The sequence below is a fragment of the Nelumbo lutea genome, chromosome 1, assembly GCF_056320005.1.
Source record: "Nelumbo lutea isolate HS-2025 chromosome 1, American lotus-T2T, whole genome shotgun sequence".
Taxonomy (NCBI): domain Eukaryota; kingdom Viridiplantae; phylum Streptophyta; class Magnoliopsida; order Proteales; family Nelumbonaceae; genus Nelumbo; species Nelumbo lutea.
In genome coordinates, this window is record NC_142684.1 from 168,210,056 (window position 1) to 168,339,550 (window position 129,495).

General features: G+C 39.1%; 2 protein-coding genes across 2 annotated transcripts; both read right to left on the reverse strand.

The window, feature by feature from the left end:
* Nucleotides 1-3,230: 3,230 nt before the first annotated feature.
* Nucleotides 3,231-91,310, reverse strand: HAG1 (histone acetyltransferase of the GNAT family 1). The gene is made up of 14 exons (XM_088960429.1): nucleotides 90,510-91,310; nucleotides 71,164-71,228; nucleotides 69,583-69,663; nucleotides 49,911-49,982; nucleotides 49,249-49,417; nucleotides 28,089-28,132; nucleotides 23,199-23,298; nucleotides 22,780-22,848; nucleotides 16,203-16,257; nucleotides 15,760-15,878; nucleotides 9,685-9,778; nucleotides 3,856-3,997; nucleotides 3,619-3,778; nucleotides 3,231-3,524 (listed from the first exon to the last, which is right to left on the reverse strand). Exons 1-13 carry the CDS (start codon nucleotides 91,077-91,079, stop codon nucleotides 3,718-3,720), a joined length of 1,641 nt encoding a protein of 546 aa, XP_088816555.1. The 5' UTR covers nucleotides 91,080-91,310; the 3' UTR covers nucleotides 3,231-3,524; nucleotides 3,619-3,717.
* LOC148879046 (uncharacterized) lies at nucleotides 39,020-40,888 on the reverse strand. The gene is made up of 3 exons (XM_088960431.1): nucleotides 40,154-40,888; nucleotides 39,853-39,971; nucleotides 39,020-39,749 (listed from the first exon to the last, which is right to left on the reverse strand). The coding sequence occupies exons 1-2, from the start codon at nucleotides 40,885-40,887 to the stop codon at nucleotides 39,968-39,970; spliced, it is 738 nt and encodes a 245-aa protein (XP_088816557.1). The 5' UTR covers nucleotide 40,888; the 3' UTR covers nucleotides 39,020-39,749; nucleotides 39,853-39,967.
* Nucleotides 91,311-129,495: the final 38,185 nt, after the last annotated feature.

Here is a 129,495-nt window from a genome sequence, read left to right on the forward strand (position 1 = left end):
TGGTCTATGATGATGAAAGGATGTTAAATTTTGTTGTTTGAGTGATCAGAACCATAAGCCTTGGCCCCAAAATGCAATTTCCAATTGGGGAATCATATTTCAATGTCCACTATCACATCATGTTGCTTTACTCCAAAGATGTAGAATTTTTGTCCAATGTTTCAATCAGAATGATGTACTTTTGATGTTTGTTGTAAATGAATAAAGTGTATATTTGATTCATGTTCTTGTGGTTTGTTTCTGTGTTATACCCTTAAACTAAAAACTTAATAAGATTCGTGTTAGTTTAGAATGTTCACAGCCGGTGGGTCGGTCTGAGGAGACCTATCCTGATAAGGTTGACATTGATGTGCCACCAAGTCGGTTGGGGTGGCCTATCTCAGTCGTCGGGGTGAGATCCAAGGCACATGTAGTGTATGATTAATTGAATCTTTGAATTGGACCAGATTTCCAGTATTGCCATGGACCTTGGAGATTAATGGAAAAAACTGGAAAGTTACACCTGATCCCTAGACTCGATTATGATACTGCACTAGGTGTCGGATTGGGTTGTCTTTGATGTACCAATCAGTGAGATCCTTAGTGGGAGTCAAAACTTGGGTATGTTGGGAGAGTCCGAGAATTCATCTGAGTGGGTGATCATAGTGACAGGATCAGTCCATTAGTCGAACAAAGGTAATGATCGGGGATGCACTCTCTTTGATGGAAACCAAGACTACCGGCAATCGATTTCAATCGTTGAGATTTGTTTTGCAAAATATATTTTATATGAGACAAAAATATATATATTACGATTTCTAAAATGTTTGCAAAATGTTTTAATTCCTGAGATCCATATAAGTAGAGAATGCAACACTGTTCCTTGCAGCCGAGGGAGAGGTCATCTCTTGTCGGGCAATGTTTGATCATTATGGGTTGAGAGGTTAAGTATAAGGCCACTGAGGGTAATACCTAATGGGCTAATCTTGCATTCACAGTCCTTGGGTTTTTATAAGGTGGCTTGGCCTAAGGACCACTTAATGTAAGTGTTCGGCCCAATAGAAGCCCATGTGATGGGTTTCAGGGGGTGCACTGTCCACAACAGTGTATTCGGCTAGGCCTTGTAACAAAGGCTGGGCCGAACTCATGTGGTTGATGTGTACATCAATGCTTGGGTCCCACACCATACAAAGAAGCCCAACTAGGCAGTAGTTTGAAAGTTGTTTTGAGCACATAGACTTATTGGGCCTGAAGCCCATTTCGAACTAGTCCTTTTGATTAAATAGAGGGGGCGGATCTGGGATTAAATCAACAGATAGGATAAAGTCCTACCCTATCCACTCAGAGATATCAGATCTGAATTCAGATCTGGAAACCTCTTGATAAGATCAGGAGAAAGTTGATTTAATCTGCAGATAAGATAAGGGTTTTATCCTTATCTTATCTGCAGATAAGATAAGGGTTTCCTAATTCAGACCATTATCATAATTCAGATAATGGTCTGAATTAGGAAACTCCAGATGAAATTGGGAGCTGATCTCTTTAAGCCTATAAAGGCCGAAGGGGTCGAACCATCCAAACCATCCCAAAAGTTCCAGAGATACTAGATCTCGAATTACAAAGAGAAGAATACACAGTGTAACTGCACCTTCTCCCTGTGATCCCTTCCTGCCACCGCCATACTGCCAGTTCGTTCTCCAACATCTTAGGAGTGGTCAAGATTGGATCTTGACATCAGTCTTTGCTAAAAGGTTGATAGGAAGTGTTCACTATCTCCATTGGATTCTTGCTGAAGAATTCGGTTTGTGGGACAGACCTTGTTGATTCTACTCCTCTATCCACTGTCATTTTCAGTGGGAGCAATCTTTGGTGATCTTCTTTAGGCGCGAACACCTCCATTGAAAGATATTATTTCTTTGTATCATGTATATCCCTCTGTTACTGTTTCATTTCAAATCTGATTCGGTTTATGGTTCAAGATTGATCATTAAAAATATGATTTTTTCAAAAATAGGGAATACGACTCCTAGTTAAAGGGAGAGAAATTTTTGAAATTTGCCCACCCTATTCCGCACGATTTGGGCGTCTATGTGATGGATCTCACATCCCTTCAGTTTTTTCTTAGAAAAAACATTTACACAATCTCTCCAATAAAAAGGAACGTTTTGTGCAAATGCAAAAAGCTCATGCATACACACCTTGTTCTTTGTGACCTTTGAACTCTAATGACCAAGCCTCTTTAGCATCCGTTTTCCAATAAATAGGCACAAGAGAAGTCACTCTTGTGCAAGGTATTTAAAACCAGACCGGACACAACCGTTTTGGGGACTGGTTCCTAGGTCAAACAGTCCAACCATCTAGTCTGAACAAATGGCCCATTCTGTTTTGGGTCAACAGTTTGATTGCTTGGGTCAGTGGTTTGTTGGTTAAATCAATGGTTTTGACCAAAAAGCGACATTGAGGTAAAATAGAACGATTAGGTGACCAATTCCCAACTTTCTTGATCCGACCATCCAATCCGATCTGGTTTTGAAAACATTACTCTTGTGATATTCCGCCTCCACTGCATCCTCCTTCAAGGTTCAAAATATCGGTACGCCCGATGTGCCCCTACCGATGCATCGGACAAATCAATACCTTTTTTTACTTTTTTCTTTCAAAGCCAGTTCAGGGAGGCCAGTTTAGAGCTCCTCCACCCCCTAAACCAGACAGATCCCCGATAAACCCACTGTAAGGGTGTGTCGGAAGGGTCCCAAAATGATACATATCGGCCAATACGTGTCGATACTTTGAACATTGTCTTGAAGATTATAAGTTTATAACATTAGGGAGAGAGACTTAGTGTTGTTAGAGTTACAAGTAGGTAATTTAAACCTTGATTTAGCAAAGCTTATTCATTCCCCCAAGATCTGCTGTCATCCACTAGCTCAGAGCTGTCATTTACTAGCTAAGTTTCCTGCATTAACGGAAGATTTACCATAGAAAATCAATGTTTAAAACAACATTTTCATGTCTTATAGAAATTTGCTATTTAGGCGCTTTGGACGAATGGATGTAGCACCCCATCTAAATACCTCAACCTGTGGATGAATTTGTAAATTCAAAGGTCATTACAATCAAAATGAGCTCCAGAGTAAAATTTTACAATTATTTACTGAGGCCTATGGAAACTATGTATTTGTAGTTTAGAGGTTGTGATGGTATAATGTTGACCAACTGCCAGCATATGATTTCATTTTCTAAGGTCCAAGTGGAAAACAGAAATAATTCTTATTGGTAAGAACTCTCTTTCTGAATTTAGAATCATAAGAAATGCATAAAAATACATGAAAGAAATTCCAAACCTTGTACACCCGGGCCTGAATTCCTTTGTCCACGAATACAGGTACTCAATTACAAGACTCAAAATTACCACCACTAGATTTGGTCATTTTGTGCCAGATATTGCAGATAGCATTTAAAATAAAATACACTGAATTTTTTTGGCAATCTTGTAAAGCTTTTTGTACTATTACCGTACAATCATTGCAGGAATATTTTAGAACCTGTTGGAAATCAGTATCATCATCAGAAGTTTAAACTGTCCATATTTAAACAGAATTTAAAAAATAAAAGGAAAAAAGATAAAAAAATGTATACCACTTTGACAGCAGAAATGATACAGTGCAAGCGCTGAAATGATCAGAATCAGAACGCAACCACATGAACAACAGTCACATTCATGGTATTTGAATTTCATTATTGCTGAAGTTTGGATTGAAGATGAACTTGGACTTTGGTTGAGAAATGATTTTCCAGCCTATGAATTATGGTAAATTACAATTAGTAGAAAAGAAAAAAAAAGGATGAAATAGGGGATCAGAGCACCAAACTCACCTGGTTGCACATTTATAGTAGATGGTGTCGGGTGAGTTGTAGGTGCGTGCATTGGCAAACATCCTCTTGACATCTGCAACAAACATCTCAAATGTAACATAGTATTGTCCAGATTCCAGCCTCTTTGACATTGTTTTTAAATCTGTAGAAGAGAAATATTGATCAGAACATCTGATACCCACCATGTGGTGAACTTTTCCAATGGGTGTAAGGAACAAAATGGAACAAATTTTCCATAGTTAGTCAGCTCATCTCAAAAATCTACTTCTAACAGGTGTGTGTTGAAAGGGTGGCAAGAAAGAAATGAAAAACAAGTGAGTGAAAAGAGAAGAAACCTGTGATGCATAAATTGTATATTTGAGATCTAAAAATAGCTAATGAAATACTTAAAACCATATCTAACTACTTGGGGTTAGCTGCACAAATCCTGTTGCCTTTTCACTCTATCACAAGCCATATCCCAAATTAGACAAAGAATCCTCCAATCTTTTCTCACTCCTTTTTTGATCGGTATCTTTTCTCACTCCTTCAATGCATGTCTTTTGAGCCTCCCTATGCATGTCCTTGATTTATCTAAAACTCCAGTCTTCCCAACTCTAGTAAATTTCCCTTTTGGATTTCATTAGTAGTTACTGGTAAAACAACATTTAAGATGTATCTACCACATAATTTGCTTCCTCTTCTATCTCTTGCTGCGGATTTATAAACAAGGACAAACAAATGGTTGTTACAAGCCAGAAATTTCTAATTACACCTCATTCCAAATTCTATTATAGTGCAATTTTCATTCACATAGTCTTTGTCCTATTTATTTTTCTAAAGCATCTCGTAGGTATAACTTTGTATATACCCCCCTTCGCCCTTCCTCTAAGTTAAGTGTTGAAGTTCGGCCTGCCCTAGAAGTCTGTTTTGTTTGTTAGCTGAAAAGTAAAGTAAACAGCAAGAAGGAGGAGAGGAAAGAAGAAGAAAGAGGAAGAAGAAGAGAAAAGGTCTAGTTTGAAAATAGGAAAAGTCAACCCCAGTTTCGGCCAGACCTGTTATTATATTATTAATGTAATTGGAAAAGACATAAGTGCCCTTATTTAAGTAAGAGGCACTCGAACTAACATAATAGTACACATCAGCATTCTCAACAAGTACAAAGACCAAAATACCCCTTCGCTAACACTGCCCACTGATTTCCCATATTAACATATGCAGTCTCTATCACTCCATTCAGCACCTTCTCTCTCACAAAATGACAGTCAACTTTGATGTGCTTGGTTGTTTCATGAAACATCGGATTGGAAGAGATATGAACCACTACCTGATTGTCACAATAGAGCTTCATTAGAGTACTAATGTCATATCCTATCTCCTGTAGAAGGTTCCTTAGCCACACTAATTCACAAGTAGTATGTGCCATGGCCCTATATTCTGCTTCTTACTTTTCCATTTTACCAGGTTACCCCCCAAAAAGGTGCAATAGCCTGTGGTAGACCGTCTATCAGACATAGAACCTACCCAATCAGCATCGGTGTATCTTTCTACTTCTAGTTTTCCACCACTTTTGTACAACAAACCACGACCAGGAGCTCCTTTCAAGTACCTCACAATCCTTAGCACTGCATTCCAATGTGGGACCAAAGGTTTCTGCATGAACTAACTCACCACACTAACCGCAAATGAAATATCTGGCCGAGTAATGGTTAGGTAGTTTAGTTTGCCTACAAGACATCGGTATCTGCCAGGGTCTTCAAATACTTCACCTATATCACTGCTCAGCCTCGTATTTGTTTTCATAGGTGTCTTAGTCGGTTTAGTACCCAACAAACCTGTTTCTTCCAGTAAATCAAACACATATTTCCTCTTACACAAAATAATGCCATGCTTAGATCTTGCTACCTCTATGCCCAAAAAGTATTTCAATTTGCCAAGGTCCTTTGTCTGAAAGTGTTCCTGTAGGAATGCCTTCAATCTGTCTAAAAATCGATGTCATCCTTGAACAATCTGTTGAAGATTAATTAGCTTTATGATGTTTTTTTAAGTAGATGTTTTATGTTAGTTGTTAGATAGGGGTGGGGACCGCAGTAGTTATGTAAGTCCAAATTTTATTATGTTTTTGTGTTACATATGCTGTTTTATGTTTTGCCACCCTATAAGGGCATATTTGTCTTTGTATTGTTTTATTATTTTAGTATAAATAATAAGTGAAGGGGGCGGCCAGATTTTTGCTCTCTTTTCTTTCAAACTTCTCTTCTTCTCCTTCTCTCTTCCTTCTCTCTTCAAGAAACTACTTTGTTTCATATATTTTAATTCAGCGGATTCCTACTTGGTATCAGAGCATTGGCTAGGGTTTCTTGAAGCATTCTCATGCAGCCCTAGATCAGCCGACTACATGAAGGGCTGATCGATATGCTATAGATTGCCCAGTTCTTGGAGTTTTTGGTGGGATCTCGACACCAGGAAGGTGATCTACTGTTCGGCATCAAAATCAGGAAGAATTGGAGTACGGGGAAGAGTCCTAGAAAAGTTGGACTCTTTGTTTTTTATCTAATCTTGGGCGCCCAGGTATTGTTAGTTTTCTTTTGATTTTCTGAAGAGGGCGGTTTAGTTTATGGAATTTTCTAGGTCTCTCGGAGTGATCGATTCACTTTTCTCTCTGTTGGGAGGCGTGGGGAGGAGAGAGATTTCCCTCTAGCTAAGGTTTTCTTCTTCCGAAAGGGTTGGTTTCTGTGTGATATTAAATTATTTTTTGAAGGTCTCCAATCTATTTTTTTTTCTTACTGTTGAACTGCTTGAAGTAAAATGGAGAGTTGGAATACCGAGATGAAATCTACCAATACTGTGGGACTGGGTGTTGGAGGTAGTAGTGATATTTTTTGGTCTGGGATCATTACTACAATAAAACTTGATGGTACAAATTATTTGGAGTGGGCACAATCAGCTATGGGCTGTGTAATTCTATGTTACCTCATATTGCAAAAAATATCCTATGGGCTAATACTATTAGGGAGATTTGGGATGGAGTGATTGAAATCAGGTGATAAGTATGAAACAGGGAGAAAAACCTCTTGTTGTGTATTTCTCTATACTGAAAACCTTATGGCAGGAAATAGATCACTTAGAAACTGTGTATGGGAAAGTGTAAATGATGCAGCAACTTATCACAGACTGGTAGAGAGGAATAGGGTTTTTGAGTTCTTGGCAGAGTTGAACCCTGAATTTGACATTGCTAGGCAACATATTCTTTTTAGGGAGGGTGTGACACTCTCTCATGCCTATGCTTTTGTCTCTAGAGAGGAGTAGGAGGAATGTATTGCTGAGACAGCCTGAGATTGACTAGTTGGCTATGGTTGGTACAAGAAAATCTAAGCCGAATGGAGACAGGGGGAGTAGTGAGACTAGAAGGGAAGATAAGGACTTGGTGTGTGATTATTGCAAGAAGCGTAAGCATACCAGGGACACTTATTGGAAGCTTCATCCAAGTCTTATGCCTGATCGGATAAGAAACAAGAAGGGAAATGAAAATGTAGCTACTACAGGACTCTTCAGCCCCTCTCTCCCAAACTGATTGTGAATCCATTGCAGTAGCAACAGTGAGAACAGAATTGGAGAGGTTTGGACAGTTTATGAGTAAGAAAGATTCACCCAGCTCTAACCTTCTACATGGACAACAGAATACAGGAGCCAACTACACCACTTCCTTTGCACATACAGGTAGTTCATATGCAATTGCAAATCTTGCATCCACTTCAGGTAAGGAGGGACCTCCCTGGATTATAGATTCAGGAGCTTCTAAGCATATGACTAATGCCCCTACCTTTTTCAGTTCCTATCGGTTGTGCTCTCGTAGAGACAGAGTCTCCACAGTAGATGGTTCACATATGCCCATTGCTGGGAAGGGGACAGTTAGAGTGACCAATGATATAACTCTGTCTTTTGTTTTACATGTCCCTAGACTTCATACCAACCTACTGTCTGTTAGTTCTTTGACAAAAAAATTGAATTATTCTGTGACCTTTCTTCTTGATAATTGTGTTTTGCAGGATCTGGAGTCAAAGAAGATGATTGGGAGTGGTCGTGAGGTGAATGGAGTCTACCTTCTAGATGAGATTCCGAGACATCAAGGCCATCATGTTAGCAATAGCAGCAATAGTGGGTCAAAGTCAGTGAACCAGATTATGCTTTGGCACAAGCGCTTGGAACACTTTTCTTTTAGTTCTTTGAAATGTCTTTTCCCAAAGTTGTTTGAGTCTGTTCAATTATCTACTTTGGAGTGTGAGAGTTGTCAGTTAAAAAGCATTGTAGACAGTTTTTTAAACCAAGTAATGAAAGAAGTACTTTTGCTTGTGGGAGAATTCCATTACTTTCTCTTGTTTGTGGATGATTATACACAATATTCTTGGATATATTTGATGAGATCACGTGATGAGGTTCCTAACTTAGTATGACAATTCCACCAGATGGTTCTCACACAATTTGGAGTGAGAACTAAGGCTTCTAGATCAGATAATCCTAGAGAGTACTTTGAGAAAGACCTGACCACGTATCTCTTAGAACATGGTGTAGTTCATCAGAGCAGTTGTGCATATACACTGCAACAGAATGGAGTTGCTGAGAGGAAAAACAGACACATTGTGGAGGTGGCAAGGAGTCTTATGGTGTGTGCTTCAATTCCTGTGCAGTTCTGGGGAGAAGCAATTCTTACAGTTGTGCATTTGATTAACCGTGTTCCTTCACAGACTTTGGGGTTTAAGGTGCCATTTAGCCTTCTTTTTCTAGATGGAGAGATATTTCATATACCTCTGAGGATTTTTGGTTGTGTTTCTTTTGTTCACATTCTTGGCCCTCATCGTACGAAATTGGATCCTAAGGCCAAGAAATGTGTTTTTCTTGGGTATGCTCAGAACCAAAAGGGGTATTGTTGTTATGACGCAGTGTCGAGGAGCAGATTTGTCACTATGGATGTTACCCTTTTTTGAATCCACATTCTTCTCGAGTGGTTCTCCTCAGGGGGAGAGTTTTGGGGAGAAGAACTCACAATTTGTTCCCCTTCCTGTTTCTGTGGTGCCTCCATCAGTTCAGCCAGCATCTACATCAGTTCAGCCACCACTTGTACCATTAGTTCAGCCAGCACCTACACCTCCAATTTCATTACCTGAGCCACTACGGGCAGCCTCACAGCAATATCAACGCCGACAGATGATGGTTGACTCCACACATCCTCAACCCACACCACTCTCTATCAGTCCTTCTGAAACTCCAGATTCGGTAGATACAGCTCCAAGTATCTCTTGAGCCTGTGCCTATTATGTTTTCTGATGATAATGTTTCTGTCCCTAACACCATTGTTGTAGCTGATCCCACTGACCTTGATTTTCCCATTGCACTTCGTAAGGGGAAGAGAAAGTGTACAATCCACTGCAGTTCACACCATCTTTCCTACAGTGCCTTATCACCCTCTTACTGTGCTTTTCTTTCTTCCCTGGATTCTGTGCCTATACCTAGGAATGTCACTGAGGCTCTGTTTATATTGCCTTATCACCCTCTTACTGTGCTTTTCTTCTGGAGAGCCTATACATATCACATGACAAAGCTTTCTAGCTCAATTTGTTTAAACTCAATATGTCGAAGAATCAAGAAAACTTAAATAAAAATGAAGATGTGTCAAAATGTCTTATCAAGAAAAAAAAAGATGTGCCAACATGGAGTCACTTGCCTACTAGCATGCCCCCATCATTTGGTAATACTGTGCAACACAATTGCAAAGGCTAAGCGTATAGAATTTGCAACTATTAGGCAAGAAAGATAAAATAAAGGCTTTCATGAACTACATGTCTTTCTTACCCATAGGGTCTTTGATGATATCATAATAATCAGGCACATCACGTCCATCAACAGGCTCCTTGAATGGCCAAGAATCAGGATGATCATGCATTATCTGTTTACATTGAAAGCCAAAGCATTTAAAAAAGGCATGTAGAATTAGAAAAAAGTGTGTTTACAAGGACATGACTATCTCTACTTGCTTCTGGTGTGCAATAGGATACATGTTATAGTTTACATTGTGTAACCCACTAATAGTAATTCTTCTTCTATCATTTGGTAACTATGAAATAAGGAACTAGACCAAAAAAATGGCATAAGATGATAAAGGAGAAATGCATGTCACTGATTGTCTATCTGTGCATGTTTGTGTATTCATATAGATGCAAATGTACATGCAAATAATAATTGAAGTTTGATTCAATTACCCGGGGAGTATAAGAAAATTCCTTGTATAAATTGAACTAAAAAGGGGAATTAGAGTGGGGAATAGCTGGCGACCAAAGGAAGAGGGAGAGGAAGGAGGGGCAGCCATTCAACCTTGTAATTTTTTGTCAGAGGTGCAGCTTTGAAATGGGGATTTAGGGAGCCTTTGCCAGAGAGTCTAGTCCTTGGTGGTGCTTGGCTAGGATGATGTTAGCCTCAATTTGTTTTATTGTGTAGCATGTTAGGATTTGTGTTTTCCTTGGCTCATAGGAATAAGATTCTAGGTGGCTTGCTCTTTCTTTTTGAGGTTATTCTGTGTTTTGCACTGATGGGGAATTTCGGTGTATATCTTTGTAGAGAACACTGATGTGGGCCCCACAGCTACGGTCCCACTATGTTCGTAGGGTAGAAGGTGTTCTAGTCTTCCTAGGGTTAGCTATTGGTCATTTAGTTGTTTCAGTTATTTATTTCGGTCTTAATTTTGCTCTATTTGTTATGTAAAGACTAAGGGCAGATCTGTCCTTTCCATGTAATGAGCATAACCTATAAATATTAATTAAAGTGGCGGTGGCAGAACATTAAGCTTCTGCTCATCCTTTTCAACTCTTGTGTTCTATTGCTTCTCTTCCCTCTTCCTCCTCTTTTCTCTTTACCTTTCTTCTTATTTTCGAACCTGAAATCCATTAGGGTTCAAGACTGATAACAGTCCTGAACTTCTACTTGGTATTAGAGCTAGGGTTTCTCATGTCAGTCTAGTCCAGCCGACCACATGAGAACCATCTAAGGCTAGAAGCTGAGAAAGTAGAGTTCGTTGATTGGTTCTTGGAGATCTCTAGAGGATTAGCAGCTATTTGAAGAATTGCCACAGTTGCAGCAAGTTGGTGATTAGGAAGAATCAGAGAAGGCTAGGGTTCGGGTAACCTTGGAAGGCAACGAACAACATCCTATTGTAAGTTTTTTATTTTCTGAAAGAAGTACTATCAGAGAAGATAGGTTGGACCTATCTAGTAAGGGCGGCCGAGCCACTTTAGGGTTTATCTTTCTATCCTCTAGGGTTTTGTCTTAATCCTGCGACAAACCCTAGTACTGGACTGAACCTTGTGATCTAATACTGTGGCAAACCCTAATAGTTCTCTCCTCAACATTGAACAGTTTTAGGGTTTCATATTAACCCTACTACAAGCCTTATCCGTACGGTATTGTCTAGAGTGTACGGCTGAGAATTTGCTTTTAGGACTGATTAAAACCCCAATTCGACTTCAGCATATCAGTTTGTTCTTCAAACTGTTTTTTAGTTTTCTTTTGGGGTTTCGAACTCTTCAAAGGGGGTGAAAACAGTTCAGACTGTTGTTGTTGTGTGTGGTTACTAATTTCATATCAGTTTTATACCTGTTTCATGTACATCTACTGTGAGTACAGATTGGTTCTATACTGATTTTGTGATTGTGGTTGATAGTCCAAGTGCTGGTTTTGACTGTAGTAACCCTAATTTTGAGACCTCTAGTTCTTGACCGAAATGGAGTTTAAGAATAAAGCAGAAGGTAGTATTGGGAACAGCAGTTATGTGGTATGTGGGCATTATAAGAAACCCAAACACACAAAAGAAACATGTAGGAAGCTACACCCTTATTTGGTCCCGACAAAGTTAAGAAGCAAGAAGGGTAACGTTCATGTGGCAGTGCATACTGATTCAGCATCCTCGTATGGCACAAGAGGCACATTCTTAGAGACCTTAGCCGCAGTTCGGGCTGCTCTTATACGGTTGGAAGGGGAAGTTGGGAACTCAGCTCAGCCACCGCAATCACCATTAGCCCCCGCCACATTTGCTTCCGCAAATTCAGGTACTCGAGCCTCAACATGCCATGCCTCGGCTCTGAGTACCACTGAACCCTGTTGGGTAATAGATTCAGGTGCATCCGACCATATGACTAACTTGCCTTCATTGTTTACCACTTATCATTTATCTTTTGGTAGGATAAAGTATCTATTGTTGATGGCTCTCTTGTCCCCATTTCTGGCAAAGGTGACATCAAGCTATCGGATACCATCTCCTTGTCTTCTGTCTTACATATCCTTAAGCTTGATACTAATCTCCTTTTAGTCAGTAGTATTACCAAACACATGAACTGCTCAGTAACCTTCTTCCCTGACCGGTGTGTTTTTCAGGACCTGAAGACGAAGAAGGTGATTGGGACTGGCTGTGAGACGAATGGGATCTATCTGCTCGGGGAGAGTTCTCGTCGGAAAGAGTCAGGGGATAAGAAGTCACTTGTTTCCCAGAGTGTGAGTTCGGTAATGCTTTGGCATAACCGATTGGGTCATTTGTCTTTTCGGTCCTTAAGGAGCCTGTTTCCTAATTTGTTCGAGTCTGTTGAGTTGTCCCAGTTGCAATGTGAAAGTTGTGAGTTTGCTAAACATTGTAGACACTCTTATTCGTTGAGCAATAAAATGAGCAATCGTCCTTTTGATCTTGTGCATACGAATGTTTGGGGCCATATCACATACCTTCCATGGGTGGGTACAGATATTTTCTGTTATTTGTTGATGACCATACCTGGTTTTCTTGGGCTTATCTTATGCGTTCACGAGATGAGGTTCCCGCCCTGACCCAAAACTTTCACTAAATGATCCTAACCCAGTTTGATGCCAAGATCAAAGTTCTTAGATCTGATAATGCAAAGGAATACTTTGCTAAGCCATTGGCATCTTACCTTCTTACTCATGGGGTTATTCACCAAAGCACTTGCCCTCATACACCTCAACAGAATGGGGTTGCAGAAAGGAAGAATAGGCACATCTTGGAGGTGGCTAGAAGCATTATGTTTACCTCCAATGTCCCTATTCGCTTCTGGGGTGATGCTATCCTTACGGCGGTATATCTTATTAATCGGGTTCCTTCCTGGGTTCTTGATATGTCATCTCCTTTTTCCCATCTATACCCAGATGAGGAGTTGTTCACTATTCCCCTCAAAACATTTGGTTGTACCTGTTTTGTTCAGCTTCTCGGTCCCCATCACTCCAAGTTCGAACCCAAGGCCTCCAAATGCATCTTTCTTGGTTATGCACAAACCCAAAAGGGTTATTGTTGCTATGATCCTATCTCAGGGAAGAAGTTTGTATCCATGGATGTCACTTTCTTTGAGGAGACACCCTACTATTCTCGGGTCTCTCCTCAAGGGGAGAGTAGTGACGTGGAGATTTGGGTCCTTTTCTTCAGGGGGAGTGCAGTGAGGGCAGGGTTAATACTTTCGAAGTTGTTCCCTTACCTATTCTAGTGGGTAATGAGGGCTGCAGTAGCGAAGGTGGTCAGGGGGATCGGGAGTTGAGAGTCTATCACAGGCAATGCAAACAGGTTAATCCCGATCATCAGCAGTCCCGGCCAGCTCCAACCTCTTCTGCGGCTCCAAGTCCAGATATTACAGTCCCAGGGCGCACAAAGACTCCTTCCATTGTTGCTACCTCACCCCCTGTAGATGACCTTGACCTTCCCATTGCCATCCGTAAAGGAAAACGGCATTGCACCACATCTACAACCCACTGCATCTCCCAGTTTTTGTCCTATGATCGCCTATCTCCCTCCTACAAGTCCTATCTCACTTCCGTTGCTAATGTCCCTATTCCAAGAACAGTGCAAGAAGCCCTATCAGTCCCGGAGTGGAGAGGTGTAATGCAAGTTGAAATGGATGCCCTGTTGAAAAATAATACATGGGAGCTAGTTGACTTGCCCAAAGGAAAGAAACCAGTTGGATAAAGATGGGTATTTACTCAGACTTATGGTATAGATTACTTGGAGAAATTTGCCCCGGTAGACAAGATGACCACCATTCGGGTTCTATTATCTCTTGCAACAAGCTACACTTGGCCTTTGTACCAAATGGATGTTAAAAATGCTTTCCTGAATGGGGACTTGCAGGAAGAGGTTTACATGCAGTTGCCTCCTGGATTCTATGATACAGAGGCAGGTAAGAAGGTATGCCGGCTCAACAAGGCATTGTATGGTTTGAAGCAGTCACCAAGAGTTTGGTTCGACAGATTCAGACTAGCCCTTGGGAAGTTCAGTTATGTACAGGCCCAGTCAGATCATACACTGTTCATCAAGAGGGTAGAGTCCTCACTAGCACTACTTGCAGTATATATTGATGATATTGTGGTGACAGGAAATGACAGCCATGAGATTGAGTCCCTCAAACAACTCCATCAAGAGTTTGAGGTGAAAGATCTGGGTACACTACGGTATTTTTTGGGTATTGAGGTTGCTAGATCTAAACAGGAGATCTTTGTCTCTTAGAGGAAATATGTTCTAGATCTGTTGGCTGAAACTGGAAAGCCAGGTGTCAAACCTGCAGATACACCCATTGAACAGAACCACAAGATTAGTGCAGAGAGTGGGGAGCTGCTTGAAGACAAAGTTATGTTCCAACGGTTAGTGGGAAAGCTCCTATACCTATGTCTCACTCGGCCAGATATCAGTTATGCAGTTAGTGTTGTCAGTCAGTACATGCATTCTCCTAGAACCACGCACCTTCTAGCAGCAGAAAGAATACTAGCATACTTGAAGAGATGCCTGGGTAGAGGTATACTGTTCAAGAACAATGACCACATGAAAGTGGAAGTCTATATGAATGCCGATTGGGCTGGAGTGTTGATGACAGAAGGTCTACCTCTGGATATTGTGCCCTTGTGGGAGGTAACCTGGTCTCTTGGAGGAGTAAGAAACAGAGTGTTGTCTCCTGATCTAGTGTTGAAGCTGAGTACAGGTCAATGGCTAACGGAGTGGCTGAAATTCTTTGGCTGAGATCACTACTTGAGGAGTTGGGTATTGAGTATGAGAAGCCCCTGATGCTGTATTGTGATAATCAAGCGGCTATTAATATAGCACACAACTCGATGCAGCATGACAGAACTAAACATATTGAAGTTGATCGACACTTTGTACGAGAGAGGGTCTCATCACAAGAAGTGTCTCCCATACATGACCTCCAACATGCAGCTGACAGATATCCTCACCAAAGCTGTACCACGGAAGAAGCTAGAGGCGGATCTATCCAAGTTGAGAATGATAAACATATTGAAGTTGGGAATGATCTATCCAAGCTTGAGGGGGAGTGTAGAGAACACTGATATGGGCCCCACAGCTACGGTTCGTAGGGTAGAAGGTGTTCTAGTCTTCCTAGGGTTAGTTATTGGTCATTTAGTTGTTTCAGTTATTTATTTCAGTCTTATTTTTGCTCTATTTGTTATGTAAAGACTAAGGGCAGATCTGTCCTTTCCATGTAATGAGCATAACCTATAAATATTAATTAAAGTGGCGGCAGCAGAACATTAAGCTTCTGCTCCTCCTTTTCAACTCTTGTGTTCTACTGCTTCTCTTCCCTCTTCCTCCTCTTTTCTCTTTACCTTTCTTCTTATTTTCGAACCTGAAATCCATTAGGGTTCAAGACTGATAACAGTCCTGTAATAGAGCTTGTATACACTTTTATTTTAATGAAATTAAGTAGTTAACTTACCCAGATAAAAAATTTGCTCAGTTTGAGTATTACTGGTTCCATTTTGTATAGCAGGTTAAATAATTGTTGCCCCCAAGGAATGATAAATTTAAAACAGCTTTCAAGTGTAACTTTAAAATGCCAACTGCATATTGTTATCTTTGCAGTGGATCATGAAACTTGCCTTTAATAGCGAGCGCATGAAGGAATTCAGTGATTCGCGATAGTTGGAACTATCTGTCGAAGGAAGTACTGTTCTAAACCTTGAATGACCCCACTGATCTGGAGTCCATCCAGCTTCCCCTATTGAAAAAAATGACTACAGGTTATTATGCAAAATTACACCAAAAACACGCAAAAAAATTCTCAACTCCTAGACTAAAAATGTAACAAAAACACCAATAGTGATCCATCAACTTGCTCCATGTCCATAGATGTGTATAAAATGAAAGAAAAGGACATGGAGCAAGTTGATAGACGTGTTAAATTTTACAAGTACATAAATAGAAGCTTAACAACACATATGTGTAAAGTTAAAAGTTCTTCTAGTATAGAGCTGTCATATTGGAATCTTGTTGCATAGCAGTTAAAAATCTCTCTATTTTGCAAATCCAACAAGCTACTTACTCAAACCAGGGATATCCTCAACTTTGATTATTTTTCTGGGAATACCAGCTTCTTTCTGAAGGAAAAAAAAAAAGATATTAATGAGTACCAGTTTTTTAATACAAGCCATATGCATCCATCCCATAAAAACAATGATACAGATCAAAAGGAAAAAAAAAAAAAAAAAAACTTCAAACATCTCTGGCAGTTTTCATTTAATCATTTATTAAAGACCAATCTTAACAGATAAAACAATTGGTCTGAATAAGAACTGCCAGAAAGGAGAAGGAAACTAGCCCATACCATTGTTGCAAAGGAACTAGATAAGAATAAATGATTTGCATTCTCGCCAATCTTAAAGCAAGGGAAGCACACATAAAGGGATGAATACTAATTCAATCTTCCCTCTCTAAAGCATCTGTCCAGTGTTAATGATATTCTTTAACGCTTTCCAACAAAAAGCTTTTACCTTAGGAGCACCATCCCACCCAGCTTTTAGGAAGATCTTCTGGTAGAATACCAAAGACCATTTGATCTTTAAAGACAAGCTCTCAAAACCTCAACAGGTCTTTTATTCCATTGAGCTTTTGAAAGATATTTAAAAAAAAAAAAAAACTTGCCAAGCAGCACTTTAGAAGCTACATAGAACTTTACAAAGGTGACAAATACATAGGAATATACAAAAAAGTGACTAAAAAAGCAAACTTATAAAAGGGACATGCCTAAGTCACCTTGCAGCTCAGCCCAAGTGCATGCCTAAGTAAACCTGGCGCATGTCTTTTGAAAGTGTTCTCCCTTCGGTTCAAGCAAAGTGTATGCCTTAAAATGCACCTTGCCTTTGTGCCTAAGCATGCTTTTTAGAACAGAGTCACAGACCCAGCATTCTCTTTATTCTAGTATATATGGACCCTAGCTCATTTTTGTTCCAGATCCTGATTTTCTCCTTGAGATATTTAAACTTACATCTAAAGACTTCAAAAGGAAGTTCCTGTAAAAAAGACACATATCCATCACTCTTCAATTCACCCTATGAACTAGGTAACTTCCATCGAAATGTTCTTGAATTAAAAGGCATGATGGGTCCTTGCACTTTGTCCATGTAAAATGTGCTCCTGCTAGGGGAAGGTCCATAAGAGACGTGCTATCCATGAAGGATCCAAATTCCATTATGTCATTACTCAGTACTCACTCTAAAACAACTTTTCTTATTACATACAAATTGGATGATGTTTAAGTCCCCTCTACACACTACAGGGCATTCTAGAGTTGTTGTAATCAGTAGTCCTTCCAGTTCTCGCCATGTGTAAAATGGAGGTACTATCATTGGTCCAGTGAACATCCATCGAAAGTTATTGGCTAGGTTTTTGCAGCAGATAGAAACTAAGAAACTTCCATGATAGAATCATATATTTCCATTGCTAAATTTTCCAAGTCATCAAGATCCCACCTGAGGCCCCAATTGAAGGTTGTGCAACCCAACCATGTGCAGTTGTCCCAAATCTTTCTTTTTTTAATCAATAACACTTTCATTAATTCATCAGTAGAATATTTACAAGTGGAAGACAAATACACTTATCTTCCGAGAGTCACAAAGAACTTCAAGAAATGAAAAAAGAAAAAACAAAGATACAAATACACTAACGTTACAGCCTAGCCCAAAACAAAGAATCCCTTTCTGCCCCTTGTTTTGCTAAACCGTCAGCTAGGGAATTAGCTGATCTTCTAATCCAACATGTCTTAACTTCCATCTCCCGCACCAGCCATTTGAATTTCCTCTTCTCATTATTATACTTCCATAAATCATTTTGATCTTTAGTCAGCCACCCTATCACCACCTCTGAATTCCCTTCAATTATAAGTTTCTTGATGTTCAATTCCTTGGCTTTTCGGGCTCCTTCCATAACTGCGCATATCTTAAGGGGGTCACCCACTCCAATTGGGCCTGAGAACATAGCAGAGATGACCCCATTTTCATCTCTAAAAACACCCCCGATCCCCGATTGTCCCGGGTTTCCCCTAATGCATACATCAAAGTCTAATTTGAAGAATCCACTAGGTGGGGGGGTCCAAGCCACACTCGTTACTGACTTGGTCTGCATGCAATTTGCAATTTCACCCCACTTCCTCAACATGTCATCCACAGTGTAATCTGTGAATATTTTCAAAGATTTCAGCCACTGTACCACCCTAAAATGTATGATAGCCCTCAGATCTGTTGTTCCTCTCTGAGTTTCTGAGAATATCCTGGAGTTTCTTTCTTTCCACAGTGTCCAACATACTGCAGCCCTTAGTCCTCTCCACATTGTCCTTCCCCTTTTAGCCGCCACCTGAAAAAGGGAAAGCCCAATCCCACAATGGGGGATTCCAGTTGCATCCAAATAAGGAGAAAGCCCAATCCCACAATGACCTCGCGAAGTGGCAAGACACCATTAGGTGAAAACCAGTCTCCCCATCTGCTTTACACAGAACACACCACTAAGGTGACAAGCAAGTATTGGGTCTCTTCTTTTAGAGTAGATCACCAGTGTTGATTCTTTCCAAATAGGCTTCCCAACAAAAACTACCAACCCTAGGAGGTATAGCTCTGCACCAAACCTCACCAACAGGGAAAGGGGACGAGATAGGACTGGTGGACTGACTTAAGACTTTGAAGAACGAAGCACAAGAGAAAATTCCATTGGGAGTAGGTGTCCAAATTCTAGAATCCGCCCTAGTGGGGTCTAAGACAACGTTATCAAGAAGTGCAAGAAGGCTCGAAATACAGTCGAAGTCTGAGTCCCTCAAATCCCTTCTTAGACCCAAGTTCCACCCAATCCCAGAAGTGGAAGACGGGGTGGTGAAAGATGAGATTGGCTCATTTTTCAAATCGGAAAGAGCATACAAAGACAGAAACTGATCCCTTAGAGGGACGCTCCCCACCCAAGTTTGTTCCCAAATTTTTATGGAGTTACCGGAATTCAAGTCATACCTGATATTAGGAATGAAAACTGGTAGCAGGTCAAGAATGGCTTTCCAAGGAGAATTGCTTGTGATCCTAGCTCTGATTCCACCGTCCCATCCATTGTGCTCCAACCCATGAATACTTGCCAATATTCTCGCCCATAGCTTCTCCTTCTCCATAGGAAACCTCCACAACCACTTCCCCAACAGAGTCATATTCCTTCTCCTAATACTCCCAAGCCCCAAACCACCACACGACTTACTCCTACACACTATCTCCCAGCTAACTCTATGATCTTTCTTCTCTTCTCCCGGCTCCCACAGGAAATCTCTCATTAACTTCTCTAATCTGTTAGCAATATTCACTAGGATTTTAAACACCGACAGTTGTCCCAAATCTCCATGACAAGTTGCCCATGCCATACCTCTCTTTCAGAATCTTATAAGACTATAATATCCGAATTTAAGGGTGATTATTTTCAGCCCGGCCTGCACACACACACACATGTTATTTCATGTTAGATTTTATATTTTATATGTAAGTATTATAACGACAGCTATAGTACATATTTTATAATGCATGAAATTAATTTTATATACATATCATATGACATATAATATAAAATGTTATATATGTTTAATATTTTGTACATAAATTCATAGGCCCAGAATCAGGCCCAGCCCGGAACCTGGGGCTAGCCTATAGCCCTTACCACAGGGGCTAACCTGGCCCAGTCCATGATCACCCATATCTGGATTCCATCTACATGAGAAAGACATGATTACTTCCCTTTTTTCTGGAGTTCAAACACCCCCATATTCTAAGATGTGATTTTTAGATTCACACCTGAACTATAGATTGCCCTCTTTGCCAACCTCCCTCATTCTTATTCTCTCCTCCTCGTCCACTTAATCCTTGTTTTATTAGAAAGGTAAAAAGAAAAATTTTATTAAAAGAAAAAAGAGAAGATCAAGTACAAGAAACAACAAGGTGTTAAGATAACACCTGCCTACCAACAGCAAAAACACATACATCAAGTAAAACCAAGGGAAACCAAAGACAGCCACCCCCAAACAAGATGAAACTTAAAAGTCTTCTCGAGCATTTCATCTTGTCCATCTCCTTCATTCCACGCTTCTCCTCCTTCCCCAACTATGATCTTCAAGCTTTCTTCCCCCTTGCTTTTTACAAAGGCTTTGAAAGACTTTCTAGTGAACTCTCCAGCCCAATAAAACAAGATTAAGCTCTTACCCATCCTGACATCCCTATCAACCAAACATTCAACCTCCACTCCTCCCCACCCACCCACACTGACTGATGAAGTCGCAATTAAGCCCTCCTCACTGTCTTGAACATCCCCTTCCTCCATGTCCTCAACCTTTGACCTTGACTCCAAACTTTCCTTAGAAGCCAACATCCATTGCAGCTCATCCCCTTCAGAATCTTGACGCTTGGCTCCCTGGGTCTTAGCAATTTTTATCTTTAAAACCTTGTCTTTTGAGCCTTTTTTCTTATAAACTTTCTTGAATATATTAGTGGGACCAGCACTAACCAAACCATCTTTCAAACATGAAAAAACGTTTAACACGTGAACAAGCAGGAACTTGCTTGGCTCTCTAATTTTCTTCAACACCTCTGAATCAAGAGCATCCCTTTTCTTGATTCCAGAATTCCTTCTTCTACCTAAATCGACTCCAAGACTTCCAACTGGGACTTCAAAACATAAACGCTCTTCTCGAACTTCTCACCCACCATTCCCCTCTCTTCTACTTGCTTCCTCAAATTGGTTGCTTGTTTCCAACCTCTTGTCTTCCCCTCCTTCAATCTCCTCCCCTTCTTTCCACCCCTTTTGAAAACTTTCTTCCCCTCCTCTCCTTTCTCTAACAGAGCCAACCACCCAACTAGAGGTGGATCGGCATGAATATCCACCGAACTCCAATCTTCCATCACTTTTCTCCCCTAGAACGGAAAAAGCTTCACTGCACATGAAACGACGAAACTCCTCCACAACTCAACTCTCCTTGTCCTTCAAGCTCACCATTTTCCTTCTAGAACTGTCATAGCTAACGATAACCCAAACTCAACCCTCCACCTTGCTGGCTCTAAGCCTGTAGCAATCCCTCTCTCTTTCTCCTCTTGAATTGCAAGAAATTGACACCAATTCTTTACCTACCTTTATGTTGTTGCGGCTAAGTCCACTACAACCACTCTTCAACTTCAATCTCAGTGATTGGTCCCCATTCTCAGCACCCGAAGTCTTGTTCGAACGTAGTGACCCTTTGAATGTCCTCTCGAGAGCTTCATTTAAAATCCCATCCTCCAAAATGCACCTTTTCATACTTTCCTTACCAACTCCAGCCACATGCCCCTCAATTAAAGCCCCAATCCCACCCAAAATTACCACTTTACCCCTTGTAACATCCCTCCATTGTCTTCCTCATTCAATCGACCCTTTGACTTCCCCTCTTCAACAGAAGATTCATCCTGTAGTTCCAACCTTGCCCAAGGATTCTCAATCTTCCTTCTCTCCCTTCGTCAAATGCTCTAAAAAAAGTATTATCCTCTCCCACAACAAAAATTCTTGAGTCATATTGCTCTCCTACAAAAGCTAGAACTAAATTTCTTGGAATGGCAAAGACTTCATCGACCTCCACCAGGATTCTCACAACGTCGATCTTCTGCCATCTGCTACTCCTTTCATCAGCATTCAAGAATTTACCACATGCCTCCCAATCACTTAAACGCATATCACAACCCCTGTTTAGTTTGGCTTTGGACTCCAAAATCCACTCAGCCTCCTTTCTGCTATGAAACATAAACAAGAATAGTCCCATGTTCAGCCTTCTGACACCCAAAACTCTTTCCTTACCCCATCAAAAGCAGCCTAGGCAGCCACTTCTCCAAATCCATTCCCATGGACCTTCCAATCAAAAGCTTGCATTTAAAGTATTCAACCTCTTGTATCCTTCCATCAGAGACAATCTGAACCTCCCTGCGATTCACTTCTGACTCACGATCAAGACACTGTTCCATCTTTCTCCCCAATGGCGGTATTGCCTCTAGAAATTACTCTATAGATGACATAATCTGAGGCTGAGCTTAGTCTTATGTGGAAATTTGAAAATTCTTTCCACCACTACACAGATAGCTGCCCAGTGTTGGTCTCCTCAGTGCATCTCCTACCACCACTACACAGATCAAGACACTTCAGCCTCTTCATTTATTAGTAAGTTTAGGTTTTGTAGCTGTTAATCTAAAACTTATCCTGTTATCCAAACTATATGGGGTCAGTTACATAAGAGTTTAGATTCTATAGATGATGACGTTGAGGTTTTGTAGCTGATTCTTGATCGTTGCCTCTCTGTCCTACATTCCTCTGTTCAAAGGCCATACTTTTACAGCTTACGAATCAAAGAAAATTTCAACATTCTAAAGCAAATCTCCCCCCTGCCCGCAATACCTCTCCCATGCACACACATATAACCATCCACCCACCCACACATGCAAATAGGTTCTAGGGCTGCTTCAAAACCTTGGATCTTTTCAAATTTAACACTCCAACAATTAGATCCAATTCCATGCGCTAGACCCCATACCGGTGCACTAAGGGTCCAGTGATAACCACTATATAAAATTGACAATGTGATGATATAATACCTTTTGGAAGTCAACTCCTGGGTAGACAATGTGACAGTTGGAGAGTTCTCTTATCTTTTCATCAATTGCCTGCAAGCAAAACTCAGTTGGAAGTAACAACACATATTTCATCAGAAAATTGACACCAATAAAATCGGGAAGTTCTACTTGAATTCAAGACATCAAGAAATCAAAACCATGCAAAAAACAAAAGGTAGCCGGTCCTGTAAGGTAACTACCAAACAATAAGTTGATCTCATTGTATTTAAGATAGAGTTAAGAGAATTGCCCATAAGCGCATTTTCCAGATGTTACACTTAAGAGTTTTCCACCATGCTAACACCCTCATGCTACTTCAATACAGAAATGCATTCTCCTTTTTTCAACTACATGAAAGTAAAAAGATAATGACACTGATGGAGCAAAGATTATCTTTTTACCTGCCTCTGCCGTCGAATCATGGTTGATAAATCAGTGTATGGAAGCTTAGGATCAATTTTGCATTCCATAAGGATTCCTCCATCGTAGTCCTTAATATACCTAAAACGTGTGAAGTACATTTCATTTATTGCTTCTCTTTCTAAGAAAAACTGAAGCACACATTCAGAAAAAAAAATCCTTATGGCTAAAACTTCAGGTAAAGGATATGATCAATTAATATAAAGAAGATTGTAGTAACACTGAGCCTCAAGCCCTCAACTAGGTTGAACTAAAACTTTTACAATTTTGAATAATATAGATGAAGGGGAGGCTATAATTTCAAGTACAGTGGGAAAAAATGCTCAAGAGAAAACCTTCATTAGCTAAGAGAAAAGTTTCAAGCTCATATGAGGAAAAAACCAGAAGGCCTGCATTAAATTTCCTTTTTTTCAGGACTCATATATTAAAGGACCACAGGAAGAAGAACAATAGCCTATTGGAAAGCACAATGAAAGAAATGAATTAAATAGTATAGTAGAATACAATATTAAACAGTCTAATGTTATCAATTTGATTCATCATAATTAATTGTGTCAATAAATGCCCAATGCTTTAGTTAATTAGAAAGACTTTTCTCTTAGCGCATGGCTAGATTCAGCATGATTTGAGTGAAGATAAGCTATACCATAATAATTGGAGGTTATTTGTGCACCATCTCCAATTTGCATCTTTTTCAAAGTGGAGAGGATAAAAAGGTTAGCAGACTAGTCCACCATAAATGAAATACACCTATTGATCCAAGTCAGAAGGGCTGATCCCTAATTAAAAACAACTCTCTATTCCTCTGGCTGATGAATCCACAAACAGCTTGCTGATCTTTAGGCTCCTAACAAGGGTCAAGGGGCACTCGTCACCATCATGAATCCAACTAACCATCACTTGGAAGTTCTCCCCAACCTCTATCCTGGTATAACCTAGAGAGAATATCAACTACAGTTCCTGGAGTAATGACAGGAACTTGCTAGAATAGAGTCCTCTGTACTAAATGGCAATTGTTCAGAGTAAACCAGTAAAGATCCCCGTTTTTGCTTCTAAAAGTACCTCCTGTAGAGAGAATAAGGGTTAGTCTTGTCTTTTTCTATCCTTGGGGAGTATTGTTGTACCATATGTCTTATGTACTTGACCCTTTTTGTAAATATTCTTCTACTCTTTATTTTTAAGGACAAAACTGACCTTTTACATTCATGCATTGATAATTGACACGTATAGCTTTTTTTAATATGTATAGTTTTTTAGAGGTTTAGGTATCATTTTACTTTTTTTATAGTTTTTAGAAAAATCAGAAAAAAATCTTACGATTTACAATACAATTTGACTCAAACCTCTTTACAATTTACAATACGATTACAACTTTCAGAACATTGATGGGGCCACATAATACTATCCTCTTGCAGTATCATCATTATGTTGAAAGCTTAAAATTCCTCTCTCTTACAAACCCAAGATTTGGCTTCCTCCTCATCTCAAACTAACCAAAGAATAGTTACTCTCAAAATCTAATAACTTTTGCTCTGTTAGTTGGGAAGAGGAGAAGTTTTTTTTTTTTTTTTGCTTGGAAAACTAAGGATGGGAGGGGGCTGGGTTACGAGTGGACAAGAGTCGATCCCTTCATAGACTTAATGGGCCTAAAGCCCAATTCGAACTCGCTTAATAAGATTAATTAAATGGGGGTGGTATGGTGATTTAGATCAGCTGATAGGATAAGGGATTATCCCTATCAACTCAAAGAGTCCAGATCCAAATAAAGATTTGGATCAGGAAACTCCTAATTAGATTAGGAAGGTTGATCTTTATTTATAGATAAGGGTTTATCTTTATCTCTTAAAGAGAGTCCAGATCCAAATAAAAGATTTGGATTAGGAAACTTCTAATGGGATTAGGAGATCCTCTCTTTAAGGCTATAAATAGAAGAGAAGGGCGAACCTCCAGATCATCTAACAGTCAGCTGAATTAAGAGAGAAGACAATATACAGTTCGACTGCTTCTATCTTCTGCTCTTGTTCCTGCTCTTGCCGCCCTACCCAGTTCGATCTCCACCAGTGGGAGTGATCAAAAACGGTTCTTGATATTGCCTTTTGCTAGAAGAGGCAATCTGAAGTCGTGCTCACCAGCCCTCCATCATATTCTTGTTGAAGAATTCGGTTCTTGCTGAAGAAACGTCCTGCTGACTCTGCTTCACCACGCACCATGTCATCTTCGGTGGAAGCAGTCTTTGGTCTTCTCCTTGAGCGTGAACACCTTCATTGGTGGTTTACTATTACTCCGTATCAGTTATATCCCTCTACTCCCTTTTGGTTTCAAGATTGATCCTTGAAAATGTAGTTTTCTAAATGTGATTCCCACATGGGAGAGAGAGAAATTTTTGAAATTTCACCCAACCTTCCTGCAGGGTTCAGCCATCCATATGATGGATCTCTCATCCCTTCAGCATCATAGTTAACAAAACTGAGAAAGTGATGAAGGATACCATGGATAGCGTTCCATTGTGATGCCAAAGTACCCCGATGTGATGTACCTGCATAGCAGCCATTACCCAAACCTACCATGTATGTTGGCCAGCACCTCATGTCATAGCCTCTCCCTCTCCAATGGCCATCTCCATAACCATTTCCCTAGCAACACCATATCTACTTTTCTATATTGCCCACACCCAATCCATCTCCATGTTTACTCATACATACTGTCTCTCATCTGACTAGATCTTTCTTGCCCTCCCCTGGTTCTCCATAAGAAATCTCTCCTGACTAGACCTTTCTTTATCGAAGTAATTCTACCTCCCAATGCAATATAATTCCCTTTCCACACTACAAATCTTTTTGCACATCTCTCTATGATTGGGTTCCAGATTTTTGCTCCCTTTGGGATTTGCTCCTAAGGCTTAGTTTGGAAAGAGTACGGATACGAACATGTACAGTGTAAATACATACAAAATAATACAAAATACACAGACTTACACTGTACATGTTTGTATTTGTACTCCTTCCAAACTGAGCCTAAAGGGAAGCCCAAGTAGGTCAAAGGCCAATTGGTGATAAAACACTCTAGAGAAGCCGCTTATAGAGTTTAACTCACCTTCTAAATTAATCCCTGCAATACAGCTCTTGTCAAGATTGATTTTCAAATTTGAAACAAGTTCGAACTTCTTCCCCAATTCTTTTACATTCCTCACCAACCTATGATCTCACCCTTCACAAAGTATTACCATATCATCTATAAACTGAAAGTGAGTAACTGAGGAATTTTTTCTACCTACCATCCATCCCTTAATCCCCCCCCCCCGCCACTCAGCCTTGGAAATAAATCTACTAAAAGCATCAGTTATTAGGGTAAAGAGAAAGGGTGAAAGGGGATCCCCATTAACCAGAACAGAATAATGACACGACTTCACCCTCCCTCTTAACCTTGGGAATTGCACAAGAATGTTATATAGTGGTAGGCCCCAAGTAGTAGAAAAGAAGAGAGGGTAGAAAGAGAGGAAAAAATGTTGCTCTAGCTACTCTCAAACACAAACAATTCAATTCCACCCTCTAACTCCTAACATTCCATTTAAATAGGAAGGGCAACTTATAAATTTAGATCCACGAGTAAGCCACTCTTATGACTTATAAAAATAAAAGAGAACAATTAAAAGACTCCTAAATATTTAATTATTTAGTATTTGAAACAATTCCTCTGCCTAATTAACATCTGCCAATAAATAGAAAAAAGGCTTTGTCCCCCTCCCCTTCATTTTCTCCTTTTTGTTACTCCTCTCTTCAATCTTTTAGTAGTATAAAATTATAACCTTCTTTAGTTGCTAATAACTTTTTCGGCATGCAATTGCTCCATTAAAGACTTTATATATTATAGTGTTTCCTTTGAGATACAAAAATTAATATATATGAAATGCTTTTTTCTTTTAGATTTGATGATTTGATACGTTTTGAGATAAAACTCAGACTGGTAGGTGCAGGTTTTGCATGTATTTGGTAAGGGTGCAACTTGGCTTGGGTTAGTTCGGGTATTTGTTAAAATTTCATTGGGTCCAAACCCTAACCCATGCCTAATGCAGTTGAAATTCTTCAATTGGGAAATCCAGCTTGCAGCCCTAGTGTGTAAGAAAGTTTTTTTGTACTGAAAATGAAAGTAAATTTGTTCTTTTGAACCGTTTTTGCATTCAAAATGGGAATAAGGTTTGCTTTCAAAAAAAGGAAGCAAACTTTTTACTCAAAATTTGCACCCATCACAACCAAACAAGATGATATAAATTTCTCAGCTAAAAACCAAACCAGGTTTGCATCCTTCTTCTATTTGAACAAATTTGCATACACATCAGTTCATTCACTTTTGCACTCTTACCAAACATCACCTAAGTGTTTGAGCGTTGTTTTTTTTTCCAATTTATATGAATGCCTTTTGTATAAAACTAGGGGATAAACCAAGAATTAGTTTCACCTAGGTGACTAGGTGCTCCATTGTTGCCTAGAATTCACCTATATGCCTTGACAACTTAGACTAATTAAATAAGTAGCTAGAGTTTCCCATATTTGATAAAAAAAAAAATCTATCAAAATGACCAATCAAAAAACAGAACTTTTGTGAAAATCAAAACTGTAAACCTCGACTGTAACTAAGCTTTTTGTATTTCATTTATTGAATTGTAGATCATTGATTGTTCTTTATATAGGATAATAGGAAGTTGTAAAATTTTTGCATCTTCCTTTTTGTTTAATAACTTTTTCCGTTGAACAATTTACAAGAAAGAAAACTTATAAATAATAATAAGAATAGAAGTAAACATATAAATTTTAATGGAAAATAAGTGATTTGGTAAAACTTGAAATTCTACCAAATTGGCCTAGGAACCATACCCTTGCCATCTATCTTTGTCCAAATCAATCTCTTTTGTGAAACCCTATCAACACAAAAATCCAATTTCAGTATATATTCAAAACAAAGGCATCCTGATCTAGAATAGGGTGAATAAAAACTTTTAATGAAGAAAAAAACAGGACTATTACCAAACATGCTAATAATTACACATATGAACACAATTTCCAATTGAAGAATGGGCCTAACAGCAACCAACTAGAAACATTTTGCCCTAATCAAGTAAGTGACAAATTATAATTATATGATGAATGAAAAAAGGAAATAATTCTCATTTCTGATGAAAAATTTCCAACTTAGTGTTCTTCAACAATGAATCCATGGCTATTAGCAGGTGTTTAAAAGCAAAGAATGCAAGAAAAGCACAAAGGCCTTCTATGGCACCTGAGGTGCAAGGGACAAAGCAAGGCATGCACCTGGAAAAAGAAGGGCACAAAATTTTGAATCAAATTATATATGCTAGAGAAGGTGGTGGAGTCCATTGGAAGGGCTGTCACTGGTTGGGTGCTCATCTTACCGGATTTGCTCAAATATCCATGTCAGATTTAGGGTCTAACTTTTGGAAAACAACTGAGATCCAAGAATTCTTGTAATCTGAATGGTTTGTGGTGTAATCTCTACACATGGCTGTAATATTTAGTTTTTATTTTAATAAAATTTCCTTTTTCTGTTATTATCAAATATATATATATATATATATATATATATATATATATATATATATACACACACACACACACACACAAACATACATAAAAAATATGCAAAACTGAATTTCAAAAGAAAGTGGATGTTTTTAAAAGGTTATTAGTCAAATTAAAATACAAGAATAATATATAAAAAAATTCAGAGTAAACGTGCTTATTTAGGCTGGGACCAAACCATTAAGCATTTATTAGCCCAAAATAAGTGCTTATTTTTAAAAAGAAGGGCTTAACAAAATTTCCTTCTTCTGTTATATATACATATATATATATATATATATATATATGCAAAACTGAATTTCAAAAGAAACTGAATGTTTTTAAAAGGTTATTAGTCATACTAAAATACAAGATTAATATATAAAAAAAAAAATTCAGAGTAAAAGTGCTTATTTGGGCTGAAACCAGACCATTAAGCACTTATTGGTGTTTGGGAAATAAGTGCTTATTTTAAAAAGAAGGGCTTATTTTTTAAGCCCAAATTTCCAGCTTTTCTTAAGTGCTCATACAATAAGCACTTATTCAGATTTTTTCTCCCAGAATTGTCCTTAGTAAATTTTTAGAGCACCAATTATCCCCTTTCAATATTGCTACTTTTAGCAACACTGTTACTTTTACAAAAGCGAAGTACTTTTATGAAAACACTTTTATGAAAGTACTTTTACATGAAAGAACTTATACAAAAGTGTTTTAATAAGAGCACTTTTACGAAAGTACTTTTATAAAAGCACTTTTACGAAAAGTACTTTTATGAAAGCACTTTTACAAAAGCATTTTTATAAAAGCACTTTTACGAAAGTAATTCTATCAAAATGCTTTATTCATTCACTTTGGATTGGATATTCTGAAATTTTGAAGGAAAATGAAGGCCAAAAGAATAAGAATCACAAGTGCTTATTGGAGAAAAAGACCACCAAACATCCAATTGAAAAAGCTAGATGCCAAATGTAAATAAGTGCTTATTCGAATAAGCACTTATTTTTAGCATAAGCACTCCCAAACATGGCCTAAATGTGAATCATACCAAAGTGCTTCAAGCATGTGAAACTCTTAATGTGTTTGTTTATCTCCTAGTTGCTTTACATCAAGTAACAAGATGAAGTTAGGTGTCTTCCATTCTTAATCCTAGGAGGAGATTGGCACCTTTACAGAGGCAGAGCTGCAGAGGACAGATGGACCTGGAACCAAAGGAAAGGCTCCTTGAGGCAAGTCCAAACAAGCCCATACAGGGGTTCAAGAGCAGCAACCCCAACCCAAATTTTTGGCCCAGTATATGTAAAGGGGTCGGTTTTGTGATTTTGGCCACAATTCCTTCTATTTTAGGGCTAGGAATCATAGATAAGTTGATTTTGTTAGATGTCTTGCATTCTTAATCCTAGAAGGTTGGTATACAGAGGCAAAGGAATGATGGGCCTGGAACCAAAGGAAAGGCCCCTTGAACCAATGTAAGGGGGTTGGTTTTGTAGTTTTGGTCACAGTCCATTCTATTTTAGGATTAGGAATCGGAGATCAGTTGTGTTTTTGCTGCTTCGATAGTGGAAACTTTGGTATCTGGGATCCTATCTACAACAACTAGAGCATCAGATATTTGAAATGTCTTCAATTTTGTTTCTTTTAAAGGCTGATGAACCATTACTAGTGCGCAAGCACCAATAAAGGTAATCTAAAAGTTAATAGACCATTACAAAGGTACAAAACACACAACAATATAGAAAAAATAAATAAAAAATAAAAAAATAACCAAAAAAGCAAACTAAAATAAGCTGTATGCTTGGGTTGAGATGCAAGGTGACCCGAGTGCACCTAAGCATACCAGGAATGCACCTTTTGAAAGGGGTTTTACCTAACTTCAAGCAATGCATAAGCCTTAATATGTGCCTCATCTGTGCATCTAGACACACCTTGTAAAGAACACTGATGTGGACCCCACTGATGTGGTCCCCACAGTGTTCGTATGGCAGCAATATTTCTGTTAGATATGACAGTGTTAGTTGGTAGTTATTTCAGCTTTATTATTAGTTATTTCTTATTCTATTTGCCATGTAAGCAATAAGAGCAATTCAGCCCTTTTACAGTTAGCCAATAGTTATATAAATAGTAAGAATGGGTCGGCAGAAATTATGACCTTCCCTCTCTCTTTTCTGAAACTCTCTTCGTGTACCTTTTCTCTTCCTTTCTTCTCTTCTTCTCCTCTTCAATTTTGCATCCTTTTTCTTTTTAATTCAAGACTGATTGTAGTCTAGATCGACTATGTGGTATCAGAGCCGACCAAGGAGCTCTTATGCTAGTCTGATTAGGCCGACTGCATGAGAAACTCCTAGGTTTGGAAGCTTTTCAACAAGGAAGGAGGATCGGCTGATTCTTGGAGGTTACTGGTAGTGTGTGGCTGCTACTAAAGAGATTGTAGAAGTCTAGGAGAGTTCCACTAGTCAGGAAGAATCAAAAGAAGCTTTGGATCCTCAAGATTTGGGTTTTGCATCAACCAGAAGGTGGCGGCCAGAGATTTTTTCATAAAGTAAGCTTTTTTCTTGTGATTGACTTTAGAGAAGATCATCTTGGTTTAGTCTGAGAGGTGCGGCTGAAAAATCTGTGTTTTCTTTAGGGTTTTGAGAGAAAACCCTAAACTTCAGAACTGTTATTTGTTTCATATCAGAATTTGAGCTGGTTTCGTTCAGAATTCTGTTTTCAGTGTTCTTTGGAAGACCTAGGCCGGATGTTACCAGTTGCTTGGGTGCTGTTTCTCCTATAACAGTAATTAAAAAAGGTTTTTTTATTAATTCTTGATCAAGAATGGAGTTCAAGACTCATGGGGAAGGTGTTTTTGGGACTAGCAATTCTGGTAACATGTCTGAGAATACCTTTCAGATTACAACCGTTAAGTTTGATGGATCAAACTACCTAGAATGGGCTCAATCAGCCATGATGGCCATTGGGGGAAGGGGAAAACTGAGCTACTTGTTGGGAGATGTGAAGGAACCAACTAAGGAGGACCAAACCTATACCAAATGGCTTCAGGAGAACTATTTGGTTATAACATGGCTATGCAACTCTATGCACCCACATATCAGCCGGAACTATTTGTGGCAAAAACAATTAAGGAAATCTGGGATGTCATGAAAGATACATACTCCCAACCCCTTAATGTTGCTAGGGCTTATGAACTGAAATGTGAGGTTAACAACCTTAAGCAAGGAGAGAAACCAGTCTCGATTAACTTCTCTACACTGAAATATTTGTGGCATGAAATTGACCACCTAGAAACACTTGAGTGGGAAAGCCAGAATGATGCACAAACTCATAGAAGGCAGGTTGAGACTAATAGGGTTTTTGAGTTCCTAGCTAGTCTGAATCCTGAGTATGATATCGTGAGACAACAACTACTGACAAGAGACAGTGTGACCCTATCACAAGCCTACTCCTTAGTGCATAGTGAAGAGACTAGGAGAAAGATTATGATGCAGCATCAGCCCTTCCCACCAGCCTTGGCAGCAATTAAACCTAAGTCTGGGGGTGATACAGAAAAGGATATAAAGAAGGAAGACAAGCAGGATCTACTGTGTGAACATTGCAAGACACCCAAGCATATTAAAAACACCTATTGGAAGTTGCACCCTCATTTACTCCCAACAAAACTCAGGAACAAAAGGGGAAATGCTAATATGGCTTTTTATATTGATTGTACCTCCTCATCGGGCACAAAAGGCACACCTCTAGACACCCTAGCTGCTGTCCGAGCTGCCTTGACTCAGTTGGAAAAGGAATTTGGAAATTCAGCTCAATCATCTCAACCGCCATCAGCTCCCACATCAGCTTTTGCTCATTCAGGTACTCAGGCCCCAGCTTATCATGCTTCAACTCCAGGTGACACTAAACATTGTTGGGTAATAGACTCAAGTGCACCTGATCTTATGACTGGCTTGCCATCACTGTTCACTACATATCACTTATCTTTCGGCAGAGATAAAGTGTCTATTGCTGATGGTTCCCTTGTTCACATGTTGGGCAAGAGAGACATCAAGTTGTCTAATGCCATCTCCTTATCTTCAACTCTGCATGTTCCTAAGCTTAATACTAACTTGCTTTCAGTCAGTAGCATTACAAAACATCAGAATTGTTCAATAACCTTTTTCCTTGACCAATGTGTTTTTCAGGACTTGGAGACAAGGAAGGTGATTGGGATTAGTCGTGACACGAATGGGATCTGTTTGCTGGAACACAGTAGCCGAAGAAGAAGAAGAAGAAGAAGAAAAGAAGATTTGAGAAAGGCGGCATACTCACTTCAGCCGGCCCTACAATCTTATATAGATGATTATAAAATAATGTTACATGAATGGACTAGAATGCCCCTAATTAGTGATGGGACACCTAGACAAATAAATCAAATAAAACATTAAGCAAGTTTAGGCCCAATAACTAAGAACTTAAGACACAAATATGGCTAACATAAACACTAAAACAGCCGAACCAACACTCCCCCTCAAGCTAAGCATGGATGTCAGTCATGTTTAGCTTGCCAAGTAACTCTAAGAACTTCGTTGAAGCTAGTCCTTTAGTTAACACATCTGCAATCTGCATCTCGAAAGGAATATAAGGAATGCAAAGTTCTCCCGAGACGATTCTTTCTCTAACGAAGTGTTGGTCAATCACAATGTGCTCCGTCCTATCATGTTGCACTTGGTTATTTGCAATGTTGATGGCAGCCTTGTTATCATAGTACAGCCTGAGAGGACACTCAACCTTTATCTCGAGCTCACCAAGAAGGGTCCTAAGCCACAGCAGTTCAGCAACACCATGAGCCATAGCACGATATTCAGCCTCTCCAACAAACATGCAATACCCAGAAGTAGACTTCATGTCTCCAACAGAGCCAGCTCAATCTGCATCAGTATACGCTTCAATTTCAATTTTATTGTGTTTTATGAACAGAATTCTTTTTCTTGGGCAAGTCTTCAAGTACATAAGAATTCTTTCCACTGCTCTCATATGAGGAATCTTTGGAGAGTGCATGAACTGGCTGACAACATATACAGCATAAGCAATATCTGGTCGAGTGAGACGAATATATCAACTTCCCTACCAGTTTTTGGTATCTTTCTTTATTAAGGTAGTCCTCTCCAACTGATTCCTGTAGACCATGGTTCTGTTCTATTGGAGTATCTGCTGGTCTACACCCCATCATACCTGTCTCCCCTAGAAGATCAAGGACATACTTCCGCTGACATATATAGATGCCCTCTTATGACCTAGCAACTTCAATTCCAAGGAAGTATCTCAGATGGCCCAAGTCTTTGATCTCAAACATAGAAGCGAAGAACTATAATCTTTTTATCTCTTCCAGATCATCCCCTGTAATCACCATATCATCCACATAGACGATTAGTACCGTAAGTCGGCTATTCTGATTCCTTATGAACAAAGTATGATCTGCACCACTTTGAGTGTATCCCACTCTCTTCATGGCCCCACAAAGTCTCTCAAACCAAGCCCGAGGAGACTGTTTAAGGCCATATACTGCTTTCCTCAGTTAACATACTTTCCCATCAAAGCCATAACCTGGTGGAGGATCCATGAATACCTCTTCATGTAGATCACCATTTAGAAAAGTGTTCTTCATTAATACCTCTTCCATCCCACTAGTCTCCCCCTGAAGAGGATTCTGAGAAGAATGAAAATAGGAGTGAGACTCAAAAAATACCACATCTTCTGTGACATATTTTTTCTTGGTGACGGGATCATAACACTTGTAACCTTTCTGTGTAGGAGAGTACCCTAGAAAGATTCCTTTCATAGCCCTAGGATCCAACTTTGTCTTCTTTGGACCCTTTACATGTATAAAACATACACAACCAAAGACTCTAGGTGGAAGAGGAAAGTCTGGATGATTAGGGCAAAGGATAGAGAAAGGAGTTTTCATACCCAACGCCTTGGATGGCATCCGATTTATCAGATATGATGCGGTAAGGACTGCTTGGGACCAGTAGTGCTTGGGAACCTTGTGCTGAAATAATAAAGCTCAAGCGGTCTCCAATAAGTGTCTATTTTTGCGCTTAACAACCCCATTCTGTTGTGGGGTACTGGCACAAGATGACTGATGTAGCATGCCAGCATCCTCCATGAACAGGCTCAAGGATCTTTCAAAATATTCCGCAACATTGTCCGAACGGAATTGCTTAACCTTCTTGTCGAATTGAGTTTCAATCATTTTACAAAATGCCATGGTTATCCGTGGCACTTCATCACGTCCTTTTAACAAGTAGATCCATGTGCATCGTGAGTCGTGATCAATAAAACTGATAAGTACCGAAAGCCATCCACAGAAACAAGGGGTGAAGGGCCCCAAACATCAGAATGGACCAAATCAAAAAGAGCTTGAATTTCATTACTAGAAATTGGATAAAGAGTTCTACATTGTTTTGGCAACTGACACACTTCACAAACTAAACTTTGACTTGAAATACCCTTGAATAATTTAGGAAACAACCCTTGCAATGATAAAAAAGGTAAATGACCTAGCCTAGCATGCTACAAGTGTAATTTAGCTATTGACTCCTCATTACTCTAACTACTAGTAGCAGATGATTGTAAGGCCGAACTTATGTCTGCACCAAAATAGTAGAGACCTCCACACTCATGACCGCTCCCAATCGTTCTCTTCGTCAATCTGTCCTGAAAGACACAATGAGTAGGAAAGAAAGTTACGCTACAGTTTAAATTCTTGGTAAGCTTCGAAACAGATAAGAGATTGGAAGTAAGATTGGGAACATGTAGAACAGATTTAAGAGAGATATTTGCTTAGGTCAACCCCCCCCCCTTCCCAGACATGGAGAGGGAACCATCAGCAACTCTCATCTTATCTTGGCCAGACATCAATTGGTAAGAAGAAAATAAAGAGGGCATGTGTGTTATGTGGTCAGTTGCACCGGAATCAATAATCCAAGAAGTAGTCTATAGAACTAGTTGTGATATAAGCAAAGACAATACTTGATCTAGCACGAGAGTTGGAAGCAAGGGAATTAGTCCTTAAACGGGTTAGGGCCCGGCTAAGGACCTCCACCTCATCAGCAATGAAACCCAAGGACCCGGATGTGGAGGAATTAAGAGACTGTCCCATGGGAGAAGATGCAACTGTAGATGTGTTCTTCAAGCTATCACCGCTATGACTAGTAACATGGTTCCCACTTGTATGATTCTTCTGGGACTTCTTGTCTTTCCTTATTGCAGCTAGTTTCAGATGAGGATAAAGAACCCAACAAGTCTCTTTTACATGCATTTCACCACCACAATGAAAGCACTTAAGATGCCTCTTGTCTGAATGCTTGTTCCCCTTTTGGTTTGAAGAAATCAGGGTTAAATGTTCAACAGGCTGTTCAGCTGGCTGTGTTTGAGTGTCAACTTGCATCTCTTTCCTCCTAACCTCTTCATTCCTCACTAGATAATAGACATGATGTAAATCTGGCATTTCATCCTTTCCCAAAATTTGAGACCTTATCCTCTCATACATTGGGTCTAAACCAACCAAGAACTTAAAGGCTCTACCCTCTTCAATTTGTTTATCATGCCTCTCCTTGTCTTTTGCATTCTCCCAATCAAGAATAAGATGATGATCAAGTTCTTCCCATGTCCTTCTAGGGTTGCAAAATACGTTGCAACTGTCATATCTTCTTGTCTCAATGCAGCAATGTCTTGGTTCAGCCTATAAATTCTGGCATTGTTCTTTCTCTGTCCATAACTTTTAGAGACTTTCTCCCAAATCTTAGCAGCAATAGGAAAGTGTTGAACAGTCCTGTCCACTCTTGGAGTCATTGAAGCAAGAAGCCAGGGCATAACAGTAGCATTTTCCTTATGCCATACTGCATACTCCGCACTACCCACTACAGGTTCCTTCTTCTGTCCATCTAAATAACCCGTAAGTTCCCGGGAAGTAATGAAGAGCATGGCTGAAACAGACCATTCTCTGAAGTTATATTCATCCAACAATACACTGGTGATCTACAAAGCTGTGCAAATTTGGATTTTCCAGATTAGGGGACCTCCCACCAATTCTATTATCCCTAAAAGACACTTCTCCCAATATTGAAGACATCTCCTTCCTCTTACAATGATCACAATTGAAAACTCAGTACAAAGAACACTATTTCGGACTTACCGAAGCTGTTGCAGGTCTGAGAACCCCTTGTAACAGATCTGAAACCAAGAACAATCCACTTTTGTACTGTTCTAAACTCTTCTGGGCTAGACTGGGCTTTGACTTCTACTGTCGTAGACTATGATCACCCTTACAATCTATACTAGAACTGTCGAAATCAGTCCTTCCACCTAGATCTGTTCCACACAGATCTCTCTTAGCAGCCAAATGGCTACTACCTGCTGCAAGGTGTCTAGTAGGGCATTGGTTTCTGGAACAAACTCCCCTTAGGCCCTACAACCAAGGGAAACCCTAGATACAGACCTTGTTGTGTTCTACGATCAGCCCTAGGGTTTCTTCACAGTGGCCAAGATAGGAGAGAGAGAGGAAAAAAAGGAATAGAGAAGAGTAGAAAAAAGTGACGACTGTAACCAGACAGATGGATTAGTGCTCAAATACCATGTTTGTTGGAACACAATAGCCGAAGAAGAAGATTTGAAAAAGGTGGCATACTCACTTCAGTCGGCCCTATAATCTAATATGGATGATTATAAAATAATGTTATATGAATGGACTAGAATGCCCCTGATTAGTGATGGGACACCTAGACAAATAAAACAAATAAAACATTAAACAAGTTTAGGCACAATAACTAAGAACTTAAGACAAAAATATGGCTAACATAAACACTAAAATAGCCGAACCAACAGGATCTATCTACTTGGAGAGGGTTCATATTGGAAGATAGTGAAGATAGGAAGTCTTTTGTTTCTCAATCTGGTAGTCAAGTTATGCTTTGGCATAATCGGTTGGGTCATTTATCTTTTCAATCTTTGAAGAATTTGTTTCATGATTTATTTGACTCTGTTCAGATGTCCAGTTTGAGATGTGAGAGTTGTGAGCTTGCAAAGCATTGTAGAACATCTTATTCATTGAGTAATAAAAGAAGTAATAATCATTTTGATATTGTGCATACCGATGTTTGGGGTCCTTATCACATCACTGCTATGGGGGGTATAGATATTTCTTGTTGTTTGTTGATGAATATACCCACTTTTCTTGGGTTTACCTTATGCGTTCTCGAGATGAGGTTCATGCTTTGACCTGGATCTTTCATCAAATGATTTTAACCCAATTTGGGGTCAAAATCAAAATCTTCAAATCTGATAATGCGAAAGAATACTTTGCCAACCAATTAGCTTCTTATTTGCTTGACCATGGGACTATCCACTAAAGTATTTGTCCTCATACACCACAGCAGAATGGGGTTGCTAAGAGGAAAAATAGGCACATATTAGAGGTGGCCAAAAGCATCATGTTTAACTCCAATGTGCCTATTTGTTTCTGCACAGATGCTATACTTACAACAATGTATCTCATTAACTGAGTTCCTTCACGGGAAGTGTTTTAAAAGCGAAAAGCGCACAAAAAGCGACAGGTTCCAAATGCGCCTGAGGCGCAAGGCGAGGTGGGCACCTTTTTAAAAAAGGAGCACAAAATTAAAAAAAAAAAAACACGTGTAAAAATTCTAAGAAATCAGGAAAATATCAAAAAACGAAGTTAATTACTTAATTATTAGCTCAATTGGTTAGAATTAGATAGTTACATTATTAAACATTACTCATTAGAGGTAATGTAATCAGCTTATCAGAAATCTGAAGTTAATGAATCAGGAAATAATCAATCTTGAATCTACTTATCTACTGAAATAAAAATTAGAGATAAACTCATAAACTGATAAAGTATGAAATCAGCAATGGTTCAATATAAAAATTAAGAAATCAGCATGATTAAATATAAAACAATTATAGAATATGCAAAATGTAATCAGCATTAAATATAAAAGAATTAAAGAATATGCAATCAGCAATGATTCAATTGGTTAATCAGGAAAATATGCAACAAGTAGTTAAGTACAGAATTAAGAAATCAGCATTAATGAAGTTAACACTTAAAAGACACTTACCTCTTGGTATCATTATCCTCTCCATGGCTCACACCGTTACACTCACACGTAACAAAATCAATATAAAAATTAATCATTTATTGTAATAAGCAAGTAAGGAAAAAGATTTGAAAAATATTTCAAAAAACAAGCTATATATTAAGTATTTAAATATGTAATATTAATTTTCTAATATAAAAAAAAAGGTTCTTTTATCAATCATCATTCCAGCATTGCATAACCTATACAAAAAGCAAGTTTACTGCCTAAGTGATAATACAAAATCTCAAAATCATATATTCTCATATGTCCATTGACTCCATTGATCCATTGATCCATTGATCCATTCTTGATTCTTCTTTCCTCATTCCAGCATTCATTCTTCCTCATCATTCCTTCTTCTTCACTTGGAAATTCCATATCATCTTCATACTCATCAGATTTGTAATCATTGATATTCTCCTCTTCTGTTTCTTCTTCTATGTCAAATTCATCTTCATCTTCCAAATGAAATTGGGAATTTGATGTGCTAGGTCTTCTGGAATTGGTTGCCTCGGGCCACTTGGCTCGTAACTGTGAAGTTGAGCTTGAGCCTCTAGATCTTGTATATCTTAGTGGCTCTTCAACTCCAGAAGCACGAGCAACATCTCCCCATGTCAATGAATCACCATCATCAAATACCAAATCATCTTCAGCCCTATCCATCTCTCCCAATAAACCACTCATTACTTTCATCAATATCTTTTAGAGAGATGGGATCGATGTAACTACGGTAATCAAAACTCTCTTTCAACATCTGGTTGAACTTAATAAACACCAAATCATTTAATCGCTTTTGATCCAAGCGATTCCTCTTTTTGGTATGAATCTGTGAATTCATAAAATAGCATTGAATTACTAAAAAATTCGAAAATTAAATGTAAAATATAAATATAAGATAAATTACACAAGTAAATTTATTAATGACATACATGCTCAAGCACACTCCAGTTCCGCTCGCAACCAGATGCACTGCATGTCAAACTAAGAATTTTGATAGCAATTTTTTGTAGATTTGGAGCTGAAGCACCAAATGTTGTCCACCAATCAGCTGAAAAATATAAAAATTAACTAAATGAGCAAATTTACTAAATAAAAATAGCAATTATTAAAATAACTAAAACACAAATATTAATTGACTATATATGAAATTATGAATATTCACCCGGTGCTTTTATCTTTCCCTTCCAAATGGCTATGTTATTACTAAAAATACCTTCTGCATTCTTATACCTTGATAATTCATCAATGGTTGTATTCAACTTGTTCTTGTCACTTTCAAACATCTGGATTACTTTATAAAGGCCATTTATAATATCTTCATCTGAATCAATTCTTTCCGCATCATCATAATAAAATTGAGGGTTTAAATAGAAACCAGCCGCATGAAATGGTTGGTGGAGCTGACAATCCCATCTCCTATCAATAATCTCAAAAATCTCTGATATCTTTTCCATTTTACCATCAAATGCCTTCAGAATTGCTTCCTTTGCTCTATCAACAGCCTCATAGATGTAACCCATAGCCGGCTTGTTTTCACAATCTACCAAGCATAAGACACGAACAAGAGGGCTGCATACCTTAAGAATATATACAATGTTATTCCAAAATGAAGGCATCATTGCTGTCTCTACAACCCTTCTACCCTTGGCTTCCTTTGCCCACTTGCTATCGCTCCACTCAATACAATTGAACATCTCCCTCAAGTTCCTCTTTTTCTTAAAAATGCTTTGTAATGTAAGATAGGAAGTAGCAAAGAGAGTTTTGGCCGGCTTAATCAATTCCTTTTGACTTGTAAACTTTCTCATCAAGTTTAATAGGCCCGGATGGTTGTATATGTATCCCGTTAGTGCTATAGCCCTCTCAATAGTCCCCTTGACAATAGGTAACTTGCCAATGTCTTCCAGAATAAGATCCATACAATGGGCAGCACACGGTATCCAAGTCAAATGATGATACTTAGCCATCAAATATTTTCCTAATAACACAAAAATAATAATTTTAGAAACAAAACAATAAAAACTAAGCAAAAGTTATAATTTCTAAAGAAAAAAAAAACAAGTTAGAAAATTTACTTGCCAAAACATAGTTTGAAGCATTATCAGTAATCACTTGAATGACATTCTTTAAAACAATCCTCTCAACCATCTTCTCAAGTAAATTCAACAACTTCTCAGCTGTTTTTATATCACCCGATGCATCGATGCTTTCTATGAACAACGTCCCAGCACGGCTGTGGACCAAAAAATTGATTAGGGTTCTATCCTTTCTGTCGGTCCATCCATCAGACATTAGAGAACACCCCCACTTTTCCCATGCCTCCTTACGATGCTATGATAATGTCTTCGTGTATTCAACCTCCTTTTTCAAGAAAGGAACCCTTGCTTCATAATAGTTTGGGATCTTTAATCTAGGCCAAAATTGCCCAATTGCTTCCACCATAGCTTCAAAGCTTTTCAAGCGAATGGTATTTAAGGAAATACCCACTTGATATAACCACCTAACAATACGTATGCAAACTTGTTCCCTCCCTTTGTTATATGTTTCAGTGATGGTGGTTTGTTTCATTCTTTTTTGTTCCCTTCTCATCTCTACAACTTGCTCTAGACTAGGTGTTGTCAAAAATTTATCCATAGGCCCTTTTTGTCTTTTAATGGGTGGCTTGGAACTTGATCCAGCAGATGTAAAGGGCCTAGGACATGAATTAGAACAACCACCAACACCACGAAAACAGAGATTCTATCCCTTTCTTCCATCATCATGTTCTCTTTTATCATTCTTTTCTTTTGCATATATCCCAAAACTTCCTCCCTAACTTCTTTAGGGCACTTGATACATCCTTTAACATTCCTCCTACCACCAACAATGTGCTCTTTTGCCCTATAAATTCCTCCATTACTCACTTTTCCACAGGATTTGCAAGTGACTAATTTGTATTATTAGGGTCTTGTAGAGAGCAATACTTCCATGCTGGATCTCTCCTACCACTACCAGTTTCATGAGAAGTATTGCCTTCATCCATGTCTAGTTGTACAAAAAAAAGAGGAAACTAAATTAATATTTAATAATCAATCAAAATAAATATATATAATAAAACAAAAACAAATCAACTAAAATAGCTAACCAAGGAAATACCGAAATAGAAATCAGTAATGCTAATGCATAATGCTTAATTTCTTTCTTTTATTTTTATTTAAAGTTCATTCAATACTTCAATCTGTATTCTGTATTTCTGTAACCAGAAGTTCAGAAAATAATGCAACAAAAATAGAAAATTGAAGTACTGAACTGAACTGAAAGTCTGAAAAAGAAGTTCAGACAGAGCCGGGGCTGGGAGCCCTGTTTTCGTGTAAAAAAAAGAATGGAAAAAAAGAGAAGAAGAAGAAGAAGAAGAAGAAGAAGAAGAAGAAAGTGGGGGAAGAAAGAAGCAAAGAAAAAACTAAAAATAAAAAAAAAGAAAGGGGTCGAGCCCTGTTTTCCTATTTTCAAATTCGAACTAATATTTGCTACTGATAAAAAAAAATATTGTGTAACAGTGGGGCAGAGCCCCTGTTTTAGTGTGAAACAGACATGGAAAGAAGAAGAAGAAGAAGAAGAAGAAGAAGAAGAAGGGGACAGAGCCCCTGTTTTATTATAAAAATATTTTAGAAGAAGAAAGACAATGAAAAAAAATAAGAGTGGGCAGAGCCCCTGTTTTTCTATGAACAAGAAGAACTGAAGAAGGAGAAGAAGAAGAAGAAGGAGAAGGAGAAGGAGAAGAAGAAGAAGAAGGGGCGGGCAGAACCCCTATTTTCAGTGTAAAAAGAGAAGAAGAAGAAGAAGAAGAAGAAGAAGAAGAAGAAGAAGAGGACGGAGCCCCTGTTTTACTGTAAAAATATTTTAGAAGAAGAAAGACAATGAAAACAAACAAGAGTGGGCGGAGCCCCTGTTTTTCTGTGAACAGGAAGAACTGAAAAAGGAAGAAGAAGAAGAAGAAGAAGAAGAAGAAGAAGAAGGGGGTTGAAACCCTGTTTTAGTGTGAAACAGACAAGGAAAGAAGAAGAAGAAGAAGAGGGTGGAGCCCCTGTTTTACGGTAAAAATATTTTAGAAGAAGAAAGACAATGAAAAAAAAACAAGAGTGGGCAGAGCCCCTGTTTTTCTGTGAACAAGAAGAACTGAAAAAGGAGGAGAAGAAGAAGAAGGAGCTGGGCGGAACCCCTGTTTTCAGTGTAAAAAAAGAAGAAAAAAAATACCTGATGATGATTGCTGAAAGCCTGAAGGCCCTGAACGTTGGAGTTGGTCGTCCGACTGAGAGATAGCCTCTGATAGAACTTCGAAGGTGGTTGTTCGATTGAGAGATGGCCTGAACTTGTTGACAAAGAAGAACGTGGGGGCTGAGGGCTTGAGACTTCGACTGATACTAGGAGTCTGACAAGCCTTGCATGGTAAGTTTTTTTTCTCTTGAGAGGGTCGGGACTTTCTTTCGTATTTGCTATATCATATCCCAACCATTTTGGCACATAAAAGGAAATAATCTATACATATACGATTACAATCTATCTATAAAAGTCAATTTAAAAACAAATAAAAAAACCAAGGGAAACCAAACATAGGCACGCGCTTGGACCACCTGACGCCTGGTCTGAGGCGCACACCTTTGGCGTAGAGGCGAGCACCTTACTAAAGTGTAACCGCCTTGACCCATGCGAGGCGCCAATTCTCGAAAACGCCTCACCTTGCGCCTCAGGCGCACCTTTTAAAACATTGTTCATGGGTTCTTGACATGAAGCCTCCATTTACCCTCCTATACCCTGACAAAAGACTTGTTTACTATTCCCCTTAAAACCTTTGATTGTATTTGCTTTGTTTAGATTCTTGGACCTCATCGTTCCAAATTTGATCCTAAGGCCTCCAAATGTATTTTTCTCAGTTATACACAAACTCAAAAGGGATATTGCTGCTACGAACCCACTTCTGGGAGAAGATTTGTCTCTACAGGTGTCACTTTCTTCGAGGATGTACCCTATTATCCTAGGGTTTCTCCTCAAGGGGAAAGTAGTGAGTGTGGGGTTAACTCATCAGAAGTTCCTTTACCTGTTCCATTGAGTGATGAGGGATGTAATGGGGAGGTGTCAGAGGTGTCGGGATTTGAGAATCCATCACAGGCGGTGGAGGCAAGTTGATTTCGGTCATCAGTAGTCCAGGCCAGCCCCAGTTCCTTCTGCGGATCCAGATCTAGGTACTACAGTTCCTTTATCAGATCCAGGTTCCACTGAGATACCTTCCACTGTTGAGCCCTTACCTCCTTTGGATGACATTGACTTCCCCATTGCAGTCCGTAAGGACAAACGGCATTGCACCACATCCACGGCTCACTGCATTTCCCATTTCTTGTCCTATGAACACCTGCCCCCCTCTTGCAGGTCCTTCCTCACATCTATTGTTGATATTCCTATCCCCAGAACAGTGCAGGAGGCCTTGCCAGTTCCTGAGTGGAAAGATGCAATGAAGGTTGAAATGGATGCTCTTCTGAGGAATAATACTTGGGAGCTAGTTGACCAACCTAAAGGGAAGAAACCGGTTGGATGTAGATGGGTATTTACAATGAAACATAATGCTGATAGTTCCATTGAAAGATATAAAGCTCGGTTAGTTGCAAAGGATTTACTCAGACTTATGGTATAGACTACTTGGAGACTTTTACTCCAGTGGCAAAGATGACCACTATTAGAGTTTTATTGTCCCTTACAGCCATACTCTTGGCCCTTGTTCCAGATGGATGTTAAAAATGCCTTCCTCAATGGAGACTTGTGGGAAGAAGTCTACATGCAGTTGCCCCTGGATTTTATGATGCAAAAATAGGAAAGAAGGTTTGTCAGTTGAATAAAGCCTTGTATGGACTCAAACAGTCCCCCAGAGCTTGGTTTGATAGATTCAGACAAGCCCTTGAAAGATTCGGCTATGTACAAGCCCAATCAAACCATACGTTGTTCATTAAGAGAGTGGACTCTTCCTTGACCTTGCTTGCTGTATATGTGGATGATATTGTAGTGACAGGGAATGATAACGGTGAGATTAAGTCTCTCAAACAACTCTTTCATCAAGAATTTGAGGTGAAAGATCTACGAGAGCTACGATACTTCTTGGGTATTGAGGTAGCTAGATCTAAACATGGGATTTTTGTTTCTCAAAGAAAGTATGTTCTAAATTTGTTGGAAGAAACTAGAAAGTTAGGTGTTAAGCTTGCAAATACACCTATTGAATAAAATCACAAGATTAGTGCAGAGGGTGGAAAGCAACTTGAAGATAAAGCTATGTTCTAACGATTAGTTGGAAAACTCCGCTATCTTTGTCTCACACAACCGGACATCAGTTATGCGGTCAGCGTTGTCAGTCAATATATGCACTCTCCTAGGACTACTCACTTATTTGCAGCTAAGAGGATATTAGCATATTTGAAGAAGTGCCCAGGTAGAGGTATACTATTCAAGAATAATAATCACATGAAGATAAAGGTTTATACAAATACTGATTGGGCTAGGAGTGTTGATGATAGAAGGTCTACCTTTGAATATTGTGCTTTGTTAGGAGGTAATCCGGCCTCCTGGAGGAGTAAAAAGCAAATTGTTGTTTCTTGTTCTAGTGCAGAAGCTGAATACAGGTCCATGGCTAATGGTGTGGCTGAAATCCTATGGTTGAAATCACTATTTGAGTTGGGTATTGCTTATGAGAAGCCCTTAATGCTGCATTGTGATAATCAGGCTACTATTAATATAGCTCATAACCCGATACAACATGACAGAACTAAGCATGTTTAAGTAGACCAACATTTTGTCAGAGAAAGGGTTTCATCTCAAAAAGTGTCTTCCATATATAACCTCCAGCATGCAGCTCGTAGATCTTCTCACCAAGGTTGTTCCAAGGAAGAACTTAGAGGCAGATCTATGCAAGTTGGGAATGACAAATATCTATTCCCAACTTGAGGGGGAGTGTAGAGAACATTGATGTAGACCCCACTAATGTGGTCCTCATAGTGTTCGTACGGCAACAATATTTCTGTTAGATATGACAGTGTTAGTTGGTAGTTATTTCTTATCTATTTTCCATGTAAGCAGTAAGGGCAATTCAGCCCTTTTACAGTTAGTCAATAGTTATATAAATACTAAGAATGGGTCGGCAGAAATTATGGCCTTCCCTCTCTCTTTTCTGAAACTCTCTTCGTGTACCTCTTCTCTTCCTCTCTTCTCTTCTTCTCCTCTTCAATTTTGCATCATTTTTCTTTTTAATTCAAGACCGATTATAGTCTAGATCGACTACTCACCTTTTAAAACACTACTCACCATACTGAATGAAATACAAAATTAGAAATGTTGAGGAAGTGGGGTGAAATTGCAAATTGCACGCAGACCAAGTCAGTAATGAGTGTGGCTTGGACCCCCCCCACCTAGTGGATTCTTGAAATTAAACTTTGATGGATGCAATAGGGGAAACCCGGGACAATCGGGGATCGGGGATGTTTTTAGAGATGAAAATGGGGTCATCTCTGCTATGTTCTCAGGCCCAATTGGAGTGGGTGACTCCCTTAGAGCTGAGATATGTGCAGTTATGGAAGGAGCCCGGAAAGCTAAGGAATTGAACATCAAGAAACTTATAATTGAAGGGGATTCAGAGGTGATGATAGGGTGGCTGACTAAAGATCAAAATGATTTATGGAAGTATAATAATGAGAAGAATAAATTCAAATGGCTGGTGCGGGAGATGGAAGTTAAGACATGTTGGATTAAAAGATCAGCTAATTCCCTAGCTGACGGTTTAGCAAAACAAGGGGCAGAAAGGGATTCTTTGTTTTGGGCTAAGTTGTAACATTAGTGTATTTGTATCTTTGTATTTTCTTTTTTCATTTCTTGAAGTTCTTTGTGACTCTTGGAAGATAAGTGTGTTTGTCTTCCACTTGTAAATTTTCTACTGATGAATTAATGAAAGTATTATTGATAAAAAAAAATACAAAATTAGAAATGGCTACAATGTCTTTTTTTATGGAAGGACACCTGGTGTGATAACTGGTCATTTATTGCACCAAGTCAACACTCTTCCAAATTTTCAAGGATAAAGGAGCAGTAGTAGAGGCTCAATATGAGATTAGAGGAAATGAACCTTTATGGATCTCAAAAATTCAAAAGGAATATAAAGAGGGAATATGGTCAACATATTACAGAAACCCCAATATTGCAAACCAGTGGTGGGAGCCATAGATACAAGAATCAAGAAGCAAGACAAGTAGGCAATGTTCTGTTATATCTTTTTTAATCACATTTGTAACCCAGGTTGGAGCTCTTTCCCCTGCAAAAGGTTGCCTTCATGATGTGGATAATTGTTTTAGGGTAATGTGTTACCAGGGATAAAATTCATTAGGTATGGAGATACTTGAAACAGGATGGTTCCTCTATGTAAAGTCGACATGGACATTGCATACCATCTTCCATTCACCACTCCTTGCTTCTGCAATATGGTCTCATTTCTGCCATTTAATCCATAGGAGAGTTTGGACAATTTACCATCTTGGAGCATTTTCCTGTGTTTCCTTCTTTAGGGCAATAACAACAAGAAAACATTCCCCTCATACACCTCCAGTCAAAGTAATATGGTTGGACCCCACAATCCCACATTAAAGATTTCTACTAGGAAGTAATCCATCTAAGATCAACACGTGTGAAAAATGCAAAATAGAAAGCTGCATTGGGCTTTATCATCCCACATCTTCTTCGTCTATAACGCAAGCTGTGAAACCACTAATAATCTGTTAATCTCTTTCCCTTTGTTAGCAGCATTTGGGACCATTTCTTTCCTCTCCACTACCCTTAATAGAGGCAGATGCCTTGTTTGTGACTATCTGCTTCTCTCCTGGAGAGAAAACGAGGAAAATTCTGTGGAGGTTCATAAAAGCTGACACTTTGGTAGAACATAACTTCAAGGTGGCAATAAGGTGGCTCCAAAACAGCAGCCTAGGACCAAAGTTCAAAATATTGATACAGGCCAATATGTCAGATGAGACGTATCGGCCTGTATCTTTAGTTGCTTTTATTTAGTTTCTCCAAACCGGTTCAGGGTGGTCGGTTTTAGGCCCATCTACCGCCCAAAACAGGTCAGACCCCGAAACACTTAGTACAGGGGCGTATCGGAAGGTCACCAATATGATACATATCGGCCAATACGTGACAAAATTTAATCCATGCCGAGGACCTTGGCAATACAACCACACAATCAGGCACATAAAGCAGTTGGCTGAAAGAATGGGTACAACCATCGGGTTCAATGATCAGCTAATGAACTAGCCAAATAATGTGCACAAAGGGTACAATTTTTTTTTTTTTGATAATTCAAAGGGTACAATTATTTTGGTGAATACCTCATAGGGGATATGCTGTTAAAAGGAAAGGATGTAAAGGATTAGAAAGCACATCTGCTGCAACTGTGGTCAAAGACTCCCTTGCTACCCGCCAATGAAACATTGACAGGTCAGTGATTGAAATAAATTCAAATCTTCAATTGAACTGATTTTTAATTTCCACTGCTGGCATGCCCATCTTTCTTTCGTTTTTTTTTTTTTTTTTTTGTGGGGGGGGGGGGGGGTGCGAACCATATTTGTTGATGGAGTTCAAGGTACATATTCTTTTATACATCATTTTATCTCACAATTAATAAAATTTTCAACAGCTATTATAATATCATGTACACATTCTTTCATGATTAACTAATAAATTAAGCTCCTAAAGCTGATAAAAAGAATTCAGCAGTAACTCCGCAAAGCATGAAATTCTTGACATCTCTGCTTCCTTTTATTGCTTTTTCAGATGGACACCAAGGAATCTTATTTTTTTTACTGATGCATTAGCTAAAAGTGGGGTAGGATGGAATATGCTGTATAGTTAAGAATTAATGATTTCATTGATTACTCTTTGGAATATTGGAGGCTTCCCTTCCTTTGCATTAGAATCCATTAATTACTGTTGCTGATCAATGAGCTGCTGCTATGGAATATAACTCTTGGGATCCATTTTACTTGAACCAGAATGGAATCCATAATTGCTCTACTTGTGCTCAGACAATGAATCATATGCCATGTACCCTTCTCCACTTTTTTACTCCATCTAATATCTCAGATTCCTGTCATTTTCTTACTCAAAAAGATGATTTTCAGCAGATAATGTTAGAGAGTTTTTTCGAGATAGACCCAAATAGACATACTGGCAAAATCAAAATGATTTTGCCACTGCTAACTATTGCAGATATAACTATAATGTACAAACAGCTTTTGCAGAAACGTAGAAAAGCACTTTGAGAACCAAACCTGTTTGACAAAATAGCCAACAGCATTATTGTCTGCATAAGTTAGAAAATGAGTGAGCCCATCAACATCACGAGCATGCTGCTTTAAGTGATTCATAAGCCTGGTGCCATAGCCTTTAACTTGTTCATCTGCCGTAATTGCACAAAAAGCTATCTCCCCAAATTTTTGACTGCATTTTTCAGAGTGCCAATGAACAAGAACAAAAGAAAAAACAAAAAACAAAAGATGAAATTGAAGTACAGGTATTAAATAAGACAACACAGACAACCTCTCTACAGTCTCACAACAAAATGTCCACTCTCACACAACCTAATCCAACACAACCAATGGTTTAAATAAGCAAAGGATCCAATTATATCAGAATTACATTTAGGCCCCTCTTCCTCCCATAAATGCATAGAAGTCTCCAAAAGTTTATCAACATAACAAATATACCCTTATAACCTCCGAGACTCCCTGAAAGAAAACCGAGATACAACAAAATACAACATGGTAGAAAAATAATACTTGGAATGATTTTTCCTTTTTCATTTGACACATAGTAGAAAAAGTTTGTATTGAAGTTAAAGCTTACCTTATTTAGTAAAATATTATTACTTTCAACACAAAAGGATCAATGAAAGAGAAAAATATGGCTATCATAACATAACCGCCTAGTTTACCTGACATATGGGCGATATGTAATGCCCCCAACAACCTGATTGTTCCCGATAACCATCACGGACTTGTGACTTCTGAAATAGATGAAAAGTGACGGCAGATAAAATTACAACAAAAGAAATGAGATGGGAAAGCAATAAATTCACTAAAATGCAATAGTTAAAAGCAATATAACCACTGAAAATTAGAAGGTATCAAACCACAATTTGACAACTTCAACTCCAGAGTCAACATGTGAAATCTTGCCAAATAACTGACTTCAACAGTTGAAACATGAAAAAGCACATGCACACATTTAATATGAAGCCACACTCTCTATGAAGTCAACACACCATGGCAAACCTACCTACAGGCAAAAGTAATAACACAAAGAACATTTACTTTTATCAGTAATCCCACAGAGAACTTCCAAACAAAGTGCCCCCCCCCCCAAAAAAGAGAGAGAATATCTAAGGGACCAAATAATTCAATATTCCTAGTTACTGCATTTAGTCAACAAAATTGATTCACAAGCTAATTAAATGCCATAGCAATCAACTCGATTTTCAACAAGGCACATTAGTTCATATCCCTAGATAAATACACCCATTAAAAATCCTCACACTCAGGAAAAAAGCACAAATTAGTGGGGATGACAGAGGTTCATTTCTGCTATAGTTTTGGGTTAAACCAACACCAATCCTAAACAAATATTTGTTTGGTAATAAATAAAAAAGAAAAATTTTATTATTAAAAAGAAATATTGCATCAAGGTGATAAGGAATAACCAGAATCAAAAAAAGTACAATAAGCAACTAACCTAACAAAATATATCAACAACCAAAATCATACTCTAAAACAAACCAAAGTTATCTTCAAAAGCATCCTTTGACACAACTTCAAATTCTGTCCAATCTTCTTAGAAAATCCCTGAAGCGTCTAAGTCCTCCCAACACTCTATTATCCCTTCCCCCTTTCATTGCACTTATTATTCGACAAAGATTGAAATCTCCCCCCACCACCCAAGGTCCCATGCTAGCCTCTTCATAAACTCCCAAAATTCCTCCCACATTTCAAGCCCGTTCCCATCCCCATTACGACCATACAAATTTGTAGGTAACACCATCCCCTTTGAGCCCCAGATGATTCAATACCACAGACACTGAATATGTACCCTTGAACCAACAACCCACCCAGAACCCAAATACTCACATCTCAAATGATTATCAACCCTCCACTTCACAGGCTACTCATCCACAACTATTTGAACCCCACAAGTCACTCAAAATACCCATATCCACCTTTTTCCAATTCCTTTTCTTACTACAACACCAACTCCACCTTTTTTTATCAGCAAGAAAATTGTTAAATGTTTTAATATGAGAGGGTGGGTGTCCAGTCACCCAAAGATAATGAAGACAGAAAAACAATGTCCAAGATCAAAAGAGTTACAATATGCCAACACCACCCTATTACTCCTAATAACATTTCTCACTATATCCCTTCTTCGGAAATCTATAGATCCCCTAACGTTCCAAGAACAAATTCTCATATTTTTTTCTTCTTTTTACTTGTTTTGTCTACAAATGATCATTATCAGTAATGGTTTGAGGTCAAAGTTCAAAATTTCGCAACATATCGGCCTGTATCGGCCAATACGTATTGTTTTGACAAAGGTCCAATATGCAAAACATGTAGAAATCATCTGTTTCGTTTCTTTTTGTATGTATTGGCCGAAACAAGCCCATACCGGCCATTACAAGCCCGAAATAGTCCGATACACTTAATTCATTTTGGGAGTTCTTTTTTATCATTATTTTTTCGTTAATCTACATTTAATACCCAATTCTCTCTCTCATTAATTTCGTTAATTACTCTTGTATTTAAGTCTATTTTTTCTCCCTCACATTAACTAGTTAATTACTCAATTTGAATTTGAATTTGAATTTGAATTCTAGCGCCTAGTTCAAATCCTCTCTCATTAATTAATGATTCTTTCTCTCGTTAACGCAGTTGTTACTCATTAATTGCATTAACCATTAATTTTAGCTCTTATAATTGTAAACATAAAAACTACAAGTTTTAGTGATAACAAAATTTGAACCTTAGTCATTAGATTCTAATGAGTAATGACCCTTTTTTATCAAAAGTAATGACCATATGTTCACCACTAAGCCACACTAATCTGTTTGTTATGATCATATAAATTTTTATTTTCAAGTAAATTTTTATTTTTTCTTAGTGGATGTTCCATGTTTATTGACAAATGCTAGAATTAATTATTAATTATAAATTAATAAGTATTAAAAATATATTGATCATTTGAAAATTCATGTATAGTTTTTCCATTATTTTTCAATGGTTATTAATTGTGTCCAAATATCTCACATTTTACATAAGCCATTAAATTATGTTTGTTTACATTAAATAACTTATTTACAATCATATAAAATTTGTAATTATTGTTATTGTTGTGAGTTTAATTGTTATTTTTATAGTTGTTGTTAGTGGGTTGTCCTCTTAAGATGTTGTCGGTTAGTTAGTTAGTTATTTTCTTTCTTTTTGTTATTAGTTTGTTTCTAGGGAGAGCCACCAGGGGCATACTTGTAATTTCAATTATTTTTATAAGTTAATATAAATAAAGAACTGGCGGCAGCCAGGGTACGGTTTTCTTTTCTCTCAATCGTATCTGCCTCTTCTTCTCTCTCTCTCGTCTCTCTCTCTCCATGAATGATTACATGGTATCAGAGCAAGGTTTTGGGCTATAAGAGAATTTCGGTCTCTCCTATTTGAACCTGCTTCGTCCTCTTTTCCTTCTTTGATTTCTTGGATGTGGAAGACAGAGAAACCCTAGCTGACTACTTGTGGCTCTTCCTTTGGGTTCTTCCTTGGTCGTAATATCAAGGAAACCCTAGTCGAACAAGGGCAATGCAGAAAGAGACTCCCCTTCTTCTCTGTTTGATGTTGTGAAGTCAGTTTCTGGTTGGCAACTTCGTACAGGTGCTAGACAGGGTATGTGTTCCTGTTTTTTTTATTTTTGGCCAATGGTGTAAAGGCCTTATTCCTTGGTTCTATACATTCGTTTGGATGCGGGATTGTTAGACTGTATGGGCTGTAGTCGAACTGATAGTATATTGTTCTAACGTCTGCCTTGGCTGGTGTTGGACTGATTATCGGGCTGGTTTAATGACTGAACCATCACAAAAGTAAATTTCTTGAGGTTGGTATTCTGTTTGTGGTTGTTGTGTAGTTGTGTGGGATTTGGACTGATTTCAGCAGTGATCTATGGCAAACTATGATTCAACCTCATCGGGGGTTACACCGACCCGCAGCACAGCTGGTATGGGAGGTGAAAACAAGATGTTTCCCATGCCCATTACCCCTTTAAATGGTCTAAACTACCTGGAGTGGGCTAAAAGCATAAAACTTTATGTAACGACTAGGGGAAAAGCTGGTTACATAAATGGAAGGGTAAAAGAACCCAAGAGTGAGACAGTTGAACATGATAGGTGGCACCAAGAAAACAGTATGGTGATGTCTTGGCTCCATGCAGCCATGGAACCTGATGTGAAGAAGAACTTTATGTGGGCAGACACCGCTAGTGACATCTGGGAACAGGCCAAAACTAATTCAGAGCAAAGGCATTATGCCAAGGTTTACCAGTTGCAAGTCGAATCCTCAATTTGTAAACAGGGAAATCGTAGTTTGCCTTCATATTATTCAGCCCTTACTTCCATATGGAAAGAATTGGATCATTATCAGGCTATAGAGTGGAAACATGATGACGATGCTAAGGCCTATAGGAAGCTGGTTTCTCAGTAGCGTGTGTTTGGCTTCTTGTTGGGACTGAATCCTGCCTATGAACCTTTGAGAGTTCAGATCCTAGGAAGCAAAGAGTTGCCGTCAGTTCACGAGGTATACTCCCTTGTTCAATCGGAAGAAAGTTGGTGGGGTGTGATGGTTACAGCTGAGGGGGAGCAACAAGTTGCTTTGGCTGTGATAAGTAATAACAACATGGGGAAGAAATGTGACACCAAGAAGGTTGATGATAAAAGACATGTTGTTTTGTACCCATTGTCGGCGCTCACGGCATACACGTGACACATGTTGGGACATTCACGGGAAACACAAGTGGGCAGTGAAGAACCAAGAACAGGGTAAAGGGAAAGGCCAAAAGAAGATGAACACAGCACACAATGCAGCACATGTGGCAACCCAAGATACTCAGGGTGCTAGTACTACTCGGGACCACCTTAATAATTCTGACCCCAAGGAAGATATAATGAATTCCTTCATAGATCACTTGGAGTCTTATGGTAGGGCCTTGCGACAGATGGATAGCTCAGTCACTGGTTCTCCTACTTCATTTGCATCTACATCAGGTAATACGGCTTCTGCATTCCATGTCACTCCCACTGGTTCCCCTTGGATCATTGACTCAGGGGCCTCTAACCACATGACCGGTAAGCCGAACTTGTTTCAGACTTATAGCCTTTTGTCAGGAAGGGATAAAGTGAGGCTTGCAGATGGCTCATTCTCCTCCATTGTAGGCCAATAATCAATATCTCTTCCCCATGGCCTTAACCTGAATTGTGTATTGCATGTCCCTCAACTTCCTATAAATTTGCTTTCAATTAGTAGTATCACAAGATCTTTAAACTATAGTGCAACCTTTTTTCCTGGCTCATGTGTTTTTCAGGACCTAACTTTTGGGAGACAATTTGTAGAGGGAGCTTAGTGGATGGTCTCTACATTCTTGACAACAAAGCTGGTCTCTGGGTGTCATCTTTAGATTCACATCGTCAATCAAATAAGAGTTGTTGTAAGGCTTGAGTGTTCCTGTAATTGATGTTAGTGGGACAGTTTCAGTTTACTTTCTTTTCTTCTTTTCTTATTGTTCTTATTCTAGGATATGCCACCAGGGGCATACTCGTATTTTTGCCTCTTTATGAAGTTTAATATAAATAGAAAACCGGCGTCTGCCAGTACTGAGTTTTTTGCCTCTACTTCCTATCATCTCTCTCTCTCTCTCTCTCAATCATCACAAAGGACCACATGGTATTAGAGCCAAACTTCTGGGTTGGAGAAGACCTACGATCCTAGCATCAGTCTTTCCGAAGGGGATTGGGACGTGACTACTTTTGTTTCAGAAGGAAAAGGAAAAAAACCTAGCGGCGGCTTGTTTTCTTTTAATTCTCTCTGGCGACTGTGCTTGCAAAAACCCTAGTGGCTCCATGCGATAGTTACTGAAAACCTTAGTTGTGTATGGTCGTGGGATGGTGCTGGTCTGTTGAAACCCTAATCGAAGAAGGGTGTTGATGGTGCAGTGAAACCCTAGCAGGTTCTGATCTAGTGTTGAACAGGTGAGGTTTTGTTTCAGTTTATCTCAGTATTCTTTATCCAATGGTGCGTAGGGCTTAGGCCTTGATTATATGGTTACTAGTTTGAATAATTGGTTGGATAGAGTGGAGGAACCACATTCGAACTGACAGTAATGTCTGTGTTGGTGGTGCTAAACCGATGACTAGACTCCTTGTTGTTCTGTTTGGACGTTGTAGTGACTGATTTCTCATTCTCAGCAGTAGTTCTTGGTGACTGATTTCTCATTCTCAACAGTAGTTCTTGTGCTCTCAGCAGTATTGAATAGCTTGTTCCTCACATCCTAGGAGTAAACCCTGAATTGCCACATTCCAGTTGTGGTGGTTGTGTTGTTAGGAGGCATTTGGACTGGTTGGTTGTAATTTTCAATGGCAAGTCAGGAACTGACCTCACTAGGGAATACCTCCACCCGCAACACAGCATGTATGGGAGGTGAAACCATGGTCTTTCCCATGCCAATCACTCCCTTGAATGGTCTGAACTACCTGGAGTAGGCTAAGAGTGTAAAACTCTATATAACAGCAAGGGGTAAGGCCGGTTACATCAATGGAAGGGTGAAAGAACCTAAGGGTGATACAGCTGAACATGATCGGTGGGACCAAGAAAACAGTATGGTGATGTCTTGGCTCCTTGCAGCAATGGAACCTGATGTGAAGAAGAATTTTATGTGGGCAGACACCGCCAATGAGATCTAGGAACAGGCCACAAATACCTATACTGAGCAAAAGCATTATGCCAAGATTTACCAACTACAAGCTGAGTCTTCTACCTGTAAACAGAGAAACCGTAGCTTGTCCTCATATTATTGGGCTCTTACCTCCATATGGAAGGAGTTGAACCATTATCAGGCCATAGAGTGGAAGCACGATGATGATGCTACGGCCTACAGGAAGCTGATCTCTCAACAACGGGTGTTTGCTTTCTTGTTAGGGCTGAACCCTGTATATGAACCATTAAGGGTACAGATGCTAGGAAGCAAAGAATTGCCTATAGTGCATGAAGTATACTCCCTTGTCCAATCTGAAGAAAGCAGGCGGAGTGTGATGGTTACAGCCGAGGGGGAGCAATGAGTTGCCTTGGTTGCGGTGAATAGCAGCCCAACAGGGAAGAAAGGTGATCCTAAGAAGGCAGATGATAAAGATAAACTCTTTTGTACCCATTGTAGAAGGTCACGACATACACATGACACCTGTTGGGACATCCACGGGAAATCCAAGTGGGCAGCAAAGAATCAAGAATAGGGTAAAGGTCACGTGAAAACTAATGCAGCACACATGGCAACCCAAGATACTCAGGTTATCGGTAGTACCCGGGACTCTCCTAATAAACTTGACCCCAAGGAAGATATAATGAATTCATTCAGAGAGCATCTGGAATCTTATGGTAGGGCATTGCGGCAATTGGATAGCTCAGTCACTGGTACTCCCTCTACCTCCTTTGCATCTACTTCAGGTAATGTGGTTTCTACATTCCAAGTCACTCCCACGGATTCCCCTTGGATTATTAACACAGGGGCCTCAAACCACATGACCGGTAAGCCTAACCTATTCCATTCTTATTGCCTTTTGTCAGGAAGGGATAGAGTGAGACTTGCTGATGGTTCCTTCTCTTCCATTGCAGGTTAGGGATCCATATCCCTTCCCCATGGCCTTGACCTGAATTGTGTATTGCATGTCCCTCAACTTCCCATAAATTTGCTTTCCATTAGTAGCATTACAAGTTCTTTAAACTGTAGTGTAACATTTTTTGTTGATTCATGTGTCTTTCAGGACCTAACTTCTGGGAGGACGATTGGTAGAGGAAGCCTGGTGGATGGCCTCTACATTCTCGACAACAAAGCTGGTCTTTCTGTGTCATCCTCAGAGTCACATAGTCAGTCAAATAAGAGTCAAATTTTGTTGTGGCACAGCCGTTTAGGTCATGTTTCTTTTGAAGTAATAAAATGTTTGTTTCCACTTTTATTTAAGTCGTGTTCAGTGTCAGATTTCATGTGTCAAATGTGTCAGTTGAGTAAACAATGTAGAACAACCTTTCATTCCAGCAATAAAAGATCAAATGTTCCTTTTCATATTGTGTATTCTGATGTATGGGGGCCTACAAATGTAACCTCTGAGGGTGGATATCGATATTTTATTACATTGATTGATGATTACTCTCGCTATACATGGGTAATCCCTATGTGTAGCAGAGACGAGGTTCCAAAGATAGTGCAAGACTTCCAGAGGATGGTGTTTACACAGTTTCATGTTGAAATACAGATCTACCAATCCGATAATGCGAAGGAATACTTCCATGGGGAACTAAATGAGTTCTTCACCTCCCATGGGTCTATTCATAGAAGCTCATGCGCCAGAACACCACAGTAAAATGGGGTTGCAGAAAGAAAAAACAGACACCTCCTTGAGATAGCCCGCGGGATGATGTTCCATATGAATGTCCCAAAGTTGTTTTGGGTGGATGCTATACTTACAGTTGCGCATGTCATCAACCGCATGCCCTCCAGAGTATTAAATTACATGGCCCCTCACCAGTTATTGTACCCTCAATCTCCTTTATTTTCCATCCCCATGAGAGTCTTTGGTTGTCGGGCCTTTGTCCACGATTTGTCTCCATCCAGAGGTAAGTTAGATCCTCGGTCCATTCCTTGTGTCTTCTTGGGGTACCCATCCTCTCAAAAGGGGTATCGGTGTTTTGATCCAGTTAGTCGTAAATATTTTGTGTCTATGGATGTGTCCTTCTTTGAGTCCGAGCCATTCTTCCCTCCTCAGGGGGAGAGCCGTAGTGTGGAAGAGGAGAAGCAGGTTCAGGTGTCCCTTCCTTCTATTCCAGACCTCACTCCCTTCCGTGTCTTCCAATGTACTCGTCAGAGAGATCAGCAGTGTGATAGAAATGCGGAGCAGTCGAACACTGAGCAACTGACATCATCAGAATCCCAGGAGGTAAGTCCAACCCCTAACCCTTCTCCCATTGTGGACAACCTAGACATCCCTATTGCTCAACGAAAGGGAGTCAGGTCGTGCACTACCAAACACCCGATTACCCACTTTGTTTCCTATGATCACATCACCTGAAGGTGAAAGTCTTTATAGATGTTGATTAGGCAGGAGCAGTGGATGATAGAAAGTCCACTAGTGGGTATTGCACATTTGTGGGAGGAAATCTGGTGATCCGGAAGAGCAAGAAGCAAAGTGTGGTAGCAAGATCAAGTGTTGAAGCTGAGTATAGAGCCATGGCACATGGGGTGGCTGAAGTCCTTTGGCTAAAGAACCTCCTAGGTGAGCTTGGGGTTGCTGTTCATAATCCTATGTCACTTTACTGTGACAACAAGGCTGCAATAAACATCGCCAGCAACCCGGTCCTGCATGAGAGGACTAAGCATATTGAGGTGGAAAAGCACTTCATAAGAGAGAAACTGGAAAAAAGGGAAATTTGTATCCCTTATGTCAACACCAAGGAACAACTTGTTGATGTCCTCACAAAAGGGCTTCCATGTTCGCGGCACAATGAGCTATGTGATAAGCTGGGCATGATAGACATCTTCAGCCCAACTTGAGGGGGAGTGCTGTAAGGCTTGAGTGTTCCAGTAATTGATGTTAGTCGGACAGTTTCAGTTTACTTTCTTTTCTTCTTTTCTTATTGTTCTTATTCTAGGATATGCCACCAGGGGCATACTTGTATTTTTGCCTCTTTATAAAGTAATATAAATAGAAAACTGGCGGCTGCCAATACTGAGTTTTTTGCCTCTACTTTCTATCATCCGTACCACTCTCTCTCTCTCTCTCTCAATCATCACAAAGGACCACAAGAGTCAAATTTTTTGTGGCATAGTCGGTTAGATCATGTTTCTTTTGAAATAGTAAATTCTTTGTTTCCGGTTTTATTTAGGTCATGTTCAGTGTCAGAGTTCCAGTGTTAAACGTGTCAGTTGAGCAAACAATGTAGAACAACTTTTCACTCAAATAATAAAACATCAAGCGTTCCTTTTCATGTTGTATATTCTGATGTATGGGGGCCTACTATTGTAATCTCTGAGAGCGGATATAACTACTTTATCACATTGATCGATGACTACTCTCGCTATACATGGGTATTCCCTATGCATAGTAGAGACAAAGTTCCAAAGATTGTAAAAGACTTCCAGAGGATGGTATTTACGCAGTTTCATGTTGAAATACAGATCTTCCAATCCGACAATGCAAAAGAATACTTACATGGTGAACTCAATGAGTTCTTTGTCTCCCACGGATCTATTCATAGGAGCACATGCGCCAGAACACAACAACAAAATGGTGTTGCAGAAAGAAAAAACAGACACCTCCTTGAGGTAGCTCGTGGGATGATGTTACACATGAATGTTCCAAAAAGGTTTTGGATGGATGCTATACTTGCAATTGCTTATGTCATCAATCGCATGCCCTCCAAAGTGCTGAACTACATGGCCCCTCGTCAATTATTGTTCCCTTAGTCCCCCGTATTTTCCATTCCCATGAGAGTTTTTGGTTGTTGTGCCTTTGTCCATGACTTGTCTCCGTCTCGAGGTAAGTTAGACCCTCGATCCATTCCTTGTATCTTTCTGGGGTATCCCTCCTCTCAAAAAGGGTATTGGTGCTTTGATCCTATTAGTCATAAGTTTTTTGTGTCTATGGATGTGTCCTTCTTTGAGTCTGAGCCATTCTTCCCTGCTTCTCCTCAGGGGGAGAGTAGTAGTGTGGAAGAGAAGCAGGTTCAGGTCTACCAAGTCTCTCTTCCTTCTATTCCGGACCTTGCTCCCTTTCGTGTCTTCCAACGTACACGTCGTAGAGATCAGCAATGTGATAGAGATGTGGAGCAGCCAAACATTGAGCAACCAACACCGTTAGACTCCCAGGAGATAAATCCAATCCTTGTTGCACCTATTGATACCCCTACTCCTACTGTGGATGACCTTGACATTCCTATTGCTCAAAGAAAGGAAGTCAGGTCATGCACTACCAAACACCCCATTACCCAGTTTGTCTCCTATGATCACATTTCCCCCTCATACCGAGCCTTTCTATCTACAATTGATTGCATCCTTGTTCCCAAAAATGTGGAAGAAGCCTTAAAATGCCCCGAATGGACAGATGCCATGAAGGAGATTAATGCTCTTCATAAAAATCAAACTTGGGAATTAATGGATCTTCCAAAGGGGAAAGACCCCGTGGGGTGTAAGAGGGTGTTTACGGTTAAACACAAGGCAGACGGAACAGTTGAAAGGTACAAAGCAAGATTAGTAGCCAAAGGGTACACTCAAGTCTACGAGGTTGACTATGATGAGACTTTTGCTCCAGTAGCTAAGATGAACTCAATTAGGGTTCTCCTGTCATTAGCTACTAATTTTGACTGGGAATTGCATCAACTGGACATAAAGAATGATTTTTTGAATGGTGACTTAGAGGAGGAAGTATACATAGTTCAACCCCCTGGATTCCGTGCCAAGGGAAGTGAAAATAAGGTGTGCAAGCTGAGAAAGTCTCTTTATGGTTTAAAACAATCTCCCAAAGCTTGGTTCAGTAAGTTTCACATGGCAGTTCAATAGATGTGCTTCAAACAATGCCAGTCTGATCATACACTCTTTGTGAAGAGATGTCAGCAACAAGTTGTTGTATTGATAGTGTATGTGGATGATATCATCATTATAGGAAGTTAGAGTTCAGAAATACAAAAATTGAAACAATTCCTTGCATCTAAATTTGAAGTAAATGATTTACGTCCCCTGAAGTATTTCCTTGGAATTGAAGTCGCCCGCTCAGAAAAGGGTATCTTCATTTCTCAAAGGAAATACACCATTGATCTATTACAAGACACAGGCAAATCAGGTGCAAGGCCAGTAGATACTCCCGTGGATGTTAACCACAAGTTGGGTGATTGTGATGATGAACCTCTGAAAGATGTGAAACAGTTCCAAATGTTAGTGGGGAAGCTGATTTATTTGTCCATGACCCGTCCAGATATTGCCTATTCAGTTGGGGTTCTAAGCCAATTCATGCACTCTCCTAAGAAACCACACATGGAGGCAGCAAAGAGAGTTCTTAGATAATTGAAAAAGTATCCCGGAACAAGTCTACTATCCAGTAAACATAATCACCTAAAGGTGGAAGTCTTTACAGATGTTGATTGAGCAGGTGTTGTGGATGACAGAAAGTCCACGAGTGGGTATTGCATATTTGTGGGAGGAAACCTAGTGACCTGGAAAAGCAAGAAACAAAGTGTGGTAGCAAGGTCAAGTGCTGAAGCTGAATATAGAACTATGGCATATGGGGTGGCTAAAGTCCTTTGGCTAAAGAATCTTCTAGGGGAGCTTGGAGTTGTTGTGCACAATCCAATGTCTCTTTGCTGTGACAACAAGGCAGTCATAAACATCACCAACAACCCTGTCCTACATGAGAGGACCAAGCACATTAAGGTGGACAAACACTTCATAAGGGAAAAATTAGAAAAAAGGGAAATCTGCATCCCTTATGTCAACTCCAAGGAACAACTCGCTGATGTCCTCACAAAAGGGCTTCCATACTCGTGGCACAATGAGTTATGTGACAAGCTGGGCATGATAGACATATTCAGCCCAACATGAGGGGGAGTGTTGTGAGTTTAATTGTTATTTTTATAGTTGTTGTTAGTGGGTTGTCCTCTTAAGATGTTGTCAGTTAGTTATTTTCTTTCTTTCTTATTAGTTTGTTTCTAGGGAGTGTCGCCAGGGGCATACTTGTAATTTCTATTCTTTTTATATTAAGTTAATATAAATAATGAGCTGGTGGCAGCCAGGGTAAGGTTTTCTTTTCTCTCAATCGTATCTTCCTCTTCTCTTTCTCTCTCTCTCCATGAATGATTACAGTTATTAATATGTTTTTTAGGATCTGTTTGAGTTTTCTAGCATATTGATACGTATCTTGATTTTCTTTCTGTATCCATGTGAATCTAAAGCATATCCCGATACGTCTCTTAAAATTGGCTTTTCGATACACCTTGTGTTTTCGATACTTTGAACCTTGTTTGAGGTATTTCAAATCTTCCTTCTAACTTTTCAAAAGTTTTCCTTGCAAATTCCTCTCGTCCAATAAAAACAAAAACCTAAGATTTTGTTGACCTCCACCTCTTCATTCACAATCTTTTCCAAGTCAATTGCTTTCTCGACTTGGTGATTCTCATCTACACAAATTTCATCTTTACCAAACTCACTTGAACCATATTCCCCTACCAGATTCTCACCATCTGAAGTTGTCTGAGAAGTGTTAAAATTTGGCTTTGTCCAATAATTTCTCTTCCTCCTAAACACACTGGAATCTTCCACCCCCACCACTTCTTTCGCTTTTTCTTTCTCATTTCCCTCTCCCACTTTCTTTATTGCTAATACTCATTTCCATTTGTCAATTGTTTTTGGAAAAAGGTAAGGTAATTTTATTCATTGGAAGTACAACATACAACCAGAGGGGAGACAAACAGTCATCCTCCTGAGATAAAGATCAAGGATCCTACACACTTACTGAAATTAGAACCAGAAATATGTTCTGGTTACTAAATTCAGGCACAGCCAATAACCAAGAAGCTATCCTATCAACAGTACAAAGAAACAGCACATCAGGACTTTTTTTGATTTCTAAATAATCTATCATTTCTCTCTGACCAAATAGTACTGATCACAACCGCTGGAATAGTCCTCCAAATGCATTTGCCTTTTTTAGATAAACCTTGGAGGTACCAACTGTGCAGAAGATTCTTCACCGAGCCTGGCATAACCCAACAGATGCCAACGGCTTGCAAGAAATGAGACCATATCCTCCAGACAACCAAACAATGGATGCAAAAATGGTCAATGGACTCCTCTTCTTGACCACATATGACATATCCCACAACTCAGATCTTCTAAGATGATTCCCCTTCTAGCCAAGTTACTTCTTGTTAGACATTTCCCAAGGGTTGATGCCCAAACCAAGAAATTAATTTTGGAAGAGAGGAGCGAATCCAAACTTGTTTAAAGGGAAACTCTGTTCCCTCAAATCATTTAAGCCATCAGCAAAGGATTTAACCAAAAACTTCCCATCTGCATACCATTTCCAGGCCCACTGATAATTTGACCGAGGGTCAAAATAGAAAGTGTTTAGGCAATTAAGAAGATTAACCACCTCTTCCACTTCACAATCTTGAAAAGCTCTATGGAATCTGGAATTCCAAACCACTTCTCCTCTGACCAGCTCAAAAGACTCGACAACCATGGCCTCTTTGTTATCAGCCAAGGAGAATAAAAGAGGAACTTTGTACTCCAAAATTCCAAACCACTTCTCCTCTGACCAGCTCAAAAGACTCGACAATCGTGGCCTCTTTGTTAAAAGCCAAGGAGAATAAAAGAGGAACTTTGTACTCCAAAGTTGCATCGTCTAATCATCTGTCCTTCCAGAAGCAAATTCTGAAACCATCTCCCACTTTAAAATCCATCCCCTTAAGGAAACTAGGAAGAACTTTCATAATAGCTTTCCATAAAGAGCACCCATAGGAGGGGAGCTCAATAGCAGTCATCCACCCTCCAGATTGAAGGCCGTACTTTGCTGCAATGAGCTTCCTCCACCAACTATTTTCTTCAACTCCAAATCCACTTTCCCATTAAAGTCATATTGAAAGATTTTATTCTTCTCAGTCCCACACCACCTGAACTCCGAGGAGCACAAATCTGATTTCAAGCCACCACATGAATTTTCTTCTCGTCCTCCCACCCTTTCCACAAAAATTCCCTTTGCAATTTCTCAATTCTCTTAGCCACTTTACTCGGAATAGGGAAAAGGGAAAGATAATAAGGTGATTTGCGAGAGTACTTTTAATCAAGGTTACTCTTCCCCTTTTGTCAGATACTTACCCTTACACAAAGCAAGTTTTCTTTCTATTCTTTCCAAGACAGGAACCCAAATTGTTGAGGATAGGCACTTAGGACCCAGCAGTAGTCCCAGGTAATTAGTAGGAAGACTATCCACCCTGCATCCCAGCTCCTCTGCCCAAACATCTAGCTCCTCAATTCTGCCCACAGGAATGAGAGAGGACTTTGCCAGATTCATCTTCAGCCCTGTTACCACCTCAAACCAACAGAAAATCCCCACTAACATTTCCAGCTGAGAAAAAGAAGCATCAATGAAACATTAAGTGTCATCAGCAAAATGAAGAACATTGACTTTCTCACCTCCAGGAATTATTTCGAAGCTCTCCCAGAGACAAGCCTGGCCCGCATTATTAATAAATTGGGTCAGGACCTCCATTACACAAAGGAATAAGAGGAGAGATAAAGGACCACCTTGGCGAATGCCTCTTGAACTTTTGAAGAAGCCAGAAGCCTTTCCATTTACCAATACAGAAAATTTAGGGGAGTACTTACAAACCTTCATCCAGTTTCTCTACTTTTGTCCAAAGTTAATTTTTTCTAGGATGAAATTCAAGCACCGCCAATTTAAATGATCATAGGATTTTTCTAGGTCAATCTTGCAAAGCACCCCTGGTTTTCCACCCCTACTTCTAGAACCAATGACCTCATTAGCCACCAAAACACCATCCAGAATTTGTCTACCTCCAACAAAGGCACACTGATTTTCCAAGATTACACTTCCCAACACCTTTTTCTATCTTTCTAAGAGCACCTTGGCTAGAAGCTTATAAAAACTATTCAGTAAGCTTATTGGTCTAAAATCTTTGAGATATACTGCCCCTTTCAGCTTCAGAATTAAACTAATAAAAGTAGCATTCAGACTTCTAACCATCGACACAGAATCATGGAAATACTGTATAGCTTTCAATACATCAACCTGGATAACATCCCAGCACTTTTTATAGAATAAAATTGTTAGACCATCAGGGCCCAGAGATTTATCAGTATCCATCTTCTTCACAGCATCCCATATCTCTTCTTCAGAAAAAGGTTTTTCCAAGTCCCTCTTCTGAACCTCATTGATGCACTTAACTTGCACCCCGTCTGGAAGAGGCTGGTGATGCCAAGATTCCATATAAAAATTATAGGCAATGGTTTGAATACTATTCGGTCAATCATTTGTTCCCCAACCTGCCCTTCATTTTCCAATCTGCTTATACTATTGAGCCTGTGTCAAGTGTTAGCCATCCTATGAAAGAATCTGGAGTTTCTATCCCCCACCTTTAGCCATTTCATCTTTTCTCTTTGATGCCAATGTATTTCATCCTTATAAGCTAACCTGTCAAAGATAACCTTCACTTCATCTCACTTTCACCTTTCCTCTTCAGATAGGGGCCTTTGCTCTTCGAAGTTATCGATTTCCTTAATCAGCTCAAGGCATTTTTGCTTCTCTTGCTCCGCTGACTGGGATTTTCTTACCTTCCAGTTCTTTATAGCAGATTTGATTGCTCCAAGTTTCTTTGCCAGCACAAATGAACACGTACCTTCAATCAGCTGCAATTAGCATCATCAAATCCTCTTCTTCAAGCCAGCCGTTATCTAATCTGAAATACGCCTGCTTGCTCATCTGTCTGCTATATGTCAGCTGAATAGGACAACGGTCCGAGAGAGGTCGTGGAAGAGCTTCCTGTTTAGTCCCTGGAAACATATATTCCCAGGTGGATGAGATTAAGAATCTATCCAGCTTGACCAACACTAGATTTTCCTGGTTGTTTGTCCACGTGAATTGTTCACATAAAAGAGGCAAATCCACCAGCTCGAATCTGTTGACGAAGTCTGTGAAGTCCCCATAGCTCTAAACCTCTGCCATAGTTGTTAAGGCAATTCCTAGGTGACAAGGCGCCCTTAGTTGCTCGGCTCACCTAATTGCCCAGCAATTTTCTACAGTGTGTTATAGAAAACTTTTATATTCTTAATTTTTTGAGGTTATAATCATAAAATAGACATTAATAAACTAAAATAATTATATTGTGTGTTTATAAACTAATTTCTTTTTATTATTTTCTTATTTGTTAGGGTTTAATCAACACAAGCATCGCTAAATATTGTATTGAACCATCAAAGACTTCAAAACCTGAACCAATAAGGAAGAACTTAAAATGTTGTCTAATCAACACCTTTTCTTTTCTTCTTTTCCTATAACAGAAATAGGGGTTCAGCCCCTATATTTTTTTATTTTCTTTTCTTTCTAATAAAGTTCAGATCCGTGTACCTGTTAGTTTCAGAATAATAGAGAAGAAAAGATGGAAAAGAGAGAGGGAGAGAAGAGAGAGGATGAGAGCAGAAGAGTGAAGAGAGGGAGAGAAGAAAGAAGGGCTGGTTTGGACTAGAGAGAAAAATCTCATCTCTCTAGTCGGCCAGGTTATATTTATAGCTTTCTATAACAAAAACAAATTGACTCTTGTGCCCCTACTTAAGTATGAGACACATCACTTAACATTACACCTCATATTAAACATAAACAAAAAGACTAATCTACCCTTATATAATTGACACTAACACTCCCCCTCAAACTGGTGAATATATATCATATAATCCAAGCTTGTTACATATGTAGTCCACTCTTGCCCGACTCAACCCTTTGGTGAACAGATCTGCCCATTGGTTTCCTATGTTAGCATATGCTATACTTATTACTCCACTAAGGACCTTCTCTCTCACAAAGTGACAATCAACTTCTATGTGTTTTGTTCTCTCATGAAAAACTGGATTAGAGGAGATGTGGACTGCAGTTTGGTTGTCACAATAAAGCTTCATCGGTGGGCCAATTGAGTACCCCATCTCCTGTAGAATATTTCTCCACACCTCTTCAAGGGAAGGGAGGGCAGACCCACCTAGTATCTGTGTTCTCACCGGTTCATATTCAGACTTCAATCCCACCAAAAATCTGATTACATCAAGTTGCTCTCTCTGTTATTGCTGAATTTTGACATCAAATGGAAGGGGGTGATACACATTCAACTCATTCCTTAGGTTTTTCAGGCTAGCACCTCAAGACTTTGATTACCCTGATGCAGATTAAAATACTCTTGATAGAGCTGGTATACCCTAGTGGTATTGTCCTGCCCTGAATAAAGCTTCTTTGCATGATCCCAAATCCCCTTGGTTGTGTCTAAGAGCATGAAGTTCACACTAATCTTAGGTTCCATGCTGTTACATACCCAAGTCATAATTTGTACATCTTCTTGTATCCAATCACTGTACTCCTAAGAGTCAACTAGGGGTTAGTCTTCTCTCACATGCTTTACTTTCTTGTTAGCTCTGAGAAACACTTCCACAAATTTAGCCCAAGGCACATAATTTTCTCCATTCAGTTTGATGGAGGTCATTTGCACATTCAAGTAATCAGAAGGAATCATAACAGACTAGTGTTCAGTACTGTCTTCTATAGCTGCCAAAAAACATTATGTTCTTCTTCTCAGACTAATATGTTACCCTAACTCACCAACAATCACCACACTACACTCCTATAGATGGACGATCACCACTGTTTCACTCTTACAGCTGACCATTGCTGAAACATTCACTATCACAGGTTTCAGCAATGGTAATCACCACTATTCTCCACTTTCAGCACCACACAAGAAACCATCACACACAAGGATATCACACCAGCACTCCACACATTTGGTACTAGACCTTCAACCACCTATCTGAACCACATCTGAACATAGACCACAAAACTACTGTATTAACACTCTTCAGTCCATCGGAGGGTTTCCTACCGGCCACCTGAAACCACCACACCACAATCAAACAGAGGCATTAAAACCTCCAGAAGTAAAAAACAACCACTCCTTTTCAGTCTTTTTATCAAACTCCAAGAAACCTGAGAGAAATCTGCAAAGTACTCAGCTAGGGTGCGTAGGAGACTGCACAGATCTGAACTGATCTAACCTCACTCTTATACCATGATAAAGTTCAGATATGTGTACCCGTTAGTTTCAGAATAATAGAGAAGAAAAGATAGAAAAGAGAGAGGGAGAGAAGAGAGAGGAAGAGAGGAAAAGAGTGAAGAGAGGGAGAGAGGGAGAGAGAGAGAAAAAAAAGAAAGGCTGGTTCGAACTAGAGAGAAAAATCTCATCTCTCTAGTCAGCCAGGTTATATTTATAGCTTTCTATAACAAAAACAAATTCATTCTTGCGCCCCTACTTTAGTATGGAACACATCACTTAACATTACACCTCATATTAAACATAAATAAAAAGACTAATCTGCCCTTATATTATCGACACTAACACATTCTTATTTTTCTTCTCATGAATAGGTTGGAATATGTTGATTTTCTTTATTTTAACATGACGTTTATACCTTTCTTATGAAAATTATGGATAATTATTAAGGAAATATGGTTATAGAACCTAGGGAACTGCCATAGGATACATGGTAGTGAGTTCAAGGCGCCCCCCTGTCGCCTAGCCTCACCTTGGCGCCTTGAACTCACTACCAACCACCCATGGGATCATAAGGTTGAACTCCTTTCTTTTCTTCAAGAAATCTGACAAGGTGCCCCCCTGTCACCTACCCCATGTCCCTCCTTTCTTTTCTTCAAGAAATCTGATAAGGTTGAACTCACCACCAACCACCAATGGGATCGTAAGGTTACTCATCTCACCCAGTTCCTCCCAAAATCTTTGCCTCTCTATCAGCATCCAGACCATAGATGTTTGTATTGGCAACTAAGACCCCCTTGCATTTCAAACACCACTGTAACTGAGTGCTCCCCGACTTTGTGAGATACACTTTTATATCTTAGAGGATTCCATAAGGATAAGATACCTCCTGCACTTCCCACTGCTAGTTTCCCCACCCAATTCACCTGCCCCTTCCCCCATACACTTCGAAGTAAATATGAATCCACTTTCTCTAGTTTTGGTTCCTGGATAAGAACTGAACCACCCCTGCCTTCCACCTTTATAGAGCCTCACTCATCACTACTCTCCATCTCCCCGACCCTAGGCCTCTAATGAAAGAATCTTTAGGTCCACCTATTTTGAAAGATAACCCCTCCAATTTCTTCCTCCCCTACTTTCCTTGTCACTTATAAGTCATGGTCAGGTCTTGAGCTAGACCTTATTCAACATTGGCCTTAGCCAAAAGTTGCACCAAGCTAACCATGGCAAAGTCTAGAGAGTAGAGAGGGCCATCCCCTTTGACAGCCTTCCAACAAGAAACAGGCTTACTATCCAACAATACTACTAGTCTACTACCAATAGAGGATCAAGGTCAAGCTTAATTTTCTTGGTGAATAGTGAAAATGGAAATATCTAAAAGATAGATAAATGGAGAAGAGAATTCTAAGAAAGAAGTAAACAGACAAATGATTATATCTATAAAAGCAAGCAAAGCCACATAGTTACTGAACCCATTTAGTAAGATTAAATAGAACATACCTGTCCATAACAAGACGAACAATATATTCCTTGGGCATATTTGGTAGTTGTCTAGCAAAGATATTCTTCAATCCTATCAACCTAAGGCAAGAGAAAGTCAGAAAGAATGCATAAGTCAAACTGCTAAGAAATGCCCTGTTGCCATGATGCAGCAGATTAAATTTTATCTGCAGTCCCTACTCCCTAGTTAATCTATTTCATTTATTTATTTTATTGTTACCCTTTTACTGTCAGGTTCTATTATGTTATATTGTTCATATGAAGTATAGGGTGGGAGGGCAATTTGATCATTGTGCCACACTTTTAAACCTAGTATAAAATCTAATGATTGAGCGGCAGATTTATTCTTTTCCGCTCCCCTTTTCTAATTCTCTGTTCTCTCCCCTTTGCTTACTGCTTTGTTCCTCTCTTTTCTACTTTCTTTTCAGTTTTTCTTTTATTCTTTTTTATTGGAAACGGTAACTTCATTAATACAACTTAAGTACAACTTTCCAGAATTAAGTACAACTGTCAACCCCTAAACAGGTGTTAAGTCCCCAGTAATCTTTCTTACAAAACTGCCCAAAACATTCTCTCCCTCACAGTCTCTTGCATAGCCAATGTATCAGCTAAACCATTGGCTGATCTCCTTGTCCATTTGAAGTATGCACCAATTGTTGTATTAAGGATTTCCCTTATGCGCTGTCTATAAATCCAGGCTCCCAACTTACCAGATTGCAGCCAATCAATCAACAATTTAGAGTCCCCCTCTATCTCAATTTGGTGTAACCCCAATTGTTTTGCATATCTTACACCTTGAAGCAAGGCTATCACCTCCGCTCTCAATGAGTCCCCCACTCCTATTGTCCCCAAAAACATAACCACAACTCAGCTGTTTTCATCTCTGAATACTCCCCCTATACCTGAAGGGCCCAAGTTACCTCTAGAACTCCCGTCAAAGTTCAGTTTCACTCTTTGTTGTGTTGGTGGGGACCACAATTCCAGCACAGTAGATTTTATGGAAGTTGTAGATGCCACCACTCCCTAATTCCTATAAATATCTTCACCTAAGAAGTCTTTAAACAAACCCAAAGTTTTCAACCATTGAATAGTCATAATGGTTATTCATTCTGCAATTTCCTCCTTGGATTTCTCCACTCCTTTAAAGATCCTATTGTTCCTTTCTTCCCAAACTGACCATAAGATTGCTACTCTTGTGGCTCTCGGCTCTCCACATTAATATTCAACGTCTCTTCGGTTGCCTAAAAAAGCTTGGTCAAAAAGGCTTGCCACGTCTGGGGGAGGTCTTTTATTCTTTTAATCTGAAATAAAGAATTACTGATTAACTGATTCATTCTTTTCTGCTCCCTTTTTCCAATTCTGCCTCCTTATCTTACTGTTATGTTCCTCTCGTGTTTACTTTATTTTAAGTTTTTCTTTTAAACTTTTAATATGAAATGAAGAATTACTGGGTAACTGCTCGATAAGTTAAATAATAAAAACTAGAAAAAGCATTACTATTACTTTGTTAAACAGAAAGAAAATAACAAATTATGATATTAAATTTACATATATGATCTTTAAAGAAGAAAAAATGAATACCAAACCATATGTTGATCAACTCCATCATTGCTCAGGCACACAAACTTGAGTCGTCCCGCTTCTTCCTGAGAAGAATTGCAAATAGTTAACATTATGATAAAAATTCAATTATAACGCTTATTAAAATAATATCTCAACTATAACATAGTTCATATCTTTTTGTATCAATAATTCAGGAAATCAATTTCATTAGAATTATAACATAATTCATATCTTAGCAACTTCTCATTTGATGGGTAACTGGTAATGATGAGTATTTCATTAATAAGAATAAAATAAAAGTGCAAAAAACATACAAAATGGAAGACCCAAAAGTATGAAATATAAATCAGATAAAAAATACAATATTACCAGCCCCATACAACTTAAAACCAAAAATAGGAATCCGTAGGGCTCATATCTATAACATAGTTGTCAAGGTAATCCCTAGGCAGGCACCTAAACAATGCCTGGGCATGAAGGCATTTTTCAGGGATCACTTTGTCCCTCGCCTCAATTTTCATGTGTAAAGTGTAATAATTTTAGGTGCAGTACAGCTAAATCATATCATTTTGTATAAATAAGGTGAGTGTAAAAAGGCATCATAAAAGACCAAACCTGAACTTAAAGAGCTATACAATGGGCTTTGCCATTTCCTTTGCTCCTTTTAAATACTCTGTAATCACTTCTCTCAACCTTTCCAATTGTGACCAGACTACATCCTCTACTTTTTCAATTTTTTCCTTTCTCTACAACTCACATCAAAGGTTCAAAGTATCGGAAAGACAATTTTAAGAGATGTATCAGGATACATTTTGGATACGCATGGATATAGACGAAAAATCAAGATACGCATAAATATGTTAGAAAATTCAAATAAATCATAAAAAATTTATATTATTAACAATACTTACAAGTTTATATGATTGTAAATAAGTCGTTTAAATGTAAAAAAACCATAACTTAATGTTCATATAAAATGTGACATATCGAGATATAATTAGTAACCACTGAAAAATGATGGAATAACTAAAATGTGAAAAAAGCAAAAAAAAAAACTAAAATGTGAATGTATATACATCAATTTTCAAATAACCAATATAATTATCTTAATATTTATTAGTATATAAATTTTAATAATTAATTTCAGCATTTATTAATAAGCACAACTAAGAAAAGAGAAAATTGATTTAAAACTAAAAATGCATATAACTACAACAAACAAATCGGAGTGGTTTAGTGGCGAAATTATGGGCATTAAAATCTAATGACCAGGGTTCAAGTCTTTCTATTGTTAATATTTGTAGTTTTTACACTAACAAAACGAAATTAATGAGAGAAAATCATTAATTAATAGAATTAACGAGAGAATTGTAATTAGGCGCTAAAATTCAAATTTAAATTTAAATTTGCCTTAAAGGAGTAATTAACTAATTAATGAAGAAGTTAGACTTAAATATAGGAGCAATAAACGACATTAATGAGAGAGGTTCGGTATTAAATATAAATTAATGAAATTAATGGAACAAGGGGAACCAATACGATTCAGTTTGTACTGGCCTGTTTTGGGCTTGTATCGACCAATACAGATCTAAAACAGCCCGATACGGGCCCATATCGACCGATACATATGAAAAGAAACTGAACACATGATTTTTACACGTTCCGTGTATCAGACCTATCGGTTTCTTATCGGAACGGTATGTGTCGGCCGATATGGCCCAATACATTGTGATATTTTTAAACCTTGCTCACATCTACTCTTTCAAAATAACAAGGGCCCCATCCCTTCACTTATTTGTTTTCTTCTATCCTTTTTATTTAACACACACAAAGAGTAGAGATCCATCAACTAGTTATTCCTAGGCAATATAGCATTGTTTTAATTTTACTTAGTTTCAGTGTTTGATTCTTGTATGACTGTGAGGTCACTTTAAATGTTTTCTACCTGCTACACCAGCTAGGGAAACAAGCTAACAACACCCAAATTTTTTTATATGCAGGCACCTAGTTGTGGCCAGGTGATCCACTGCTCACCAGCCTCAACTTTGTGACTGACAATACTAAGGACCAAAACCCAGTCCAAAATGGCAATGGAATATCCCTAAATATTCTTGGAAGTGCCCTAGAATTGTTATAAAAATTATTCTCTCTCCTTCAAAACGACTCCAGTATTACAGAGAAAGGGTAACAATCCAAAGGGTTTAAAGAAGAAAGGTTTAAGCAAGTAATGACAAAGAACTAAAGAAATTCAAGTTGCAAAACGGGACTGACAATGTTTAATAGACCAACTTCTGGGCAGATTTTGCATAACTTAATTTCTGTTGATCAAACAGCCACATTGAGCTGAAATTTGGATGTATATTGAAGCTAAGTAGTAAGGGAGACCCTCCAATGAAATGCATAAAGTTATTTATCAAAAAAAAAGGATAGGAGCATAGTTGTCAAGGTGACACCTGGGTGACAAGGCACCCTTTGAGGCTCGCCTCGCCTAATCGCCAAACAGTTTTGTACTAATGTATTATAAAATACTTTTTTATTCTTTATTTTTTTACATTATAATTATAAAATAGGCACTATTAAACTAAAATATTCATTTTGTGTGTTTATATAATAATTTCTTTTTATTATTTTCTTATTTGTTAGGGTTTAATCAATATAAACATTGCTAAATGTGTATTAAACCCCCAAAGACTTTAAAACCTGAACAAATAAGTAAGGAAGAACTTAAAATTTTGACTAATCAACACATTTTCTACTACTACTACACATTTTCTTTTCTTCTGATGAATATGTTGATTTTCTATACTTTAACATGAACTCTATACTTTTCTTATGAAAATTATGAATAATTCTTAAGGAAATATGGTTATAGTACCTAGGGAACTACCATGTTTTCTACATAAAAAAAATCCATCGCCAAGGCAACTAGGCTACAAGGCACCCCCTTGTCACCTAGCTCACCTTGGCGCCTTGAAAACTATGGATAGGAGGTCATCATGGGCCAAGTCGGGCTGGGCTAAGGTGTTTTCTCTATTTGGTTGTAGGTAGGAGACTCCTGATAGTGTAGAACAGATATTCCAAGACTACTTCAATCCAATCAAAAAAAAAGGTAGCGTACTGTGGAGGTGTGCTAGCACTGCACCCTGTAGTGTCATGGGAGGAAAAGAATGCAATGATCTTCAAGGAATAAGCTTGCACCAAGAAAGCAATTATTGAGAGTATTATGGTTAAGGTGGCTCACCACATAAAGGTTCTACCCATGTTTGCACATTTCCCTACATAAGATATCTTGGGAGGTGGCTTCACATTGCTAACTCCACTTCATCATGCTCAACTATCTCTTGCACTTAGTCACCCCCATTGCAGCAGCCAATCAAGTTGAACTTTGATGGAAACAGTGTTTGGAACCCAAAAGTATCAGGTATTGAAGGAGTATTCCAGAATAGCAGCAGGCTGATCCTAGCACTCCACTCAGGACCTATATAGGACAAGCTGACAAGGAGACTAAACAAAGATAATAACTACTCTAACTGTACCAAGGGGTCAAATAGGGAGGCTATTGAATTTCAAGGATATATGTGTGGTCCTTGACAGTTTAGACATATTCTAAGGGAACTGTGGCAACTGGCTAGAGAATTGAGAGCTCAATTTAGATGGACTCAGATCTGCAAATTGTTTTGCAGATGTCTTGGCCAAACAAGGAGTAGCAAGAGATAGGCAGCAGTGGGGGGAGTGGGGAAATTTAGAGACCCAAACCCATGATTGTAAACTTAATGGAAACATGGGACAAAGCAGCAAGGCTGCCTAGGGACCTTTGGATGCAAAGTTATCAATCAAAAAAATCCTTGCTTTCTTGAGAAATGGCATAATCATCTTTTCTCATTGAATACCAATCAAATGCAACATATGAACATATGTGAAAACTAAAGAAAAGAATTTCCAACTTCCAGAAAGGGAAAAAACTATCCATTAGATGAGGTATGATGGCTTAGATTTGGGAGTCAACAATGTTCTTCCATTGCAGCCTTGCAATTCAGATTCAAGACCATTTCCTTGAATTTTTTGAGATATGATGTTAGTGCACTTGTTACATATCAGACATCCTTTGCTTTCTCGGGACATGGCATAACCACCCCTTTAGAATTTGACTCAGGGAGGAGGAAGCAGGGAAGATTACATAGAGAGTTTAACTTCATCTTGTTCTTAGATTAGCTTGAAAGGAAGAAATGCCAGAACAGTTCAGGAAAATGAAAGGATGCCAGAGCTTGGAAGATACATCATTCACTAGGTGTAGACATTTGATATCTTTGGGAGCATTATGGCATATATGCATTATAGTTGAGGCAGTGCTTAGAGAGTGGAATGCTGTGCTGAGATCTACCCCTCACAGACTTAAGATAGAGGAGTATGCATAACCCCCTCTAAATACACTCTCCAGCTGATTTTTATAAATATTCAATGGGGAACTCTGGTCATTCAGGCATTATCAGAATTGGTGATGGAGGAATATGTATAAAACCCCTTTAGATACACCATCTAGCTGAATTTTGATAAATATTCAATTGAAAACTCTGGTCCTTAGAGCATATTCAGAATTAACAATAACAATGATCGTCATGTAGTCTAACCCAATCGGATTTTTTTTTATGAATAATGAGTGAATTTATTAATAGATTAAAAGCATAAAAGATGCACAGAGAAAATTCCCAAGATGAGGCACAAGATGCAGCCTCAGATTAAAGCAAAAATTACAGTTTAGCCCAAAACATCTGATTCCTATGCACCCCTTGTTTAGCTAATGAATCTGCTAACCCATTTGCTGATCTTCTTTCCCATTGTAATTGGACTGGCATGTTTGTAGTTAGCCATTTGAATCTTCGTAAAGCTCCTTTATAGGACCAGGCTGTTGTTTCTGGATCTTTTAACCACCGGATCACAAACTTGGAATCACGTTCAATTAACACTGTTCACAGTTCAGTTCCTTGGCAAATTCAGCTCCTTGTAGCACTGCTTGAATTTCTGCATTGACTGAGTGCCCTACTCCTATAGCCATAGGGCCAGAGTATAAAGCAATGATTAGCCCCTCAGTATTTCTAAACACTCCCCCAACACCCAAAGGACCCGGATTGCCTAAACTGCTGCCATCAAAGTTGAGCTTAACGATACCCTCTTGAGGGGGTTTCCATTCTGCTGATGGTTTAGGTCTTGTACTAGAGCTTTTGGCAACCGCTTCCCAATTTCTCCATAAATCATCAAAGGAGAATAGAGAAAATAGTTCCAGGATCTTTACCCAATTAATGGCTCTATAATTAAGCAATCCCATACAATGATCTCGCTCCTCTCCTTCTCATCAAAGATCCCATACAATGATCTTGGATTTGGGAGAACACTTTTTGAAAATGTCTGTTCAGATTCCTCAGGGAAAAGAAGAGTAGGATTTCAGGAGAAGGCAAAGAAGTTACAATAATGGATTCACATGGGGAGGTTCTTTGAGTGATAAATCCAAGGATGAAGTTCAGGGGGCAGTTGAGAAGATTTCTAATACAGTCAAACACTTTAAATGTCAAAAAAAAAATCAAAAAGCAACCCAAGATTCAAAAGCTTTTGCTCAGTTGAAAGAGGGTCTATTTGGGGTTAGTCCTCATAAGAAGGTGGAGAAGGTGAAGAAGATTAAGTGATTAATAAGAGAATAGTGATAAATTCTTGCCAAGCAAAGAAAGCCGTGGAGTAAGTGGATAAAGATTTGAATGACTCAAAAGTAGAGGCCAGTATTTCTCATTACACATGCAAGAGTGCAAGGTGGGAGCTGAAGATTGTGGGAAGAAGAAATTGGTGTTAGTTTCAGAAGTTGTGTGGCATTGAAGGACTTTCTAATTTGGATTTTTTTTTTTGGGATGGGTGAGTTGGTTCTTTGCTTTGCTTGGAGATTGGGTTTTCATTGTTGCATAGTGTTTCTTTCTCCTTTCAGGTGATCTCTTGTTCTGTTTTCTTTTTAATAAAATTATAATTTAATTCTCTTTGAGGGATTTCAATTGTCAGTTTCTATGGGTTTGGAACTCTGAGTGGCTAATTCTTTTTTTTAGTCATTCAGAGTTCCAAACCCATAGAAACCCTGAGTGAGTAATTCTGGAGGGATACTAAGATTATAAGTACTTGGATGGGGAATTGATTCAGAGGTCGTTAGCAGACTTGTAATATTGGGGGGGAGGGGGGGCATAGCCTCCATGACCAAGGATCAAAATTTCGATACATATCGTAAAGGGAGGCCACCAATACGCCTCTACAGGGGTTGTTTCAGGGTGTGACCTGGTTCAGGGGGCAGACGGGCCTTAAACCAACTCCTCTGAACCAGATTGGAAAAAAATAAAATATAAATAAAAAACAAGCTAAGATACAGGCCGATACGCCCCAACCGACATATTAGCCTGTATCGGTATTTTGATCCTTGTCCATGACTAATTCTATTGCTATTTGCTAATATCCTTAGTTCCTTACTTTGAGGGGCAGAGTTAAGGTAAGATCCTAACAATGCCAACTTGACAATACAAATTTATTTTTCAGATTGGCAACTGTAACCTATCTTATTGATTTGTGAAAAGAACGTGTAGCATTTAGAAGGAATATTTTAGTAAAGCTTTTTACCATCTTTCAAAAAAAAAAAGAACATGTTGAATTTACGAGAAATATTTTAGTCACTCCACCTTTTAGGCAAGCATTGCTGCCTAACCCATAGATCTTCCCTTCTAATTTACATCACAAAAGCATTCTTTCTCCCTAGGAAAGATCCCTCTAAACAATTTTGTTCTGCTGATACCTTGTTTAGCCAATGCATCTTCCACTGTCATACAGTTACATGATTTTTTTGATAAATGTGCCATACTGTTACATGATATTTAAACACAGGTTAAACTAGCTCCCACCTCCCTATCTAGATGTCTGATTTCTTTCAATGTATGTCTATATTTCCAGGGTCCTACAATATTGTTCTTAAGCCACCATGTGATGAGACCCTTCTCTTGGGCCTTGGAGTGCAGCTAACAAATCTGCTATATTCAAATTGCCATGCCCTATGGGGTCTGAATATAGTGCTTCTATGATATGACTCTGTATCAGTTTTGCACAACTTCGAGTGCATGCGGACTCCGAGAGAAGAAGAATAGAAGGGAAGGGACGAACAGCGGATGAAAGAGGGAAGGAGATTATTATTATTATGCTCGCTTTCTCTTCCAATACAATCATAGCTATTTAAATACTTCCACAAAGCATCCTTCTTTAATTAACTCACTGGTAATAAAAGTAAATCTCTCCTAAAATGTCTCTAACGACTCTATGATTGACAAGGGAATCTTCATTGCTACTGATTATTAGCTGGCCATCCATGCATAGTCCATTCAGTCATAAATATAATTTCCATCCATCCATTTCGCTGGTTTCCTTATGCGGCCTGAGCGTCTGACTTGGAGATCTTCTTGTTGATTGAGTTCCTGAATGATTGGCGTATCATTATATTGTACCTTCATATAGTCTAAATACTCCTCCACTGCCTGACTGCCCTGGATTTCCCATGCTACACCCATCAAAATTAAACTTGAAATTGTTTTCCGGAGGGGGGCCTTTTTTTTTGAAGAGTAGAAAGAAAATTCATTAAATTAAAAACTTAATACAAACATCAGCAGGTGTTGAGGCAACACCCAAAAATACTATCCAAACACAACACAATTTCATCAACTAAAAAGGAAAACGAAAACCCACACTTCAAATCTCTGTTTTTTTTTATCAGCAACACAAAAATTGATTCATTAGATTAAAAGAAAATAGAGATACAACAAGGAGTTGTGGGCAAAAAACAAAGCCCAAACAGAAACTATTCAACATTTACAGAACTGCCCAGAACATGAATTGTCTTTGAGTTCCTTGCTTTGCTAGACCATCAGCCAAACTGTTTGCAGATCTCCTAATCCACCTTATTTGGATCATCATGTCTTCAGAAATCTGCTTGAATTGCCTGAATTCATTCCTTAACTTCCATATGATTCCTTCCCCCTTTTCAGCCAGCCCACAACTACTTTTGAATCACCTTCAATAATCAGCTTATTAATCCCCATTTGTTTAGTTTTCTCTACTCCATAGATTACTGCCAATAATTCTAATCTCACCACATCTCCATGCTGAATAGGCCCTTAGTACAAATCTCTTCCTGGAAAAATAATCTTCTTCCTAAAATTTCGGACCCCCAAACTCATGAATTGATGCACGAAGTGCTTTGCCAGCTTGCCCACACCTTAATCTTCCTCTTCAAAAGAAAAGGAGGTCTTTAGGAAAAGGGGGCATCAGGGCTTTTTCAGTAATTACAATGAAGATCATTAGCTGGAATGTCAGGAGTCTAGGAAGTGCTACAAAAATAAGGCTGATCAGGGAATTGATGAAGAAAGAAAAGCCATACATAGTTTTGATTCAGGAATCTAAGGTGCAGGAGGTTGATAGGAAGTGGATTAAGAGCTTTTGGGGAGAAAGAAGTGTGCAGTGTAGTTTTGCGCGGGCATGAGGTGCATTAGGAGGAATAATAACAGCCTGGAAGGAAGACCTGTTCACTTGTTGTGAAGAGCTAGTGGGAAGATTTTTTGTCTTGATAAAACTGAAAAACAATCAGAATGGGTGTGATTGGGTCATTCCCAATGTTTATGGACCAATCAGAATGCCTTTGCTGATCACTTCAGATCAATTTTTTATAGGCCGTTTACTGAGAAGTGGACTTTGGATGGACTAGAATCGGAGTGTTGGATAGATCTAAGGCTCCTGGGCCTGATGGATTCACAATGGCTTTCAATCAAGGTTGTTGGGAGAAAAATGATTTGATGAAAATGTTCAAAGAATTACATAGATGGGGAGTAATTAGCCCAGGGATGAATTTAACCCTTTTAGCTATGATCCCAAAAAAGCAAGATGCCACCTAGCCTAGAGATTTTAGACCTATAAGTTTAGTGACTATCATTTATATGGTAATTGCCAAGGTTTTGTCTCTAAGGCTTAAAAAGGTGCTTCCCTCTATCATTTCCCAATACCAAGGAGACTTTGTTCAAGATAAACAAATTATTGATCAAATCCTAGTCGCAAATGAGTGTGTGGAGGCTCAAAAAAGGCAAAAGGGGAAGGGGTAGCAGTAAAATTGGATTTGGAGAAGGCCTATGATCTAGTGGACTAAGATTTCTTGATTCACATCATGAGAAGGTGTGGGTTTGGGGAATTGTGGTGTAAGTGGATTAAAGGTTGTTTGCAAACAAGTCATTTTTCTGTCCTAGTGAATGGTACTGCTACCCCTTCCCCATTTTTCTGTCCTAGTGAATGGTACTGCAGTTGATTTCATTGAAGGGATTAGAGGCCTTAGACACGGAGATCCACTCTCTCCCTTTCTCTTTACTTTGTGGCTGAGGCTTTAAGTAAATTAATCTCAAAGGCTAACTTGATGCACTTGATCAAAGGTTAGACAGTTGGGAGAGACAAAGTTTTGGTCTCACACTTGCAGTTTGCAAATGATGATTGGGAGAGCTGAGAAGGTGTGGAAAATTTAAAGCTAGTTGTGAGTCTCTTTGAAAGTATTTACAATTTGAAAACCAATTGGTCTAAGAGTCTAGTGGTCGGTATCAATTTAGAAGAAGGTGCCTTGAGAGCTTTGGCTGATTTGTTGGGTTGTGAAAAAGGAGAGTGGCCTTTGTGTTATTTGGGACTGCCTCTTGGTGGAAACCCTAGATCAGTTAGCTTTTGGAATCCAGTAGTGGAAAGGTTTGAAAAAAAAAAGGTTGGCAAGTTGGAAAAGGAATTATATTTCTTTGGGAGGGAGAATCACATTGATAAAGTCCACTTTGGCCGATCTTCCAATTTATTACATGTTTTTTAGGATGCCCCAAGATGTGATAAAAAGAATCAAGAAGATCATGAGGGACTTTTTGTGGGAGCCTAGGGAGGGAAAAAACCATTTTGTTAGGTGGGAAAATGTGGGACAACTGAAAGGTGAAGGGGTTTGGAAATAGGAAGTGTGAAATTGAAAAATATGGCTTTGTTAAATAAATGGCTTTGGAGATTCTCTAAAGAAAATGAGAAAGCATGGACTAGAGTTATCTCAAGTATCCATGGGTTATCAAGCAATGGTTGGGATGCGGGCTATTTGCATAGAGCTACTTTGGCTGCTCCCTGGAAGGCCATCCATGACATTCTTCCTTTATTCCTGTTAGAATTCAGGTCTGCCTTAGAGTTCGGCCTAACTGAGTTCAGTTATGTAGAAGAAGAAAGAGTGATAGAGAAAGAGAGAATGAGAGAGAGAGAGAAGAGAGAATTCTGGTTCGAACTGAAAGAGTCAACCTAACCCAGTCGGCCAGTAAGTATTTATATTATTATTAGAACATAACTGAAAAGACCTATGTGCCCTTACTTAAGTTAAGAGCACATGTTTCAACACAACATTACAGATCAGCAACATCAATCAAGGTATAAAGACAGAAATACCCCTATGCTAACACTCCCCCTCAAGCTGGTGAGTATATATCATATACTCCCAGCTTGTTACATATGTAGTCCACTCTTCCTCGACTCAAGCCTTTTGTAAATAAGTCAGCCCACTGATTTCCTGTATTAACATGTGTAGTGTCTAGCTCTCCATTCAGCACCTTCTCCCTCACAAAGTGACAGTCAACCTCAATGTGCTTGGTTCTTTCATGAAACACTGGATTAGAGGAGATATGAACTGCAGCCTGATTATCACAATAGAGCTTCATTGGAGTGTTAATGTTGTACCCTACTTCCTGTAGAAGGTTCCTTAGCCACACTAATTCACAAGCAGTATGCGCCATAGCCCTATATTCTGTCTCTGCACTGCTTCTTGCCACAACCGTATGCTTCTTACTTTTCCATGTCACCAGGTTACCTCCCAGAAACGTGCAATAGCCTGTAGTAGACCGCCTATCAGACATAGAACCGGCCCAATCAGCATCAGAATACCCTTCTATTTCAAGTTTTCCCCCACTCTTGTATATCAGACCGCGACCCAGGGCCCCTTTTAGATACATCACAATTCTCAGAACTGCATTCCAACGAGGAGTCAGAGGTTTTTGCATGAACTGGCTTACCACACTAACTGCAAATGAGATGTCTGGTCTAGTAATGGTTAGGTAGTTCAGTTTGCCCACAAGTCATCGGTATCTGCCAGGGTCTTCAAACACTTCACCCATATCACTGCTTAGCTTGGTATTTGTGTCCATGGGTTTTCAGCTGGTTTGGCACCCAACAAGCCTGTTTCTTCCAGCAAATCAAGCACATACTTCCTCTGACACAGGTTAATCCCATACTTGGATCTCGCTACCTCTATCCCCAAGAAGTATTTCAATTTACCCAGATCCTTTGTCTGAAAATGATCCTGCAGATAAGTCTTCAGCCTATCAAAACCAATGTCATCATTCCCAGTAATAACAATATCATCTACATACACCACCAAAAGTATTTTTCCTCCCGGAGAGTCATGACTAAATACAGAATGGTCAACTTTGCACTGTTTCATGCCAAATTTCTTTACCACCTCACTGAACCTACCAAACCATGCTCGAAGAAACTGTTTAAGCTCATATATAGCCTTCCTTAGTCTGCACACCTTACCATCCTCCCCCTGAGCAACAAACACTGGAGGTTGCTCCATGTAGACCTCCTCGAGTAAGTCACCATGCAAAAAGGCATTCTTGATATCAAGCTGATATAGTGGCCACTCATACATGGCTACAAGAGAGATCACAACACGAACTGACCCTATCTTAGCAACCGGTGAGAAGGTCTATGTGTAGTCAATGCCATAGGTTTGGGAGTACCCTTTTGCAACTAATCGCGCTTTCAGGCGTTCAACACTACCATCAGGCAGATACTTAACCGTATAAACCCACTTACAACCAACAGCTTGCTTCCCAGGAGGAAGAGCAGCGAGGTCCCAAGTATGATTATGATGAAGGGTTGAGAGTTCTTCCATGGCACGGCACCACCCTGGAGAGGCAAGGGCTTCCTAGACATCTTTAGGAACAATAACCGATGATAACAAGGTAACAAACTAGCAATGGGAAGCGGAAAGGTGAGTAAGAGAAACATAATTAGAAATGGGATGAAGGGTGCAAGTACATTTACCTTTCCGCAAAGCAATGGATAAATCAATCTCAGATGCCAAGTGGGGGTCTGGTGCCGGATTCCGTCGACGGAGATGTAGCCGAAGGAGTAGTAGCCGGTGCACGTGGGCAATGTGTATACACATGACGGATAGGTGGGCGTTCAACAGGTGGTGGCACCGGAGGCAAGGATTTGGTCACAACTGGAACAAAGGGAGGAGGATCGACAACGGGAAGTGGAAGGGGAGGAGGTGATGAGGAGGAAGAAGCATCACCAGACCCCAAAAAGAACGGAGTAGACTCAAAGAAACCGACATTAGCACACACAAAGGACCGTCGAGAACCAGGATGGCAACACCTATACCCTTTCTGGGTCCGAGATTAGCCAAGGAAGATGCACTTGAGAGAACGGGCATCAAACTTGTCGTTCCCAGGACCCAGATTATGGACAAAATAGACACATTGAAAAACTCTCGGTGTAAGAGGGAATGGAGACAAAGAGGGAAATAAGACCTGAAATAAAGACTAACCATCAAGGATGAACGTGGGCATCCGATTAATCAGAAAACAAGAGGTAAGCACTGCATCACTCCAAAAAGGTTTGGGAACATGCATGTGATGCATCAGGGATCTTGTTGTTTCAAGGAGATGGCGATTTTTTCTCTCAGCCACCCCGTTTTGTTGTGGGGTGTAGGTACATGAGGTCTGATGTATAATGCCGTGTTGGTCCAAGTATTCCTGAAATGATGAGGATAAATATTCGCGGCCATTATCAGAACGAAAAACTTTGATGTGGATACCAAATTGGTTATGAATTTCAACATAAAATTTTTGGAAAATGGTAAACAATTTTCTTTCTTTCATTAAATAGAGCCACATCATTCTTGAAAAATCATCCACAAAAATGACAAAATATTTGTATCCATTATATGACATTACTTTATAAGGACCCCAAACATCTGAATGAACTAAAGAAAAAGGACTCGACACATGGTTATCAACCCTAGAACTAAAGGGAACACGATGGTGTTTCCCAAACTGACACGACTCACAATCCAAAACAGAAAGCTGACTCAAGGACAGAACCAAGGACTTCAAGACTTTGAGGGACGGATGACCAAATCGGCAGTGCCATTGGAGAGGAGAAAGAGATGACTAGAGAGCTGTTGAAGTTCTACCACCACCACCGTCAAGATAATATAGTCCACCTGCTTCATGCCCTCCACCAATCTTCATCCCCGTCTTGAGATCCTGAAAGACACACATAGAAGGATAAAAGGTAATGGAGCAGTTAAGTGATTTGGTCAGCTTACTAACAAACATAAGGTTAAAAGGCAATTTAGGAACATACAGAACTGATGAGAGGGATACAGGATCTAGGTCAACATTACCAACACCACAAATTGAGGATGTGGAACCATTAGCAAGGGTGACAGATTGTGATGTTGAGCAATGAAATAAGGAGGAAAACACACCTGGAGTTCCAGTCATGTGATCGGAGGTCCAGAGTCAATGATCCAGGGATTGGGTGTAGATGCCAGACAAGCCATACCTGAGTGAGCAAAAGTCGTCGTGTTCTGCTATGATTGGATAAACATCTCATATTCATCACGGGGAACACTCACCATCTCCTTCATGGGACTATCTGTGGATGTAGGAGGCAACTGGTCAGATGAATGATTCTCCTGTTTAAAGCTGAAACTTGAGTCACCGGTCGCGGCATGATTGGCCTAGGTTGAGGGAGGACCATGTAAATCATAACAATAGTTGATGGTATGTCCATCCATACCACAATGAGTGCACTTCCTCGGGCCTGAGCTACGTCATCTACCACGGGCTCCCCCTGAATCTCTGCTCCCAGTACAACCACCACCACGATTATAAGTAGACCCACCATTGCCACTTCGGCCATATGCAGAACCACTACCAACACCACAGCCAGACTGAGCTCCTCGAGCTCCACCTCTACCACCACGGCCTCTCGATGCAGCAAAGGCAGATCTATCTGAGATATTAGAGTTCTCAGTAGATCCGATAGAAATCCTCCGAAGTCGAGCAAATACCTCTTCTAGGGACGGAAGAGCTGATCCCCCTAATATGTACTGGTTCATATTCAGACTTTAGTCCCACCAAAAATCTAGTCACATCAAGTTGCTCTCTCTGTTGTTGCTGAATCTTGACATCAGAAGTGAGAGGATGATAGACATTCAACTCATTACGTATGTTTCTCATGTTGGCATAGTACTCCTCAAGACTCATGATTGCCCTGTTGCAGATTAAAGTACTCTTGATAAAGCTGATAAACTCTGGTTGTATTGTCTTGCCCCGAATACAATTTTTTCGCATGGTCCCACACGTCTTTGGCGATATCAAGGAACATGAAGTTCACACTAATCCTGGGTTCCATACTGTTCCACAACCATGTGATGATCAGAGCGTCCTCTTGCTCCCAATCTTCATACTCATGAGAGTTAGATGAGGGTTTCTCCTCTCTGATATGTTTTACCTTCTTCTTTGCCTTTAGAAAGACTTCAACGGATTTAGCCCAAGGCACATAATTCTCTCCATTTAACTTAATGGAGGTCATCTGAACATTCAGGTAGTCTGTAGGCACCATCACACTAGGTTTATAATCATTACTGTCTCCCATTATGTTATCACCAATTCTGCACACTTGCTGAATTCTATTATCACTGAGATCTGCACACTACACACCACTAGGTCACACCTGTCACACTGATTGCAGCACTAATTGTTGCTGGAATGTGTGCTCTTTACACCACAAACCCTGCTCCTACAACTACCTGAAATCTCACCACTATATGATCATATCTCTTCCTTCAACATGCACAAAGAAACCAGCATAAACCCTAGCACTTACTGGCTGAAACACTAGCAAATGGTCTGAAACACACCTCCTATTTAATCCATAACAGATATCAAGAACTGAAATCTCTTACCTTATCGCTGAAGTAACACCCATGCGAGCAGGAGAGCAGTCCACACACAACAGCCGCTTCACACACAACAGCCACACACAGTTCGGCCATCTATTCTTCCTCTACTAGGAGAGGGCGATCTCAGAAATCACAGCAACCGACCACATACGACCTGACTGGAGGCATAGAGACCCCCAAGGGAAGAGGGCAATCACTCCTTTTCAGCCCTTTCCCTTATCTCCAATCGAACACAGAAAAAAAAAAAAAAAAAAAAGAGGAAAACCCTAGATAGGGTGCGCAGAAAATGAACCCTAGGCAAGCAGAAATCTAGGCAGATTTAACCTGCTCTAATACCATGTTAGAATTCAGGTCTGCCTTAGAGTTCGGCCTGACTGAGTTCAGTTATGTAGAAGAAGAAAGAGTGATAGAGAAAGAGAGAAAGAGAGAGAGAGAGAGAGAAGAGAGAATTCTGGTTCGAACTGAAAGAGTTAACCTAACTTCTCCCAGTCGGCCAGTAAGTATCTATATTATTATTAAAACATAACTGAAAAGACCTATGTGCCCTTACTTAAGTTAAGAGCACATGTTTCAACACAACATTACAGATCAGCAACATCAATCAAGGTATAAAGACAAAAATACCCCTACGCTAACAATTCCTTCCTCACATCAGGTATGATTTGGTTTTGGGTCAAAAAATCATATTCAGGAGGACATTTGGATTGGCGATTCCCCCTGCCCAAAGTGTCCCCTTCCCTTTTTGCTCTTTCTAGTCTTAAAGGAAAACCCATTAGTGATTTTATTAGCTCTTCCTCTTCACCTACAAACTTGAGTTAGAATTTGGGTTTTGTTAGAAATATGAGAGAATCTGAATTGTCTAGTGTCTCTACTTTGGTTAACTTGTTGAGTGCAGTGGTTTTGGGGGACAATTGCTCAGACTATAGAGTTTGGGCACTTAATCAATCAGGGTCTTTCTCTAGAAAATCCTTCTTGAACTCTCGTGTTGCCACACCCTCCTCTCATTCTTTCCCTATCAAGGAGATTTGGCTTCGCCCCATTCCTCCTAAAGTCAGTGCTTTCTGTTGGGAAGTAGTTTTCCTCTATGTTTGGTGAGACTACCTTTCATCTTTTAATTTCCTGTCCTTTTGCTAACTTCGTTTGGAAGTAGTTTTCCTCTCTGCTTGGTTGCAGATGGATTCCTCCTACTAATTTGGAAAGCGTCTTTAGCTCTCACTCCTTCAAGTGATCTAAAAGGAGAGGCAGAATTATGGAAAGATGCACTAGAGCAGAAGTTGCTTGGACAATTTGGGAAGAAAGAAATTTGAAGATCTTTGATGACAAAGAAAGAAGCAAAGCAGCTGTAATTGAAGTGATAACTCTAAGGGTGGCACATTGGGTAAAAACACTAAATTTATTTGCTGATATTAAGAAAGAAGACTTTTTCAAGTCTTGGGGAACAATTGCAAACACTGCATCTAGGAAATCTATTGTGATTGCATCATGGTCCCCTCCAAATGTTGGGTGGAAGAAACTAAATTTTGATGGCAGCTGTTTTGGAAATCCAGGGCCATCAAGCATTGGTGGGGTAATAAGGGAAGAGAATGGAAATATGATAGCCATGTTCTCAGGTCCTATTTAGCAAGGTGATGTAGTGAGCTCAAAAATGAAGGCAACAGTGTTTGGTGTTGAAAAAGCCAAACAAATGGGGATTGATAGGTTGATTGTTGATGGGGACTCAAAAACTGTGGTAAACTGGCTGAAGAGAGGGGAGGGAATAATTTGGCAGTTAAAGAATGAGTTCAGGCACTTAAAACAGGCTTCTAAAGACGTGGTGATTCAAATAAGATGGATTAGAAAATCATTTAACAACATGACTGATGGTCTAGCTAAGCAAGGAGTTCAAAGACAATCTATGTTTTGGGCTATATTCTAGTTAGTAGGATGTTTCTGTCGGGTTACCTTTTGGTCTGTGTTGTAATTAAAGGGATTATTTTTGGGTTTGTTTGGGGCTGTGATGTATTTAGTGGACAATGTGGAATGCCTGTCCGCCACAACTTCTTGTTGTACTTGATTTTCTAATTAATGAATTTTTCCGATGTTGCTGATCAAAAAAAAAACATTTCTTCCTGCCCATCTCCTTCCTCGCTCCATGCCTCTCCTCCTTCCACTACTGGGCCCTTCTTTAGACCCTCCTCCCTCTTTATTCAGGTCCAGCAGGAGTTGGAGATTCCTTAAGAACGTAAATCTTGGCTCTACATCAAGGAGTAAGATTGACCAAACAGTTGGGGCTACAGCAGACTGAGATGGGGGGGGACTCCAAATTTGTTATTGAGTGGATGCAATCAGGGCATCTGGGAATTTGGCAACATAGACAGCTGATAAGGGAAATTTTTAGCATAACAAGGGAGGTGGGTGTGTGCTTTAAGTGGGTAAGGAGATCAGCAAATGGTTTAGCTCATACCTTAGAAAAACAAGGGACTGTAAGGGAGAGTTTGTACTGGGCAGTGCTGTAATTTCAGGTCTATAGGCCTAACCTCTTCTACAAGGGGTTGATGTCTGTATTTCAGACTTTTAAATCTCATTAATGAAGTTACCGTTTCTGATCAAAAAAAGAAAAAAAAAAGCTCCAAAAGCCCGTCTAGCAAATTATTTACCACCCTAAAAGAACAGACCTAAACTCCTGCCAATTCTGACATCTTTTGCAATTAAATCCTCAATCCCCGCCAACCCTCCCTTTTCTTCCACACTATCTAAAATGGACTCATCAGAATTCTTCTCCACTCCCCATCCTTTTCGTGAGTCTGTAGCTCATCAATTAGCTGGGCCATTGGTTCATCACTCCATCTAACACTTGAGTCTCGAAACCTTTTTTTCTCAATTATCTCCTTAATTGAACCTTCAAACTTCAATCCATTTTTCTTCAACACCTCCAACTGGACTGACCCTCGAACCCCGATACCATCTGAATTTGCAAATCTCCTTTTCCAACCCAATTTGACTCCAACCTCCCAAGAACCACTTCAGACCTTGGTAAGTCCTCACAACCTCTTACCTTGCCAATCTCTTCTTCCTTACTAACATCCGTAGGGTCACAACTTACTTCTTGGCTCCCACCTTCAACCCTCTCACCTATCTCCCCATCTCCATCTTTAGCACTCCCACCCCCTACATCTTCCACCACTTTTTCCCCCCAAGTCCACCTCCTTTTTCTCTTTCCTCGTAACCTTGCATCCGATTGAATCACTGAGTCCCTCCTCCCTTCTTGAATTACTCCTCCTTGAAGCTTGACCCAAAACGAGCCAAAACTTAAGCTTAAAGCCGTACCTACCTTTTGGTCACCCTCCTTGTCCACCACAGAAAAGCATCCACTATGTGGACTTGAATGACTTGTCATGGATAGAAACTTCCAGTTAATAGAGCTCCGTTGCTCTACATCTTCGCTTCAAGAGACCTCCGGCTCCAAGAGCACCTTTTCCTTCTCTGCACTATCATATCTAACGACTTTCCAACCCAACTCTCAGTCTTTTTTCTATGAACTTTGAAGTGGACCCTTCTCCTTCCAATACTTGAAAACTTAACCTTTAAGCTTTTTCAGTTGAAAATCCTAAATTTTTTGTAAAACCTCTGTATCTTTAACCCTCAACTTCAATTTTAAGAGGTTGGCCCCACTCCCAAGGCCATCAACATTGAAAGCCAAAAGCAATCCTTCAACAACCTCCTCTGGCCTTCTTACCTCAGTAACCCAAGAGTTCAAATCTTTCTAACCTCCAACCTCCTCATGGCCCACTAAAGAGCATTCCTTCTCTCTCAAAATAACTTCCCTATCTTTTTCTCTTCCTTCCCCATCATCTTCAACCTCCAACCAACCTTTGCCTTCCCCTACACCTTTCATCTTCAACCTCCAACTTCCACAACCCAACCTTCTCCTCTCCAACCATAGCTTTTTCTAACCCTAAAAAGAGAGGGTGTCGAAACGAAGAACACTTGACCTTACAGATTGTATGTTTTGCTTTTTTTTTCTTTCCTTGTACATGATGTACAGGGGATACCCTTTATTGGGCTTGGCTACCCTTGGTACTTATTTGATACCCCATGGAACCTGTACTCATCAGACTCCCATCTGTTAACACCCGCCTTTGATTATGAACGATTAACATTGTTAAGTTTCAATGAATCTCAACTTAAAATGGTTTGATAGCTTCCGTTAATTTCGATCTACAAATTCAGGCATTGGTTAAGAAAAAGCAAATAAAAATGGGAAAAGCTCGACGAATTCAAAGCCTAAAATTACCTCTCTCTTCAAGCTCTCCTCCCTTGCACTGTAAGCCCCACTTGTCTGTATATTCTCTGTGAAAATGCCCTTTACTGGGTCCTCTTTCACCGCACTCCCGGAAAACGAATTACCAGCTGCAGGTTGCACTGGACCTGAAGCAGCTGATGCAGTCGGCCCACGTTCTTCCTTACCCATTTCTGTTAGCCCTGAAGAATCCATTTTCATCGACGAATTCTCCGACTTCAGCTTTGTGTTCCTAGAATTAACATTGGTTTCCAATCTGGCAGTTGTGAAAACCCTCATTGAATCGTTATCTTCCTCTTCCTCGTCGTCACCCACTTCTGAATCCTCCTCGGAGTCGGAATCGGCACCCCGAGCACTGATGCTCTCAAGATCGTCGTTGGAGGTAAGAGCCCCATCTCGGGTGTCGGAGAAGGAGAATGGGAAGGCCGGAGCGTGATCATCAGAGGCTAACTTGCGCTTGTGCGCAGATGAACAAACGGAAGCAGAGGCAGAATGTGATGGGGAGGGTGATTGAGAACTCCTGGAACGCACGGGTGCGGTTGAATGTGCGGAATGACCATCCATCTTGATCAGGGCTTTGGATTGTGTGGAATTAGGGTTTTACAAAAGCTTTTGTGTAATTAGGCGCGAGATTTTGCTGATTGATCGCAAAAAGATCCTGAAGCAATTGGGTTGGCCGGTTGCAAATAAAAGTGCTCGTTCTGAACCGTTTAATCCTTATGATTAAACGTCATTCAATGATTCAAAGAATTTTATCAAGGGAAGCTGAAGCGGCCTTTAGAAGAAGTGAATGACATGTAACATATGAAATTAAACCATCAAAATAGGATTAACAACTTAATCCTTATGATTAAGCAATTATTTTTTACCGTCAATAAAAATATTTTTATTTAATCGGATCCCTCCAATTTATCTCTTCAATCATCTCGAGCACCAAAATGGTCCTACAAGGTCATATTTTTGAGGGACGATTACTATCATGTACTTTGAATCCCAAACTTTAAAACATAATAATTTTAGTATCCGAAGTTTCAAAGCATACTAATTTAATACTTACCTTTAACAAGTCATCAATTATAAGTATCACTTGACATCATGTATCCTTAGGCTAAATTTATTACACCAAATCTTCTTCTAGTACATGAATAAGAAAGTAAGGAAGTAAGGACCAAGTAGTGATCCTACACACATGACAAGCAAATTTTGTAATTACATGAGCAGCCCTATTACCTATACGAGGGATAAAGGAGATTAAAATATAATGAAATTCTTGCAAATGATTCATGCAATTAGCAATAACTGTGTAAAGTCGCCAAGGGACATCTCGAGAGGTGCCCAATAGGATATTTGTTATATTTTGTGCATCTCCTTCAATGTGAATATGAGAGAAGTGGAGTTCTTTCACCATTTGGAGTCCAGCTCTGAAAGCTCATGCCTTAGTAATGTCAGGATCCGTCATTTCCATGCAAATGGATCTACTAAATACAAAACTTCCAGTGTGATCTCTCAAGATGATGCCAAGCCCATAAAAAGAATCCATATTTGCACCATCGACATTAATCTTTAAGAATGGGTGAGAGGGAGGAGACCATCTACAATGGTTGTTGATCATTTGGTTGTTTTAAGAGGCAATAATGCTCCCCCTCCTTTTTAATGAAAGCAACTCCTCAATATATGCATGGGCCAATGAAATAGTTTCAATTGGGTTGAAATCTGTATTCTCTATTGCCTTCTTACATATACTTTTCAACAGAGGATTATAACAAATTTATTGAAAAGACCAAGATCATCCGTTGGATTATTTCTACTTAATTCCCACCAAAAGGACATCCAATCAAGAATAGACCAATCTAGTTTATCCTTTGTGTGCATGGCTAAGTAAGATCCAAACCAAACTGGTCTTATAACTTGGCAATGGATGAATACACGACCTGCATCATCTCCCACAGAAAGACACGGGGGATAAGATCTGTCAATTTTCTTAGAGATTTTAGTTACAAATGCTTTTAAAGATAAAATGCCTTTAAGATGCCACATGAAAACATGGATTTGATGAGTGGTTTCTTTGGGGTCTGTTTGATTGTTGAGAAAATTGGACTGAAAAATGATGGGATGAAAAGAGGAAAATTTTTTTTCTCAATTAGTTATAATATGTTTGTTTGCTGAGAAAATTTTTGTGAGAAAATCCACTTTATAGTGTTTGTTTTGCAAGAAAATTTATAGGAGAAAAATCATGCTAAACTATAAAAATGCATGTAATTTACTTTTATGACAACTTGCACCCCCGAAATGTATGACACATACGATTGAACTTGCCACGTGGCATGTTAGTGTTATTAAACTTGCTCATTCAAAAATTTTACTTAAAAATAGTAAGAAATGCTTCATTATTTGGACCTGCTCATTCATCATAGAATTTGTTCATAGGTCTATTCAATATACTAATCCATAAAAAACTTGTGCATGCATTCATAAAAGAAACTACCAAGAACTAAAATTGCTCTATTATTTGGACATGTTGGTACATCAAAGAATATGCATTCAATAACTTATTTCATTTAAAAAGTAATGCATACATCAATAAATCATTTGAATTTGTCTTTAACCTATAATTAGTTCATCAATGCCAATAGTTCAACCTATTCATTCCATGTAGTCATAATCATCCATATATCAATAAATCCATCGTGGTAAAATATAACCATTCACTCCACTTAATACAAGTAGATTGACCATCACAAAAAAAGGGACAACAATCAAAATGCCAATGCATCCCCAAAAAATATACAAAATGGATGTAAAGGCTCAACCATCAAAACAACTTTTTGTCATATATAATTAGTACCTAGTTTGTTAATAAATGTGAGTTATAATAGTTTAAGTCTCTTATCCATCCCTTCAATATGGAGGGTCTAACTTCATTTGAAGTCATGCCTTCCTCAAATATGGCTCCACTCCGTAAAATGCCATAACTCGACTTTCAGACTCAGCTAAGAAGTCATATGCTTTCATAAAAAATGCCATTGAACATCCTTATAGGCTCATAACATCGGCATACACATTTTCCTTGCTAAATAAACCAAATCATCTCTCAACTGCAGATGCAACTTTCCCGATATGTGTAGCAGTGTCTTGCACTTGTTCAACAACAATTGAAGCATATGATTTTTATTTTCCTAAAACTCTTCGTTCTACAAAACTACTTGCCTCCACCGACCTTGCTTGAAGGTTAGGATCTCCAAAATTCTCAGCCTAATCATTATCATCAAACACATGCTCAACATTCGGTGTTGCACTAGTTGCAGTTGCAGAAATTTAACTCCTTGGTTGTAAAGGCACCATTTCCAATCACTTTCATTTCCACATATCAATGCCAATTAATCATAGTTTGGAATGCTTTTTCATCTAGTTTGCTTTGCCCTTGGATGTGTCTACTCATTTACCATGGGAATTCCATAATAAGTCATCTTTCATAAAATTTGTAAACCAAGTGTTTAAAGTAAGTGTTGTTAATCTATTTTACCTCAATATATGTAGCCCAAATATCAGGTGTTGCATCTATTGTCTTGATTGAATCATTCCACGCAAAGCCACTTTGATTCAAAAGGTTTTTTAATATTGTAAAATTCTACTTGATTGTTTTCAGCCGATTTCGTATGTCCTTTAGTACATTCAACTAAAAACTTAGTGCTAATAGCACGTGCCGCTGTAGTGTAAATTGGTGATTTAAAACTTTTGCCGACCTTGTTTCCAAGGTTGACCTGCTCAGCAAGTGTGTCAATGAGTAATTATCCATGTCCTATGTCCAACTCATATTTGTTTTTCCATTCTTGTTTTCAAGCTGAGAGCTAGAAGAGTCCATTTATGTTTCATGCCAATCAAACGAATAATGCAAATCAACAATATATATCCATAACACCAATTTATACAAGGTATTTTTGTATAAATAACAATAGGCAATTAATAAAGTCAAACATCATAATTACTTATAGAAGTAAATGCACATAGAAAAAAAGTTATACAACAAAAGTTATATTAGAAAGAAACAGTTAAACTACAGGAAGAAATTAATATCGAGCCCTAGATCGATATAAGACATAATCAGCCTACATTTGGGTAGTTATTTATTCCTTGAGATGAATTCATTCCCTTGATTGTTCATTTGTACTAGCTTATTGATATAGTTGGAAGGTTTGTGTATTGTTTGCTCTATCATCAATTCCTACATCATCCTCAGTATCAACTGCTTCTCGATCATACTGACGCATGATGAAATCATACGGATCCACACCCATGACATGGTTGTGTAATATGCAGCATGCAGACACAATCTTCACCTGTGACTTAAAAGGGTAATGTTGCTGAGATACAGAGATTGGAAAGCGTTTCTTCAATACCCCAAAGATTCGTTCAACGGCAATTTTAAGTGATAAATGTCAAAGGTTGAATAGTTCTTTTGGGTTTTCAGGTTGATGTGCACCACATTCCTTTAAATGATATCGTGTGTTTCGATATGGTGTAATGAACCCAGTCTTTAATGAAAATCATGCGTCTACAAGATAATATTTACCTATTTAAAATATAAAAGTTAGAAAACACATACATACTTACCTATTAAATAAAAATGTCTCTTGTGAGAGTTTATTACTACATTGAGGGACCTCTAATTTATGCTCTCTCATCAGAGCATTGTTAAGAATATGAGAGTCCGATACAACACCCTCCCAACCAAATAATACATATGTGAACCATAAATTGAAAGTACATGCAACAAGGATGTTTTGTGTGGGATAAGATTTATGACCTCGAAACCTAGCAACATCCATAGAAATGACTTTAACAGAGAGGTGTGAGCCATCGATTGCCCCAACACAATCCTACCATTAGATTTAAGTTTTTTATTATTCATTTTTGTGGGTGTATATATCATAAAGAAGACTTTAAGACTTAATTACCTTGAAATATGGCAAAAAATCATGTCGGTTTCTAATTTATGGAGGTGTTTCAGTACCACTTGATTGAGTCAAGTACCTATCCTCCAAGCTCAACAAAGCATTAAATACGTTGTTGAAATGACGGTTTACAATCTCACCAGACTGACTGAAATGAAAGCCCATCTATTTATAGAAAGTAAATAAACAAACAAATAAATAAATAAATTAGAGAATTCATTCTAGAGTGCCTATATAATTTACATGCTGGAAAAATAGTCAATGAAAAAAAAAAGAACAACCATTTACCATGAATAAGTTTACTTCCTTCACTATTACTAATCAAAGCTACATGAAAGCACACATTACACTTTTTTCTTTTTTGATAGCTAAATCATCATATTGATGCATACGTACTCATATACATGATAAAGAATGAAAGTCTCATTTCAGAATTTTTGATAGCTAATCTCATTAAGAACTGATAATCAATGAATTCCACAAATGCACTAGAATTCAGTTATATAAACTAATAACTAGTATTTATTAACAAATTCAGTTACTAAAAATAACAGGGATGACCTTAATAGTCATTCAAAATTTACTAATATGATTGTTGTTGCCAAGGCAGTGGTTGAAGGGTAATGGGTTTGGCCACTCCATTATATTGTATGGTCCCTTTTTGATAAAAACAACAAACAATGAGCCATTTATTATGTGGATTCTTAGAGCCTAAACCTTAGAATGTTCAATTAGAGATATGATTCTATTATTCTCTTCCTTTTCCCTTGGCTAGATCTCATTGAGTCATGTCCTTTTCCCTTCTTCTTTACTTTTTTTTTACCCTTCTTTCCTTCATTACTGAATAACAAATAATAATTGCATTTTTTTAAGCAAATTGATTGATGTCAACCTAAGAAAGATTATATGAAAGTAAAGAACTAAGGATCCCTACCTACATTTGCGTGTACAATAAGAAGTGGGGTGGGGTTCAATTATCTGCCATTCATGTGGCACTATTTTAACTCAGTGGGTCAATTAGTGGTGGGCTCTTGTCCAATTGGAATAGTCTTGAATGAATGACTGCTGACAGTTGGAGTTGGACTTGGTAATTCATCTGAGTTACTCGTAGGACTCAGTCCTCCAGACCATTTTCCCAAATATTTTTATGCTCTTTGCTTTTCTTAGCTTCAAGCTTTATTCTTCCTTATTGGGTCATAACCGTTACGCACATGAATTTGTAACTAGTTAGGCATCGGTCCGGTTGAATTAATATTTCCTTTCTTTGGTCAGACCGAGTTATTATTTCCTTTTCCCTAAACAAAAATCTGATTTGGGTTTAGAAATCAAAATATAAAACAGTCTTATGCACACCACCACAGATTGAGTGGTCTTCAGGGATATGGATCGGGTACTATCCTAACCTTTGGCATTCTTTCGCGCAAATTAGCCATTCTTAGACTCAAACCTATGTTCCCAGGCTTGCCAACCTGACCGACCTCTGAAATCTGAAATCAACATACTCTTCCAAATTAACCAAATGCAATTAGTTTGCTTTATTACCTTGTAAACTTTTGTGGCACTGTTTGTTTCATTCCCTTATTAGTGAGTGAATTGTTTTGGTTTCATTTTGGGCAGGGGCTGTTTTTGTTTGCAGTTTGTAGTGTCCAACAAACTATAAAATAAATGTTCGCAAGATATTGAGTTTGTTTGTTTGCATGATAATGAGTTAATGGCATAAGAAACTGTAAAATAAATATTTCCAGGGTCCAAGAAACTGTTTTTGTTTTTGTTTGCAAAATAAAGAGTTAATGACATAAGAAATGCTCATTCCCATATATAAAACTCAGGTGGTCTCTCAATTGAATGTAAAAAAATGTTTCAAATGTCATATTTCAAAAATATGACATTCACGGTATAAGTGTAGATACTAACTACATAAGAAGGAAATCATATATCTACTCTTATTATAATGAGTCCATTTATTTTCATTGAACTTCATTAGAAAACACCAAAAACCATATCATCCAACCTTGAGCATTTTTCTACCCTTATAGAGAAAAAACAAATAACTTCCATTTGATGATAACTAGATAAAAATGAAGAAAGTCTAATCATATTAATTATTCATTTTGTATACAACTTTACTGCCTCTACTACATTGAAGGGTTATGGACAAATTCATCCATTAGATAAGGGATACACGTTCACTTTTCTAGTCCACACGTCTTGTATCCTAGTCCACTAAAAATGCTTATTTTGAAAGCAGGGATTTTCTGAAAATTGACCACATGAACAAGGGGAAGTAAGTTAAAAAACATTTGGCCATTTTGGAGACCCAATCAAATTTCTTTTTCATTTAAAGACTTTTCTAAATGACCAAATTAGCAAATCCAATAAGCAAATCATTACTTTCACTACAGTTGGATCCCCTTTTGTACCTTTTTTTTGTTGTAAGTGTAAAATATTGAATCGTGTTAACCAAAAGACATAGTTACAAAGACCCCTGTATAGGCACCAAATATTGGGAATGTACAATAGGATCTATATGGCAATATGCATTCCTGTTTATAGATAGCACTTTACAAGAGTAAAATTCTCGACCCTCTGAAACTTTTATGAATAGACAACCATGACTACAGCCTTCTCACCAGTTTCCTTGCCAACATATCCTCTAAGATGCATTGTGTTCAAAGATGCGACTGTTCCTTTTGACCAAGAGGGTCCAACAAATTGCCAAAGGAATCATGTTTTACGCTGGTCTGCTTTCTTAGTTAACCCCTGCTTATACTGGCTTTCCAAAACTTCCCTATCTTTGTTTGCAGGAAAGGACTTTTTGTCTAGGCCCTGTAGACATTTAAACCATACTTAGCTAATAAGTCAGTAACCTTATTGGCACACCTAGGTACAACCTATATAACCTTATTATCCCCCTTAACATACTCAGAAGAAAGACCAAGCTCCCTACCAAACTGAAGAGAAACAACTTCTGTCTCTAGAAAAAATGAGTTTAACAAATCCACCCAAAGGTCTACTCCTGGAAAAATTAAAAGAAAAAACACCAAAAAAAAATTGTGCAATACACATAAGTTTGATTTGCATTAATCAAATCCTTGTATTATGTAAACAACATACATGTAAAGATCATGGAGAGAATGATTTACATTTGTGTTCATAGTCAATCATAGAGGCCACTGTACCAAGATAAATCACTATAATTCTATACAAAAGCTACTAGTGCAAGTCTCTGAATACAAATTGCTTCAGATCAGAAAATATTAATCATCCAAATATTTACATTTGGATGTTGATGATCAGAACAAGGGGACATAAGTCCATCAACAACTGCCAAGACAAAGTCAAAGAAACAATTAAAGGACTGAGCATCATGACTCATGATGCTTTCGAGAATAACCCCATAGTTAAGATGATTAATCATGACTCATGAACACTTTATTCAAGACAAAACAAATGCAGCTCATGTTATCAAAATATTCAAATAGATTTATGAATTTTGTTTTGCGAAAGAAAATTGAAAAGAGAAAAACTTCAATCATCAAAGTTTTCTTACTTCATACAAAAATAGCGTTGTCCAGAGCTGGAGCGGAAGTGGAAGCTTCTTCACCTACGAGGAAAACTGTCTCCTTCTGTATCCTAAACTGAATGAGAGGGAGAAACTTGGATTCTTCGTAAATCTCTCCTCAATGCTGAAACTCAAAATAAGAAAAGAAAAGTAAATCAGTGAAACCAATTTCATTCTTCAACGCTTCACCTCTTACAAAAAATGAGAGAGAAAAAGAGTGAGTGACGACATAAAGAAAACCTACTGGATTCGAAGTTTCAGTGGTATACGCAAATGGGGTTAAAATGTTAGATTTGGACATAGATGCATGCTCGTGGAGAGTGTGATTTTATTTTGGCAAAACCTTTGTCGGAGACAATGAAGAAAATGGTTGAGCTTCCATCCACTAAGGGGAAAAACATGGGGTTGGGGAAGAAAGAACCATGGACCGAAAAACAACAAAAAAGGGTAGAATAGGACTGCTAGAGAGAGAGATTCATGGATCTTGCATTGCCTTTCAGAGAGATTGCCGGAGAAGCTACTAGAGATATGGTCGTTGGATTGCTACTTCGAAGGGAGATGAGACTATCAACTTCTTGCTCTGACAAAGCCCGGGCAATTTTCTTAGCTTTTTCTTTTTCCACTGGGGTCGCACTGTTTTGGTACGATCCCGCTCATTTCATTTTGGGATCCTGCGTCCCTCTTGTTTCTCATCCCAAAACATTATTTACCAACAAACAAACACAAAAAAGAAAGAACAATTCGGGAATATTCCATTTTCTCATTGCTTTCTCAATAAACAAACAGACCCTTAAGGTTCCAAAAGTCTTTCCAAGAGATGCCACTACAAGCTATATGACTGGAGGAAGTTTCAACTATTTCTTTGCTAAGAAGCTTATAAGCATATGCACAAGTGAAATGGCCATGTGGCGTAAATTTCCATATCACTTGATCTTGTAGTAATTGCGCATTAGCAGGAAGCTCAATACTAAGAATCTGAGAAGCGGTAGTGGGCTCGAAATTTGAATAAATGAACTGAGAATTCCAGGTACCATTAAAAAAGTTAAGTAAGGACGCCACCTTATCTGTAAAGCCAGATCTTGGGTTTGGTAAAAGAGTATTTGAAATCCAAGGATCTCCATAGATGCTTGTATTCCACCCATTAAAGATAATGTGGCGGGTGCCTCTTAATAAGACCTCCCTTGAATCAAGCATACTCCTCCAAATTGTAGAATCAGAACTCCTTTTTTCCACAGTCCAAAATGTTTCATCATTATTGAGATACTTCAATCTTAATATATCAGCCCAAAGACGTCATTGTTCAGTTAAGAATCTCCATGAGAGTTACATAATGGGTATTCTATTTTTAATCAGTAAATCATGAAAACCCAATCCTCATTGTTTCTTTGCTCTCAAGAATTTACTCCAGCTTCGTAAATAAATGTGAGACCCATTTGAATTAAACCCCCACCAAAAGTCACGTGCCATAGCATTTAATTGGGTACAGATTCACTGGGAGAGGGGGTTAGTTGCCAATTCGCCATGGAATAAGTGGGGATAGCATTGATAGTAGATTTGATCAAAACTTCCCTACCAGTAAGAGATAAGCAATTTGACTTCCAAGATTTTAGCTTGTTCTTACAAATTTTCCAGAACGAAGTGCCAAGTATTTATTTTATTTCCTTGAATAAAAAGAGGAGAGTCGAGATAGAATTCCTTATTTTTCATAATAGAAACTCCCAAGCAATTAGCGATTTCAACTCTCATTCTTCTATGGGCATTGGAGCTGAAGTGAATTGAGGACTTACTCAAATTAACTTGTTGACTCGAGCAACTATTGAACTCAACAATTGTGTTTTTTGATTGAATTAATTTCATTACCAGAACTTCTACCATAATAAGAATATCATTTACAAAGATTAAGTGGTTATGTCTTGGGCAGTTCCCAGCAACTTTGAAGCCATGCAGAAGTCCAATCTCCATCTTGTGAAGGAGAAGTCTTGAGAATAGGTTTATATAGAGAATAAAAAGATACTGTGAGAGAGGACATTTTGCCAAAGACCTCTTTCTGACTTAAAACCTTTTAAAACATTAAAATTACCCTTGAAAATAAAATACTGTTCATCATCTTCTTTTTCAAAAAAATGAGACAAAGGTGTTATCCCATCTTATTTTTATAGGGTGTGGGTGGAATTTTGATACTGGCACCAGGTTACTTGCCTGTCATGTATTACAGCATAAAGAAAGTAGGGGGTCTTTGTATTGTTGATGAGGTTCAGGCGGGTTTTGCTTACACAATTAGTAAATTTTGAGAGCTTGTTCGATCTAGCATGGATATTTCAGATTTTTCATAAATACATTGAAACAGAGAATATAGTAAAAGCATTAGTGAAAGACTTAGAGGATTGATTAATGGAACTAGATTTTAGATTTCCTGGACAAGTTCCTAAGTCTGAACATGACAAAATATCAACTCACGCACAACTGTTAGATGCTTAGATACATGGTTCATTTCAGATATGAGCATCTTTCTCTACAAGAAAATGGGGAACGATGGTTGTTTGCCTAGGAAAACCCAGAAGATTCGCATTTCATTCTCAGATGACAAGGGGCTTGATCTCATGTTTAATTCCATATAAAATTAAGAAGGCCCATAGGATTCACAAAATTAAAGAGAGTTTTCAAGAGATTGCAGCAACCAATAGGATAAATTTCAGTTTATGTAATTTTCAGCAAAATTATGAGAATGCAATCAAAGGAGGGGCAGATACAAAGACCCATTCCCATGTATCGGAATTCCATGTTATGATCGGAAGAGAAAAGTAGGGAGAGGACATGGTAAAACTATTAACAGATTTGGGTATGGATGAAGAAGAAATTTCAATAACTGCCATAGTTGGAATAGGGGGTTTAGGGAAATCAACTATTGCGAATTCTGTTTGTAATGACGGGAGGGGTAAGACTTAGGTCGCACTTTGACCCAATAATGTGGGTCATTCAAATTTAGACTTAGGTCTCACTTTGACTCCATCGAAGATCATTCAAATTTAGACATGGAGGAATTGCAGAAACGCCACCAAGAGGAATTGAAAGACAATAGATTCTTACAAGATGGTTCAGATTTTTTTTCCAGAGAAGCACATTTGGATGGTTGATATGAAAAATTAGATGACACTTGAAGGGCATTTGTGTCTTTTCAAGTGCTACTTAATGGTTGGTTAATGGCAGGTACTGGATTGGTACATTTTGAAGTTCGAGTACTGAATTGTCACGTTTTAAAGTTTGAGGAACAAAGTGGCACTATATCCAAAGTACAATGTACTAATTATAAATTTTCCCTATTTTATAGAATTATCCATGCATTACTTGTTGAGATTAATGAATCTCGACCATCAGATTAATGTACAAATATCTCAATTAATCTCAGCAAGTAATGCATGAAAAAATCTAAAATATATATCTAGTATGCCATTCTGGAATGTAGACATCTTGCTTCTTGCTTTGTTTCAACCAGCTTTATTCATACATATTGCTCTTGTAATCTCTTAGCACACGGGCTAGCTAATCATGCCTTAAGATATAATCGTGCTATGACCTCGTCAACTCCTCCAGATTTCGTCAGGTCTATTACTCTGGATGAGATGTAACCTATTTTATGAAATAATTTTTATTGCCTTTGGCTTCAAAAAAAATTATAAATATCAACCATCCAAATAGTCTATTAAAATTTTAACTAATCGGGTCCAACAAAATGGTGTACTAAGATTTCATCTAATTTTAATTCTCCAATATTCCATCTTTATTCATACATATTGCTCTTGTAATCTCTTAGCACACGGGCTAGCTAATCATGCCTTAAGATATAATCGTGCTATGACCTCGTCAACTCCTCCAGATTTCGTCAGGTCTATTACTCTAGATGAGATGTAACCTATTTTATGAAATAATTTTTATTGCCTTTGGCTTCAAAAAAAATTATAAATATCAACCATCCAAATAGTCTATTAAAATTTTAACTAATCGGGTCCAACAAAATGGTGTACTAAGATTTCATCTAATTTTAATTTTAGAATATTCCATCTTATCTCAACCATACAAATAATGCATAAAAAATCTCTGAAAAAAAAAATCTATGCCATATAAAGCCATACATCAAGTAAATTTTAGCCATCAAATAAGCCATATGAAATTAGTCAATGGATCCTAACCATCCAAATGGTATTTGAAATTTACATTAACGTGTCCCATTTAAGTGATGTATAAAGATTTTATCTAATATAACTAGGGGTGAGCATTGTTTAGTTAAAACCGAACAAAAATTTTTGGATTTGGTTTGTTTGGTTTTCAGTTTTTTTCGATTCGGTTAATTTGGTTTTAAAAAAATTAGTTGCAGTTTTCAGGATTAAAAATTTGATTAACCGAAAAAACCAAATTAACCAAAATTTATTATATAGATAATATAATATATATTATTAATATGTAAAACATAATATATTATAATATGTATATAATATATGTTATATATAATATACATTAACATATACCTATATTATAATATACATAAATATATTAATGTATACATAATATAATATGTATTAGTATAATATTAATAAATTTTGGTTTTAACCGAAATAACTGAAAATCGAACCCAAAAAAATCAATTTTAGTTTTTAAAAATTTGGTTTATTCAATTTGATTTTTAACCGAATAAACCGAATGCTCACCTCTAAATATAACCCATCCAAATGATGTACCAATATCAATCAAAAGATTTGGGCCATCTTAGTAGTTTCTAAATATTAGCGAATAATCCAAACCATCTAAGTAATATACCAAGATTTCAACTAATTGACATTATTCAAATAATATACCCAATAAACTCAATGTTTAAGCTGTCAAAACGGTCTCTAAAGTTGGATTGATATCATCCATGCAAGTGATTTACTGATATTTTAGCCATAATATAGCATACTCCACAATTAGGTTGATACATTATTTAAGTGATTTTTGTGATGGATTTTTTAATCCCAAACTTTACTCAAAGTGGAGGGGAATCTACCTTGAAACAGAAGAGAGGATGTACCTTGCATTGCCCCAAACCCAAACAATACAAAACTCTTCCTCACCATTCACCAACTCGATGCAACCCTAAAAGGCAGAAAAAATACAATTATTTCATCCAAGCCACATATCAATCCAAATGATCTTCCCAAGTCATCATTTGTAGTTGAAATCCTAAATCATTGTCATTTCTTAAATTAGTGTCGTTCATTTAGATATTATAATAACCACCCTCAACACCTATATTCTCTTGGCCTAATAGTTTCCTTGAAAATGTGAGTGAACTTGATGTTATGGGGGTGATCTCATTAAGATAATAATAAATAGCCCAAGGAGTTGTAATTCTTCGATTTAAAACCTCTATTAACACTAGGTCATAACTAGACATGTTCATGGGTCGGGCCAGGCCAAGTTCGGGTCGGGCTTGTATATGTATCAATTGAATACACTCAAGCCTGAGCCCGAGCCTGACCCTCATATAAAGCCCAAAGCCCGAGCCCGATCCTGGCCAAAAAATTGAAAACATAAATTTTTCTTTTTAATTCAATAAAAAAGTATTTTAATTATATTAGAGAAAATTCCTGATCAGTATCTTGTACTTTGGCTCGAGTGACAATTTGGTCCCCGAACTTTAAAATGCGACAATCTCATAGCCGAACTTTCAAATGTGACAATCTAGTACCTGTTGTTAACCAGTCTGCTAATCAACCATTAAGTGACATTTGAAAAGTAAAAAATGCCCTTCAAATGCCATCTAATTTTTTTTATCAACCATCCAAATGTTGAAAAAAAACTAAATAGTCCCAAATCCAAGCCTCTTCTATTCAAAAAAATTGGTGACTATTTAGAAGAATCTAGAATTTGGCACTGTTCATTTTATTGTCAATGTTTAGATGGTTGATAAAGAGAATTAGATGGCATTCTTAGGGCATTTTTTACTTTTTAAATGTCACTTAACCACTAATTAATAGACTGGTTAGCAACAGGTATCAGATTGCAACATTTTGAAAGTTTGGGTACCAGATTGTCACATATTGAAAGTTTGGGTATTGAATTGTTGCATTTTAAGTTTGGGTACCAAATTGTCACTCAAGCCAAAGTATTAAGTGGGCTCGACTTGAAAAAAAAGAGATGAACAAAGAAAAAAATATTATATACTTTTTAATAAATAAAATATATTTTCATTATTTAATATATAGTATCAAGTCAAGCTCGGATCAGGCCAGGCTTTTTTGAGAAAGTCGGAGCCCGGTGTGTTAAGCCCGAACCCGAGCCCGTAGATTTAAAATTATGACCAATCCCAACTTATAATGGGTCGGGTCGAGCCAGCCCATCAGGCTAACCAACCCTTGAACAAGGCTAGTCGTTACTTTCTAATTTGATATTGTTTTTATTAAGATATATGAAGGGATGGGAGATCCATCATATGGATAGCCGAACCCTACAGGAAGGTTGGGCGAAATTTCAAAATTTTCTTTACTCCCATCTGGGAATCCTATTCCCAATTTAGAAAATTGCATTTTCAAGGTTCGTTCTTGTAACCAAACCGAACCAAATCTGAAACCAAAATACGGGAGGGATATACCTGATACGGCATCCACGCAAGAATGCTCCTCCCAACGTAGGTGTTCACGACCAAAGAGCGTACTAAATCCTCTCTCCACGGAAGATGACATAGCTTAGGGCGGCAAGATCAAGAAGAAAAGAGCAGAACGCAAGAGAAGTCTAACTATATTGTCTTCTCTTTGTATTCAACAAATGTGTCTTTGTATTCAACACGAGTCTCATATGTGTCTAGTTTTAGGGTATTACATAGAAACACACCATAATAACATGAATCAAATTTGTATTTTATTCATTTACAATAAATGTCATAATATACATCATGCTTATTGGAGCTATGGGCATACGTTGTCTAACAATATATGCACAACTTAATGCCACCTCTAATAATTAAACATTCTATCTGGACTCGGATCATCTCACCACAATAGTTGGAAAAAGTTGCAATAGTATCCTTGAAAATCTCTAATAAGACCTTCACCACCATCATGGCCGGGATTTCCTTGTTCCGTATTCAATTAAACTCATCTTGTTCAAAGGATGTCACTTGTCCCAATGGACTCTATTGGTCGCCATGAGCAATAACTTGAACACAAACCCTTTCCTTCTTTTACATCTATCATTCCAAATTTTCCAAGGGATAAGAGATGGTAAAAGAACAAGAATTTGGCTTCGATGACAATTCCTATTGCATAAGCTTCACCATCACTTTTACCTTATCTCTTGCTTGTTGAGTTCTATAAAGAGGAATTTTGAAAGTTTTTGCAAAGTACTCCTAACATTTGACAGCCAAAATGCCATTACCAAAGAGATAATCTAAGGATTCAAAACCGAGAATCCCAAACACTTGCACTTGGATGCCAATGAAATATTTTTTTCTAACGTTTTTTGTCAACAACAAATGCCAAATTAAAAAACTACAACCTTTCAGGGCATCCTAAAACTCCAAATATATTTATACCAAGCATCCTTAATATGTTGAGTTCTAACTATATTCAAAGAAGAATAGACTCAAAGAAAAAAAACCATTGGTGGCACCCATACAAACTAATTTATCTTCAATGGTGGTCAAGCTCACATTGAGAGCTTATACCCACATTTTGATATCGTCACTTACATTTTGATGATCAATGAAACACCGATTCCCATTATTGTTGAGAACTTCGTTAAGATTAAAACAACCCTCTTCTTAAACCATAAGGATGTCAAAAATAATTCCTATGCCTGATTAATTGTCATACCAAAATGAAACTTAACAATTTCCCAAAAGCCAACAACTATTATTCAAAGTGAAATCTTTTACATGAATGATTTAAAGTTTAGATGATGAAGGGTGAATAGATGTCATGTAGAAATGGAACTTTTGTAAACACCTTGAAATCATAAATTGATTCCAAAGAGATTTCTTAACAATTAACCTAAAACACACATTGACTCTTAAAGTGATAATCACATCATGAAGGGAGTGTACCCCTAAGCCTCATTCTTCAAGTAATTTATAAATATTGTCATAGTCTAAAAAAGAATCAATGAGTTTATGGATTGAATTAATCACTTTCTTGGAAAGTTCATGTAGTTGATAATGTGTAAAGGCATCCCTTGCAAGACATGTTAATGAATTTTTATGCTTTTCTATATGCTATTTATGTAACCACATTTTTTCTATAAAAAAAGTATGCATATATTGAATGACTGATCATATGCATGAGTAAAAGCCCCTAAGTCAATACATTAAGAGGAAAAAGTGACAAACATACTAGTCTTTATGGCATGAGTTTCAAAAATGTCTTCTTTCTTTTTCTTAAGGGATTGCAGATATTGAGGGAAGTTCATCTTCTACTGCTCGACCTATTTGTAAAAGTGACACCCATCCGACGTCTTGTCTCTTTTTCTACTTCTTTGGTTTTCTAACATTCTTTTGAGGTATCTTCTTGCTCTCACATTTTTTCAACCAGATTTGCCTCATCCAACAAACAGGACTATTAGCTTATCCTTTATTATCAGTTCCTTAACCTTTTGCAACATATTGTTGAGCTCTTGCAAATTATCTTTTAGCTTGTTCATGTTATAGTTGATGACATTGATTAAAGAACGTGGGTAGGGAGCTCATGATGGCATCAATTTTTGTTTCATCATCTAATTTGGAACCAAAAGCCTCCAGTTCATTTTATGAGCCCTATTATTTTCATGACATTGTCATGAATCAATTGATTCTCAGACATCCTGTTGGTCATCAATAGTTTGAGGATATTTTATCATGTAGAATGATTTCGCTCATCATACATAACCTTCAAGTTATCCATAATTTATTTACAAGTTATTTTATCAAATTGTCTTTGGATAGAATTGTCTAGTGAAACAATGACATAACAATGGGCAAAAGAGTTATTCTCTTTCAATTCATGATATTCATTTTTTATAGCCTCAGAAGCTCTTTCATCGGGACATTTTGATGTCTTTTCGTTGGAAACTTTGTCTAATTTTTCAAAAATGAACAACAAGTTAAGGTTGCGAATCCAGTTCATGTAATTATGTCATTTGAATTTGTTATCATCTAACAACTTAGTGAATGGTCTATGTTCTATTTCTGACAAATTGCACGAGTAATTAGTTTATGACCTAGTTACTGTTTCATGTTGCATATCGTAAATTAAACTTTTATATATGTTTCATTTCCATTTGTTCATCTCTAAGATTTTCCTCTGTCTCATGAATGGAGACATTATTCATGTCTATGAAAATGTGGAAAATCACATAGGTGCATAGGGCTAACTATTTCAGTTGCATAACCTCATCACTTTCTGTTAAGGATCGTGAATCCACTCATGTCTCATGATCTTCCCCTTTGGCCTCTATTAAACAAGATTTACAGTCATTTTAAGTTAAGCATCTCTAATTGGTATGTGTTGACCCATCATATCGGGAGCCCAAGGTACTTTGAAAGAGCCTTCCATTTTAAGATAGACACCTCCTACTAGTCTATGATCCCCCAAGGTATTGTGTATGTTTGTGTGTCTATGTGTCCATGTTTTTACTAACGTTAACAAAAAAATGGTGAAATCCTCTTGTAATTAAATAAAATGGGCATTTCAAGGTTTTTAAAACATCATATGCACCCCCTTTCCCCCCTTTTTTTTGTCTATCATCATTTCTTATTATCCTTCATTTCTCATTTCTTCTAATTTCCCTCCATTTTTTATTTATAGTCTTATTTTCCCTTTACCTTTATCATGTCATTTCTTCCTTCCATTATCTTTTCTCCTTCATCTTATTCTCCTCTTCTCCCTTCCCATTCCCATTTATTCTTTTTTCACATTATGTATGTCTCTTTCATTGTATTTTATTCCGTTGATCAGATGCAGTTGATGAAGGCAATCAAGCATAGCATAGTCCAGTGACCCCCCCTCTCTCTTTCATTTTAGCTTCTTTTGTTCACTGACTCATTCCTTCATTTATCCCTATACTACTCTTTTTGCTATCATTCTCTTTTCTTTCGTGTTTTGCTTTTGGCAACTTGAACAAGGGACAAACCAAATAACTATGCTTGATCCATGTGTCCAACTTGAGTTCTATCTTCATTTTTCATCCTTAGCTCTCTTGCTTCAAAACTTTATACTTGTGCTATGAGTACACGATATTTTTCATTTCCACCAACCCATCATCAACTATTGAAGACATTGAGTATGTAGTTTGATACCCACAACATACGAGGCATATACATCATATTACTTAAGCAAGTCATATATTTGGAATTTTTTTTTTGTTAAGAAGCAATCCATTAAACAAGCCAAAAGGATAGAAAAACAAACTATGAAAAACACCACCCATACTTACAGATTGCTTCGATTAAAAAGGCATTTCACATTTGTCACATCAGTTGTAGAAAACCTCAACATACGAACATTCTCCAACATTGTATGCTTGAAAATAATATTTTTCATCTACTTAAGAGATTAAGTAATGTATTTGAAGAATGGGAGATAAAGCAAAGAAACAAAAAATTAAAAAAAAAACAAAAATGGGTTTTGCAAAACCCATTTTAACAATCAGATGAAGAACATGAGTTGACAACTTAAGTTGTCTCACTTAATTAATCATATTAGTAATGGGCCTTAGGCACATTTTCTCTAATGGTTCACATCCCAATGTGTTGTATGGTAACTTTAGGCCTGTATATTGCACGTTGTGGAACCCATAAAGGTCTCTATGATGAATTCATTGCTTAGGGGAGTGATCATTGGGTTCAACCACCTATGAGGACCCAATGATAATGGACTTATGTAAAATAAAGCTCATCAAATAATCAATTCTGTAATGATCTCTTACATCTAATCTCTCGACCATAATCATCAAAACACTACCCATAGGAAATGACCTATTTCTTGACTACGAAATGCAGTGTCACACTCTCTGCTCAGATCCCAAGATTAAAAGATTTTGCAAACCATTTTCTGAAAATAGTAATATAACATATATATATTTTGTAAATAAAAATTCAAATACAGTTGAAATCCAATGTCGATAGTTTAGGTTTTCATCAGAGAGAGTGTAAATCATAATATTCACTTTATCTAACAAAGGGATTAGTCCTATCACTATGATCTCTCACTTAGGTAATTCCCCAAACTGTCCCAATATGCCTAGATATTTGACGATTGGTGGATTTCATTTTTTGGCACATTAGAGACAATTCAATCCAAAACCTAGTGTAGTATCATAATTAAGTCTGGGATTAAGTGCAGTTTTCTAATTTTGCCCATCCATCTCTAAGGTTCAGGGCATAACTGGAAATTGGTCGTGATTCAGTGTTTCTTCTAAACACCCGTCAATTGTGCTTGGGGTCTAACTTTAGTAGCTAAGACAAGTTGTTCTACCAAATTGGTAGCACACCGATGTCAACCTTATCAAGATAAACTCCCCCAACTTATCAAATGGCTGAGAGCATTCTAAATTAGAATGAGGCTCATAAATGTCTAGTTTAAAGAATAATTCCCATAAACATACCTATGTAAATATAAAACAATAACGCACTCTATTTATTAACTAATAAATGTTTGTGTACATTAATTTGATTGAAGCTAAGGGCAAACATTGTCTAACAAAGCAAACAAAAAGTAAGCAAGGAAAAAAACAAAGAAAAAACAACCAAAGCATGATCATCCTCGCTTAGAGACTTAGGGATCCATTAAGGGAACTCTCCAACCATAAAGCCATTTTCCAAACTACCTCAAATGAATCAAAGAAAACGGAAACATTGACAATAATATTTACTAAAATCAAAGAGATCAATGCCTATAATGATAGATTTAAAAAAAAAATATACCCAATTTAAAACATCAATGACACAATTAAAAAATTGTTTTGAATTCTACACACACACAAGAAAGCATATGCTAGATCTACAATTTAAACATGTAAACTTGTAAAACAACAACTCCTGAAAGCTGAAAACAATGGCATCTAACCAAAGAATGACAATGAATGATTGCCGGTGAAATAAGGATGACAATACACAGAATATGGTAGAAAAGAACCATTGTGGTTTAAAGGTTATGGATCTGGTATTACCTTGATCGCCTAAAACATGATAAAAAAATGTAGTCATTGTCAAGGTAGGGAGGGGTGAGAGAATGAGTCTAAATTCCAAGATGAGAGAGCCTCATATTTTGTTATCAGATTTTTTTTGTTTGTTTTTTCACTAGGGTCGCACTATTTCAACATAACCCTACATTCCAACTTTTGAGAAGGTGCATCCCATGTTTTTTTTCATCCTGTCTCATAAAACAGATGCAAGAAAAAGGAAAGTCTAATGGGAATATTCTAATTTCTCATTCCTATCACAACAACCAAATGGATGATGGAAAATAAAGCAATAAGACAAAATGGCATCCAAAAATAAGAAAAAATGATAATTTTCGTTTTAAAAATATTTAAAAAAACATACATGTACTATTTATTCAATGGAATTTGGATTAATTGAACATTATAATTGTGTAGTAGAACCAATGACAATGCCATGCGCTAGTGTTGAAGTACTTGAGTAGTGTTTGGTATCATCGATGTTTCAACACCTAGTGTTTGAAGATGAAATGCCATTTATACACAAAGCATAAACACAATGCTTTGAGATGTATTTGTGCTCACTAGACATTTAAATGATCATTCAAGTTAAATCCTATTTGGCATAAATTATTTAAACATAAAATGTTTAAGGTATTAGTTTGAATTTTATGTAACACAATAATACATTTGTAATGTGTGATATACCAATTTGATGATGGATTTTTTTATGGCAATTGATATTGGCACCATATAAAAGTAAAAAGGTATTGTGGATTTTGAGTGAAATTGGCAATTGATTTTTTTATGGCAATTTATATGCAATTTTATTACAGGCAACATGTTAATGTTTTGATTCGATGCTTGTTTTTTTATTACTAAACTATACTAATAACCACAAAAGGAAACAAAGTCTATATAGGCGGGCTATCTCAAATTACAAAATCACTACCAAATATCTTCAAAACAAAAGCTTTAGAATGGGCAACTTGATTTAACTCCCAAGGCAAAAAAGCTAAACTTAACATTAGCAAAATAAATAGTTAAAGATTTAATGTTGTCCACCTAGTGAGAAACCTCCCAACATAAAGGAGGATAGCCAACATCTAAAAAATCTGCCACTGCTTTAGCATCAAATAATTTTAACACAAAAATGCAACCCTTTTCCTTTGCAAATGATAGACCCTCCCAAATAGCAAGAAGCTTTGCCACTACAGTTCATGCAACATATAAAAACTCTTTGTTAGAATTATAAAAGCATATACCACAGGAAATGCCAATACTCAGAATCACCCCTCCATGACAGGGTCCAACTAACTCAGGGAGTGAATCCACATGTTCAGGATGTGAATGGCCTATTTCCAACATAAATTGTTTAGTATTTTCACCACCTAGTTGGGTGAGTTAATGACCAACTTACTCAACATGTACTCACCAAAATCTTTTGAATGACATTAGCCTAAAACAAATTTAAAAGTCATGAAAAGTGCCAAATTTAGTCCCCAAAATTCCAAGACCATCAATAGAAACAAACAATACAACTATTGAAAATGGGCATCAGATAAAAAATGTAAAATATGCTCTTATTCCATACCATGGAAAGAACAACTATTCTTTACCAGTATACCAACTCTCGTCAAATATGACTTAGTAGGAATAAATCCTCTAACTGCTATCCACAGAAATAACTTGTGTTTTGGAGGTATTTTTAATTTCTAAGCCATCTTAATTAATTTTTGTTGATTTTCTTCCACTCTCATTTTGATCATGACCACATTTGGGCACATGAAAAGCTAAATCATCTTATTCTTCGCTCGAAAAGGCTGAATATGGGTGATTTCTTTTAGCAACTAGTAAGTGCGTACGTCTTTTGCTTGTGACAATTTTAAATGATGACAGTGATAGTAATATTGTATCCGAAATTTTTTATAAACTTTATGTATTTTTTATTTTCGTATCTTTTTGTTTTTATTATTAATGAAATACAACTTGCCAATCCAAATTTGATTACATAAACACCTTGTCCAAATATATGATAATTTGATCGGGTTGTGAAGTTTCAAATATAATTGATAGGCTTACTTACTTGGCTAGACTTTTCTTTTTACAATGTTTTATCTTTTCAATGTATATTTTCTTATTCAGTTTACAATTTAAATATCACAATTAAATAAAGACCAAATTAAAAAAATGAGTATTTTAGTCAAAACGATGTCAATCTGATTCATGTTTTAATAGTGTAAATATAGAATTATAGATGTGTTCATTTTTGTTTTTTTTTTGTATTTTTGTGTGTAAAAATAATTCTAATATGCCATATTATTACTTTTTGTTTAATATGACAAATATATGATATTATACATATACATGAATGTCTTTTTTTTTACAAAATTTATATATTTTTCTTTTTTTTGTATTTTTATATTTGATTATTTTTTACTATTTATTTATGACATTAAAGGTTAACACATTTGGGGCAAAAGTTGAACTATTGATCTTTGTCAAATAGTAAAATATTTTCATTTTTTATTAGTTCTAAATTATATATATCAATTTCATCACCAATAAAAATAATTATTGTTTATTACACTTATTTTTTTAGTTTGATTAATAAAAGTATCATAAATGTGTCTAATTTTTCTACATTTTTGTAATTTTCTATATTTGTTTCTATTTAAAAAAAAATTATTGCCTGAGTATGACTTCATAGGTTGATCAATTTGGTATAGATAGTTGAATTTCTTAGCTTCCACTTGGATAAAGAATGGTTTTGTTTTTGACTCAGTTTTAAAATATATGGGTTTATATTGTTAAAAAATTTAACATATATCTAATTAGTAACATTGATTAGTAAAAAATAGCTTAAATATATGATTTAATAAGAAAAATTATGAGTTAATGCATTAAATATACGAGTTAATGAGGGGGGGTTAAATAAGGTGAAAAGTAATAATTAAAGTTATATTTTAAACCCATACAATTATATATGAAATAAATGCACAAATATAGGAATTTTTAAACGGATGTTAAAATTGTTTTCTTAAATGGTGATTTAAAAGAAAAAGTCTATATGGAACAATCAAAGGGATTTGGTTTTTTTGAAAATGAGAAGAAAGTCTGTAAACTAGTTAAATCTCTGTATAGTTTAAAAGACACCCAAACAATGGCATGAGAAATTTGATTTTTGGATTATAGCTTTTAATTTTAAACATAATGGTATTGATAGATGCATTTATTCAAAATTTACTAAAACTTATAGTATAATTGTATGTTTTTATGTTGATGACATGCTTATTGTGGGTAGTAATATGGTTGGCATAAATGAATTTAAAAACTACTTATCATTTGTCTTCAAAATGAAAGATTTATGAGAAATAGATACCATCTTGGGAATAAAAGTTAAAAAATAAAGAAGAGGTTATGGATTAAGCCAAATACATTATTTTGAGAAAATATTTGAGAAATTTAAGCATTTAGGATTTAAAGAATACAAAACAGTATATGATTCTAGTATAAAGGTAGTAGAAAATTCTGGTATAGCAATTGTACATTTGAATATGATTCTGTAGTACGAATTTTGATGTATGCTATGCTTTGTACTATACCTGATATTGCATTTGCAGTAACCGATGCAAAGCATTGGAAGGCAATTGAGAAAGTTCTTGGTATTTCAAAAACCTTGGAACTTGGCTAGTTCTATTGTGATTATCCATTTGTATTAGAATGATACACTGATGCAAGTTGGATTACCGACAATGGAAATAACAAGTCAACATCTAGATGGATTTTTGTCATTGATGGGGGTGCAATCTCTTAGGCATCCAAGAGAAAAACTTATATATCTTACTCGACCATGGAATCCGAATTCATAGCCTTGGTGGTTGCTGGAAAAAAAGGTTGAATGGATTGCGAATTTATTATTGGATATAAAACTTTGGCCTAGTCCTATGCTTCCAATTTCCATTTTACTATGATAGTGAGGCAACTTTGTCAAGAGCTTGTATTGGTACTTACAATGGTAAATCTAGACATATAAGTCCAAGACATGAATTTGTTAGGCAACTAATTCAAGATAAAGTCATCCCTATAACTTATGCGAGGTTAAGTAAAAACATGGTTGATCCTCTTACCAAATGTTTGCATAGGGATTGGTAATAACGACAACTAAAGAGATAGGATTAAAACCCATAACTTAGTCACCTATAATGGTTACCCGACCTGAACTAAAAACATTAGTGCTTAGGTTTTATGGGTAACAAGTTATAACAATGTAACTGTTAGCACTGACATTAACAAATTTCCTATCACAACAGAAACAGTATTGCTCGTTATGATGAGAGGTTGAGTTAAACTCTTAATGAAGTTTTGAAATGTATCAAATAATGGAACACATAGTGGAACTGAAGGGATGAAAATTCCATCATATGGATGGAGCTCCAATCAAAATGATGTGAAATCTAGATTGGACCTAAGTGCAAGTGGGAGCTGTTAGACAGTATATGCCCTTAGCTCCAATCAGCAGATAAGATAGGGAGTATCCCTATCCACTCAGAGATTTCAGATCCAAATAAATATTTGGATTAAGAAACTCCTAATAAGATTATGAGGGTTGATCTTTATCTGTAGATAAGATAGGGGATTATCCTTATCTATTAAAAAGAGTCTAGATCCAAATACAATATTTGGATTAGAAAAATCCTAATGGGACTAGGAGAAGCTTTCTTTAAGGTTAAAAATAGAGGAGAAGGGCGAACCCCAGTCCACCCAATCAGATTACAAATTCAAGAGAGAAGACAACTCTAGTTGGACTGACACCATCTCCTACTGTTACCTTCTCCTAATACTGTCGCCATAACCATTTTGATCTCCACTTGTACGAGCGATCAATAAATGTTCTTGATATCAGTTTTTGGTGAAAAATTGATCTGAAGTCGTGTTCATTCACCCTCCATCGAATTCATGCTGAAAAGTTTGATTCTTGCTGAAGAACCACCTGTTGATTCTGCTTCACCCTACGCTATGTCATCTTTAGTGGGAGCAGTGTTTGGCGTTTTCCTTTGTTGTGAACACCTTCGTTGGGAGTTACTGCTATTCCGTATCAGGTATTTCCCTCTCCTACCTTTTGGTTTCAGATCTGATCTAGTTTAGGGTTCAAGATTGATCATTGAAAATGCAGTTTTCTAAAACAGGGAATGTGATTCCCACATGGGAGAGAGAAATTTTTGAAAATTCGCCCAATCTATCTGCAAAGTTTGGCCATCTATATGATGGATCTCTCATCCTTTCATCTGATTGAAGCTAAGGGCATACACTGTCTAACAGGAACTTCACCTACGTGAACATAGAAGTGGTGTCGCTTCTCATTAGAGTTTGGGTTTGTTATCAGGATTGTTCAATAAAATAGGAAAACAGCAAATGGCCATAACAATACTGAGCAAAAGTTGAAACTTTTGCGGGCATTAAACTTTTTGTGTGTATGGGCATCTTTGGTCTATTTTGAGAGTAATTGGTTTAAGGTCTTACCACCAATAACTTTGACAAGACTCTAAGATATCTGTATTAATAAAAGGTTTAAGTTGTGAATCACCTTTTATATGCATAACTATGTCATAGTAGTTTGGGTCAAAAGAGACCTATGTAATTGATCAATCAATGTGAGGGATTGTTGGATTTTAATCTCATTAGAGATTAAATCCAATGGGGTTTGATTGGTCAATTAAATGAAAAATTACACCTGTACACATGTTTAAAAAAATAATTTTTCCTCTTAGTAAACCGGTTTTAACTTGCCATACATTAGAAAATTGCAAGACTTATTTTGAGTATTTAAATAGTAACTCATTCTGCATAGAAATAAAGAGGAGAGTATGGATGTTTGCTACCTCACAACGCACACGCATGTATGTGCGGCATAATGAGGCACCTTAGAGGCACACTTTACTCGCACCTACGTGGCTCACGAAGGGCGGCTTTGACTTTTGTTGCGAGGTTGCCCGTTGATGTCTTCAAAGGCTACGATTCGATCAGGTGTGATCAAGAGGCACAATTCAAAGTTAATAGTCATTAACTATTAACTATATTTTAATAGACACAATGTTTGAAATTGTTACTGTTCAAGGATCCTTTTCTGAACTAGCATCTTTTTCGGCTCCATAACTCTTCAAAAATTATTTAAGGAGCATGAATCAAGCTTTTACACACAAGTTTTTGAAATAACTCTTGTCTCTCTCAATCCAATCTGCTACTATCTCATAGAAGGATTCTTTAGAGAATCATCAAGTTTGTTGATTGTAGACTCTCGCCCAAGGTTCTATTGTATCTTGGGAATGGATTTGCCTATAACCCAACGACAAACTCAATGGAACTAAGTGGGGGGAAATAACCTTCTAAAGACAGTGTCTTCAGATGTTTCTCAGAATTTCTCCTCCAAGTTTTAGTGACCACATTTCCCAGTAGGTCTATTGGGATGGTGGGTGTTTCAGCTTAGATATTCTTTTTAGCAATCAATCGAACTATTGCCGACGATGTTAACGTATTATCAATCTCCCTAGGAGGTAGTGTCTCTTCTTATTATCACAATAGTTTGTCAATAGCCACTTTTGGGGCCATGGAAATGAGTCTTTTTGGTTCATGCTCAGTAGGAAATGGAGGAGATTTCCCATCCATGTATCTTCGTGGGTTACCATAGTTGGAGCTAGCACCATGGACAGAGATTTCCCATCCATGGTAAAGCCGGAATGGTTAAATTTTCTCTAGGGTCTCACTCTACAAAGGCTAGACATGTAGAATGGAGTCTAGCTGCAAGCAAGTCAGCTATTAGGACCACAACTTACATTCATGATAATAAATACCACCCACTTAGAGATGCCTCAATCGGCGCACCTTCAAATCCCCAATAGATCATCAATTCCAATGTATGTTTCAACACCTTTTTCTAATGTACTCCCTAAACCAATTTCAACCTCAAGAGAACATTTGAAAATGTATGTTGTCGAGGCTTCTAGGCATGACTGAGCGGTCGCCCGACCCCCAACACGGTCCGCAACATGACCCATATATATTATTTATATACATTATATATACTTATATAATATTATATAAATTGTAATTATATAATAATATATAGTATATAATATATTAATAAAATAAATATTTTTATTAATTTTATTATACTAATTCATTTAATTACTGTGTATATAAGCAATTGTATACACAAAATTCATATAAAACTAAAATTTTAAGCTTTTTTGTAATTTTTTTAAATAAATAGCTTTGGCCCGAAGCACAGCCTGACCTGGCCCAAGGCTCGACCCATGGGCCAGCCCAGTCTGCGGCATGGCATGGGCCGTGGGCCGTGCGGGGCCGACCCCCAAAATTTTCACCAAGGCGGGCGGGCATGGCCAGCACTATCGGCACGACCCACTTTATACCAGTAGCTTCTACACCATCAATAGAGAACTCTTTTTATATTGCATTGATGGTTACGATGAAGATTGAAAGTAATGGAGAATTCTTTTTGTCTTACAGTGATGGCTGTAATGAATATTGAAAGAGGAAAGTAGTTCCTCTTCATCCTTCCAATGGACCTAGGCTTCATTACAGATAGTGTGCGATCTGAGCACTCCTAGCTGGCAATGGGCCACACTCCAAGCTGGCGATGGACGGTACCTGAGAAGAAGAAGAGGATGAAGGATTCTCGGGGAGCTCGCCCGGCGGGAACACTCCGATGCTTAAGTTAGAACTCTGAGAGAGAAAATTGTAGAGAGGATGAAGAAATCTAGAGTGCAGATAGCGCGAATGAAATTACCTTTGTCCCTTAGGGGCTGGGGCCTTTTTATACTGATGCCTTGTCAAATTTGGCGTAACCACCTCTGATTCTCTGTTGTAGCCGTTACTGCCAGAGTTGAGCTGGTGGGCATAGTTAACCATTATAGGATACGGCCCTGTCAAGCAGGGGACGTTTGTCAGAGCCTGGCAGGCACGACACCGCCTGGCCAGAGACGTGGGCGCAGCCTCCAGTTTCAGTAGGTACGGTTGTCAAACAGATCTTCCTACAAGTCATCGAGGTACCTAGTACCAAGCTACTTGGGACTGAGCTACCTTGCACCGAGCTTCCTTATACCGAGATGCTAGTGATGCGCCAGGGTGCCTCTGCTCGAGGTGGGACTTTGAGGCAAGCACAGACAGGAGCGCTAACAGTGCCTACCCGGAGTGTCTTCATCTCGGGGGCTCCTTACTGAGGAGAAGCTCGGGGGATCCTTACTTGGGAGGAGCTTGGGACTCCTCACTTGGAGGGACCTCGAGGCGCTCCCCCTTTGGGAGAGAGCTCGGGGTAACCTGAATACCACCTTGTAGCGAGCTGCTGCCCGTGCCGAGCTATCAGGCTAGGCTCTAGCGAGCTCATCACGCCGAGTTGCGAACAAGCTATCATGTCGAGTTGTCACTTATGTCGAGTCATGCCCACGTGTCTCCCTATTACGAGGTCGGGCCAAATCACCCTTCATTAATTGGCCCCCACTCCCCGTGCTAGGGGTCTTGACCCAACGCGGGGAATTCACGGTGTGACGAGTGGATTTGGCTTGGAGTTCAGGCGTCCAGCTAGGCAGCTTGTCTGTTAGACCAGTTCGCTGCTCAACTCAATCAATGGTGATTCGGGTCACGTACAGTTCACGCGTGGACGTCACGCGATTTATAGACTCCGCGGACATCAAAAAATGCACTAAACCAATTTCACCTCGGGGGTCGCATAGCCGGTTTTCTTGAGAGCCGTCATATCATCTTGATCTTAATCGTTGATACCCAAGCATAGCGGCTATAAATAGTGGGGATCCTGGGTCATTTTTCCCTGCCATAAGTTCTTAACACTCGCCTTGAGGTCACGCAAAAAGTACTCAGCTCGAGTTCTTCAACTCGTCCAACTTTCCCAGTCCAGTTGCGTTTCCTTTGGTGAGTCTCCCTAGCTCATTCTTTTAGTTCGTTTCCACTTTTTCAATTTTGTAGTTAGCTTCCTTTAGCCCATTTCTCAGTCCGTAGCTATGTCAGACCATAGCTTCGACAGTGTCTTTGATGAGCCCGAGGTGGGTGCCTCGGCTCCAGCAGATAATCTCTTGGATGAGCCCAGGTGGATACCTCGGGTCAAGTAGGTGCCTCTGAGGCACATTCCACTTACGAGGTGCGGAGGATCTCGGGTAACCCAACATCCACCTCTAATCGAGGTCGGGTATTGGACAAGTTCGGTCCTTCTACCATGACGGTAGACAGGCTTAGGGGTCTGATAGCTCGGTACAACCTTCCTAGGGAGTACACCTACCACCTTCCTGCGGGTGACTTCCATTGGGAACACGGTCGTGATGAGATCGTGATTTTTGGGGAATAGCTCGCGGTCGGACTTCACCTCCCACTGCATCCCCTCATTGTTGAAGTGTTAAATCACTTCAATGTAACTAGAGATCAGCTCCACCCGAACTATGTCCGAAACGTAGTTGGTACAATTTCCCTCTGCTTTCACTATGCCCTTCCTCTTAACCTTGAGATTTTTTCTTCCATCCTGTCGATGAAGAAGAATGCATCTAGCGTTCTCCCCGAGAACAGGCGGACCTACTACTTGTCCCCCCACCCGGGCTTCAAGTTGTTACATAAGCTTCCTAGTAAAGTCCCGGCTTGGAAACAGGACTACTTTGTAGTTCGTAACACTACGGGGTGGCCCTTCCCTACTCACTAGAGGGTGGTCATTCAAGACTCCGGTATTAGGCTGGACAAGGATACAAGTGACGTACTTCAGTCTTGGGCGGACCTCGGCTTCGACTACAAGGATTACCTTGCCGAGAACAAGCTTATCGGGGCCGATCTGAGTCCCGGTAGGTTGCCTTGTCTGGAGTTTTCTTTTGGTAGCCAGTTTCTACTTCTTGGTAGCATTACTGATGTTGAACTCTGTTGTAGGTCCCATGGAGAAATTCGGCGTAGAGAAACACTTCGGCAAGATGAAGGGGAGAAAGAAGCGAGTTGCAAAGAGAGCTCGCATAGAGTCTCCATGGGCTTCTACTCTCGAGCCCGGGCTACCTGCTGATGCTCCTTCCGTGATCAACTTGGAGGAGTCAGAGAGCCTTCCACCTCGGGGGCCTGAGGCAATTTCGGATCCCGCTCCTGAGGCTGTTGCCACTACTTCGGGAAGTGGGGAATCAGCCCAAGGATCAGCCTGGAGTATTCTAAACCCGCAGTACAGCCTCCGAAAGAGCAAAGGGGTTGCGTGTACCGAGGAGGTCTCTAGTTGGTCTGAGCTTTCACCTGCTCAGCTTGGAGCTCGAGCAGCTACCCATTGCAAGGTGGTTAGTCTTGTTGCATTTCGACTTCAATTTCTACAATTGTTGCTCTACTAATGCTTACTAGCATTTTCTTGGCAGGTGAAACTAGCTCGCGACCAAATCCACCAACTGGAGGGCGACGTGCTGGCTCAGAAAGAGCTAGTTATATTGCTGATGTCAAAGAAGGAGTGGCAACACGAGAAGGAGGATAGACAGCACAAGGTGAAGAACCTTGAGTTGGAAAAGGGAACCCTGGAGCACCAGGTCGAGAACCTCGAAGCAGATGTCAAGGATCGAACTGACATCCTTCTTGGCGCAATGGAGGAGGCCAAGGCCAAGGCTGTCCAAGACTACGTCAAGTTGGAAGAGTTCGATGGGGTGATGGTGGATGCCTACCGCAATGGCTTCAAGCTCAGTAGGTGGCTAATAAAGCGTGAGTTCCCACAGCTCAATGTAAACACTATCACTACCTCGCGGGTCACAAGAGAGGTAGCCCGCTTAGCCGCCGAGGACTCGGACTCCAAAGAAGAGGAGGAAGTCGCTGACATTGGGGAGGCTGCTGACCGAGCTGGCACTCCTGTGGAGACTTCTGCCAGGAATGATGACGAGTAGTTTCAGCCCTTGTACTTTGAGCCGATGAGCTCAGTTTCTCCTTTCTTCTCTTTTTGTATCGAACTCATTGTAATGAAATATGTTTTTTTTTTTTAAGTGTTGTGCATTTGACCTTCTTGTGCAATTATATGGGTGTAAGGGTTTCCCCAAACTATCGAGCTAAGTAACCGAAGTGGAGGTTTCTCAGCTGTTGTTACCCCGAACTGTCTCCCAGTACTTAGTAGGGGTAACTAGGATGTACACCATGGCGAGCAACATAGTAGGGTATATGCCCGAATTGTCTGCGGGCTACTTAAGCTGACATCAATTGTCCCTAACAGGTTCAACCTGTTGTATGCCGGGAGGGGCTATGCATCATAGGGTTCACACCCAAGCTGCCCGTGCCTAGGCATTAAAAGTACTTAGCCCATGCCAATGAAGCGACTAGGTCTTTTGTGGTGTCGAGGACTTTTGTTAGCTCAACGCTTTAGCCCTTAGGCTGGGGGAGCGGCTTATAGTCCGTTCTCCTAGAGTTCGCCCATGTCGAAGAGGCCGCTGGGCGCCGAGGTCCTTAGCTCGGTGTTTTGGCCCTTAGGCTGGGGGAGCAACTTAACAGTCCACTCCTCGGGAGTTCGCCCATGTCGAAGAGGCGACTGGGCGCCGAGGTCCTTAGCTCGATGTTTTGGCCCTTAAGATCTGGGAGCGACTTGTGGTCCACTTAGCTCGGTAATTATAGGTAATATTTTCTTAAGTTGACAATATTCCATGCCCGAGGTACTTGTTTCCTTTCTAGGGTTTCGAGCTCGTACGTTCTTTCCCCAAGCACCCGCTTTACTCGGTAGGGTCTTTCCGAATTCGGCCTGAGCTTACCAACATCGGACTCAAGTATCATGACTTTACAAAGAACCAGGTCTCCAACGCAAAGGTTCCGCTTCTTGACCTCAGCGTTATAGTACCGGGTTACTCTCTACTTGTAGGTCGTGGTCCTAATGTATGCGAGGTCCCATCCCCCGTCAAGTTGGTCGAGGTTGGTGCGAAGCTCGTCTTCATTCGCTTCGTCATTTTACACTTCTAGACAAAGCGTGGGAACCTCGATCTCGGTCGAGATGACTGCCTTGGTGCTATAAGTGAGGTTGAAGGGGGTTTTGCCTGTTGCGGTCTTCACCATGGTCCGATAAGCCTGTAGTACACTAGGTAGCTCATCTACCCAGAGTCCCTTAGTTCGGTCAAGGCGTGCCTTTAGTCCGTGGAGAGTGGCTCTGTTCGTGACCTCCACTCGGCCGTTTGTTTGAGGGTGCGCCACCGATGTGAAGTTTTGTTGTATTCCCATGTCTTTGCACCAGTTATGGGATTTAATTTCCTCGAACTGCTTACTATTGTCAGAAATGGAAACTCGGGGTAGACCGAAACGACAAACTATATTCATCTAGAAGAAGTTCTACACATTCCTTGCTTTGATCATTACGAGAGGTTCGGCCTCCACCCATTTAGTGAAATAATCAATTGTTACCACTAGGAACCTCCTTTGTCCTTTTGTTGGTGGATAAGGTCCAAGTATATCAATCCCCCATTGAGCGAAATGCCATAGACTGGTGAGGTATTTTAGGTCAGTAGCGGGTTGGTGCTGGATGCTGGCGTGCTTTTGACATTCGTCGCACTTTCTGACGAACTCGATTGCATCTGCCTTCATTGTTGGCCAGTAGTATCCTTGTCGTAGCGCTTTCTTTGTGAGAGCCCTGCCCCCCAAGTGTCCACCGCACAGGCCCTCATGAGTGTCGCGAAGCACGAGCTCGGCCTCGAAAGGTTGCAAGTAGCGCAGATTGGGGAGCGTGTAAGATCTTCGGTACAACCATTCATCTATCATGACGTATTTGGCTACCTGACGCTCTACCCTTCTAGCAGCATTACGGTCTATAGGGAGGGTCCTGTGCAGTAGGAAGCTCGCGATAGGATCGATCCAGCTCGGTTTTGCTTGTATGACAGGACCGACCACCTCTGCCCCCTCGAGAATGCTAGGCCGACACAAGTTCTCTATGTACCCGGTTCTCATGGTATTATCACTTGTGCTGGCTAACCGGGACATAGCGTCGGCCTCAGCATTCTCAAATCTCAAGATTTGCTTGATGAAGTGGGACTAGATGTTGAGTAGAGCCTCTCTTACTTTGGCTAAGTAGGCAACCATGGTTGGCTCGCGAGCTTCATATTCACCTGTGACTTAGTTGACCATGAGCTGGGAGTCACTGCAGATGACGATGTGCTTGGCTTTCACTTCATTTGTTAGAGCCATCCCGACTATTAACGCTTCATATTCCTCTTCATTGTTGGACGTAGAGAACTCGAAGCGTAGCGCGTACTCCAATTTTGCACTGCTTGGTCCGTACAGAATGATTCTAGCTCCGCTGCCATGATGATTTGACGAGTCGTCCACATGAAGGATCTAGGGATCCTCATCCCAGTTCGGGTTTAATCTAACTAGGAGAGAAGCCGTGCTAGTTGCTCCCTCGCGGTGCTCGAGCTCGTCCGGCCTGGGAACTTCAGTGTTGAAACTACATTTTGCGGCAAAGTCAGCTAAGGCTTGGGCCTTGATTATAGTTCGTGGCTTGTATCGGATGTCGTACTCGCTGAGCTCGATGGCCCACTTCGTCAACCCAGCAGACACCTCGGGCTTGAGCAAGACTTGCTTCAAAGGCATATTGGTAAGAACAACGATAGTATGAGCTTGGAAGTACGGGCGAAGCTTCCGAGCTGTAACAACTAGAGCATACTTCAACTTTTCAATCTCTGGATATCTCGTCTCTACCCCCTGTAACAATTTACATAGTAGATAGGCCGTTGAACCCGATCTACTTCTTTTACTAGTACCGAGCTGACTACCTCGTCACTCGCGGAGAGGTACAACTCCAAAGTATCTCTGACCTCGGGTCAGGTCAAGGTTGGGATGTGGGCGAGGTACTATTTGAGCTCGTTGAAAGCGAGTTGACAGTTTTCGGTTCATTCAAAGCCTTTGCTTTTAATTGCCTTGAAGAAAGGCAGACAGTGATCTGCCGATCTGGACATGAAGCAGCTCAGGGCGGCTATGCGGCCATTCAACCTCTGAACCTCCTTCAATTTCCGAGGTGGTCTCATGTCTAAGATTGCCTTAATTTTTTTAGGGTTAGCCTCAATGCCACGTTGGTTGATGATGTAACTTAAGAAATTACCCGAGGTGACACCCAAAACACATTTGTTTGGGTTTAATTTCGTGTTAAATTTATGCAAGATTTCAAAGACAAAATGCAAATCTTTTATTAAATCACTTGAAAACTGAGTTTTGACAACCATGTCGTCTACATAGCATTCTACTTTCTTGCCGATCAATGGCTCAAACAATTTATTTACAAGTATTTTGGAATGTTTCCCTGACATTTTTTAGTCTGAAGGGCATGGCCTTGTAATAGTACAGGCCAAGCTCGGTTATGAAGATTGTCTTTTCTTCGTCAGCAGGGTCCCTCCTGACCTGGTTGTAGCCCGAATAGGCGTCTAAGAAGCTCAGCAACTCATGCCCTGAGGTCTCGTCCACCAGACGGTCGATCCCGGGGAGTGGGAAGCAGTCATTTGGGCAAGCTCGGTTCAGGTCAATATAATCGACGCACATGTACCCAGCTCGGGTAATAGACTTCCCTGATAAAGTCGGCTGCGAGGAGCTTTCCGACCTCGTCATCAATTGCTCTCCAATGCTCCAGGGCTAGGTTGCATTTCTTTTGTTTAACGGGCCTAACTACAGGATCAATGTTCAGTTTGTGAGTGCTGATGCTAGGGTCTATGCTAGGCATCTCTGCCGCAGACCATGCTAAAGCATCTAAATTTTTAAGTTAAAAACTTACCAGTTGAGATCGCCGAGGCTCCTCAACTGAAGCGCCAATCTGAAGTGTCCGAGCTAGGTCCTTGGTCAAAGTTGGCACGAAAACAGTCTCTTCCGTTGGTGCAACTCGCTCTTCGCAAGGCTCCGTAGGACGCTCCAGCTTGAGGTCGTTTGCCACCTTGGCTTTTCCTTTGAGAGCGGCAATGTAGCACTTGCGAGACTCGAGTTGGTTGCCTCGCGCTACCCCAACTCCAAAGTACGTGGGGAACTTCATCGCCAAATAATAGGTGGAGACCACCGCACGTAGAGCATGGGTGATGGGCTGACCTATTATGGCATTGTACGGGGAGGGAGTCGCAACCACTAAAAAGTCATGGTTGAGTCTCACTATGCTAGGCCAGGTGCCGACTTCCATAGGTACATTGATTCTCCCCAAGGGTCTGACTTCCTTTCTGCTAAAGCCCACCAAGGGAGTACTTGCGGGCTGGAGGTCGCTCTCTTGGAGCTGAAGCTTGTTGAATGCCGTCTTGAAAAGACTGTCTGTAGAACTGCCAGAGTCGACGAGGAATCGTTTCACTTTGAAGTCATTAATCCTTATCTTCACGACGAACGCGTCATCGTGGGGGTAGTAGACCCTGCACGTGTTGTCCTCGGTGAAGAAGATCGGGTCTTCTGTCCTTGGCCGTTTTGGGGGGTTCTGCTCTTCCCTTCTGACCTCGCAGGCTGATGTCCGAGTTGCAGCCGAGGTGCAGCCTGCGACTATCGATCCTCCAATGATCACATGAATGGTCTCCCAAATTGGGCTCTTTTTAGGGGGCTGCTACTGCTGCTGCTCAACTTGCCTATTGTTGGACTCGGGAGCATCTCTACCTTTCTCCCCCTGCCGACTTGCCTTATTATTATTAATTTGTACAAAATTTCTTAAGTATCCGCGGCGGATGAGCTCTTCTATCTCATCGCGGAGGTTTTTACAATTCTTGGTACTATGACTGTAATCTTTATGAAAACTACAATACAAGTTCTTATTCCTTACATTGGGGTCCCCTCTCAGTCGAGGTGGCCACTTAACGTACGGGGCATCCTTGATCACCATGAGGGTCTCGGCCCGCTTCGTGTTCAAGAGTGTATAGTCTGTTCTTTCTGCGGGAGGAGCTCGGATAGGCTGGCCTGGCCTCCCTCCCCGAGTTAGGTCTTTTTTCTTCTTGTCATCCCCATGGGTCGAGGACTTTGCTTCTCTTTTCCTCTTTTCGGGCACATTCCCACCCTTCTGGTTAATCACCTCCTTTGTTCCTATGAATTGGTCCGCGAGCTTAAGGAACTCGATCATAGCCTTAGGCTGATTAACAACCACATGCCACTTGAACTCGTTGTTCATGATGCCGCTCTTGGTTGTTGTGAGCTGCACTACGGGGTCTAGTCAGGTATCTGTAAACAAGCGTCATTGAACCGCTTGATATAACTCTGGATGGACTCTCCTTCCCTCTGGACTATGCCGAGGAGACTCCTGGGTTCTCGAGCACCGCTTGCTGGTGACGAAATGGGAGGTAAAGACTTGCACGAACTGCTCCTAGCTTCTTATTGACATGGGCGCGAGGTTCCTGTACCATGTGCGGGATACTCCTTTGAAGGTAGTGGAGAAGGCCATGCACATGCAAGACTCACTAGCCCTTGCTAAGTGCATCTGCAACTGGAAGGCGTTGACGTGGTCATTCGGATTGAACGATTTATCATACTTGTCCAAGGGGGGGACTTTGAAGTCCTTAGGCATAGGGACGATTAGAAGTTATGGAGACAGGGGGGAGGGCACTGAGAGGAGCAGAGTGGCTTTCACTTCGCCCGAGCTTACCTTTTCCTTACCATTGAGCTCAGGCAAGTTGTGGGTCGTAGTTCGGCGATGTCTCCGCTGCTTCTTCGTTGGCTCGGCATTAGTACTGCTTGCTTCTGTGTTGCTGAGCTCGGTAGGCCCAAGGAGGGGCTCAGACTACTACCGATGGCTATAAACTGAAGGGCTTTGTCTATAGTCTGCGGCCAGGACCTCAAATTGGTTTTTGGCGAGCGGGATCTTGAACTGCGAAGGTCGAGGCAATGTGGGTCTGATCGGCTGAGAGTCTGCCAACCTGACTACAGGCTGTGAGGTGGGGGGAGTAACTTGTCTTTCCCTCCTATCATGGGATGAGACCTGACTCCTGATAGGGTTTTGGGTTTGGGAGGTTTCTCCTCGGCGGGGGAGACGCTCGCTGTTGTGCAGCGGGGTGTTGAGGTGGAACTTGCTGTTGATGCTGAGGCAGCGATGGAAACTGTTGTTGGTAGACGTGGTGGAGCATTTGCTGCAGCTACAACTGAAACTTATGGACCTACTGCATTTGAGCTTGCATATCTTGCATGCAGTGTACCAGATTTTCTAGCTGGTTTTGTCTGACCACCGGGAGAATTGATGGTTCTGCAAAGGTTGTCTCTACTGGTGAGGGGAGTGGAGCACTTACTGGCGCCATGATCTGAGGCGCGGGGACATCGTCCGCAGAGACAAGTAGAGTGAACTGGCCAATGCAGACAGTAAGGAGTTGAAGTCGTTCCCCGGAGGTATTTTGGTCGGCACTTCGTCCGGCGTTGCTGGAGTAAGCCATGGAAGTCTTTCTAAAGTTGCTTGGTGAGAGGCTTTTCTGAAGCGATTCCCATAGATGGCATGAAATGATAGTGCGCGATCTGAGCACTCCTAGCTGGCAATGGGCCACACTCCAAGCTGGCGACGGACGATACCTGAGAAGAAAAAGAGGATGAAGGATTCACGGGGAACTTACCCGACAGGAACACTCTGATGCTTAAGTTAGAACTCTGAGAGAGAAAATTGCAGAGAAGATGAAGAATGTTAGAGTGCAGATAGCGCGAATACAATTACCTTTGTCCCTTGGCGACTGGGGCCTTTTTATACTGATGCCCTATCAAATCTGGCGTAACTGCCTCTGATTCTCTACTGCAGCCGTTACTGCCAGAGCTGAGCTAGTGGGCGCATGTAACCGTTATAGGTTACAACCCTGCCAGGTAGGGGACGCTTGTCAGAGCCTGGTAGGCACGACACCGCTTGGCCAGAGACATGGGCACAGTCTCCAGATTCGGCAGGTACGGTTGTCAGGCAGATCTTCCTGTAAGTCGCCGAGCTACCTTGTGCCGAGCTTCCCTGTACTAAGATGTTGGTGATGCGCCGGGGTGCCTCTGCTCGAGGCGGGCCTTTGAGGTAAGCACGAACAGGAGCGCTAACCGTGCCTACCCGGAGTGTCTTCAGTTCGGGATGTTCCTTACCCAGGGATCTTAGATCGAGATGCTCCCTTCTTGAGGAGGAGCTCGGGACTCCTCACTTGGAGGGACCTTGGGGCGCTTCCCCTTTGGGAGAGAGCTCGGGGTAACCTGAATACCACCTTGTAGCGAGCTGCTGCCCGTGACGAGCTTTTAGGCTAGGCTCCAGCGAGCTCATCATGCCGAGTTGCAACCAGACTGTCATGCTGAGTTGTCACTTGTGTCGAGTCATGCCCACGTGTCCCCCTGTTACGAGGCTGGGCCAAATCACCCTTCATCG

Bases quoted from the DNA above. Each gene is read 5' to 3' on its own strand.
- HAG1 (XM_088960429.1), bottom strand. From the start codon at position 91,079: ATGGATGGTCATTCCGCACATTCAACCGCACCCGTGCGTTCCAGGAGT. The intron at 22,849-23,198 runs GTAAAAAGATAA...TTTTGCTTGCAG, and splicing joins TGATTCGACGGCAGAGGCAG to GCAATTGATGAAAAGATAAG. The intron at 9,779-15,759 runs GCAAGTTTCATG...CAATGTAAACAG, and splicing joins TCATGCGCTCGCTATTAAAG to ATAATGCATGATCATCCTGA.
- LOC148879046 (XM_088960431.1), bottom strand. From the start codon at position 40,887: ATGGCTAAGTATCATCATTTGACTTGGATACCGTGTGCTGCCCATTGT.